The 118457-nt window shown below is 31.6% G+C and overlaps 1 protein-coding gene and 1 long non-coding RNA gene across 15 annotated transcripts; both read left to right on the plus strand.

Annotated features, from left to right (window-relative positions):
* The first annotated feature begins 326 nt into the window (after positions 1–326).
* On the plus strand, positions 327–64318 carry PAN3 (Poly(A) specific ribonuclease subunit PAN3). 14 transcript variants are annotated; one of them, XM_035369664.2, is made up of 22 exons: positions 327–612; positions 885–956; positions 1634–1688; positions 1779–1844; positions 1937–2019; positions 8951–9061; positions 13648–13783; positions 16344–16486; positions 16617–16646; positions 18491–18664; positions 18749–18806; positions 24285–24443; positions 36103–36219; positions 38765–38914; positions 40788–40944; positions 41190–41277; positions 41362–41501; positions 43409–43538; positions 43735–43799; positions 53357–53495; positions 57715–57735; positions 62835–64318. In XM_035369664.2, the coding sequence occupies exons 5-22, from the start codon at positions 1945–1947 to the stop codon at positions 62982–62984; spliced, it is 2043 nt and encodes a 680-aa protein (XP_035225555.1). In that variant the 5' UTR covers positions 327–612; positions 885–956; positions 1634–1688; positions 1779–1844; positions 1937–1944; the 3' UTR covers positions 62985–64318. The 14 variants fall into 14 exon arrangements, with proteins under 14 accessions (XP_035225555.1, XP_035225554.1, XP_035225560.1 ...); XM_035369663.2 differs by lacking the exon at positions 1634–1688; XM_035369669.2 differs by lacking the exons at positions 1634–1688; positions 8951–9061 and having other exon boundaries at positions 62835–64317.
* A 38550-nt stretch (positions 64319–102868) lies between these two features.
* LOC118198075 (uncharacterized) lies at positions 102869–108650 on the plus strand. Its single transcript, XR_015040223.1, has 3 exons — positions 102869–102978; positions 104058–104167; positions 108432–108650. It is a non-coding gene; the product is annotated as an uncharacterized LOC118198075 (long non-coding RNA).
* Positions 108651–118457: the final 9807 nt, after the last annotated feature.

Raw genomic sequence — 118457 nt, forward strand, 5'->3', positions numbered from 1 at the left:
TCTGTTTTGTAAAAATTTTAATTGATTTATTTACAAAAAATTGTAACACCAAGAAATCCAGCGTCATTCGTATGCTACAAAAAAATCCCTCATTTCTTCAAAAAAAATTAAATGATTTACTTATTAAATTAAATTAAGAATAAATAAAAATTGCTATTGCAATTAACAGAAGGGGGAGAAATATGATTACGAGGATTTATTGTCTGCGTTCAACCAACACCGACTCTACTTGTAGAGTTAGTGTTCGTTCAACTCGTTTTCCTTCTTTTCTACCTGCTTGATAGGTCAGCTGAGAATATGAAACTAGTTTGCATTCAGTGGCAACGAGTGGCTTTGTCTGCTTCGCACAACTGTTTGTTGAGCTTTTCGTGAATGGATTGAATTTTTATTGTTTGTTAAATGGAAGATGAGTACGTTTTGTATAGTTTAGCTCAGAAATCAGTTTTTAAATGTGTATATTTTTTTAATGGCGCTTAAATTAAGGAAGTCTGAAAAATATTTTATTTATTATATTTAATGAAACGTTTACTGGCTGTTATGTTTCCAGATGTACTGTAGTTAATCTGGTAAATACACAGAACTGACAGTTTATAATTCAAGTATGCTGATGATGTAAGCCCCAATTGTTTATATTTAAATTTTCATTTTGATGCATTTTAAAAGTATGTTATTGTCATTTTTAAATTTATGAGACTTATTCTCTTTAACCTTTATGACTTAATAGCATTTTTGCAATAATAGCGTTTTAAAAACGTCTTTATCTGTTAGAAATCACCTCAAATTTTTTTCATGTAAGGTATTTAAAGTAATTTATTGTTTTCTGCTGTTGTAATGTATATATATTTGCATATTACATCATAACATATTTTATTTATATTTTGTAGCTTCTCATTGCTTTTAAGTCTGTGTTTGCTTATAACAGACGTTTCGTCATGAAGCTAACTTCACATTTTAAGGTACTGTTAAAAAAAGCTTTCTTTTAATTCATTAGATACTGTAGGTTAAATTTATATATTGAAGATTTCTCTATGATGATTTTTTTAACGTTTTCTTATCTTTACAGTTTAAGGAATACTAAAAGCATCTGTTTTACTGGGTACCCTCCTGTGGCTGGCCCATCAGCTTGGCCACAGGGGATTTTATTTTTTTCATTCCTAGAATATATGAATTTATTATATATGTGACACTTTGAAGAATTCTCTAATTAACAGTATTCTGGACATTATTTCATTTGAATTATTTGTAATTAAGTATTTGCCTCATACAATTTCATTTTTTTATACTATTAAATTTTTATCTCTATTTTTTTTTTTTTTTTTTTAAATTCTAAATAGATCAATACTGTGATTAGATATTATTTAATTTTAATGTTAAAACTGTTAACAGAAAAAACTCCATTAATCATAAAAATTTATTTATGACTCATTAAATAAGTCTAACACAAAATGAAATACACTGTTTGCCATTAAGCTCCATTGGAATTAGGACAACATCAATATAAATGGATTTTATTCATCATTGTATATTTATTTATTTTCCTTCTTGGAATGAATTATTTTCAAGACTAAAATGACAGAAAGTTTTGTAGAGGTCAAGATAAATAAGTTATAAAAGTTTTAAATATTCTTCATAGATGCTATGATTGTGATCTCCCATCATACCGAGTCTTTAAGAAAAACTTTAATTATGTAAGTCTTGAATCATAATTGTGCTTATTTTGCTTGTTATTATAAAATATTCTATGAATATTTTGTTTAATTTAAATTGTTCTTTTAAAGCAACATGAGAAAGTTTGTCGGTGACCTCTGACTGCTGGTATATCTTTACTGAATGGGTCTTAACAGGTATAAATATTTATATTTTATGTCATTTTTTCTTTGTTATGTGCATTTGAAAATAATAACAGTGGTTTTTAATATTTATTTTATTTTTACAGGTGCTAAGATGGAGCATATGTTTCAGACATTTTCTTCACCCACCTCTGTTCCCCCTGAATCAAAATTACAAACATACTTGAATGTATGAGACTATGCTTAATATATTTCTTTATTGCTCGTGCTTTAATGTAGGGTCATATAAAAGTTTTCTTGCTTCATTTAAAATTTAGAAATAAATGCTCTGTATTTTCTTAATATTCAGTTTTTCTGCTGTATGACAGTACTTTGGTCAAAAAGCACTTGCAGTGTTAGAAAGTATAAATAGGAAAGAATCGCTTTTTACTGTTTTTTATGCATTACGTATATAAAGGGGTACTATTCTGTTTCAAGGGCCGTAAAAAGTCGCCAAATTATCGTTGATGCCAATGCTGCCAAAAAGAATTGCGGCAACCCTAATAATTGCTACAAGAAAGGAAGTATAATAGTAAGTAACTACCTAAGATTGATGTTTTAATTAAGATGAAAGGTTAATTTCATATAATACTTTTTTATTATTATAATTTGTATGAAAAAGGCTAAACATGACTGAATGGAAGCATAAGAATAAATAACTATTTCAGATCATTATTATAATTTATATAAAAATTGCTAAACAGAACTGAATCGATGCCTGCATTGCTATTTCGCTACCGACTTATCGCTAAAGCATATTTCATAATGAATGATGCCTTTTCTTTGAAAATATTCTCGGTAAAGTGCAGAATCGCTTACTTATTTGTTTGCCGCTTTTTACAAGGGTAAAAACAATGGGATTTTTGTCAATTTTTTTTTACTTTTTAAGTGAAAATAGGTCGATGTGTACATAGATAAAGTCAAGGGTGTGTGCAGTGCCATTTTTGTGCAATTCTGAATTTTTTTTTTTTTTTAAGTCAAAAGAAGTCAATGTGCACATGGATACCGAGTATGGGCAATTCTTAAAAATGCTTCAAGCAGTGGATGATTCTGTACTTTACCCAAAATTCTATTGCCGACTTTTCGTCATGGGCAATTCCCAAATTGTTAAATCCGTAGGATATCAAAAAAGGATTTAAAAATTAAACTAGTATTTCAATGGTGTCTTAAGAAATATAGAACTATATAAACTTACGCAATCTGAAATCAACGCGTATGCTAGATTTGGCGCACTGCGCATACATTTTCACTGCAATTTTCTTACAGCCCTCAAAACAGAATAGTACCTATAAAGATTTATTTTTAAAATGCATAGTGAGAGAGATGAGTGAGAAACTTGAAAGAGTATGTGCATAAAGAAGTGAAGTTTTTTCCTTAGCATTTCATGTAGTGATACAGGCAGCTGCTATATGTCATAAAATAATGAAATACACTGAGGTGCCACTGAATTATGGATAGCTAGTCAATAACAAGTTGGGCCTCCTCTGGCCTTTATAATGGCTGCCAAATGACGAAGCATATATTCAATAAGTTTCTGGAAGCATTCTACGAGAATGGCTTGCCAAACATTGCATAGAGCTGTCTATAATTTAGGAAGAGTCGGCAGTGTTGTGTGATGAGGTTTCAAACCTTTCTCCAAAACGTTGGAGCTTTTAAGTAGCCAATTTGTGACAGAGAAGTTAGAAGATTGTTCATCCAACCAGGCAGTAGCCAACCAGGACCTGTAAGAGGTACAGTTATCTTGCTGGGATACTCTATTTCCATGTGAATGACAGGACAACATAAATGGATGGAGATGTTCACCCAGCAACTCTACGTACCGAATCATCTGAGGGAGGTTGGTACAAGTACCAAATATCCCAAACGCTGCCAAGAGAAAACATCCCAGATCATGATTAAGCTGCCATGGCCTTGTACAGTTTTAATCTACCATACAGGGTTCATGGCTTCATGAGTCTGACGCCATATTATCAGCCTCCCATCAGTATTAATTAGTGGGAATCGAGACTCGTCACTCTTGCAACTCATTTCAAGTCCACTAGAGTCTATTCTCTGTATTCTCTTGCCTAGGCAAGAAGTTCAGCTCGATGTCATGCATTCAGCAAAGGTACTCTCGTGGGTATATGGCTTTTGAAGCCCATATGGTAAAGTGAGCTTTGCATGATCCTTTTACTGACTGTACAACTGTTGCCCTGATTCAGTTGGGTGGTAATTTGAGCTAATGTTTGGCTTCATTGAGTATTTACAATATGGTTGAGCCATCTCACACCATACTTGTTCTAGGTTAATTGTCCTTTACAATTTGCTCGATTGCTAGTTCCCCCTCCCCAACCATCAGCGTATTGGTATACTGTGGACCATGAAAATCCTAGCCCGCTAAGGATTTTGGAAATGGCCTATGCTTTGAGTGCCTACTCTCTGTCCGAGATTGAAGTTGTCTAAATCTGAAGTTTTACCCATACTGGTAATTGAAGCAACTGATTAACAACAACCATAGTACTAGCAATATGTGCATTTACCACATCTTCATCACGTGAGCACAGATGCCGTGCAGCACTATAAAATTTGCATAGCAATGTCTATTCCTAATTCAATGGCACTTCAGTGTATATACATAATATATAGAAGTGGCAAAATAAATATGATCAGTTAACAAAATGACTGCATCTGCAGTGGAGAATGCATATTTTGCTAATAAGCTCATGTAAAATACTGTATTTTGCAGTTTCTGTGAAATGAATTTTAGCAATTCATGAAATTTTTGTAGCTAAGGTGAGAAATATGAAGGTCATCTTTGTTGTTGGTTTTTTTTTTGGATGATGTTGGTTAGGTTTTATTTGAGTATAATAAAGAACATGAAGCCTGAAATAAATGCCTTGAAGACTTTTTAAAGGAAACTGACGTGTATTCACATTACACACATGGGGGAAACCAACCTTGCAGCCAGCTTGTTCATTTGTGTTCAGATCCAAAATAAACTGTACTCACTCTTTGACTACTTAGCCGCTGGTGGAGTTTGGATGCTAATGGAATTTATTCACTTGTTCATCAGGTGCATGAGGTTGCCTAGGTTCTTTGAACAAAAACAAATTTATGCTTTTAAATTTCTTATGCAAGCTGTAGATAGATTTTCTACTTCAGAGTGGCTTTACAGGTTTGATTAAATTATAAATTAAACTTTAGTAACATCTTTCATTGGTGTGCTCATTTTGTGTACTGAATGATGTGACATGCAGTGATTGCCATATCTGCATGCACATACCCTTTCAAATTTTGCAGTATCTTTCACAGGTCACTGTATATAAATTATCAAATCCATGTATGCTTCTATTGCAGTAACATTAAATATATATGGCATATCTCATTAAGCAGCTGACCTGTGTGTACTTTAGAAGCCTGATTTAAACTGCCATAAAATGTTATAGTGTAAATATTTCATTTTAAAATTCTATTGACTATCATTATAATTTACCCTTGAAATGTGTGGAGGGCTGGCATTGTGCATTTTCAAATCTATGTTTTCTTTTTTGGCTCTTCAGAAACTTAATAATTAATATCCTATCATTTATCGGAAGCCTTGCCAATGACTTGCTGTGTATTCTCTTTGCTATGTGTATTATATATGCTGTATTCTTGTTTTTAAATAAGTTGGAGAATGGAATATATTTTAAGAGGCAAAATCACAAGCAAGAGAAAATGCATCTGTGGTTCTAACCTGCATTTAGTAATATCGCTAGTTTACATCAGGTCCTTATTCAAGTAAAAGTTGTCATCTGTATTGATTAGATTATATGTAGAATGCTGTAATTGATATGTATGCTGTGTTGTTACTTATCTCACTTGAATAACAGTAACACTAGAACAAGCTCACGTAATTCATTGTGGCAAGGAGAGCAAGACTGCACCTGTCGTTGGCAAAAGCACCATACAAGTGACAGTACAACTTCGCTCTGTTCCAACCCCAATTTCAGAGAGAAGCACTTTGGGGGACAGGTCCGAGGGTCTCCCACTCCTCTTTCCCTATCATTAATCTCTCGAGATGACTTTAGGCTTGTCACATATTTAGAGTGCCCCCATGTCACAATGACACAATACATTTACAAATATCATGCCCTCGCCGGGATTCCAACCCGGGCCCTTCAGTATAGCTGTAGGCTTCCCTAACCACTATACCATCTGGGTAGCAATATGCATACTACTAACATTTGATGTCAGAAATGAAATGTTTGAGAAATTACTGTGCATATCAAGTCATTTTCTTAAAATGTTACATTTTTTTTTTTTTTTTCTCTTTTTGCATGCTTCTAATAATAACATTTATTCTCTGAGTAAAAAAAATTTTTTTTAGTCCAAAGGGACTTTGTCCCTGAAGGACTATTGTTTTCCTTTTGCGATTTTGCGTTGATTCACTATAAATGTCCGTTTCACTTTTCAAACTATTGCCACCAAACGTTAAAAGTCCTGCATTATATTTGAAGAAATTAAATTATGAAAAGTCTGCGTAAATGTATTTATATTTCTCGCATTGTGATCAAACAACGGTACATAGAGCTATCGAAGTTTGAATGATGTAATCCTCCTACGAATATAGGCATGTGGAAGCCCAAATTTGAAATTTGTTTTATTATCAATTTCATATTTTATAAAACTTTTAGCGAATTTTTGATTAACAAACTCAAGGATTTCATAGCGAGCAATGGCAACGTTGTACAGAAAAAACAATTTTATCTCCAGCGCGCAATTCTCTGTATTGAAAATTCTAAAGATATGCTCATTTTTAAACTATATTGCTTTCGAACTGAATTTTATGGTTTAAGTGCAAAGAACGTGATATTTAATAAATAAATGTAACACACAAATGTTTAAAAAAATGCCCCTTTGTAATTTAAAATCTGAAACCTTTCATTTTTAAAATTTTATTTATTTTTTTTTTTAATGTTTGTCTGTGTTGTATATGGCTTGCGGTAATATAACAGACTTAATGAATATTACTTAGGCATTCGGAAGAATGAGCTTTACTTCAGTGCTTCGTGATAAATTTTTAAGTGCAGCCAACAGCATGTATCACGCAACCAAAACACCTAGGGTCACCTTTATTAGGATTTATTAGTACAGAATTATTTTAGCCACACAGTCTGTATTACTGTAAATTGTATGGTTTTATCTATTTAAGTTATTTCCTGTGGGGACATGTGAAATATGGAAATGTTTGTACATGAACATAGCGAACATAAGTTCTCATAGATTTGTTAGTGAAATATGAAATAGGTTGTTAGATGTGCCATGGGGTTTAAAATTTTATGTGCCTAGGATGCACAACCCCTTTTTTACTTCCTTGTACGAAGTAAAAAGGAAATATTGTAATCGCGAAAAGTTTCAGGCAGCATATTTCAACAAAAATATCCATTTTGACCGCTATCGAATGCAATTTAACGATGTTTTTGCGTGACTTCTGTACGTAAAAACAGAATAAAAGACTCTTTTCCTCCCAAAAAATTATAAAACTGCTTCAAAATGAATTTTGAAGAAAATTTTGTGTGACGTCTGTACGTATGTATCTCACATAACTCAAAAACGAATACCCTCAGAATGTTGAAATTTTGTATATAGGACTGCTATAACATGTAGATGTGCACCTCGTATTTTGGTTGCAATCGGCCGCACCGAATGTATATAAATATATTTGTATATATATCCATTCTGTTGCCCAGCTGAGTGATCTCAGTTTCTTTACTCTTATATATCTGTAAATTGTGCATTTTTTGCTTTAAAAATGATTGGATTATGTTGCTCTTATCTTCCGATTAAGGTTTTTATACCTTTAGTAAATCTGCAAGCAATATTTGTAAAATTATCAACAATTTGAAAGCTGTTTTAAGTGCGGTTAAGCCTAATTTTTAAGTAATATGGCGGACATATTTGTTTACATTTGAAACAGCAGAATAGTAGCTTCGTTGCCAATCTAGAGAGACTAAGCTTCACAACAACAAAGTAAACGCCTTCATTTATTATTTCGAATTAAATCATGCTTAATCCTTTCTGGAATTTTTTTGAGGAAATAAGTGTTTAAGATTTACTTCGTAATTTTTAATATAGATATTTTGAGTTTTTATATATTTTTACATTGTTGCAAAGTAAGAACTGAATTAATTGAATGAGAAATACTCAATTGTCTGTGAAAAACTGTTTCTTTTTTGTTTGGTTTGGTTATTTTCTTTTATACATCGTTTTAGATTTATTACAGTATTTGAATAGAACATGTGGCAACGATTAGATAATTCTTCAAATGATATAAATTTATATGCATTCTGAGTTATAATATGGATGAAATGTAAGGCTGTTAAGTGAACCTAGCACCAGAGTGTCGCTATGGTAAACAAATATAGTGAATTTTAAAGAGTGCATTTATTATATTGTGGTTTATGCGCTATCGACCAAGTAGATTTAATTCAATCCAATAAGTTTAAATGAAATGCAAGAAAAAATGTGTATACTTTAATATTCCAAACAAGGAAGTCGTGGTGTACACATCAGATTTTTTTTTCTTTTAAGAATTGCACACTATATAATTTGTTTGTTGGTTGTTTCTAAGTTTCTGTAAATCTTCAGAACATTATACAATGTATACATATATATTGTAGGAAAATCTGCATATAAGCAAAATCGCACAATTCAAACATCCGCACTTATAACTTTTAAACTCTCGGCCATCTATGCTGATATATTTCTGCTTTAAAAAAAAATGATATTAAGGTAACTACTTTCTGTGTTATTAATTCATAGGCATCAGATGCATTAAAGGCATGATCTATAGGTTACTCTAATTTAACTTCTGTAGTTGATCAAACTTCCCACTTTATGTCCTGCTTTGTTTCTTAAAATGAAATATTATATTTATGATATGGTACTCATGATGTCTTCTTCATTTCAACATTCCTTTTGCTATTGCACAAGCATGGGAAATTATTTGAAGGAAATTGTCATCTTATGTATAACAATAATTGTAAGCAAAATTTCACTTTAAAAGTGTTACATCACTTTCAAATATATAAATTTCATAATAAATATTTTTTTATCTTATAAGCTTTATATATATATATATATATATATACTGTTTGTAGTCTATTCAAAATACAGTGGAAGATGGTAACTATTTTAGTGATCCTTCATCTGCAACAAGTAGTGAAACAAGTGCAGTCTCTGCTGGTCTTAATGTTGATCTAACCGGAAAGGTAACAGACAATTTATAATAGCTCATCAGTTGCATGAGGTATGCTAAGTTGATACACTTTATGTTTCTTCTACATTTTCCAAACTTTCTGTGAATTCCAATGATCATAAACATTTTCTTATAATAAGAATATATCATTTTATGACATTGCAGGTAATATGATATATTCTTAATTTAACTTTTATATTTTGTAAGCCTGAAATGTGTTAAAATTGGAGAGAGGTGTACAAGAATTATTGGCAATAAAAGTAATTAAAAAAATTCTATTAATAAACTTTAATTCGTTAATTTAATGAAGGTTAATTAACTGTTTTTAGCAAGGCTGTATATACATGGATGGCCTAGAATATTTTTGGTAAAGATATATTTACTGGTGTCTCTTCGCGATTTTGGGCGGTACATGGACACCGAGTGAACTCTACTTGTTATTTTGGCTTTGTGTGCCAGGATAATAAGTCAAAGAATTATATGGACTCAGTATCCATGTACACATTGACCTATTTTCACTTGGAAAAAATTCAGAGAATTGCACAAACTAGCCTGATTTTGTCCATGTACACATCAATCGATATTCACATAAAAAGTCAAAGGAGCAGCCAGCAAAAAAGTATACAATCTCAATAAAGGAAATTCATCTTAGCACTATACAAACCTTATTTACAAGTTTACGTGTGTTCAGTCAAACAAAAGTCCTTAACAGTATCCAAAAACTTCCTAAAATTATCTGAACTAGAATCTATATGCTGGCAACGTCACATAAATTCATAAAAATAAGAGTAAAAAATATCCTCTGTAGAGCCTAGGAGGTTAGGCACTACGGTATCATCTGACATTCGACCGTATGCATTTCCTTCCTGCAAACGGATACTTAATAATGGCTACTAAGTAAACCTTTATACACCAATCAATTAATGCTTTTTTCCCTTTCATTTCAAATCGTACAGAAACTTCAAATTAATCTTACTACAGTCAGCCATTTTACCATGTGAACCATAAAATAACAACTTCTTATCCAAAATCTGACACACACGTTTCAAACCTTTTCCCATTATTCAAATCCACCGCAATCATGCAATCAATTACGTCATAATAGGGTTTCCATAGTATTCAACTACTCAGGTTGCCATAAATGAAACAACAACTTGGCAATAGTCCTAGGGGCACCGTTAAATCTACTAACCCATATTTTTTTTAACATTAAGAAAGTGTATATATATATGCATCTTGAAGTATGTCCAAGAAATTAAGGAAATATATTAAAGTGCATAAATTGCCATATTAAGTACCAGGGGCATTAAAATTTAGAAAATATCTTTCTCATGGCAGGTTTGGGAAATTTAGGATTTCTTAGCTAAATCCTTGTCTGGTCAGAAAGTTAAATGTTTTGCGTTTGCTATTTTTACTGCCATATATTTCATCAAGCTGCAGATTTTGTTTTTAGCAATTTCCTGATCAAATGGTATTTAATTTTAGTGTCCTTATGTTTGAGAGACAACTGTAAAATTTTATTTTCAAATGAAATTATATCTGTGAAATTATGTTTGGGATGCTTAAGAGTTGTGCAGATATTTTCAAAAGTTAGGGAGTATTATTGAGTGACAAGAACTTCTGTGTGTTTTCCATTTTATTGACTATATATTCTCAAAGGATTTCTTAAAAAATCATTACAAAATATTCTGGTAGTTCATTTAGTATAACTTTAGAGAAAAGTTATTTTTGTTTTCCAAATGGCTTGTATAGCATTTTAACTGCTGTCTTTATATACAGGTGATACATCTTCTGTTAGACAGTCTGTCGATTGCTTATATATGTACACTGAAGAAATATTGATTATATTATCTCCTAAGATTAATTTTAGTAGAATTATCTAAAAAGAGTGAATCCATAGTTAGTAAGTTTGATTCCAAAAATTGTTTTAAAGTAACTTGAATGTAAATTGTTAAAAATGTTTAACGGGGACTTGAATTAAATCATGAATAACAAAATTTCAATTGTAAAAAGAAATTAAATTAAAAGCAAGTAATCATTGCCATTGATCGGAAATTAGTTGACTTTTCAAGGGGAACAAACCAACTCCCATTCAATGAACAATATTGTCCTTTACTCAAGGACAAAGGCGATGCCAAACTGGCAAATTAAGTTAGGCCAAATATTTCCGTGAATTGAAGGGATCAAGAACTAATGCAGAGCACCAAAGAACTCATTCTGATTAAGCATTTTCGCTAATTCAGTTTCGAGTGAAAAGCAATTTATGCAGTAAAATTGATAAATTACTTGAGTAATTGTCCCCCAACACCCTTGTGTTTATGCATTTTAATTCAAAACTATTTGTAAAAAATTAAACTTAAATTTCCAGTTTGGCTTTGCCTTATTACTTGAGTAAAGGACCTTCGTATTTTTTTCTTAATTATTGTTCATTGAACAGGAGTTGATTTGTTCCCCTTGAAAAGTCAGCTAATTTCCGATCAATGGCAATGATTACTTGCTTTTAATTTAATTTCTTTTTACAATTGAAATTTTGTTATTCATGATTTAATTCAAGTCCCCGTTAAACATTTTTAACAATTTTCGGAATTAAACTCACTAACTATGGATTCACTCTTTTTAGATAATTCTACTAAAACTAATCTTAGGAGATAATATAATCAATATTTCTTTAGTAAATAAATTATTATTAACTTAATTTGCAGCTATTGTGCAAGTAGTAGAATAACTTGATTTCGCACTAATTTTAATTTAATGAATGAGTGAATTTAAGATAATACAACACATATATATATAAGCAATCGACAGATTGTTTAACAGAAGTTGTATCACCTGATAATATATATGAGTATTATGTATATATATATATAATACATTAGTTTCTAGATTTTTTATAAAAAATTAATTTTTTTTTAAATTTAATTTTTTTAAAAAAAGTTTAATTTAATACTTGACTTTACTTGCTTGTTTCTCAAAAGACTTCATTAGTATTTTCCTTTTAAAACTTTAATTCTTAAATGCTAATTTCTAAGAGTACCACTTTATTGGTATTTCTTTTTGGACATTCTTCACTTTTTACTTTTGGTTTTGGCTTTTACCCTTGCCTGCATGAATGACGAAACACGAATTGAATGATTGGAGAGTTAGGTTTGGAGGCAACTTCCCTTTGATAAGTCTGTCTCCTGCCTGCTCAACAGTCATTCACTTATGCATTGTTTAAAAAATTGTTTGGATTAATTTTAATTTACTAAATTAGTGAATTTATTTTCATGGTTTGTTTTTGCACTTGATTTGCTTATGCTTCTGAATTTAAATGATATTGTAGATTAGTTCGAGAATTAAATCTTTTATATGTTTACACATTTTCTTTTCCTCCTTTAAATTTGCTTTTTTACTTTTATACGTTTTTGTTCAAATTAAAATTTAATTTGATTAAATTTATATAATACTCATATATATTAATTTGTAATGTTAGAATATTATTAAATCATTTTGTTATAAAGTTACTAATTAAATGGCAAATCTCATAATGATAATAATTTTGAAAATGAAGTGGTAAATTTTATTTTCCATTTGAGAAGGAAAAATCATTTCAGGATTAAGAAGCAAAATTCATTAGCTGTCAATAACCATTAATTTAGAAATTATTTCATTCTAATTGTATGACCTCTGAGGTAGGAAGTCCTGGTGTGATTTATGTAATATATATAAATTACAAGGTGTAAATTAGTTATTAGTTAGAAAGAGCGTAATACTTTCTTTGGATTAATTTTTCCCCCTCTGTGCCTTACAAGTTAAATATATTCTTTTAAGAATTAAGTATTTTCTTTATCCTTTTTACGACACACTAACATATTAGGTCTTACAAAGGAAATAATGCAAATGCATATACTTTGCAATTTAATGCTATTTTCCTTGTTTCAGCTTGCTATCCAGCATTGTTCTAGTCATCTTCTGCTGCTGTTTCATTCCATTTCGGCCTCTCAGTCTGGTTTTTCAGATGATTTGTGGCTGTCATCTGCAATGCTGTACTTATGTATATCACGTTACTTACCTTTTTTTCTAACACTGACAGCTTTGGTTTTATAGGACTCGTTTGTTCAAATTGCATACAAATAAAATAGTATCCTGAAAAGTAAAAATCACAAATACTATTAATGTTAAATGTTACATTAAGTTTCATTTAAAGGCTATCTGATTGTTTGACTAAAATTCATTTCTCATCATTAACAAACAAAACTTGTTTGTATTGCACTCAAAATCTTCTCAAATTAAGCTGTAAGATAAAATGTTACTAACTGCTCCTTCCATATTTAATTTCTTTTACTGTTTTCCTGAAGTTTTATCTTTGTTTTTGCACGTGTTTTTGTGGTGATGGAAGTAATTGCAAAGTTAGAAATCTTAAAAATCACATGTAAGCATCCTTCCTAAAAAGAATTTAGTATATTTTATTATTTTCATTAAATTACATGTTTTTGGTAGTATAATAAAATTGATTTTACAGTTGACTCGAAATTTTATAGTTTAAAATGTTAGGTAGCGCTTAAGGCAATTCATTAGGTGCTGAAAAATTGGTGCTATAAATCTTGTTTTTCTTTGTAGGCCATAAACTCAGATGTGGGACAGTTTGGTAATTCTGTCATCGGGCGAATGACACACAGTTTGAGCTCACCGTCTTTCACTCAGTATTCTGTACAGCATCCGCAATATAGCACACCATTTGGCCATTTTGGCATTGGTAAGTTTTATGTGCTGTTCTTATTAAAACTACTTCCAGTAGCTGAGTAGGCAAGACCACTGAACGCTGGCAGTTCTTCTGGAGTTTGAGTTCTGGTGAATTTAATAGTTGCATGAGCATTTTCTTTGCTTTACTCACATATAATGAAATACAGTAATGGGGAAAATTGTTTAAGCCTTTTTTCAAATGTGAATTTTTGAAGTTCAATAGTCCACAACATCACCTTTTTTTTTATGAAAAATTGGTTCTAAATTTCTTACTTTGTCTTTATATATATATATCAGTCGAAAGTTAATTTTATCCAGAAGGCAATGCAGTAAAATTTTTGAAGGATTAATTATGAGAGCAGCAGTTATAAATAAAGAAAGTGAAACAAAGAAAAATCTGAAAGTCTTCGGATTTTATATTATGCCCAAAGGGAGATTTTTTTTTCCATTTACACACACATATGAGGGGGACCCCCAAAAAACAAACTGAGAATGTGCTTCCATTCATAGACATAGTACATAGTTCTCGCTAGATTGCGTTAGTGGAGACATTCATAAAACAACTGTGCGGATGTCGGCAGTTTGTAGATTAATGTTTGAGCACAGTGTTGTGCTTCTGTTATCGTTGTCATGTTCCGCCTGCAAAGTAAATTGGAGTGCTTGAAAAGTGGATGCTTACCAAATGCTTCAAAAGGGTTTTAAGGAGGATGCTATGAGCCGCACCCAAGTTTTCGAGTAGTTTGGGCACTTTAAGCATGATGAGATGAGTGTTGAAGACCGTGCTCATCCATCTTTCAAATTCTTGATACGATGAAAATGTTAAAAAAATCAATGAGGATCGCCGTTTCATGATCAGCCAAACTTCAAAAGAGACAGGTATGAGTTACAGCTGATGCTACCAGATTTTGACCGAGGATTCGCAAACGAGACATGGTTCTGCTAAATTTGTTCCTTGCCTTCTTACGCAGGTTCAAATAAAGATTCAATTGAATTCTAAAAGAAAAAAGATATTGAAAGTGATCCAAACTTTTGGACTGAAATCATTATAGGTAATGAGAGTTGGTATTACGGGTATGGCCCAGAAACCAAGCAAGCGTCAAGCCAGTGGAAGACTGCAACTCTCTCAGATCAAAATAAAGCTATGCAAATGAGGTTGAATGTGAAAATGTTTTTTTTTTTTTTTTTTTTTTTATGTTTGTGGAATTGTGCATCGTGAGTTTGTTTCCCCTGGTCACAGTGTTAACTAGCACTTTTATTTGGAAGTTTTAAGATCTCTGCAAGAAGGTGTGCTGAGGAACAGCCCGGAAGTTGGTCGATCAGGTGACTGGTTCCTTCACAACGCTCCTGCACACACGGCCTTATGAGTGATCCACTATTTGGCCTTTCATGGATGGTATTTCATTCCCCACCCTCTTTATTCACCAGACCTAGCCTCGTGCGACTTTTCCCTGTTTCCAGAAATGAAGAAAAATCTAAAAGGGAAGATTTTTGATGATGTGGGGCTGGTATAAACAGCTTCGCAAAGGGTACTGGACGATATCAAAGTATTCCAGAGATGCTTCAAACAGTGGGAAAAGAGTTGACAAGTGCATCCAGTATAATGGGGACAGTACTTTGAAGATGACTTAAGCAATTTTGTAAAAAAATTTTTTGTAACATTTAATAAATTTTTTATAACAAAAATCCAGTTATTTTTAAGTCCCTCATCGTACACATTTCGAGAGCATTTGGGCTGAAAATATTTAAAAACAACATATCTTTAAAATTTCCAATAGAGAGTCTCACACACTGCAAATAAAAATGTTTTATTCCATACAGTGTTACCACTGCTCGTTTTGAAATCATCAAGTTTAAATATAAAGTAGATAATAAACAAATTGGGTTTCCAGGTGCCTGTATTTAGGTGGGGGACTATATTATTCAAAATTTGATGGCTCTAGGTACTGATTTTTTTTCGCAATATGAAGAACATATGTACACATTCATGCAGGTTCTTTATTATGTGATATTTTTTTCAAATATAATGCAAGGCAATAATAGTTGGTAACAATTATTTGAAAAGTGATTCAACGCTTTTATTGATGCTGTTTTGAGACTGCTAACTATGAAAATGAAATGTAAAAAATTTCTGACCATGTCAGTTAACACTTAATTGTGTTATATTTAGCATATATATAAGCTTATGAAAGTGCTGTGTGTGGCCAGTTTTTGACTTCTGATCTTGATTAATATTCATATCATACAAAGCACTATGCTAAAACTACACCACTACCTCATACCTTATAGTGGTGACATGATTTTGTGTTATCTATTATGACGATTCTGAGATAGAAAAACAGTTCCATTCTACCTTCTAAATTTAATGTTTCAATTCATTACCTAATGCTTAGACATTTGATATAAATGCCTTTGAATTTATGAAAATATTATTATTAATAAGTTGTTGTAAAATGTGAAATAAGATTAATAATATTGAATATGTAAACTATTTTAAATGTTACCTGTTCTATACTTGTTTATAACTTTGGAAGGTAAATTTTTTTTCTGAAGAAATATCATTACTTAATTTCTAGCAGACGTGAACAGCCGCATGTCAAGATGTTCGCCTCAGCAATCTCCACTTCTTAATAAGAGGAATTGCTCACCTGGGCCAAAAGATTTCTCCAATCCAAGCCCTTCTCATGAGCAGTACTTGGCATCAAGTGCTATGTTTCAGGTTATATAATGTTTAATATTTGTGTGTGTATGTATTTTTAATATACAAGGATGTTGAGAAACCTGAAACAGTTGTAATTTTATTGTTTAAATCTGTTATATATTAATGAATATTACATCTGTACTTTTAGGTCACAAATTTTCAAACTTTGAAATATGAGGTAATATATTTGCTCATACTTTCTAAACCACATCTAAGAAGCAAGGATTAATGTAAAAAGTTTCATGATATTGATGTAATTTGATGTGAATTTGAATTATGAAGTTTATGAACACATTCAACTGTCATAATTTATCAAATTCATCTGATTGTGAATTAATATAGTACACTTCCATAGTTATTTCAGTTACATAGTTATTAAAGTTATTTTAAATGACATTACATTTAGAGACAGCTTTGTTGTAACCAATCTAAATGTCTTTTCTGCTTCCTTTCATTTTGTGAGAAATGAAAATGAGAGTCTGAGAAGAGTTTGATACACTTATTTCATAATTTACATTAAGAGTATGTCTTTCTGAGAACTCGTAAAACTTTTTCAGTACATTTATATGTATACAGTATAATGTATCTAGAATGTTATTTGAACAAAATAGTGAATATTACATGGGATATCAATTTCCAAATAATTAGTTGCAAGCCTTTGTTATATACATTTGATTAAAATGATAAAATACCTTGATGATTTAAGGCTTAATAGGTTTATCTACATTCTTATCAATGCTGGTAATTGCATATTTTTTTTTCGGTGCTACTTTGGTAGACGGTTGCACGGATTTTGGCGAGTTTTTGGCAATTTTTCTTTTGGCGAGTAATACGACTTATGGTAAACCCATTGCTGGATAAGTTATTTATGGTAACCGATACTTTGTTGACATTTTATTTAAAAAATAATGTGTGTTATTATGCATAAAATCCGTGTTTTAAATATTATTTATGGCTTTAATACAGTATCTTAGATATTGTATTAAATTGAATTTGGAATACTTATAAAGTCTGTAGCGTTTTGGGAACATAAACTTTTAAAAAGGACTTTTGAAGAATTATCTTCTAGCCTTTGTGAAGCTAAAACAGAGATCAGAAGAAGGGTGTATATAAGACCCTTTTATTGAAGCATAAAATTAACAAATTAAACTTGGGTTACAGGAAGCCAGCACTTCTGGCTTAACAGAAATACATAACGAATGATAATTTCAGGGTGTGATAGGTTAGCCTAACGGCTCACTGAATTCTTTAATGGGCAGGCAGAGCTCTGGTCTATACCGGTAAGACAAGCCTAAAGGTGAGAACCCATTAGCGCCGCTAATGCAAGTTGCTAATAGTCATAGCACAATGTGGCCTGGAATAGGCAGACGTGCTCTAAAACTAACTTCCGAAAATCTTGCTTAGTAGCACTTCATTCTACCTTAATCTGAATAAACTCTATCTCATTTACATTCTGACATGAAAAGAGAGTGATAGGAAAGGCTTTTCAACTTACCACATCACATTTATATCATAGTAGAACATTAAAGAAACTTAGTCTTAATTTGTACATTTTTAACATATTCATTAATTTTAATAATTTATCATCCATTAATTAAAAATTTTTTTGAGATTTTGTATTCATTCCTTTGCATATTTTATAATAATAAGCAAATTGGTGTAAATGTCTAAATGAAGATTTTTGGAATTGTATATAAAAATAGCATGTTGTTTTAAAAACAGTTATTGGCTTTAGAATCTTGCCCTTCTCCCAATAATTATAAGTTTCTCACTTTTAGGAAATAATTTGCACTTTGTTATATAATTTCTCGAAAACCCGATAAAAAAGGCCCATTTTCATTAGTCACTGTAAAATATGTATTAGTCATTTAATTGTTGCAAAGAGAGATTTATATCTCACTAATGATTAAGGCAAGATAGCATTTATGTTCTCTTGTTTATTTTAATGTTTTGCAGATATGCTAATACAATCTTGTTTTAACTCTTAGAGTTGTGTTGTAGTTATTGCTGTTTATAATACAGGAATCTGTTGGTGGAACTACCTATTTTTATTCTCAAGAAGAGACCACTCCTCCTGATATATCCCCTCTTATTTTACCGGATATAAATGTCTATCCAGGAAACCCTTCTCATATTGAACATATGAGACCAAAAGCCAATGCTCCATCTTTTTTCTTGCCAGATGAACTCAGAATGGTAATTGCTGTAAGATATTACTGCTGTTTCATTTACTTATAGCTATATAAAAAAGTTATATGCAATTTTTTAAAAACTTTTTAGGATATATTGCACAGACATCAGCTAACATTAGCTGAAGCCAATCCTGAACAGCATCCAGGTAATTTTCTATTCTTTCTGAGGTTTTAATATATCAGAAATGTTGTATATCTGATAGAAATTTTTTCACCTGTACACTGATGTGTAAAAGATCTTCTAAAATTAAAAATTTAGAAAATTCTCCCCCTTCCTCTCTCTCCCCCTTTTTTAAAAGTAAATCAGGAAAAGGATTTTGATGAAATTTAATAAAAACCTGAATTACGTTCTGATGTCAGAATGGCATAAAAAGTACAATAAACATATTTTCTTCATAAAATGAAATGTGTAAAAAAAAAGTATGTCATTACAGTGGAAAGAGCATTTCATTCTTGAGTGTCATCATCTTGTACAGAAATGCAAGCTCAATTATGATAATAACCATAGAGCATAAACCTGTCTGTTTGAGTATAAATGTTTAGTAACTTTTCTGATGCCAGACTACAAGGTCATATATATGTATCAATCCTAACATCCACTGCCCTGCTATGCAGATGTCAGAGTTCATAAAATCTAAAAAATTTTAACTTTTCAAATGAAAAACTGATTAGTATTAACTTAGAAACATATTGGTAGTAAAAAATAGTTAGTGATGATGATTATAGATGGGTGAATGTCCGATAAAATTAATACTGTACATGTTGCATGCAGTTTGACTTCATCTATGCTATAATTTATTACATTTCTCTAATATGTAAGTTAAATATCACTTCCAAGAAAATTTACAGTCAAGGAAAACCTAATGTATTTCATTTACTTTATCACAGACAGTGGAGTTCTGTCGAGAAATAACTGAAATGCATTATGACAAATGTTTTGCTTTTCAATAATCACGACTTTTGGATTATCAGGATTAAAGTAAACCTTTTTTACCAGTCAAAACATGGTTTAAAGTCTCCAGCACATGGAAAAAAAGAAGCAGGAAAATCTCTACTCTGGAAGCAAATCAGGATATCACGAGGGTATAGTATAGCAACAGGCAAAGTTTCTAAGCTTTTGAGAGGAGATCACTAATATTCCGAAAAGGAGGTCCAAAAACAGCCCTTAGGGCAGTGGATTGCAAAAGCCGAGCCCACTTGCGTTTTGATCATCCTGTCATTTAAAAAGTCAGCAGCAAGTAAAAAAAATATTCATTGGAAGCTTTACTTTTTAAGAAGTTTGAGAATACAAGGCCGCCATGCATTGGTGAAGATGCTTTTTTAGATCAAGGAAAACCAAAATAGTGTGTAAGTTTTCTTTTTAACCTCTCTGAGCAATCTCATTTAATCATAAAAGAACGTCTTCTGTATTCCTCCGAGTTTTAAAATTGTATTGATCACCAGAAGAAAGTCTCCTTGGCACAGATACCAGCAAATTCTGTTAACAAAATGTTTTTCCAAGCAGGAAGTAAGTAAGTGAGCAGCCTATACATGAGAAGAAGAGCAGGAAGTAAGTCTATACATGTAAATGACCAAATGAGAAATGCTAGACTCTTTCATTTAGAAATAAGTATCACCTGAGCATGTTTTTAAACATGTGGAAAGATACCAACATCCTGACAAACATTAAAAGTTTATGGAGAAGGAAACATTACGTGACTCTGTTTAATCAGTCTCTCTGTTTGTCTCATTTGATACAGGTCTAGGCAATTTATTTGGTTCCAGCATATAAATAACTATGTTAAATTCACCACACACACACACAAAGAGAACAAATAAAAATAAGCAATACATGCAGACCAACATTACTCCTTAGGCAAAAAATTTGTCATTGCAGGTATTAATTTTTTTTTTTTTTTTTTTTTACTTATTCCTGCAAAAAAATTGAGAACGGTAAAAGTCAGCAAGCAGCCCTGAAGCTGACGAGGATCTTAAGATGCCCTTGTTGATAATAGAATTGAAATAAAAAGTCTGAAAACTTCAAAATGTAGAATTTTGCAGATTGTTTATGATACATATATATATGTTTTGAATGCTTTAAAAATAATCTTTTCCCTGAATTTTGAACTGTATTTTTTAATATATCTTCTTGAATTTGGAAATCATTTCGCAGTTGTTCCTGATGGTACTTGAATGTTTTGCCATATTTCGTTAAATAACTTATATGTTGTTCCCATTTTCCTTCTTCAAGTCAAAAGCACTTATAATGAATTCCATATATAAAGGAAGTAATTGTTGGCTTTTCAAAGCTTAGTTGGACAGCAAATTACGTTTTTTTTTTTTTTTTTTTTTTTTTTTTTTTTTTTAAATGATCAAAATTTTATATGTTTACAAAATCCTTAGATGATATGTTATGAACAATTATTGAGAAGATGTTAGAGTCAAACCAAATATTATATCCTAATCATATTAAAACTACGTGTTCATCACCGAGAACTGAACTATAGAGTTAACAGAAGTATTTGGTCACTTTACACTAAACTGAAAGACATATCCCCCTCTTTCTCTTTTTTATCAATCCAATAGCGGACACTTGCCTTTTCAACATTTGCCACTCGTAAGGCCACAAGTGGTGGCCATTTTATTGTGGGCGCTCCTAATAAGTAATAATAGTAATATACCTTAGCAAACTTGTCATTAAAGGAGCCATTTTGTTCCACTTGGACTCCATGATAATTTCCTAATTAATGTGCATATTATCAAAGTGAGACATTGTATCTCTTTTGAGTGTAATTAGGAAGTAAGGTAAGAGAAGGATATGCTAATTAGTATTATATATTACAACTTGAAGCAAGATGTGTTATCTGACAGAGGAAAGGGATGGAGTGAGAGTTAAAGCAGTTAATAACTCTTCTCTGGTTTCAGGGGTAAAAGTTATTTCAAGGCCTTAAATAATTTGATTTAGCTATGAATCGTAAACTGGCATTTGTACGTACACAACGGTCTTCTCTTTGAAATTATTATTGGACTAGTTGGATTGCAGATGGTTTATTGTTGTCTTAATAACATGAAGTTTCACTTCTAGTGCCCATGTCAGGATCTGAGATGTTGCTTTAACTCTCTGACTAGCAGAGGAATTCACTAAGAAAGTACAAATTTCCCAAAACTGACATGGGAAAGAAGGATTTTCTTGATTTTAATTCCAAAATATCCCTGGTACTTTAAATCTGAACTTATGTACTTTTAATATATTTCTTTAATTTATTAACACATTTCTAGATGTAGACATATACAGTCAAAAGTCGTTAATACGGACACCCATAATCCGGACCACAAAGCTACAAACTTTCTGCGCATGCGTCACATTGGCGTGTGCACGTAAGACCTTTACGGCTGCGCATATGCGTGTGCGCATGCGCATAATACGTTTACGCATGCGCGTTTAATGTAAAACGGTTGTTATAAGCTAAAATTATCTAATTATCTATTTCAGTTAATGTTGCAGATTGCGTTGTTCCTTAATCTTCAAATTGGATCCGGCTTACAGACTGTTAGAGCAATTTTATAAAAGTAAGCTTGAACTTTCGATTATGTCAAATAGAATTTCCGATGCTGGAGCTCCCAAAGGATCTACAAAGCGAAAGTATGTTTTGATGTCCATCAAACAAAAAATACAATTGCTGCAAAAAATGGATAAAGGCATATCCTTTGTTTCTCTAACCATTCCGAAATCTGTTTATCAATTTCACGCTGCTCTGCTGCGGGGGAGTGGGGAACGCCGCGGCGCGCAATGAATTGGAAGTTGATCTGTCGGCACTATCCTTATTTTCAGAGCAGACGTTTTCATTTTATTTGGCTTATAATTCCTTACTAAATGTAGTAATTCATCTCGATGTACTCCGTCTTTGATATGATTTAAATCAAATTCCTCGTCATTATAATTCGCTTCCGATAGTGAAGAAAGTGACACAGAGGTTATTGAAAACGAAAAAATTTCGATTGACAAATTAGTTGGTATTCCTGCCACAGCAATTATAGGACTTGAACAGCGGAACTTATTAACTGAGCAAGAAATTATGTCTGTTTATAGAATTAAAGAGAAAGTATTATCACATAAAACGAAGCAACTTAAACAACTTACATTGAAAGAAATGTTTAATAAAGTAAACAAATAAATATTAAGCTTTTTTTTTTTGTAAATTTTGATACCCTTTTGATCATAATTGCTCTTTATTTCATAAATTACGGTTTCATATTTTTAATTTTATAATTTCTGCATGCCATCTTACCAGATTTAAACTGATGATCTATAATCCGGAAAAATCGATAATCCGGAATCGTCCGGATTAACAACTTTTGACTGTATATGCTTTCTTAAAGGCCATTATAAAAATATATATTAAGTCATTAATATATGGCTTTGCTGGTCAGAAGATTAATACTTCTAATCATTGTGTTTCTGGCTTATGCATAAGTTCTGTGTATTCATTTAAAGTGTAATTGAATTATATCTGAAACTGCTGATAAGATTTCAGTTTGTGACCTGTTGATGGAATTGTGGATAATAATCGATATTTGATATTTTTATTTCAAAAGAAGCCTGATTCTTTCCATAAGTAGAATCTGGACTGAATTATAAAAACTATGGATTTAATTGAGTATTTACTTTCCTTTTTCCTTTGTGCAAGTAATTGCAAATATTGATCTTGCATAGCTATAGCAGCCGTGTGTCTGTCTACCTTAGGTAAACTTGGGAATGTAAATTTTATTGTTAGTTAGATTTTGCACTTCATGGAATCCAGTACTTGGCTTTTAACCATTAAGATAGTATCTCTTTATTTTGACATGTACTGATGTAAAAAACATGCCTCCTTTTATTTTTTAAGTAATATCCAACCAGTAATATCCAATATAACTATTCCTAATTTTATTACTAAACATTAAACAGCTGTCCTTAAGCAGCTCTTGTATGCTTGCAGCTTTGATGTAATGCAGATAGATTTTCATGCTTTTGCAGACTTATCATTTTACTAATTAAATAATAAAGTTTCGTAAAGATATATAATAGTTTTCAATGAATTACTTTGATTTCTTTATTTTTACTTTCATATATAAAAATTTTTGCATTCAGATTGAAAATCTTTGCCTAGATAGTCAATAGCTATAAATTTTATAATGTATTATATATTTAAGAAGCTTAAAATATGTTGTTATATTGCATTTACCCCTTTATTTTGATATGTTTTTAGGAAATTATTATGTGATATAATTTAATAATATTATTGTCTATGTATATTTGAAAATATTACTTTTTAACAGAATTCTGATTTCAGTGACAGAATTAAATTTTAATATAAAATCGTATGTGAAGTACACAATAAGCTTTTAATTTGAAAAAGTGAAATTTAGAAATGGAAAAACTATTGTGTAATGAACTGCTAAAAAGAAAAAAAGGTGTAAAATGACATATTTAATATGTTCATATAATAAATTACCTAAAAAATTTTCAGGTAAGTTATTCAAAGTAAATTGTATATTTATTGTTATACGAAAAACTGTTTTGCATATTAATGTTAAAGTCTATTTTAAATAAGTAAAGGTAACAGCACATTATAATTTTCATTCGTTTTAATTTTGTTTAATAGATCTTCCATCTGAAGTGGATGCATATCATAAACTATGTCCCCTTGAATCTCCTGTTGGGGAAAGTCCAGCTAAATCATCTACTTTTGGATATGTAACATCTGTATATAAAGCTGCCAATATTAAGACAGGCATCTATTATTGTTTGAGAAGAATCCATGGTAATTTCAGATGTGTTTCTTACCATTTAGTTTTCTCTCATACAAAAATGCAAATTATTATTTTAGGAGATTATATATTACACACATGTTGGGATATTTTATTAGATATTTTGTTAAATGTTCGAGAATAAACATACTCATGAAACACAAACACTAAGCTTTAATGGACTGTAGCTTTATTTCTTTTAACTTCTGTTTGGATGGACACTCTTGTCATCGCATAGGTGCACCTCTCAGCACGCAATCAAGCACACTAATCATGGCCGCTAGCTAACCACGTTGTCGTTTTCTCCCATCGTGGTTGCCAGATCACTTTTGCCTTAACATACTGCCCGGGCTGGGCATTTGTTACATAGTTAACAATGACCAAAATTAAACAGTTTTAAATCACCATATAGTCCAAATCATATATCACAAAATTTAAATTGATACACATGAACAAAAGCAATAAACATAATTAACCACAGAACATGAAATGCACAACATCTAAATTAAAATACAATGCATATATATAACAATTTTTTGAACTCAGGAAATATACATGAAATTATGTCACATCTACTGGTAGTACAGCTAATTTAGTTATTGGTCTTTTTAAAAAACCTGATTTGGTTTTTACAATACAAACTCTAACCTTTTTATCCTTACCATAAATTACCTCTTCTATTTTACCCAGTAACCAAGTCGAAGTGGGCAAAGGGGTAAATGTTGTCTTCCTTTACTAAAACTATAGTGCCCTTTTTAACGTTATCCTTAGAGAAATACCACTTAAATCGTTGCTGTAAATGACTGATGTAATCATTTTGCCATCTTTTCCACAAATATTGTGTTACTTTAGTAGTGCGCTGCCAGCGCTTTAAAGAACTATCAGAAAAATCAGTTAAATCAGGCTCTGTTATTGATGTTAAAGGTCGCCCGACTAGAAAGTGTGCGGGTGTAAGAGCTTCTAAATTATTGGTGTCATTTGACAAAGGGGATATTGGACGTGAATTTAAAATTCCTTCAATCTGGTTCGAAATTGTAAGAAACTCCTCAAATCTAAAAATCAATCTCCCAACTGCACGCTTAAGATAAAACTTAAACGACTTAACACCTGCCTCCCAGATACCTCCAAAGTGAGGAGCCCTGGGAGGGATAAACTTCCAATGAATTCTTTCAGATGTCAGATATTTGGTTAAAAATTCATCAGGGTATTTCAACAAATTGTAGAGTCGCTTCAATTCATTGCTAGCCCCAACAAAATTTCGAGCGTTATCGCTAAATAAGGTTGCGCATTTACCCCTTCTAGAAATAAATCGCTTCAAAGCAGCAATAAATGATTCTGTAGACAAATTTGAAACGATCTCGATGTGGACTGCACAAGTCAAGAGGCAAACAAAAATTGCAACATAAATCTTATGCACTACGCTCTTCTTTTGAGTTGTATACTTTATACCAAAAGGACCACAAAAGTCAACACCAGTATGGTTAAAGGGAAAGGATGGATTCAGTCTCTCTAATGGTAAATTTCCCATCTTTTGATCCAGCAATACTGGTTTTACTTTGGCACACGTAACACATTCTCTTACTATCTTTCTAGCAAGATTACGCCCACTTATCGGCCAAAATTTTTGTCTCACACTATGCAAGAGCGCTTGTGCTCCAGTATGAAAGTTTCGAATATGGTAGTGTAACATAATTAAATGAGTCAGTTTATGATTTTTTGGCAGGACAGCAGGGTGCTTTGTGTTAAAGGGTAAGTTAGCTTCCTGCAGTCTACCACCTACTCTAATAACTTGAGATTCATCTAAAAAGGGACATAAAAATTTTAACTGACTATTTTTACATACTTCCCTTCTCTTACTTAAGTTCTTGAATTCTTCAGGAAAGTTTTGACATTGGACTAAGGAAAGTAATTTATTTTCGCTTAACGAAACCTCATCTACTGTCAGATGACCTACTTGTTTTTCCTTGGATCTACAATTTCTTATAAATTTTAAAACATAAGCAAAAACATTAATTAATTTAGCATAACAATTAGTAATACTAAAAACATAATCCAAAAGAGAATTTTTAACAGTTACGGTCAAATTTACATTAGAAATAAGTTTCAGTTCGCGCACATAGTTCTCATTTGAATTTTCAAAGTTATTATTAACACTATAATTAATGACCTGTTGATGCAGAAAATTTGGTCCTTGAAACCACAAAGAGTTGTCAGCAATAATTTCCGGTCTCAGACCGTGAGAAATTAGGTCAGCTGGATTGTCTGCTGTTCTGACATGTTGCCAACAGAAATCCTTAGTTAGCTCTTGGATACGAGCTACTCTATTTGACACAAACACTTTTAGAAGTAGAAGATGAGGAGATGTAGCAATCCAGGCTAACACAATTGTTGAATCTGTGTACAGAATAACTTTGCCAACATATAAACTCAAAGATGTTATTACCTTACACACAAGTTTGGAAAGCAGCTTTGCTGCACACAACTCCAGACGAGGAATGGTTATTACCTTGATAGGCGATACTCGAGATTTGCTGCAAAGTAAAGTCACTTTAACTTCGCCAATTTTAGAGACACAGCGTAAGTAAATTACTCCACCATATCCAAACTTTGAAGCATCAGCAAAACAGTGGAGCTCAATTTCTTTAATTGCTTCTATTAGAGTGCAACGAGGGACTTTGATTTGTTTCAGCTCTAGTAGGGCCATTTGAAATGTCTCCCATTCTTGTCGCTCTTTGAAAGGAAGTGGATCATCCCACTCTAGATGTAAAAGCCACAGCCTTTGCAGGAATATCTTAGCACGCATGATTACAGGCCCTAGGAAACCTAAAGGATCAAACAGTTTAGCAATATCAGCCAAAACCGTGCGTTTTGTACAGATTTTTGACGAACTAGATACAGTAAAACTAAAAGAGTCTTCTTCTGGATTCCATCTTAAACCCAGAGTCTTTACGGTGCTTTGTGAAGATTCTCCAAAACGATACTCTTGTTTTTCGAATGGAACTTGTTCTAAAAGAATTTTTTCGTTTGAGCACTTGTGCAATTCCATTTTCGCAGATTGTAGCATGTCTATTAACTGCCGCTGCAATTCTACAGCAGAGGTGACATCTTCTGCACCAGACAAAATGTCATCAACATAAAAATCATTGAGTGTCGTTTTAGAAGCCAATGGATACTTATCTTTTTCATCTAAGGCTAACTGCCTCAAAACTCTTGTTGCTAAAAAAGACGCTGATTTTGTTCCATATGTTACCGTAAGTAATTGATAAAGTTTAGATGCATCATTCAACGTATTTTTCCAAAGTATGCATTGAAGTTTTCGTTGCTCAGGATCTATACGAATCTGCCGATACATCTTGCATATATCAGCAGTGAAAGCCACCTTGTGTTTTCTAAATCGTAGCAAGATAGCAAACAGGTCATCTTGAACTACACCTCCATTCATCAAACAGTCGTTTAATGAAAAACCAGACGATGAAGGAGCCGATGCGTCAAATACCACTCGTAACTTAGTTGTACTGCTGTCTGCCTTATAAACACCATGATGAGGCATTATGTATTTAGGAGTTTCCGTCACACTCTGCATTTTTTGCATATGCCCTAACGCTTCATATTCACTCATGAACTCACAATACATCCTAGACATGTCAGGGGTTTTGTCTAGTCTCTTCCACAAATTATTTAACCGTTGGGTGGCTAATTGCGAAGAATCACCTAAATGAACATCTTGCCTTAATGGTAGCGTCACTACATATCTACCCTCAATATCCCTCTGATGGGTTTTTCTAAAATACTCCTCACATTCTACTTCTTCTTTATTTTTTATTTTAAGAGATTCTGTAACAGCCTCAATTTCCCAAAAGGACTTGATTAGTGAATTTAAGTCTTCTTCGACTTTCATAAATCCGCACTGAATCGTATTGCCTGAATTTGAACCAACATTTACACCGGTAGTAATGTATCCAAATACGGAATTTTGAAGAGTTAAATTAGAATTTCGTGGATGAATTTGATCAGCCTTCAATAGTTCATAAAAGCATTCTGCACCTAACAAGGCATCTATTTTCTGGGGCTTGTTAAAATGAGGATCCGCTAGTTTGATCTTTTTCGGAAGCTGTGAAAATGAAAATTTAAAATAATTCACTGGTACTAAATCATTAATTTTAGGTACAACAAAGAATTTGAGAGCACGGTGGTAATCACGCTTGTTTGATATCACAGCAGTAAGCTTGGATTTTACCGATAGAGCTTTTCCATTTAAACATGAAATTGATATGTTAATTTTACTCCCTTTTATTCCAAGCCTATTAGCCAAATCATAGGTGAAACACGAACACTGACTTCCGCAGTCAAGTAAAGCTCGACAAGCAATAAAATTCCCGCAAGAATCTCTAACATAAATAATAGCAGTAGATAGTAATACCTCCTTCGAAATCACTTGTGAAGCAGTTACAGACGAACCACTAAATTCCGAATTGTTTATTTGGTTGCAATTAGATAACATTTCAAAACATCTGGCGTCAGGGTTTAGATTCGAGTTGTCTACTAAAGGAGGGTCAGAATTATTAGCCGGTGCTTCCTCCTTCCCCACACAACTCGCTATAGTAGCAGGTGAATGCGAAATGTCTTGATTGGGAAAATGCAGTAAACTATGGTGTTTTTTCATGCATTTTGAACAGCTGAATTCTGAACGACAGTTCTTTGCAGTATGAGTCGGATTAAAACCCAAGCAATTAAAGCATAATTTATGTTTCTTAACAAATTCAAGACGTTCACTTACAGTCATTTTCAAGAAAGAATTACATTTATACAACTTGTGAAAATTGATACTTTTACAACAAATACATTTAAAATCTTGACCTTTAACATTTGACACTAAGGCAGTCACCTTTTGAATAGGTTGACCCTTTTTTGCATTAAACACATTAGATGACTTTGACGACTGCAAAGTTCTAGCATGATTTTTTAGAAATGTAATAAGCTCAGATAATTTAGGTAACTCACTTGTTTTTGAATCTCTTTCCCACCAAAGACGAGTGGAAACATCCAATTTTTGCAGCAAAATATATGCAAGAAATGTTTCTGCGAATCCCTCTATTTTTTGGTCTAATATTTCCAGAGACCTTACACTTTCATTCACTGTGTCTACTAATTTCAAAATAGAAGACGGGCTTTCATTTTGTATGGGAGAAATTGACATGAAATGCTTTATCTGAGCGAAAACCTGATCACGTTTATTGGAGTATCTCTCTTCTAAAAAATCCCAAGCAATTTTATAGTTATTGTCACAAACTGTGACTGATTGAATAATCCTAGCTGCTTCGCCATGAAGCGATAACTTCAAATACGAGAGCTTTTGGGAATCCGATAATACATTATTATTATGAATGCTTGAAATGAAAAGATCCTGAAAGCTTAACCAATCTTGAATATTTCCACTAAAAGACGGCAAGTTTAATTTAGGTAATTTCATACCTTGTGCACTAGTATTTTCAATCTTTACATTACTTGCATCTTTAGCACTAAATTTTGACATTTGTCGTTTAACCTTAACCCACAAAGTATCAATACTGTCTTGAACAAATTGTTGTTCAGTTACATATTTGTCAAACTCTTTTTCATCAACTATTACAAATAATTTATCAAACATATCTGAACACTCATTATTAAATTTTGCACATTTATTTTCAAAAAGTTGTAACTGAAATTCATCACAAGTATATTTTTCGAAGTCTGATGTCGCTTTCGTTATATTTGACTTTAAAATTCTTTTCTTAATTAAAAGTGCTTCCATAATTAACGTTAATTAATAATACCGAACATATGAGCAAATTCACTTACCTCCGTTTGAGGTAATCCAAATGAACCCGAAATTTGTAAATCCAAACACACACTAATTTTTATGTCGAATGCGAAGTAACATATCACACTTTTTTATCAATTTAACACTTCACCTTTAAGCTTTTTAACCAGCACTTTATCCATAGGCACTAATCTTCCTACCGGGCTGCACAGACCACAAAATATGTTCGAGAATAAACATACTCATGAAACACAAACACTAAGCTTTAATGGACTGTAGCTTTATTTCTTTTAACTTCTGTATGGATGGACACTCTTGCCATCGCATAGGTGCACCTCTCAGCACGCAATCAAGCACACTAATCATGGCCGCTAGCTAACCACGTTGTCGTTTTCTCCCATCGTGGTTGCCAGATCACTTTTGCCTTAACAAGATATTTTGTTAAATTTTCCATAACTGTAAACAAAAGATCTACTAATTAGCAACAGAAAATATAAATCTATCACAGTTATACATGAGGTGTTTTAAATCATATTTCCATTTAAATTTTTTAAGTATTATAAGTTATTTTGATGCTTTCTGATTATCTATGCCAAGCCAACACATTGGCAACTTAATATATCAGTGGAAAACTTATTTGGATATTTTAATGGCTCGCAGATAATGCTTTGATTATGAATGATAATAAAAATTATGGTGAAATAACAGCTAAAATATTAGAGTGTATAGATCCACATGTACTCGTACAAGTTTGTGATACACATATTGTGTGAAATCGATATTTTACTCAAATGCACCGAGAAAATGAAGTTCTACCAGATTTTGAAAGAGTGCAGATAATCAAAATGTACTGTTATTTGTAACAATATGCATTTAAATAAAATATTCATTAGCATGTTCATGCATTCATTGTTTTGCATATTTAATTTATTCTGCTTCCATAGTTTTGATAAAATATTTATGGTTATTTCAGGAAAATTTTGCAAGAACAAAATGAAATATTATTTGTGTATAATATTAATTAGAAATGAGAGGAAAAATACTATCAATTACTTTATATGACACGTGCATTTAATTTATAAACTTGTTCTTTGCAAGAGGATTTTATGATGTGCTTGCATGTCATCTCCATTAAAACTTATCCAATAAATTTAATCCCAGGCATTTTTGCTTTGTCAAAAATAGAAATCAAGTTAACTTCTGCATCAAGTCAATTATAGTAAAAAAAAATTTACAAATCTAAGAGTGATAAGATAGCGTGTAAAATCTGTACGTCCAGTAACCAAAATGGTCTAATAAACATGCGGAGAGTCTCAAAATTCTTAATTTCATTTTGGCACTGATTCCTAATCAATATTTATTATTTTTTGCTTTCATCATGGCAGGACTATCAACCCACTGCAGCTTGAGAAATCACACCTGTAGTGATATCTAAATATATTTAAAAAGTTTTTTATTAGTAGTAATTAAATACCAAACATCATTTATGTTGATATTATGCTTGGCGATGATTACAGACTTCAACTAACTCTCTGTTGCGAAGTGTTGAGGAGAAATTTAACAGAAACTTCTTTTCATAAGCAAAAAATAGATTTTGTAAATGATACTCTAGGCCAAAAGATTATATTTAGTGTTATTTGAATTGTGAATAACTGATCTATTATTCACTAAACCCAAGGACCATTACTAAAGCCAGTTCAGCTACACCAGGCAGCAGACTTTAAGGAAGGCAAAATTTTTAGAATTTAGAAAGGTGCTGAGGAGCAAAATGAAGAAATGGCAAAATATTTACAATTTATGGAGACACTAGGCAGCAGAATTTCAGACCTGCAGAGACTGCACTGGCTACAGAGGCTGCTAGCACTGGCCCTAGATAAGCCTTATGGGAATTTATTTATTCAAGAATTATATAAGCCTTACATGTACAGAAAATAATTGTAAATATAATAAATAATTAAACTAATACCATTCAGGCTTAACTTCATCAGAGTGTTGCAGAAGCAACACAGATTTAGTGGAACGACATATGTTTAGTCACTAATCTCATGATATATTGTCAATAGTGTATAACAGATGCTAGTTAAGCTTTGTGATTACAGCCACAAATTTGAAGATTTTCAGATACAGTCAAAGTCTTTAATCCGTACTCGTCGGGACTTCGGCGATTTCTGATTATCGGTTTTTCCATATTATAGATCATAAATTTAAATCTGGTAAGATGGCATGCAGAAATTATAAAATTAAAAATATAAAACCGTAATTTATGAAGTAAAGAGCAATTATGATCTAGAAGGTATCAAAATTTACAAAAAATAAAAAAAGCTTAACCCTCTGACTGCTCAATTTGTGGACCGAAATCGCTTCAAAAATTGTGTAATTTTTTTTTTTTTTTTTTTTTTTTTTTTTTTTTTTTTTTTGCGAATTTTAAATCTATATGTATTGGAGAATTGAAAAATGCATTTTTTCTTTCTAGAAAATATTTTTTATATAGATTTTTATGATGAGAAACTAAGTTGCCAGAAATACCAATTTTTAAATGTTATCACCAAAAAAAATTTTTTTTAATAAATTTCAGCACGAGATTCAATAAATCTAATTATTAATCTAATTAATAATTTAATTAAATAATCAAGATAATCGCTGAATGCTTTCGAGCAGCCATTTCTGTAAGAAAAAAAGCGGCAAAGTGTTGTGTTTGAGCAGTAATACCACGAGCCTTTAAACGCCCCAATTTAGCGGACAACTAACGATATTTGTTGTTCAAAACGTAAACTAAACGTCTAATACTGTATATAATTTATTTCTGTGGTCAAATGGGAAAAAAACAGGATGCGCTCATCAATAAAGGAAGAAAAACACATGCCCGCGGGATGAGCAGATTTTGCTACATTTGAGTTGCCCATGGAAATCGCGGGATAAGCAGCCAGAGGGTTAATATTGATTTATTTACTTTATTAAACATTTCTTTCAACATGCACATGCGTAAAGCATACATTACACATAGTCGAAATTAGAAAATTGCAATCAGAAAACTATTTGATGTGTATTCATGATATTTATAATGACGAGGAATTTGATTTAAATCATATCAAAGACGGAGTACATCGAGATGAATTATTACATTTAGTAAGGAATTATAAGCCAAATAAAATAAAAACATCTGCCCTGAAGATAAGTATAGTGCTGATAGATCAACTTCTCGATCATTGCGCGCCGCGATGTTTCCATCCCCCCGCAGAGCAGCGTGAAATTGTTAAACAGATTTCGTAATGGTTAGAGAAACAAAGGATATGCCTTTATCCATTTTTTTGCAGCAATTCCTTTTTTGTTTGATGGACATCGAAACATGCTTTCGATTTGTAGATCCTTTGGCAGCTCCAGAATCGAAAATTCTTTTTGACGTAATCGAAAGTTCAAGCTTACTTTTATAAAATTGCTCTAACAGTCTGCAAAAAATAATAACCCGGATCCAATTCTAAGATTAAGGAATAATGCAATCTGCAACATTAACTGAAATAGATAATTAGATAATTTTAGCTTAGCTTATACCGTCCGTTATACATTAAACGCGCATGCGTAAATGCTTTGCACATGCGCAGAAAGTTTGTAGCTTTGAGGTCCGGATTATGGACATCCGGATTAAAGACTTTTGACTGTATAATTTTCCAATTAATGCAATTTCTGAAGAAATGTTAATAATAATAATAATATAAGATGATAAAACAGAAGATTTCATTTCATTGACAGTACCTAAATAATCAATTAACTAAGGAGCAGTGAAATTTGTAGTAGCATTCTAAATCCAGAAAATATCGCTACCATTAGAGAAAGTGACAGAGAGGTCGCTGAGAAGAAAAAAATTCGATTGACAATGTAGTGGGAATTAACAAGATTTGAACATGGGATCTTTGTAACTGAACAAGATTATTAAAAGTCATAACATAAGCCAACATAGAATATTAAAAGAATTATTAAAAGCAAATTAAACAACTGACTTGAAAAGAAGTGTTTAATAATGCAAACAAACATTTATAGGTTACCATTTATAGGAACCTTCTTTATTTATAGTAGATAGATGGCAGCTCAACACAAGCCAGTCCATAAATTTTAGCCATGTTTAGTTTTTTAAGACCCTCATTTTTCAAAGAAATCTTCCATATTTTTTTAGGGTATAAAAGGAATTGTTCGAAAAGAAATTTCTATGCTATTTTTTTGGCTGCATGCTAATCTCCTTATTCTATATTAGTTTTAAGTTTTTACCTTGAAATCTTGCCTAAAATCAAATGGCAAACCTTAGGTGTGCCCAGACCGGGCTCACCGATAATCTAGGACAACTGAGAGTCTGTATTCTTTGTTACTCCGCATCTCATCGGTCAATTCATTGACAACAATGCTCATTTCACCACTCTTTTCGAAGTTCTGTTCAATCAGTGTGCCCACTTTAGGCACATCCACAGACTTAAACAATAAGTGCTATATTCACAAAATTTTACTTGTGTGCTTCTCTAGGCCTAATTAGACTGCTTACCTTTTTTTTTTTTTTTTTTTTTTTTTTAAATCAAAACTTTAAAAGGTAGCGTGCCAGAAAGGGTTAATCATTCAACAGTTGATGTAATATCATATTTTTGGAAAAAATGCAATGCTTTCTTTTTCATCAGCCAAACTCTGTAGTTCCATTGCAGTTTGTTAAAAAATGTACTCAAAGCAAAAACAAACACTAATGAGAAAAATGACAATCAGATTTGGAAGGTGGAAATCTGCATATACTCAAATGAATGTTTGCTTGACGCATACCCAAATTTTCACATAAAAAATTTTGGCTTTGTCATGAATTGCTGTGTAACTGTTTTGGTGATATAGTGTGCTCTAGTGAATACTTTTTGTGGGGAGGTTGTAATATAATGAAGGACTGTAACAGTTATTTTTCAGATATATTCGTTACTGAAATAGAGAGAAGACCATTTATTATACCAAGATACATTGTCACCAGTATCCAAATTGTGGTCTGAAGTTCCGTCATTGCCAAAGTTATCCCAAAGTTTCTGGTGACACTTAATATGCTACTTCCAAAATTTTTTCTATATTGTTGGCTAGGGCATAGGCCTGTTGTTTAAATTTACCTTTTTGCTCAAATGTCTTCTGAATAATGAGTCAAATGGGAGCAAAAGTTATTTATTGAATATAGAAAAGCTGTTGAAATTTTTTACACTAAATTTTTTCCCCTAAATTTCAGTAAATTTTAATTTATATTGAGGGTAAAAATCGTCAATAACAATTTTGAAATGTTTGACTCTTTTGTAAGATATTTTGAGATTCTTCATAAGTAAAAATGAAATTTATAGTGTAACTAAGAATACAATATTATTTCAATTTTAAAATCTGTACTCTAGGATCATTGAATACTAAAATAAAATACTCGCTCAAGTACTCATTGAAAATAATACAGTCTACTTGTATGCTTAAATGTTAGTTACTGTGAAAATATTAGAGTATTTTTAAGAATTGCTGAACTGAATATTTAAGACCAGTGTATGTTATGGGCTAAAGTAGCAAATCAGCTTCTTCTTGTTAACATAACTAAATAAAATTCAGGAGTCTGTAAAAGGATTAAGTTTGGCAGTGTGTCTGCAGGGGCCTCAACTATCTAAATCTGTCATAATTGAGTGATTTTTTGGCATCATATTAAAACATTTCATTTAGAAATTGATATTCATCTGTACTATTTGTACAGAGCAGTATTTGTTTTTAAATATTTAATTACATGAACTTATTACTGCTCATATAAGATGTCTGTTTAAGCTTATTATTGTGTCTACAGACCTGCTTGCATTTTTAACTGTTGCTTGATGTCCATATCTTTGGTATTGTTATAGGTTTTAGACTATCAAATGCTAAATGTGTATCTGTGATTGAAACTTGGAAAAAACTTCAACATTCAAATCTAGTACATTTGAGAGAGGTTTTTACAACTAAAGCATTTGGAGATAATTGTAAGTTTTTTTGTATGTATTCATTCTAACCTTCAATACTGTAATTTGCAAAAATGAATTAAATTTTGCATCTTATTTATGTAGTCATTTTAGATTTGTTGATTGATAAGTGTAATATTTAAAGATCAGTTTTAGAAACTCGGCTAGAAAAAAAGTTTGCCCAATGCTTAATCATGCTAAATTTTGCTTAAATTCTCATATTTTGAATAATAATTTTATAATTTAAATTTTTATATAAATTTTTAGATAAAAAAAATTAATTACCTAATTTTCCACAAGACTTGATTACTCGATTGCTAGTTTTATAGCATTTAGGATTAATCATTGACCAAAATAATTTTACTGAGGTTTAATTTTATGTAAACATACTTATTTGCATTTTAACATAGCTTCACCTTCCTTAAGAATTTGATAAACTACCTCTGTATGTATTATGTGCGACTTTTCCACTTGATTTTTTTAAAAAATATTATGGCATATTTCTTTGAGGGGGGGCGGACAAGTGTTACTAGTTTAGTCTTGCTTCTTTGCTTCTTTCGTGGTGGTAGTTGCCTTTATGACCATTGTGCAACTAATGTTTTACATCTAAGGGCAGTTTTTTTTTTTTTTTTTTTTTTTTTTTTTTTTTTTTTTTTTTTTATATAACTGCAATGGATTTTACGACTTGGTATTAGTCAAAAGATGAAGAAGGAGCTATTCTGTTTCTTTAAGAAAGAGTTTTTTTGACAAAGACTGTGTTTAAATAACCCTCATAAAACTGAATTGCAATTCCAGCTATAAGACTATGCAGCCTTCATTCATGCCAGGAAAAAAAGATTCATTGGAAAATGTTTTCTTTATTTTTTATATGATTCTTTGCATATAGTATAAGGTGTTAACATCTGTTTAACGTGCTTGCTTCAAATGAATCACAGCCCAACAGCTGATTAGAATAATTACATGAGGGAGATATGTACTATTTTCTTGCTGGCATGTCTAATATAAAATTAATGGATACAACAAAATTTCAGAAACTGAAACCTTTTTCACAAAAAGAAAGTGGGTGTATTTTTCCTCTGCAAATGGGTTTTAAGAGAAATTTTTCATGAAATTAGAAAATGTTTCCTTGTTGCTGTCTAAGTTGTTTTGTTTCATATCATTTCAAGCAGAAAGATGGAGAAATAAATAAACCAAAATGTGGCAGTATAAAGCTAAAAATGTGTGATATGGCTTTAACAAAAGTACCCATTTTTCTTTAATTGTATTTTTACTTTTAAGAAATTTTCATACCCAGCAAACCTTAAGCTGTTTTTGTAATTTCTTGATTTGCAATATGCTATCTTATATATATGCATCTGAACATTCTTTATCAAATATTAATTTATGAACTGATAATTATGACTTTTAAAGTAAACCATATAGTCCTCCCTTTGTGAATGCTGATATGTAACTGATTAATTCTCCCTTTAACTTATAATTAAGATTTGAAAATTTGTCGTGGGTGTTTTGTTATTAAAAATAGAGTATTAAAATTCATCTCTAAAATTGTCTATAAACTATCATATTCTAGAGAAAGAAATTTTATTATGAATATATATGTTCATTATTAGGTCTTGGATACCTTTAGAATGTATAAAATTCTGGCTCATGTGGCAGTTGTCAAACTACTGTTTGAATTAAAATTATTGCTATAATTTCTTGCGTTTTATGTTCTAAGACTATTAATATACAATTATCTTGTAATCTGGCATATTTGGAACTTAAGAAGTGCCAGATTGTCATTTATACCAGGTTATTGGACTAAAAAAGTAAGATGCTTCCAATTTTTATTGTTGAATGTATTGTGAGAAAGAAAGAAAGTTCATCTATTAATTCTAAAGGTCTTAATTTATGGGTGCCATACATTATTTTAAAATTAGGAAATCATTCTTCTGAAAACAAACAATTTTATATTGATAAATACATTTTTAAAGGAATGAACTTTTTCTTAAATCCTGTTGTAGGCTTATATTTAGATCTGTTTGCATTGAGACATATGCAACTTCATATCCAGTCAAGCATATACATAATATCTTTACTTTTAGAAATAGCACACTGAGAAATTTTTTAATTTTCATTCTGCTTTTTGATATTATATTGAGAGTTCCCAGTAAAATACTTAAAACTTCAGCCTTTTTTTCTAGTTTAACTAATAATATCCAACTTTTGTTAAATTGTTAAAATACTATGTTTCTCTATCAACATTTTATCAAGTTTTGAAAATTTTATAAATAAATGAAGGTAAAAAAAACAAATGATGTATAAATTTAAGGTTTTAAGCTAATGACTAACTGAAAATGGCAAAAAAGACAAAAACTAAGCCTTTCCAAATATTGCTAATTGTAATATTAGTTGTGCCATCTTATATCAGGAGTGTGTATGAAAATGTTGGACTAACTGCTGTTCTGACAATTGAATGCCAGATTATTGGACTTGTATGATTAAGTGTATATGAATATGATGAATGTATGCAAAAAATTTGCATTCTTATAAGCTGACTGTAATTTTCATATGTTTATCTTGACAGCTATGGTTTTTGTGCATGATTATCACCCTGGAGCTGACACTTTAATGAATCTCTACTTCAACCAACCTGCGACACCTATGTTGAATGGTTACTTACCAGGCTATTGTCCTGATGATAATCTTACAGCATCCTGCCTACCTGCTAAAAGTGGTGAAATGAAATTTTAATTTTATTTTGTAATGTAACCAAATTTAGTTTTTTTGATAAATAGCATGGATTATTTTTAAAATAATATTTTAGTCTGTGTTAGCAGTGATTTTATGGCAAATATTGAAATTTCTCTCTAGTAGTGATTTTTTGAGTAGCTGAGTATCACTATCTGCTGTGGTGATCACTTCCACAATGTATTCAACATTAGATTTAGATCCTTGCACATACCTTGCTTTAGTGATCACTTCCATGGTGTATTCAAAATTAGATTTAGATCCTTGCACATACCCTGTGCATCATGTTACAGAATAAAGAATATCATTTTTACAAAAATATAAAACTAAAAACAGATATCCATTTCTCACAGGCAGTACATGCACAGTGACATGATATAATTACAAAAACAGGTTGGCAAGTATTGCTATCTGTTGAACAAACTAGAAACCTATTTCTGACATATTCTTCCCACCTGGATTTACGGAGAGATAAATTCACACATCTGTTAAATATAATACATGCATAGTACAGAGTAAAATACTTCAGACAAATACTAGAGAACACTGATACCTGGTCGTGATGGACAAATAAGACTGGCTCTTATAAAAAAAGATACTTTTGAATTTCTGAGACCAATACAAAGACTGTACAAACTAGAGCTGTGAATAATCCAGTCCAAAAAGATATAATAGAAACTATTTCTCTGACTACCAGTAGTAATAGAACTGTGAACCTAGTAATGTGTCTGTGAAATGTAAAATTGTGTTTACCAAAATACTGTAATAAAATTCAAATACAAATTACCTGAAATGGCACCATATCGTACTCACATTTCCATTATGCTGAAAGGTTACACTAAACTTAGAAAAATAAAACATCAAATTGTAAAATATTCAAATAAAAACATTACATTTCACATATTGTTAGTTTATTACTAGACATATTACTAGTTTCATAGTTCTACCACTACTGGTAGTCAGAGGAATAGTTTCTGTTGTATCCTTTTGACTTGATTATCCAGCTTAAGTTTGTACAGTCTTATTTGTGCATCATGACCAGGTATCAATTTTATCACAGGCCCCATGTTCCAAATTGCATATTTCTTATTATTGCTGTCTTCCAACAAAACAATTTAAGCCATTTGGAGAGATTTAGCCATAGAACTTTTAATAGATTGTTGACATAGTTCTCCTAAATACTAAATAAATATACTATATAAATATATGTTCTCCTAAATAAATATATGTGGAACCCAACTTAACCAGCCATCTCTCGACCGTTGTCTGGTGTATATTGAAGGTCTCCACTAATTCTTGCATGGTATGTTTCAGGTTGTTCCTTATGGCTTGCTCAATATCATCTTCTCCAATGTGGGATGGCCGTTCTCTCCTAGCCTGATCTTGGCAGCTTCTGTCTCCTTCCCTAAATTTACTAAACCATCAGCATGTGCTTTCATCTGTTGCATCCTCCCCATAAACTTGACAAACATTGCTACATGCTGAAGCTGCCATATTCTTTATATACAACTCGTATAACAAACGGTGTCTTACATGCACCTTCTCGCTTTCCATGTTACATCTTCAGGTTTTTTTTGGGGGGGGCGGATGATTAACTATGTGAGATACGATGCATTTATATGTGAAGGATCCGCACGTTTGATTGACCGACGATTTTTGTCATTACAGTGTCATGTGTGATGTCAATTCCATTGCAAATTTGCATATCCAAAAACGGGTAGAACTTTTGCACTTACCCCCCCCTCCTGATTAAAAAATTCAAAAGTTAATGATTAAATTATGTATTGCTTTTTGCTTCAGTTCATTATTTCGAAGATTCTTTATTCCTGCAGGGTAACTAAAAAGCTAATTTCACTTAGGTATGAATAATTTACGTCAGCATGCTGGTTTGCTTCCGGAAAGTTTGATATGGGGATACATCGTTCAACTTAGTTCTGTACTTAGGAGCATACATGCAGCAGGTCTTGCCTGTCGAGCATTTGATCCATCAAAAATCCTTGTTACTGGAAAATCAAGGTAATTGTCTTGTAATTTTTGTGTTTTCTTTTGATGCAATTTGAATAAAAAATGTATATTTATTTTATTCTTGGTATGATATTCAATGACTTATTGACAGTGTATTTCACTTATTTATTATTTTGTATTTTAATTTGTATTCTATGCCATAATTAATATTTTTCTTATTATTGAGAGAAATCACTGTGTAAAAAAATTAAAAAATCTGAATGAAATTGTGAATGTATTACCTTAAATTATTTTAGATTGCGATTAAATTGCTGTGGAATATTTGATGTCTTAACATATGATCCTAATCAGCATAATCCAAAACAAGTAACTGCACATTTTCAGGTATATTTTTACAATTTTAATAATTATATATACATATCCATTTTTTTAAAACATTCTCATCTGGTTGATTACTTTCCTAATTAGCAAGAAGATCTCATGGCTTTTGGAAAAATAGTTCTGGCTTTGGCTTGCAACACTTTGAATGCTGTGAAGAGGAATAATTTAACTAGCTCTCTTGAATTAGTGTCTAGAAATTACTCAGCTGATCTGAGAAATTTAATCTTGTAAGTAAATTTTGAGTGAATTTTTACTAATTATTGTTTTATGGTTTTGCTTTTTCTAAAGTGATATTCTTGTTTCAATTTTATAATTTGTTTCAATTATATAAATGCTTTAGAAAGATAAAAATTTAATTGTATTTTATTCAGACTATTAAAAAAAGGAAAAAAAAAATTGTGTATAGTAAATATTTCTTTCTCTTAACCATGAAATAAAAAAAATCTGTTGTGTACACCACATGACTTCCTTGTACGGGATATTAAATTATGCACATTTTTTCTTGCATTTCATTTAAACTTATTGGATTGAATTAAATCTACTTCGTTGATAGTGCATAAACCACAATAGAATAGATGCACTCTTTAAAATTCACTATATTTATTTACCATATCAACACTCTGGCGCTAGGTTCACTTAACAGTGTTATATTTCGTTCATATTATAACTCAGAATGTCCAAAATTTATATCATTTGAAAAATTATCTAATCGTTGCCACATGTTCTATTCAAATACTATAATAAATCTAAAGCAATGTATAAAAGAAATTAAGCAAACAAAACAGAAAAGAAACAGTTTTTCACAGGTGATTCAGTATTTCTCATTCAATTAATTCAGTTCCCACTTCGCGACAAGGTAAAAATACATAAAAACTCAAAATATCTATTTTAAAAATTTTGAAGTAAATCTTAAACACTTATTTTCTCAAAAAATTACTGAAAGGATTAAGCAGGATTTAATTCGCAATAATAAATGAAGGTGTTATCTTTGTTGTTGCGAAGCTTAATCTCTCTAGATTGGCAACAAATCTACTATTCTGCTGTTTCAAATGTAAACAATGTTAACGTCAAATGTAATGTTAACTGTCAAATGTAAACGCTGTGTTATTTAAAAATTAGGCTTAACCGCGCTTTAACAGCTTTTAAACTGTTGATAATTCTACAAATATTCTTGCATCCTGCTATTTCAAATGTAAACAAGCAATGGCCGCCATCAAAAAAAATTATTAGGCTTAGCGGCACTTGTGCATACAGATTTACTAAAGGCATGCAAACTTTAACTGGAAGATAAGAGCAACATAATTCAATCATTTTTAAAGCAAAAAATGCACAATTTACAAACATATAAGAGTAAGGAAACTGAGAAGACTGAGCCGGGTAACAGAGAGTGGTGTGGCTGATTGCAACCAAAATACGAGGTGCACATCTACATGTTATAGCAATCCTATATACAAAATTTCAACGTTCTGAGACTACTCGTTTTTGAGTTATGCGAGATACGTATGTACAGACACCATGAAAAATTCATTTTAAAGCAGTTTTATAATTTTTTTGGAGGAAAAGAGTCTTTTATTCTGTCCTTACGTACAGATGTTGTGCAAAAACATTGTTAAATTGCATAGGATAGCGTTCAAAATGGATATTTTTGTTGAAATATGCCGATTGAAACTTTTCGCGATTACAATACTTCCTTTTTACTTCGTACAAGGAAGTAAAAAAGTTAGGAATATTTCTCATATTTTAATATTTAAAACTTTTTTAGTGTTCCAGCAAGTTATTTTGATACTTTACCAGCCATGTTGCAGTTGTATTACCATGTTAAATTTTGATGAGTGTTGTTTTCAAAGAAAATAATCTTTTGAGGCATGCCTTGATTTTTTTTTTTTTTTTTCTTTAAATAAAGCACACAGTTTTTTAAGGTTGCAGAGTTATGATAATAAATGTTATGTTTCCTAGAACTTAATTTGAGTTGATATATCTGTTTGTATTAACATAATTATGAATTAAAAGATTCAATACATAAAATTCTTGATAACACTTCTTTACCAAGTGTGTACTGTTTTATTTCTGTGAAATTTTAATTATTTTTCTGATCATAAATTTATTCATGAAGCAAATTAACTTTTGATTTCAGATATTTGTTGCATAATCAAACAAGGCCACGCAGCATAAATGACATAATGCCTATGATTGGCGCTCGTTTTTATACTCAGTTGGATGCTGCACAGATGAGGAGTGATGTTATTGAAAATGAACTATCGAAAGTAAGATTTGTGAAAAATTTGTGTAATGTAATTTCACTAAACATATTAGTTAATTGATTTGCTGAGTTTGAATTCAGTTATCTTAAATGTTTGCTTTTTCAAAACATCTTTCACAGTGAGAAGAGCTAAAAAAATTTTCTTGCAGAAAAATTTTCTGTACATATTAATTTGTGAGATTTAATGAAAGTTCTCTTAGGAGGTGGAAAATGGGCGATTATTTCGTCTCTTGGTCAAGCTAGGGACTATCACTGAAAGAGCAGAGTAAGTTATGTTTTTCTGTTTGAATGTTTAGTATAATTTTAAAGCTTGATAAATATGTAATCTGCCAAAATAATTGTATAACAGCTTGTTTGGTGGAATAAACATAAGCAAGTGAAACAAGGAAAGAAATGCAATTTATACAGTTATCTAAGTTTTAAGAAATAAAGCAAAACAGATTTGAGAACACTGGAAAAGTTGAAACATTTAATTTAATCTTTCTATTTACATTAAGTATTTTTTTTTTTTTTTTTAATGTTTGGCATGGATTTTGAATAAAATTCTGTCAACTTCTGAGTATAATGAGGCTCCCTCTTCTCCAGGGAGGTATTATTTTTTATCAAATATTTTTATCAAAGCTGATTTATATCAAAGTTATTTTTATTAAGCTGATCAATATTAAAAGTTAGGGGTGTAGCAAAATTAACATGAAACTAGCACCATCTATCGAGAAAAATATTAATGAAACATGAAAAACTGAGATGTGCGAATTTTAAAACTATTTGGAAGGACTAGATTAGAATTACTGTCATTAACTAAAGATAAATTTTACTGAAGAAGATAAATATTTATCATATTGCGATATTTGTTATCAGGAATACAAAAAGCTTCAAGGAAACCTAGTTGCAGCTGAAATGTTTAATTTTGCAGAAACAAAGTCAAAAGTGTTGTTAAGTTTCTAGCTATCATTAGGTATCAAATATTTGTTTATTTCTCCTTTTTGAACATAAGATTCGTTCTCCTTGATGCAAAATTTTAATGCTGTTTTACTTTGGCCATTATATTTGAAGTCGCCCACAAAGTTTGCTATCTTCTGTAGAACTTCTGTAATTGGTAGAAGGATGAAATGGAATGATGATGAGGCTGTTAATATTATTTACAGTAGAATGTCGTGTTTGATGGTAAGGGGAAATTTTTTTAAAGGCATTTTCAATTACTGTGGGAGAAAATCCTCTATCAGTAGCAATGTATTTCATATAATAGAGTTCTTGAGAAAGCAAAGATTCTAGAGAATAAACTTTGAAATCACAATGTACATAAGAGTAACGAAGCCAATTTTTTGCCTAGCAAGATGACATGACTTAGCATGGAGAGGCAAACAAACAGAAAAAGGTGAACAGCAAATGGTCGTACTGAAATCTAGTTCATTGTGAATAATACGAATTTCAAGGAAAAGAACTTTCAATTTCAAAGCGAACTGGAGGGTTGGATCAATCAAATTCATAATAGATGAAGTATGGGATGAATTTCTTTATTACACTCAAAAAGCATAAATGTGTCATCTGTGTAGCAAGTTCCAGAGTAGAAAAAATAGACTTTCAAATAATTTGATTTAAAATAGTGAGTGCATGTGAATGTCAGCAAATACTGGGCAGAGGGGATTGTTCATAGCTAATCCTTCAGAAATTCAGTGACAATAATTACCATATTAACCTGTTTTCTTCCCTTTTCCTATAAATTTTATTACTTGTAAACTGGTAGGGGAAAATCCGATGTGAATATTATTTCTAAGGAGATGGCTTAAATGATAACACATTAAAAAGCACATATAAAGACACACTAATGTCATTATATTATATATTTCAAAGAACTTACAAATGTCAATTATATTCTTTTTACGTGGACGGCATAATTTCTTATTTGTGCTTACATTTTACATTATCATCAATTATATGTTTCTGAATCATATGCTGAAAAAACTAGGGAGGAAACATGAAAAGGGGAGAAATATACAACTAAATACTGTTATTTTGGAAAATGAAATGGGTTTCACTGAAAGAAAATGTAATAAGAGAAATTAATTCCTGTGTTTCGGTATGTCTAAAATGGAATTCTTGAAACTTGTAGTTTTAATGCCACATGCATTGATCAATTAGCAACACATTTCAACTGTATTGACCACTCAAAATACGTGTAATTTAATATACATAGGTCAGACTGAGAACGTTCTCAGTCTTAGAATGATTGCAGATCACACATTAAAAAATTTCATTACCATCCTATGAAATTTAATAAATTTGGCCAAACTGGAGCACCTTGTGACTTCAATAACATTAAAATTTCAATTTTGGGTTTAGTTCCCAGTTTAAAAGACAGGCCTTTTCAAGCATGTAGCCAGTTTAAGAATAAAAAAAAAGAGGAAAAGGAGAAAGCAAAAAAATTAAAATATTTATTGACATTCAACGCTTTTGTACATAGACAAAATATTAAATTCTGCCCGTTTTGCTAAAAAATATTTTAAAACTGTTTAACACTTTTAGTAATAAAATTTTAATTCAACTTTGGAAATACTTCCAAATTAAATATTAAGTGCTTCAAATAATCGAAGATTTAGTTATCGATTTTTGTAACTATAAATTAGCAACAACTCTGTTTTTAAGAGGGAGGGCATATGGTTTGTTCCTAATTGAACATGGGATATATTTTGAACATACTTTTAATTTATTTAAATTTATTTTGCATTATTGTCACCATTTGTTGCTGCTTTCAGCTTGCGAACTGGATTAGATTTTGAATTGCTTCTTACCTTGTATTTAGTATATATATAATAGTAATTATTTCATAAGAATAAATTGAGTTTAATTAAAAAAATTAAATTTAAATACATATTTAATTAAATATTCGTTGTGCCATTGCTTCAAGGAATGAAATTTAAATTTAAACAAATTTAAATTCTTAACAAATACGTATAAAAGTAAAAAAGCAAATTTAAATTCTAAAAAAAGGAAAAAAGCCAAAATAATTTAAAATAATTTAAAAATATGCAAACATGTAAAAGATTTAATTCTCGAACTAATCTACAATATCATTTAAATTCAGAAGCATAAGCAAATCAAGTGCAAAATCTATCCATGAAAATAAATCTACGAATTTAATAAATTAAAATTAAATTAAACAATTTTTTTTTAAAAATGCATATGTGAATGAATGATCGTAGAGTAGGCAGGAGACAGACTTATCAAGGGGAAGTTGCCTCCAAACCTAACTCTCCAATCATTCAATTCGTGTTTCGTCATTCATGCAGGCAAGGGTAAAAGTCAAAACCAAAAGTAATTCCAACAAAGTGGCACCCCTAGAATTCAACATTTAAGTATTAACACCTAAGAATTAAAGTTCAAAAAGGAAAATACAAATTAAGTCTCCCAAGAAACAAGCAAGTCAAGTCAAGAATTAAACTTTTTCCCAAAAAATTAAATTTTTAAAAATTAATTCCTTATAAAATAATAAAAAAAAATCTAGAAACCAATGTATTCAATGTATTCCCCTACACGAATATGCATATCAATAAAAAGAAACTATAAAAGAACTGTACATAATCCATACAAATCAATAAGAAATAAAAAACAAAAAGAACCAATTCACAATTTTTAAAATAAATAAATATATATCCAAAAATATAATTTCATATCAAGAAAACACCTAAACACCACATAAAAAATTAAAAAAAAAAAAAAATACTTAAAGCAAGTAAATGGTAAGTTTTAATTCTAACTTACCTACTATATGAGTGTTGGGGTCTGCAAAAGTTTTGTGAAAGAGAAGTGTGTTCTTCAAATTATATAGATGGCGCTTATGTAGGTAAAGTTGAGTGTCAAGCTGCTATCTTTGTTATAGTAAAAAATTTTTTGTAAATATTAATATTAATTAAATTAAATTAAATTAAAAATCCTAAAGGTAGTAATATCAATTATTTAGGGAGTTAAGTAACTGAGCCAATCAAGAGATGTATGTTTGCTTGAAGGAAATTAAAGTGAAGTGGTATGTGGGGGGAAAAAAAAAAAAAAAAGTAAACTGTTTGTAATTTGAAATGTGTGTTCTGTTGAAAAATTTTGAAAATTGTTAAAAAATTAAGTGAAAGATATTTTGTGTGAAAATTGCAAAAAATTAAGAAAAACTGAAATGTTTTATTATTAAAGTTTTAAAGTAAAATTTTCCAAAATTTTTTTGAAATGAAGTCCTTAAAAAACCTCTAAAAATTCCCAGAAATTTCTCAAAAATTCCTTTAAGAAGTTAAATAAAACTTAAATTTGATGAAAGAAAATATTAAAAGTTTAATGAACTTGATTTAAAAATTGTGAATTGGTTCTTTTTGTTTCTTTTTGTTTTTTATTTCTTATTGGTTTGTATGGATTATGTATAGTTCTTCTATAGTTTCTTTTTATTGATATGCATATTCGTGTAGGGGAAGTTTCTGTAGACAAGGATTTCTAGAATACATTGGTTTCTAGATTTTTTTATTATTTTATAAGGAATTAATTTTTAAAAATTTAATTTTTTGGGAAAAAGTTTGATTCTTGACTTTACTTGCTTGTTTCTCGGGAGACTTAATTTTTATTTTCCTTTTTGAACTTTAATTCTTAGGTGTTAATACTTAAATGTTGAATTCTAGGGGTGCCACTTTGTTGGAATTACTTTTGGTTTTGACTTTTACCCTTGCCTGCATGAATGACGAAACACGAATTGAATGATTGGAGAGTTAGGTTTGGAGGCAACTTCCCCTTGATAAGTCTGTCTCCTGTTTACTCTACGATCATTCACATATGCATTTTTTAAAAAAATTGTTTAATTTAATTTTAATTTATTAAATTTGTAGATTTATTTTCATGGATAGATTTTGTACTTGATTTGCTTATGCTTCTGAATTTAAATGATATTGTAGATTAGTTCGAGAATTAAATCTTTTACATGTTTGCATATTTTTAAATATTTTAAATTATTTTGGCTTTTTTCTTTTTTTAGAACTTAAATTTGCTTTTTTACTTGTTTACTTTTATACGTATTTGTTAAGAATTTAAATTTGTTTAAATTTATAATAGTAATTATATATTAATGATGTATAGTTAAATTAGTTATTTAGCATCAAAGGAACCATAACTGAGCACTGGAGAGAAATATCTTTTATTTGCGACTTCAAAAGAATGTTTTATTGTTGAAGAATAAATTGTTGAATAGTAAAAGGAAGCATCTGGAGACTAAATAATGCGTAATTTTTTAAATTAATACTGTATAAAAAGAGTCAATAGCTAACTTTTACGAAGTCTGAAGTTAAAGGATCTTTAGGAATCAAGCAGTATGGATCTTTCTTTTTTTTTTTTAAATCAGTTTAATGACTGTATCAATTATGTGTGCCTGCCCTTAACAACGATCTGTATACACTTATCAGCTTTGGAAATAATAATGTTTGGATTCGAATGAATTTCATGCCAGGCCTTCTTTTTCTATTGGTTAAGATTTCAGATGATTTATTATTAAAATTAATGTTGGAGCAATGAAGTAGCAGATTGTATCTTACTATACTTCTGAAACTTTTTTGTGAGTTTAAAGCTTTTTCAATAGATGCTAGGAGGGGTAAAGGTGTAGATGGTGTTTGAAAAGTTCAAGTTATATTTTAATTATACTTTCATTTGATCTTTCAAAAGAATAACATGACATATATTAAGAAAGGGATTAGTATTCACAGCAGAGAAATTAACAGAAGAGGTGGGCCAAGACGACTAAGATGTGTGCTTTTGGGCTTTAGAAACAAGAACATTTTATGGCATTGACAAGCAGGTTTCCTTCTAGACCAGGATTTATGATCAGTAGAAGAAAAATTAGAAATAAAATTGAAAAAATTTTCAAATGATCATGATAAAATTGATACTCAATTTTAGGCATAAACATTTATGCATGCTTATTAGCCCATATATTTTTGCTTTTCAAAGTAAGGTTGCATTTTTGGCTAATTTTAAATATTACTTAATTTTTAATTTTAATTTTAAACTTTGATTTTTCAGTTTGGTTTACTTGAAATGTTTTTAGAAATCAATGTACAAAAAAGTTATTCAAATTTTCAACAAGTATGCTTCAAGAAAGACATTTATTTGCTTTATAATTTATGCCATGTTTGAATCTTTTATATAATCTATGATTGAAGGTACTTATGACATATGCTTTCAGGATGTTTTAGTGATATTTTATTTTCATTTTCTAAGTAGTCATTAAAAACATTCACAGCACTCAGAATAATGAGGCAATACGAAATGGATAGCTTGTTAAACAAATTTATTGAAAAGAAGTTATGATGATACCAGACAGCAGCCTAATAAATTTTCATATTCTGCATAAGTAAATCATTTAGAAATTTTTTCAAAACAAGGCTAATAATATTTAAATGAGGTGCTAATTTTGGACATGTTTGGATTTTACAATTTAGATACTAGTAAATAAAGCAAAAAACATACTACAAGCGTTGTCATAAATGCTATTGTTTATGATCAATTTCTGATTGTAACTATATTGATGAATCATGCTCTGGTGTCTTTCATGTATTCTTTTTCTTGAATGTATTAATATGCTACCATTATTTATTTCTATGCATTTATTTAACTAACAATATTATAATTCAATGAAATAGTATCTTCTGTAGCATCACGAAAATTTTAATAACCAGTGTAACTGTATTTCAACATTTTGGCTAAATATTACCTCTAGAGAGACTCTATCCAAATATTTATTTCAGTTACTCCCCCCCCCTTTTTTTTTTTTTTTTTTTTTTGTTAGTCCAGAAGGGGTATTAATTTCGTTTTCTCATTTATGGTGTTTCACTTTTCAAATTGCTGCCACCAAATATTATCGACCTGTATTATATTTAAAGAAATTAAATAATGAAGAATCTACATAAATGTGTGTATGTTTCTCGCCCTGTGAAAAAACAGCGGTACCTAGAGCCATCAAATTTTGAATAATGTACCTTTCTACCCAAATATGGGTATCAGGAAGCCCAAATTTAGAATTCAGAATATGTTTTATTATCTGTTTCGTATTTGGTAAAACATTAAATTTTTTATTAACAAACTAAACGATTTCAAAGCAAGCCATGGCGACACTGTACACACACACACACACACAAATGTTATCTCCAGCACGTGAGACTGTGTATCTGAAATTCTGAAGATATGCTCATTTTAAATTATTTTCTGATATTGCTGTTGAATTGAATTTTATGGTTTAAGAGCGAAGAACATGATATTTAATAAATAAAGGTAACGCACAAAACATTAAAAAAAAAAAAAGTTTTAATTTTGGTTGTAAAGAGTTTATAAAATCTAAAAACTTACAGATTTTTTATTTTTTATTTTAATCTAAAGCTTCCTGTAGATTTGAATTACATTTTGCTTTTATAATTACCTCTTTTTGGGGGGGGAGCTGGGATGGATGTTGTTTATTAAGTTTTACAAAATTTTCAAAATAATAATCTTTGGAGAGTGTACATAGGTGTGACATTGTTGCAATCCTTATGCCACTGTAGTAAAGATTGTCTTCAGTTTTGAAATATTTTAATAAATAAAGGGGGGTAGAATGCTGTTAATATTAGAGTTTGTGAGTAAAACAGTACATAGATTAGAATGTGACTGGATGTCAAAGTTTTTAAAAAATATTCATATAATCTTATTAAATAGATTAGTTATCCATCAAGTCTTATATTTATTAATGAATTCTGTTCTGGTAACAAAATGTGACTTGAAAGGAATTATGTGAGGTTAAACACAGATATTAACAAATATTTTGTTGTTTTCTGATATAATTTTGCTTTAAAATTTTGTTGAAGCTGTTAGTTCTTAAAATGGTTGTAGGGACTATGGGTTGGCAACTGCTTTTTGGAGTTCTTGCCAACAATGAATATTTGCAGTATTATCCGATACTATAAATTCGTTGCAAACACACTGATAAAAATATGAATTATAATGGGTTTAACCAAATTGTACTTCGTAAAAAAATTACATTAAAATTTTTTACTGTGGAAACTCGGTTAATGTTGATGAAATTTAATTAAATTTATCACTGATTTAAAAATAGAGTCACCTATTCATAATATCCGCAATCAGTTATAAACCAGAATTTGGCTTGGTGTCTGTGTCGCCACATTTTCCTTCGTTGTGCCTGTAACTGATAAGTAGCTATTCATTAATATTGTCGTAAATTGATATGTATAGGCTGATAAAATATTAAATTATTAAAAGGTTGAGAATTTTTTAACTTTATTGTTTTTGTTAAAAAAGTAAATAGAATGCTTTTGCGTGATTTTTTTAGCCCAAAGGACATTAGACCAGAAGGGCTATTAATTTTGTTTTGGCATTTGGGGTTGAAAAATTTAAATGTTGGTTCACTTTTCAAATTGTTGCCACCAAATATTATCACCCTGTGTTATATTGAAAGAAATTAAATTATGAAGAATCTGCATAAATGTATGTATGTTTCTCACATTGTGGTAAAACAATGGTACCTAGAGCCATCAAATTTTGAATAATGTAATTCTCCACCGAATATGGGCATATAGGAGCCCTAATTTGGAATTTGAAATTTGTTTTATTATCAATTTCATATTTTGTAACACTTCTTCAGAATATTTCTTATGGGCAGGTATATTCAAATGATTTGTAGAGATAGTGGTTTCTTTCTTTCTTTTTTTAAAGCAAGGAAGTGTAAAAAATTAACTATGCGCTATCTACTATTTGAGATCCATAAAGCTTTGAATGGCATACTGTCATTTCTAACACAAGAGCATGCATAGCACTACCTAACCATTTTGAAATTTTTTTACCTAACAATTTGAAATTTTTTTGTGGGTGGGGGGATGTGAAATATATTTAAGATACAAACAATCTTGTATTGAGTCTGGCATTTATTTATAAGAGCATTATTTTTGCAATGTTCAGATGGGTGGATGGGACTGCCTTTTCTTTCATTTAATAATTAAATTATTTGAAATATCTTCATTACAATTTTTTTAATGCAAAGTTTACTGCCAGTTTTGCTGATAGTTATTGATAGAAAATTCAAGTCTTCAGATCCAAGTACTTTGATCTCATTGAGCATATGTGTTTGTAATATACCAAATATAAAAAGCAGGAAGCGAATATATTTAAGTTGTTCATAGAAATGCAAAATACTTGTAATGGTGTAAAAAAGAAGATATCGCTAATAAAAGGTCTTTTAAAAGGATTCTTAAATACAAATTTTGAATAATGTAATCCTCCACTGAATAAAAGAAATAAAAACTACATATACTTTCACTAAAGTAATTTGAAAGTTTTATCTACTTTTAGCTAATTTTGGTTGTAAAGAGTTTTAATTCCTTCCTTAAGTTTTTAATATTGAAAAGGCAACATTAATCATAATTATATTTTATTTGACGTTTAAGTTAAACATATCCTGGAGAGTGTGATAACTAAAACATCTAGGTATATAGGAGAAAAATTTTGATCCAAAACCACCTTTTCTTTATCAAATAGATAGCTGTAAGTTTTTTGGGGGGAAAATAAGATTATTATATGTCTAATTATGCAATGACAACTTTAATTTAGCTCCTCTGAAAGAGAATATAAAGTGGTAACACAGAAATTGGTTTATAACATTTATAAATAATATTGCTATAGGAAATAATTTATGGTATGCAAGTTTTCCCAAGAAGAAACATTTTGGTTAATGAATTCTTAAATACAAATATGCTTTATATATATGTAATGTGTGAAATTACATGGCTTTTCATCTATGTTTTTGTTTACTTTTCTGTGCAGACTGAATATGGACCATTCATGGGCTGAAACAGGAGATCGATACTTACTGAAGCTTTTCCGTGACTACCTTTTCCATCAAGTGACGGAAGATGGCCGACCATGGGTGGATACAGCACATATTGTGCAGTGTCTGAATAAGGTGCTATTTTATTTTAATTTAATTTACTGTATTTTCTCATAATCTGCCCCCCCCCCTTTTTTTTTTTTTTTACAAAAAAAAAAGTGCAGATGAAAAGCAGCTGTTAAAATTTTAAATTAAGAGGTTAAAATTAAGGATGGGGCTTATGCACATGAGGATATGGCATTCAGGTATGATTCCGTGATTGTATAGAAGTATTGAATAAAAAAGCAGCATCGTTAATTACATGATTTCTTTTAGGTAAAGAAATGTTTTGAATGATATTTTTAGAAAATTAAATTTGTGGTGAGTTTGTATTTGTGCTGTTTGTAAGTATACAAATGCACATGAACTTGCAGTGTCTTTATCATTTTGTGTATGCGTACATTCATTTTTGTATTATATATAATAATTTGATTTACTTTGATAAACAGTACTCATAATATTTATATATTTTTATTGTGTGATAATATTTCAGATATGAATTTTTGAATTAAGAATTTCAGCAGTAAGATCTAAAAGTCAGTTTAAGTCTGACTTAATGCTAAACATGACTAATTTTGTTAGGGAAGAAAGAAATTTAGAGTAACCAATTCTTTTATTTAACAATCTAGCTAATGTTATATGATTAGAATAAAAGCTTAAATAAAGCTGAGTAAGGTATTTTTCAGGGGCTGTAATTATTGCATTTTTGCCAAATTCTCTTAAGAGCATTAAAATATATAGAAAGTCATCAAACAAAAGCTATTAGCATTATTTCTTGCATTCGAGAAAAGTTTGAAAAGATGCAGGTATTAAGTGAAAGAAATATGTGAAATCCAGTACTGAACTTGGCACTTGTTCATTGTATTCCATTTGTGCTATAGATGCTTATTTCTGCGTTGAGTTAAATAATATATTTTGTTATAGAGAGTAGTAAAATGACTCTGTAGGTCATTAGCAAGTATAGAAGAAATTAAATACAAATGATATTGAAACAATTCATCTAGGTAGTTAAACTTTTGGATAGACTTATCTTCATAAGGAAAAATAGAAATATAGGTATATTATTTTTTCATTAACATTTCTGACAAGTAGTTGGATAGCTAATGATTATTTGATTGCAAGGAAGTTTAACGAAAAATGCATATTTCTATTTTTAAGTTAAAACAGTCTTTTTCTTTATGAGTTTGTAGACTTCATCATTCTATTTTTCAAATTTTGATTTTTGAATATTTCACTTGCAGTCTGACATTTTAACAGAACAATAGTCAAAAAGAGAATAATTCATTTTAACTTTTTTGTGCCCTAATGATCATTTGCCCCTCTAAAATCAAGACTTAGCTAGCATACAAATAAAGTTCTTAAGCATTTAATTCATATTGCAGTTAAATTGAGAGCCGCCCATCCGGTATAGTGGTTAGCATTGCTGACTACCGTGCCGAAGGGCCCGGGTTCGAATACAGAAGAAGCCATGGATGTTTGTAAATGCAATAGTGTCGGTGCGGCATTGTAAATATGTGGCAAGCCAAAAGCCCTCTCGTGTGGTTTGGTGGGAGCGGAGAGGGGTAGGAGACTGTCAGACCCATACCCCGGGTCATCTCCATCAAAATTGGAACTGAGCCAAATCGCACTGTCTCCTATTAGGTGTTCAAGGCTGTCGCCAATAATAGGCGTAATCTAGTGCTCCTTGCCACAATGAATTTTGGCTGACCGTCAGACAAGTGAGCGTAAGCAACAACATTATATTCAGAACAATAACATGTAATAATAATTGATAGCATAAAGATCTAAAAACACTTCCATAAAGCATATTAAATAGGTAGACAATTATGCACTTGCTGTTATTGAGATGAGAATAAGAAAAAAAATTATAACTCGTATTTAAATATAGTTTGTTCTGTTAAAAATCTAATGCATTTGTATCTTGGTTATGAAAGGCCATGAGTGATAAGAATCTTATAGATCATTCTTGAATAATTATGTTTTCTGCTAGCTTATCACAGAGTAAGGGAATGTGGTAGAAGCAGTTGTATTTCTCAGCATAGCTCCTCTTACCAAACATAGCAGCTGCTAAAACATATGCTAGTGCAAAATTTGTGGAAATGAGTTCTTTAAAAAAGAATAATATAAATTAATTAGTGTAAATATTTGGAAAAAGCATTTTGCTTGAATTCCAGATAAAAATATTTTTTAATACAAAACATCAATAATTTTAAATTAATATGGCTTGTTTAGTAATTAGTTAATTTTATTCCTTTGCTGTGAGTCTTAAGTTGAGGACTTTGTAATAGGATTAGACTTTAGCAATTTTCATATAGAATTCCATAAACTTAAGAATAATTTCTGATTAGAAGTTAGGTTAGTTGAATAAGGCAAAGCACATGACAGTTATCTGCTATGCCTTTGTGGAGGACTTTCTAAAGGAATGGCTCATATTCATGTTATACATGAAGAAAAACAATCATGCAAATAGCTTCTTTGCCTGGAACTGAACACAGGTCAACCTGCCAGCATTCAGTGTCATTCATTCAGGTCTTCCACCATTCAGCCATTGGTATGAAGCCTCAGAATAATTAGAAATCTTTGAATGAGTGGCAGTATATTGTAGGTATCACACTGATTGAAGAGAGAGTGTTTTGGCTGTAATTTTAGCTGATTGGACAGTAACACTGGACAGTAACTTTATAAATCATGTATTTATAATTGCTGTCAGAAAACTGCTGTATTCTAATTTCTTTGTTAATTTCAGGAAGTTTATCAATAATACTGAAATACTTCATATAATTTTAAAATGTGTACAAATGCTAAATGAAATGTAAGTATGTATTTTGAGTAAACATTAAACATAAAGTTTTAGCCATTTAAAGTAAATGTATTTACTATAAAATGATAATAAAGCTTATGAAGCATTAAATAGTTAAAAAAATTCAGTTACATGCTAGATATACTGCTGGCCTTTGAATTTGACACCTACTGTCAAGGAAATTGTGTTAGCTTGCATTTATGGGGACAAAATGTGCTTAACCCTTTCACCGCTGACACCAAACTAATATGTTTTGCAAAATGCATGCCATAGTGTTTGCTATGCTGAATCCGTAAATCTAGAAATTCTGCTTTGTGTGTAGTCAGTAAATATTTTTTTGATGAAAGTATTAACTTAGAATACTCAAATAATCTGTGCATATAAAAAAACTCTCTCGTAATTAAATTAACTTTATCTGTCAAAAAGATTAAGCTTCATAAAAGAATACATCAGCTGTGTTTGTAAATCTCTGCTTTGATTGGGGATATATCAGAACTGCAGATTTTTCTCTCAAGAAAATGTAGCTTGACTAGTGTGTGATCGCAGTGCTATGAATATGAAATCAGAATTTTGAAAAAGGAGGAGCAGATTCATGTCAACAGTTCTAAGCAAGACTCCAAGAAAACAAGAAATAGATAAAACCACTAGAGAAGAGGATAAACTTCTCATGCACATGGCTATTATGATTAATAAAGCTACTGTATTTATGGTATGATATTGTTTGCTGATTCAAAGATTATTTGCAGGTTGCATATTGCTTTGGCTATCTTTGAAATTACAATCCATGACCTCATCTGTCCAGATGAATCATCTGTTTGTAGCATCTATGTATGGCAGTATCATAGTGACAGATTTGAGTCATGCCTTACGTATCACCATAGCAGTCAAATATATGGCGTGGCATGGTATGGAGTGTCAGTGGACTTTAGTCTTGCTGATGTCCCTTGTGCACATTCCTTATATAGCAGACAACTACCATGCATCTGTTAGGAGTTACTACCTGCTGTCACTTATCTTAAGGATCTGCTAGGGCTTTAAAGACCTACCTGAATTGGCCTAGTTATCAATAGTGGTGAGTGAAGAATATGCAAAAATTCTTGGTTAATAACTGCATTCTGCTTCCTGCTGACATGTTCATTGTCTGTGTCTTCATTTGAATACCTGTGGTCCTTGATCACACTGTAGTTGGCATATCACAGACTACTTATTGTAGAATTGCCATCAGAAATGAACATGATTAAATACTTAAGCTGCACATCCAACTTTATAGCCCTTCACTCCCCTTAATTGTGAGTGGACCTAATCCAAAAAGAGAGACCCTTCTTGTCTGATACTCATTGCACTTCACTATGGACAGCCGATAATGTTTGTGCCCCTGCAAGATATTTTTTCTTTTCCTTTTTCATAGCTAATAAATATGTTTCCACTTTCTAATTCTGTTTCTTACATTTGCAGCATGGATTACCTATTAATAAGGTAAGAGACTTCCATTCTATTTTATTTGTCTGCTTATCACAAGTGATCTGGATTCAGATGGTAAACAAATGAATTACATGTTCCTTCAACTCTTATAACTACAATTTCAGAAATATGTTAAAAAATAAATAAATAAAATAAAATAAAGGGGCCACACTGATTCTTCTACCCCAAAGGGACATCCAATATATTTGTTTTCAACTCAAGGGGTATACGTAATTATCAGAAACTATTGATATCAGAATAACAGGAAATGAGCAGTAGGCCCCGTAAAACTGATTGTGATTAGGGTAAAGGATCCTTTTTGCCCTTGTGTCTGTTGCAGAAAAGAGAGAATGCATTTTCCATTCCTTAACAAGAAGCAAGCCTTAGGGACTGACAAATAGATGGATGTTTGATGAAAGTCTTTCTTGGAGGGGGGGATTTAAAGCCTGCAAGGAGAAAGTTAAAACTGATTGCCGTTGGTGGAGGTTATGGAGCAGCAACTTTATAAAGAGGAGGGAAAGGCGAGTGGGGACTGACAACATTCATTGTTTCTTAAACTGTGATGCAAAGAGAGTATGTTAATGCATTGTTTCATGAGAGGTGTTTTGTCAGGTTTGTTGTATCTCGAGGAATTTCTCGCAGTGAACAAAAGAGGAAATACCTATATCATCTTTCTCGGAGTGTGTAAAAAAAGTGCATCACCTAAATTTAATTATTTTGTGTGTTATTGGTTCTGAATACGTTGGCAGTCGAGTGATTGACCAAATATGTGCAAATAAAGTATGGCTGTGAGAGAAAATTGGTTGCTTAATAATTAGATTTGAAGTTTAAAAAGAGAAGATTTTGGTGAAAAAATGGAAAGAGAGGTTTCAAGGAATTGAGTTTTGTTGCAGTTTCATGCCTTTCTTGATTTAGACTAGAGGAAGAAAGGGGAGGTATAGAGATGGAAGAATCTTAATTTATTTTCGGCTTGCTGCCGTTGCTAGGAGAGACTTAAGCTTTTAGGCAAAGGTGAAGTGTTTCAGATTTTAAGAAATGATTAGCATAGCAAGAGACCAATAGGCTGAAAGGTGTAAGCATGGGAAGTGAAGGAGAAAGTATTTTAACGAAGGTGTCTTGGAAAAACGAGGCGAGTCTTCTTTTTTTGGGTACTGTTCTGCTATAGGGATTGGATTCAGAAATGTATGTATGTATGTATGTATGTGCATATGCATGTATATATGCACATGCATTCTTACTTACATATATACATGCAAACATGAATACATACATTCATACATAATAATCATTTATTTGTTTGCATTAAATTTCATTTAAATTCATTAACTTTTAATTTCCTTTTTGCGGATAAAAAATGTTTGTTAAATGCATTCATACACACATATATACATACATTTCTGAATGCAGGTCCTGATGAACGAAACTGACTTTTTTTCCTGCCTAGCTCCCCTTGTTAGAAGTGACTTCAGTTTTTAGATGAAGATGAAGTATTCCAATTTCTAGATTTTAAGAAATAATTTCTATAAGTTAAAAATAGCAAGAGATCCATGGCTGAAAGGTGTGCACATAGTGTGAAGGAGAAGGAACGTATTTTAGCAAAGATATCTCGAAAAGATGAGGCAGTAAGTATTTCTGCTGTGCTTTGGTGATGCAGGTGCAGATTTTCAAATAAAGACCGAGAAGAAAAGGGTTCCTTACCTACAGACAAAAAATGGCTACAGTCACTGTTATGCTTCTTTGTATGAACTGCTTTAAATTATGGGGAAGTAATGTTTATATAAACTTAATCTGACAGTATGGAAGACAGTGCTGCTATGAACTGTGTAGAACCATGTGAAAGCCTGACTACACATAAACAAAATCAGACTGCAAGAAATTACTCTGAAGTCGAAAATGTCATATGTCCTTTTTCGTCCATGCATGAATGATTATGTTGATTATGTGTAAATCTGGAAATGGATAATCAGGAGTTTATTTTAAATTTAAGGATAAGTCTTTATTTGTATGTTGATTGTAATTTTATATGTTAATTAATTACTTGATGGCTAATATAAAACAATGAAATTGTGTAGCTAATAATGTGCGAATTTTAATATGTTTCTTTCCATGACAGTAAAGTAAGGAAATTTAAATTTATCATATGTAAATATGCAAGTGCATTTGAACATGAATATCAAATGTTCATTAAGAAAAGATTAAAAACTTGATGTGTTATTATCAAAATGTGTGACATAATTGTTAAGGAATTTGAAAATTTCTTATTTTGTATTTGCACACACATTTTTCCCTGTAAAACATTTCAAAAATCGCCACTCCATAACTTCCCTCAAAAGAAATCAGTTTTAAAACTTTCTCCATCCAGGCTTTCAACACACACACGAACACCTGTAAGAAAGACTTTTTATCAAATGTCGTCTCTTTTCTGTAACAGGTACAAGGGCGAAAATGATCCTTTTTTTCTAATCACAGTCAATTTTACTGGTGCCTAATGCTCATTTCCTGTCATTAGTTTTTGATAATTAGGAACACCTTTGAAGTTAAATGTCTGCACATATCTTCTTTTCCATGCAGGGCCATAGTAAATACAATAATTCCATAGCTTTTGTATAATTGTAATATTTTTGGCAATATTATATTGGGTCATCCAGCAATCATGGCTGCCTATGGTGGTTGCACAAGAAGTTGATTTCTTTATTTTCTACAAGTTGAAATTGAAATAATAATTCTATTAATATTGTATAATTGTAATATTTTTGGCAGTATAATATTAGGTCGTCCACAGACTTCCTGGAAAACCAGGAAGAGTCAGGAAATTCAAAATTTGACCAAAAAAGTCTGGGAATTTCATATAGTGATCCCCAAAAAAGCGATCTTTTTGCCAACGTTGGAAGCGATCACTTTTTTGCCGAATTATGTATCGCATGAGCGTCATTCAGACATCTGGTGTAGAACTAGTTTTCATAGTGCTAATCAGATTGTCTTTTAGAAAGGCAAAGCAAATTTCCACCATTTTTAGTTTTCAGTAACCTTCAGGATCCAGAGATTCGCATATGCAATGCATGTTGAATGCAAGTAAATTCTTGCCATTCTCGTATAAAACAAAATCTTTTAAACCTTTTCTTCTTTCTTAAATGCCTTATTTGTCATTTTGCAGTAAAATGTAATTTATTTTAATATTATTCATATTATTTAAATACAGCTTCTTCCTTCTAAATTTATTTATTATTAGTTAACAATACTTTCAAATTTCAGGCAATTTTCGCAGGCATATTTGTGAAACTGTTTCTAACATATCTAGTATGATGACATACCATCACGAAATTTAGTCACATATTTTTTACTTATGTATGCTGCTAAATAAATATAAAATACTTGAATTTATTTATCATTAAATAGATTTCTTTCTTCCTTTACTGCAAAATGTCTGCAGAAAAGATATTTTTTAATTCCAATTGGGCAGATTCTAATTTCAATCCTCAGTAGAGAAAACAACTTCTATAAAGAACAAATAGTAAATTAAATTTTAAATTTAAATTTAAATTAGCTGTAATACTTGTTAAATTCAAATATGATATATTAAGTCGTATGTAATTGCTCTTCCCCCCCCCCCCCCCCCCGTTCATTTACCCTCAGCACAGCCTATGCGGTTAGCCTGGAATTTTCTTGAAACACATATAGAAAACCTGGAAAAGTCAGGGAATTTCATTCTCACGTTTGAGTGGCAACCCTGCATCCAGGAAATTCTGCAGGTTTTCAGTGAAACTTAAGTTTATTTTCTTCTAATTATTTTGTTACTGCTGATAAGGAGTGACCTTAATTGAAGCAGATGTGTTTTTGTCGCATTATCTTCTTTTATATTAAGAGATGAAAAAATGCTACTCAGATTGCATGCAAAATTTGTGCTGTTTCTGATAACACAGTTTCGAAAGTGGTTTGACATGTTAAAGCATAGAAACTTCAGCCTCGAATATGATATTTAATCTGGTCACCCATCTTTTGTAAACAAGCTATCTCTGAAAACCCGTGTTACACAGTTCAGGAACTAACAGATTGATTAAATATTCTGGAAACTGTAGAACAGGATCATTTGAAGACGATTAGGTATGTCAGCCGCTACGATGTGTAGGTATCTCATACTTTAACAGAGCAGAATATGCTTGATTGAATTTCAACATGTAATATATTGCTGAAATGAAATAAAAAAGCTCTTTTTTGAAACAGCTGAATACTGGACATAAGAAGTGGGTACTATACAGTAATGTTACAAGAAAAAGGTCATGGGGTAAGCCAAAAAGAACCTCTTTTAGTAACATCGAAAGGGGACCTGCATCTGACAAAAGTGATGCTTTTTATATGGTGGGACTACCGAGAAATTGTATATTATGAATTCTTACCAATTCAGATGCTTCTTAAATGACAGTTTTAAAAGAAGAATTCAAACTCAGAACTGACTAGTCATAGATATGCCTTTCTTCATGACATTGCTCAGCCCCACATTTGGTTGAATGTAAGACAAAGACTTTAGTAAAGCTGGGATGTTTTGTCTCATACCCCAGGCTCCTTCAGATTTTCATTTTTTCAGGACACTTCAGAATTTTCTAAATGGTCTGAAGTGAACTTCATTGTAAACTGTCAAGCAGCACTTCTTTGCAAATAAGCGTAATTTCTTTTTAAGGAATTTTTCTAACTGCCAAATAGATGGCAAAATTCATAGAACAAAAGATAGTCATTATACGATTTAAAGATATTTTTATGTTTCGTACTGCTTCATTTGTATTTATCATAAAAAAAACATAGAACTCTCAGGATGACCCAAAACATATAACTCGTTGTAATCATATTTGTAATACCCGTTGTATGTATAATAAATATGATTTTGATAGCTTTTGTAATTTATCGTATATCCTTTTTAATGGCTTGCAGTGTATGTAAGTCTTTGCTTATAAAATTAGAAGGATAAAAAGAGTGGACCATTGGAACACAGATTTCTGAAAGGGACACATGCTTGAGTCTATTTCATAGAATTTTTGTATTTATGATATAATTTTTTTCTACTTCAAAAATTTGATATATATATATATATATTTTTTTTTTTTTTTTTTTTTTTTTTTTAGTTGGATGCTGGTGTCTCTGATAAAATATGTTTGATGGCAAGAGATGAGCAGAATGTTCTTGTAGTGAGCTATGCGGAACTGAAAGCATGCTTTGAATCTTCGTTTAATGAGGTTCTGAATGCAGCTCTTGGGCCAAAGCCTCACACATAAGTTTTCCTTTTATCAGTGATTCTAATACAGATTTTTATATGAAGTGTAGCTCAGAAAAGAAATGAGATTTTTCTCTTGAGTTTGTTAAAATGTGGTCTTGTGCTCCTTGGAAACTGAAATGAAAGTGTTTTAATTTCGTTCCTAGTTTCTTCACTTAAAACATGTATTGAGCTGAGCATCTCAAGTTTGTTGAGCAGGACTGAGTTTTAGAGTACTTAAGTCAACTGCAATTCCAAATACCATGTTTGTTAAGATAGCAAGAATTTTATTTTTTCATATTTTGTAAAAAAAAAAAACAAAAGAAAAAAGTTGTGACATTTACATAGGATATTTTCAAAAAGGAAATGCAATCCTCCTTCAAAAATGCTAAACAAGTATAATATATTTGTAAATCTGTATGAAAAGTGCATAATATTTGACAATGGTTTGACTGCCTAAAATCTTGTCTTTGTCCTTTGTCAGTTGTATTTTTTTTTTAATTATTATTATTATTTTTCTAAATGCATAAAAATATGAACTGTGGCAAGTTTTTGCAGAAGAAAATAGGCAATAGTTTTTATATCTAAGTTAATTCTTATAGAAAATTGTGAAAGGAGTTTGTTAAAAAAAAGGTGATCCATTTAAGTTTACTGTACATTGAATTTTATGGAATTATCAAGTGCTTTGATAAAAAATTTTAACGAAAATTATGTAGTCGTTTATTGTCCTTTGTATCATTTTAAATGGCAAATGCTCTGTTTTAATTACAAGTTACTTTATGTGGTGTGAATTTTTCTTAAATCTGTGTAAGGGCTAGTGATTTAAAAATTAATTGCTGAATTTTAAAAGTTTTAAAATGTAAGAAAAAGCATATTTGAATCGTCTGTATAAATTTTATTTTTATATTTTTTATTTTCATATTGTAATGGTATGTACAGTGATTTAATGAGAAGAGAAAATTTGTCAAAAGGTTTAATTCTGAAGACAGGTGTTGCTACATTGCAATCACTTTATAGTAATTTTTGGAATATGCGTTTGAGATAAGTCTGTTAATCTGTTTTGTGTAAACAATTGTGTGCGACGCAGCATTTTATTCTTCTGTTAACTCAGTTTGGGATATTAGCTCCCTCTGAGTTTGTTGATAAACAGATCTGTTGTAAATTCTCTTTTCGGAAGGAAGGGGGAAATGATTGTAATTCTGCTGCCGAAAACCTCATATATTCTCTTCTCCATTTTTTTATGGTGATCTAGAAGATGTTAAAAGTGGAGATTTAAATTATGTATTGTATTTGTACAAATGTATTTGAGAATAAAGATTTTATTTTCTTGAAAAAAAAAAAAAAAAACTTGTCTTTTTCATTATTTATACAAATTCTTGCATGATTATTATTGTTGATCAATCATGATAATAAAAGTCAAATAACAGCATCTTTAAATTTCTTATTTGCATATATTTTTCATTGAATATTTTAGATGCCAGAAAATTTGCTTTTACATCTCCTCTGCTGAATAATAACTTAGTAAATGAAATCTTAACTTATTATTTCTAAGTTTTGTTAAGTCATCTATCTTTCTTTCAGTGAATTTTTAAAAATAGGCATTTACCTATTATATTTTAATTCCTCGTGCATGAAAGAAAATTAGGACTTTCAGTGTAAAATAATTCTCAAATGCTCAGAATTAAAAGATACTATAAGATACGCTGTGTCTACAACAGATTTTATTCAGCCTTTATTTTCACAACTATTAGTCTCAGGCATGTTATACTTCCAGTTATAAAATTGTTTTAACTCTATGATTGTGAGTACACAATTCATAAAATACAGAATATGATTAAAATGAAATCACAAATTGGTGGAGAAGTAGTGGCTGCCACATTAATGTCCACATAATATAATTTAAAGTCTTATGTCTATGACTTAACAACTGTAAAAGTAAAAGCTGCATAGGGACTTCATCGATGAAATGTATAGTGAAATATCTCTTTGTTAGATAAGGTTCTTTGTATGTTAAAACCTTGAAAGCTATCTGCCTAAGATGAGAGATGCCTTTTGGGGGGGGGGGGGAAATTATAGCTTATAGACTGCAATTGAACGATTGCCCTAAAATCCTATTACAAAAAATTTATATTTTTGTTTATTTAAAATTCAGAATAATTTTTAAAACTAAAGTGAAGAAGTTATGTTTTCTATTAATGTCTATCTTGATTTTTTGTAAGAATTCAAATGGGAAAAATGTAATTTAATAATTTTATTAAATTGATAAAATAAATAATTTTATTATTTATTGAAATGATAATAAATAATCAAATTTTATTGTTTCTTGAAATGTAATTTGTATCATGGTAGTAAACATAATTTAAAAGAAAATACTACAGTAAAGTTTGGAATTTTTAAAGATTAAAAACATGTCTTTTTTATTTGGGATTTTCTGCTATTAGGTTTTCAAGATCATTTATTTCCATCAAATAAGTTTTGGTTAGAAATATAACTGGTTTAATTTGTTGAATTCTTACTTGTATTTTAAGATAAGTGTAGCAAATGCATACTGTCTTCCAAAGGTAAGGAACAAATAGTTCCCTTCCCCTATGCAAATAAAATAATAAACAGGATGCTGAGTGTAATAAATTAATAATAATTCAAATAGAAAAATATTTATATAATTCTAGATAATCACTAACAATTTTGTTCAAGTGTAGTAAGCTTTTAAAACAATAAATCTTTCATAATATTCATGCATATAAAGTTTGATTTTTTAAATGTTTTAGCAGATACTGAAATGTTATGCCTGAATTATTATGCACAGATTTTGAGAGAAATCTAGGTTTAGTAAGTAATTTAGTCAGACTGTGAGTTGTTGACTAGATGGAAATGGTCGTCTCATAATTAGAGATTTTTCAATATAAATAAATGCTATTCTCAGTGTCATTAGCAGATTATCAAATCTAGTCATTGATGAGTATACAATTTCAAAAAGAGCAGTGGCTTCTCATTCGACAGTTACAACCCATCATGGTGAGTCAAAAAAAAAAGTGTGATTGCATCTCAGCTTGTCAGTCATTTTATTGGAGCAAGAACGTAGATATATGCTGTTGTGAGAGGAAAATAGCATAGGAGGGTTCTTTGACAGAATACTGTTTGTGTACGTTTTACAGGCTTGTCTGTAGGGCTACTCAATTGCATTCAGCTAGAGAGTATATCACCTTGAGCAGACATTTGTGGTGCTATGTAATATTCGCAAAAGTACTGAAGTACTCGCTGCACCGTGACTTAGATGTGTCATAATCCACAGAGAAAAAAGAATGTTGAAAGATCAGTCTTGATGGTTTAGAAACATAAAAAATACTGAGTGTATTATTAAATCCACAACAGTATTTTAGCATGTTGTGGATGTAATCATACATTCAGTATTTTCTATGTTAAAGTATGATTTCATGTTTGAAGTTATATGCAAAGCTTGTATAACTCACCTCCAGGTCTATAATATTAAATAATACTGACTGTTGCATTCAGTAAGCTATGCATGTGTAAATTAGAATGCATTTAATCTTCTTATTAGGTTGCTTTTATAGACTGCCGAGTATCTAGTTACACTGCAGGTAAGTGAATTGCGTAATATGATGTAAGTAAGCTTAGTAACTATAATTGCTGTTAGTGGTTTTATTGCACCAAACGTTTTATATTGAATTGTATTGTTTCCTATGATATCTAATCAAGCCTTTATTTTCAATCCAATGGAGCTTCTGAATTTATTTATCTTACATCAGGCTTTAGTAAGAATCACTTTGCATATCCATACTGATTTTTCTGGTAACTCTTGGAATTGTTTGCTGCCAGTTACGGATATTTAATTGAAATTTACAAAGTCTTATTCTTACAGAAGTGTTAGTAGTATTATAAATTCTATATAAGAGCAAAGATCAAATGCCCACTTAGAATTTACGACATTTGGAGGTGTATGTCGTTTGCTAGAATCACTCTTTATGGATAATGCAATAGAATCAGATTTGTATAATTCCCATCCAGATATTGGAGAATAGTTAGGCTTCATTCCTATGTAGAATTTACAATTGTAAGAGTTATGTAGAACTGCAGAACAATCTGTTATATAATTATCATCCAGATATTGCAGAATAGTTGTCTTCACTATCCTTACTTGTAAATTTATGTATTGTCGGCTATATCATTTCCCCCAGCAAATGATAGGGAAAGTTACAACTATGTGAAAGTGCATGCAGATTAACTAAAGTTTGCCTTTACCGAAGTTCATATGAATGTTGAATAGTGATGACAAATCCACCATTTTATTCTAAATTGTTTAATACTTTAAATAATAAAACCTGATGTGGAGACCACATGCCTTTCTTGTACCACCTGTAAAATTATACACATTTTTGCTGCATTTCATTTACTTATATCCTCGAATTGCATTAGATATATTTCTCGTTCAATTAATTCAGTTCTCTCTTCTCAAGGCAAAAATGCATAAAAACTAGATGCATATTCATTAAAAATTGTAAAATAAAACACAAAATGCAGATAACTTTTATTATTATTATTGCAATTAAAATTGGTTTCTTCACAAAAACAAGCAATTACTTTTGGTCCCACTCGGCAAAAAGACACTGAAGTTGCTGCACCAACTGACTTTAATTCACTATTCTACTAAGAGTTTCAAATGTTAACAAATGGCGGCCTTGTTAGGCTTAGCATCACTTTTTAATTGTTAATAATTCTATAACTATTGCATGCAGATTAACTATTTTCATTGAAATATGATACCCGAAATTTTTTATGATTGTAATACCTCGTAATGTATGAATGTTTCTTTATTAGTAGAATGTAGTCATAAACCTACCAAACTGGTAATAAAACAGTTCAACCTTTAAGATTTCACTAAAACTTGTAGTAATTTGTATGTTAATTAAAGTCTACTTAAAATTGAACAGATACAGAAAAATACAATATTTTCCAAATATTTGCTTTATATGTATTAATAAAACGAGTTAAAAATTTAACCCTGGTCCATCATTGGAATACATTGATTATGTGCGGCTAATTGTTCGTTTCAAATATCCTAAAGAAACTTTTGAGTCAAATAATATTTTACAAAAGAATGATTCTTATTTTCTTAGTGGTTTAAATTAAAGCAAAGTTGATGTTTCTTATGAAGATATTACATTTTCTTAGACAGCTTTCTTATAAAATATGTGTAAATTTTCTCTCGTTTATCGTGATAACTTAGAGAATGGATTCAGATTTCATATGAATTGGGTTAAAATCTCCGTTACCTGCATACGAATGCACCAGTGTCAGAGAAATTTAATCTATCATAGTAGTATCCTAAGATAAATTCCATTCAAGATGAATCTTCCAAACACGTCAAAAAATTAGTAAATCAGCCATTTAGTAAAATTTGTTTCATATTGCTTAGAAGGCAATGTAAAAAAATGAGGAGTTCTTGAAAAATAACTGAAAAATTTTTATGATTAGCATAGCGGTAGCAATGTGTTATTAGACCATGGCCAAGATTATCAATGAGGAATTCTTCATCCAAAAAGTCTTTTTTTTTTTTTTTTTTTGAAAACATAATGATGTTATAGTTATTCGTAAATAAATTCTGTGGAAACTGAAAATTTAAAAAATTTATGTTCGAAAATTTAGTTGTGATGCAAGAAAAGGAAGTTTAAAGGATTAAAAATGAGGGTTCTCATGTAAACTTTCCGAAATGAAATCATGGAATTTTCAGGAAATATTCACTTATACTTAATAACTTGTTTGTAAATTTGTTAAGTCATTGTAATGAGTATATGTAAGATACAAAATGCGTTCGGAAGTGAAAATTAGCAGAAATATCATTATTTGGCAATGAATCAAATATCATTTGAAATGTGTGTGTGTGATTATGGCAAAGCCTCGAGGGCTATCTGCTTAAGAGGAGGGATGCCTTCTTGGAGGACTTTCTAAGGGAAACTGGCTCGTATACACGTTACACATGGGGAAAACCACGAAAACGCCCATGCAGCCAGCCCGTTCGCGGGATTCGAACCTCGGACCGAACTACCAGTGTTCACCGAATTTACCGCTCGGCCGCTGGTGGGCCATTTGAAATGAAATGATTTGAAAATGACCGAAAAGTAGAAAAATATGTTGTATGCTATATGCACTGAATATCTTTCGCACTATCGCGATAAATTGAATGCCTCCTTAGTTTTTAAAAAAATCCATCCCCCAAAATTACATTACTGTGCAAATTTTTCACTATAAAGAAAACCGCTTTCTGGTGTTCCATCTTTCGTTCCCTACACATCCCCCACTAGGGCAGCAATCGCTGATTTCATTCTTGCGACACCAAACGCTCTATACCCTTTATTTTTCCTAAAACATTTTCTGCCAAAAAACTGTTTGTCCCTGTGTCCAATAATGCATCTGCTGGTACATTGTTGAACAGAATTAGAATTTCTGGGAGGGATGAATTTTTTTTTTTTTTCAACACTGTATTAATTTAATCTGATTTAACTGTATTTAATTGAGCCATGGTCTAATAACACATTGCTACCGCTATGCTAATCATAAAAATTTTTCAGTTATTTTTCAAGAACTCCTCATTTTTTTACATTGCCTTCTAAGCAATATGGAACAAATTTTACTAAATTTTTTTTTCTCTCCGGGGTGACTGTATATTCTGACTTTTACTACTCCTGACTAGTTTAAATTTTTAGTATCTTTCCCACTTTTTCGCGATTTGTGTCCACCAGCAGTCGAGCGATAAAATCCCTGAACACTGATATTTCCGACGTGGGTTCTATTCCAGGCGAACGAGCTAGCTGCATGGGCGTTTTCGTGTATACGAGCCTGTTTCCCAAAGAAGTTCCTCCCCTTAGGCAGGTAGAGCCTTAGAGGGCTTTTCCATAATCAACAAAACCAAACTCTTCTTTCCCAATTTATTTTGGTGATCGGCATTTGCGGGTGAAAATTTCTTCCAGTTATCAAAACGTCTACTGCCCATAAATCTTTTATTTCATCCCACTACAGATCTACGAACATATCTGGTCGGCCTTTGCTAATATCCCGCTGTGTGTTTACGTATTGATATTTGCTTACTTTCGAACTTCACCGCTAGCTCAAGTAACTGTTCTGTCGTGCTCGAGTTTTGTAATTCAACAAAATCCTGAATCTTAGGCAACAACCTTGACCATATGATTTGGATAACCTCCCCATCGGGCTTTTCCCATACAATCAGTTCATTACTTGTATTTTCCTCAATATAAACTCAATCAGCTTTTCAATCTTAGTTTCATATCCACCAAACATTTATAATTTCACCGTATTTTTGCCTTGGGAAATGCTTTCACAGTTTTAAATACTTTGAGCTTATAATTCTCACGCCTGTTTCACCCAACAAATATTTACCGATGCCTTTGTATCAACTCAGTGCCTGCCCTCGATGCATGGCTGTTGCTATGGTGACTTTCTGTAACTCTGCAGCCAGGTAAAATAGAAAGTGCATGGTCTCTAACTGTTCCAAAAATGTCACTACTGAACTTCTACCATCAAAAATAATGGGTGGTATCATCGACGCTCGCAATAGTACGAGGGCAATCCCAAAAAAAAAAAGGTCTCCTATTTTTTGGGGTCGTAGAGAAAGTTTTAATACGGTTGTTGGCAACACTGTTGTGAGTGGTGCCTTCTCCGCTACCACATAAGCACGCAGGCGCTTCGCTCAGATGCTCAGTCTTGGCTTGGCAGCCAATAGAAATGGAGCTCTCGATAAACCTTACCGCCAAGTGCGAAGTGCGCGCAGTTATTCAATTTTTGAACGCAAAAGGCGTTAAACCGTTTGAAATTCACCTCCTATTGACAGAAGCATATGGACAGTCGTGCATGGATGTCAAAAACGTTCGCAAGTGGTGTAGAGACCTTACAGCCGGTCGTACTGAAATTCATGACCAAGAAAGGAGCGGGAGGCCGTCAATTGCCGACGAGACAATCGCGATTGTTGAGTTCGTAAAATGCGTAAAGATCGGAGGATCATCTGGATGCTCCTGAAGCTCCTCAACACTTCCTGAAGGGTATGGCGGCAAGCTGGTATGACATGGGCATTGTAAAACTACCACAGCGTCTACAAAAATGCATCGACCGAAATGGCGATTATGTTGAAAAATAAAGCATTCTGCAACCTTTAAAGTGATGTAGCAATTATAGAAAATAAACGGTTCTTTGTATATCTAAAAATCTAGGAGACCTTTTTTTTTTTGGGATTGCCCTCGTATCTAAGATAAACTACTTATTGCTTTTAACCCTAGTGTAACGCAAATGTTTCCACTGGACTTTCTCACCACTTATACAGTTGTACTTGATCTGGGAATGCTTTTTAGTCCTTTGAAAATTGCTTAATTTACATCGCCACAAATGGTGGTTGATTTGTAAGCACGAGACGTGTATTTTATGTTTAAATTCTGATTTAATAAAGAGGTTCTCGCCAAGTCTGTTTCGAGTGTGATACTAGTTTATGCTACCAAAGAAAACCCTATAACTTGCTATAATTCCTTTTATTAATATTTATTAATTATATAGGGAAAAAATTCAGAAATATTCTATTAGTTGCAACTTATTTAATTGATATGTAACCAGCACCTGCGCAAGGCTATCGGGCGCCCGCCAGCAAAATAGTTGAAGTCAACCCCCCCCCCCTTTTTTTAAATTTTTATATAGGAGAAGGAATTTTTGAAGAATTCCTTCTCCTATATAAAAATATAGGAGATATAAATAAATTTATTGAAAAAAATAAATAATTTATATATAAATAAATTTATTGAAATTTTTTGTAACAATTTATCGAGAATAATTTATTTTTTTGCATTTCATATTTACAATTTTTTCTATAATTTCTTTTGCATCTATCTCTTAATAGATTTCATACTAGAAATACTAGCAGGAATGCTAAGTAGTATTCTCAATATGGCCTTCGAGTTCGTCAAGCACCAATTATTTGACACAGTTTAATTCAGAATATTGAATGGGTCATTCATACCGGCTGTAAAAATGTTTTTCGAAGCTACTATTTCGTCATAAAGTTCTTCTGCTTTAATATCTTTATTGTCACCACACTGTAACAATTTTTCTAATTTACAGCATTTCATTTTCAAATTTGCATTATCGATTTCTGATAAATTACCCAAGAAACTCAAATTATCGCAGTGATTTTTCATTGCATCAAATTTTTCAATTAATGATGCCTAAGCAATATCCAAAATTCTAGAAAAGACATTTATCCTAAACTTCTCTTCTGGAGATTGAGGGGATTTGTCAGCATGCTCGTAATCGAAGTACATTTCGTTTTTCTTCATCGGACTTCTTCAATAGTTTTAAACTGCGGCTCACCATCCACTTCTTCACTAAGTTGTTTGGCTTTCTCAAGAATACCCCAGTAACTGATGTCACTTCCATATTCTTCAATGAATGTTTTTAAATTACTTATTGCTTTTAAGCCTAGTGTAACGCTCAGACTCTTTTCGGCAAACCAGCGGCCGAGCGGTAAAGTCGCTGAACACTGGTAGTTCAGTCCGAGGTTTGAATCCCGCGAACGGGCTGGCTGCATGGGCGTTTTCGTGGTTTTCCCCATGTGTGACGTGTATACGAGCCAGTTTCCATTAGAAAGTCCTCCACGAAGGCATCCCTCCTCTTAGGCAGATAGCCCTCGAGGCTTTGCCATCATCACACACACCACCACCAGACTCTTTTCTTGCAATTGTTGTTTTCTGTCAGGATTAATTCTGTTAAGCAAATCGCGCCAAAGTATCAAGGATAAATAAATAAAAAAATAATAAAATGGATTAAATAAGGATAAATAGAATGTATATTAAGTAAAATAAAATAAGCACGTACATCATCAAATGGATTTTTCTTTTTCAGTAGTAGTAAGGTTATTCTGCATTGATAATTTTCTTCGCCAAATGCTTAATAAATACGAAGAAAGAATGTGTAGATGATACATAACACGCGGCTTTCTGGACACATGGAAAATGACCTTTATATGCTACTAGGTGCACAGAAGAGTTATTTTGAGGTAACGTCTTGAGTGTGCAGTCGGTGTAAGTACGGTATTACCTAGATTTCCCACCGCTTTTGAAACTCGAACTTCTTTGTGTGACACTGTACCTAACGATTGATGGATGGGTGGCAAAGCATTAATGGATGGTCTGGAGAGAAAAGGTGGGGGGGGGGGGGTCGCAAACGCCCATGGTCCCTGTCCTGTGTAGCCTTCAAGGTACATTTATTTTTCTTCCTTGGTAAAAGCACATTCATTTGCATTAAAAAAAAAAAAAAAATCTGAAATGTTTCAGATTTTAAATTACGTCCAAAGGGGCGTTTTTTTAACATTTTGTGTGGTTACCTTTCTTTATTAAATATCATGTTCCTCGCACTTAAACCATAAGATCCAGTGCAACAGCAATATCGCAAAATAGTTTTAAAACGAGCATATCTTTAGAATTTCCGATACAGAGACTCACGCGCTGGAGATAAAAATGTTTTTTCTGCGCAACGTTGCCATTGCTCGCTTTGAAATCCTTGAGTTTGTTAATCAAAAATTCGTCAAAGTTTTAAAAAATAGGAAATCGATCATAAAACAAATTTCAAATTTCAAATTTGGTCTTCCACGTGCTCATATTCGTTGGAGGATTACGTTATTCAAAATTCGATGACTCTATGTACCGTTGTTTTATCACAATACGAGAAATATACATACATTTATGCAGATTTTTCATTATTTAATTTCTTCAAATATAATGCAGGACTCTAACATTTTGTGGCAACAGTTTGAAAAGTGAACCGACATTTATGAGTCCGACGCAAAATGCCAAAACGAAACTAATACTCCTTCGGGATTCAAATCCCTCTGGACTAAAAAAGAGCTCTGTGTCGTCGGCTGGTCAGCGCGTCTCTCTTGGTCGGCGCTGGCCTACAAAGAAGGCCTTGCAGACCCGCTTCAGTATGTAAAACCTGATTGACGCAGCGGATCGACTGAAAATTTAAAATAAAAATTTTTTATTGTATTCCATTACAGAGTTTTGTTTATATGTGACCTTGTGCCTGAGTAAGCTGTATAATAAAGAACTGAATGAAAAAATTCATCTTCCCTCCTACTATTCCGTGGAAGAAATTTTAACAAGTAAACTCGATTTCTCTTCATGTTTTGCTCAAATAGTTTTGTAAGCTCCAAAATGTTCACGCATTATCTATTCAAATCAAACATTATCTCAAATATTTTACGCTAATCTTTGTTTCAAAACTTTTGTTATCCGAAAATATTTTATTCCTGGCTGAGAAATGCGTCTTAAGAACAAACGATTTCCGCTGCATCAGACTTCGAACTTCAATGCAAACGGTCACGTGTCTCGGGTCATGCGAGCAGATAAAAGGACAGAAATCGCCATTTCCGAACAATGCTTCACGCCGATTATCTTCCATCATGACCGATAAATGAACATTTTTGTCAAATGCTTCATTCGTTTCTCTTTTCCTCGCTCTCGCGATTGAAGAATTTTGTAAAGAGTGGGTTCAATGAACACCTGACTATTTGCTTTTCAAGAGGACTTGATTCTTATTTATTTTATCACTGTTTACGCTCTTGTTACAAAATTTAGGTACAAATTATTTTGTCCTTGACATTTAGATGTAGGAAAACAGTCTAGATATTTCGTTTCCGTAAGTGGAACTGCTAATTTAATGCTTCGGGAAGTGTATTACATGTTATCGTCAGTACCGTCCTGTGGGCAGAAAATGGTTTTACTTACTTATATTTCAAAACCGTCCTCCTATTCGGTTATGGCGCTTAGGTCAGCCAACGTTAGAACTCAGGCTCGAATCCCGAAGAAGGGGCTGGATGAATGTTAAGCTCTACCGATTCCCTTCTGCAAGTGTAAAAACTGTCGCCTCTCGTGAAGCATTTCAAATCAAATCTGCCTTAAATTAAAATTTAATCTACCTGATATTGACTAACAAAATAAGAGATTTAAAATCAATAAACGCAGTTATTAGTCCAAAGGGATTTGAATCCCGAAGGACTATTAGTTTCGTTTTGGCATTTTGCGTCGGACTCATAAATGTCGGTTCACTTTTCAAACTGTTGCCACAAAATGTTAGAGTCCTGCATTATATTTGAAGAAATTAAATAATGAAAAATCTGCATAAATGTATGTATATTTCTCGTATTGTGATAAAACAACGGTACAGAGAGTCATCGAATTTTGAATAACGTAATCCTCCAACGAATATGAGCACGTGGAAGACCAAATTTGAAATTTGAAATTTGTTTTATGATCGATTTCCTATTTTTTAAAACTTTGACGAATTTTTGATTAACAAACTCGAGGATTTCAAAGCGAGCAATGGCAACGTTGTGCAGAAAAAACATTTTTATCTCCAGCGCGTGAGTCTCTGTATCGGAAATTCTAAAGATATGCTCGTTTTAAAACTATTTTGCGATATTGCTGTTGCACTGGATCTTATGGTTTAAGTGCGAGGAACATGATATTTAATAAAGAAAGGTAACACACAAAATGTTAAAAAACGCCCCTTTGGACGTAATTTAAAATCTGAAACATTTCAGATTTTTTTTTTTTTTTTTTTTTTTTTTTTTTTTTTTTTTTTTTTTATCTCTTTTATTAATTACTGGCTGATACCCGTCCGCTTTGCTGGGCACACTATCTATTTGAATGTGAACCTAGACTTCTTATATGAACGAAATGCCTAATTTCGAATTGATAATTAATGGAAATTTTTTCAAGGGGACTCATACACCTTAAACCTCTCATGATCTTCGAATATGTAACTATTGCAAGAATTGGGATATTTTATTTATTTTAAAAGATATTACTTCTAACTTTTTACAGCTGACTACACGATAAAGCTACTTTGGAAACTAGTAATCAGAAAGTTTGTATTGCCACAAATATTTTTGTAATTTAACCCTCTTTGTGACAAAATATTTCGCCATGTTTCCACCTTGCGCGCATGATATTTTAAAAATGGCTAATGATACATACTTGAAATTCGATGGAATTCTTTATATGGGCACTATTTTCTAACTGAACCAACAAACTGATGAATATTTTAATATTGAAAAATTTTATGGACGAAAACATTACACATTTTTTTAATAAAATACATTTTATAAACTCAACTCAAAATAAAATAAAAATTTAACATGAAATTTTTAGAATTTTAGGTTCACAGTAGTTTCCAGATGTTATAAAAGCTATATATTAAATATGGAATTAAATTATGAAACAGAATGTTTAGAACTGTGCGCGCAAGTTGGAAACATGGCGAAAAATGTTGTCACAAAGCGGATTAAATTCTAAAAATATTTGTGGCAACACAAAATTTCTGATTACTATTTCATAAAGCAGCTATATTATGTAGTCAGCTGCAAAAAGTTTGTAGTAATTGCTTTTAAAATAAATAAGTTATCCCAATTCTTGTAACAGTCACCTATTCGAACATCTTGGGTTTTAAGGTGTATGAGTCCCCTTAATTTAAAGTCGGGAAATATAGTGCCAGTCAGTAAATCTGTCATCCACATCACCCATGAGGCACTGTGTATTGCGATGTGTCCCCATTATTTAACGTGGTGGGATCCACAGCAGGTCTACACCACGAAAATTGCCAACATAAAACACTAAGGTTTATAAATGTTGTCATCTTTGTTATTAAATTTAATTAATTATATTTATTTGTCCTTGATTTTTTATGTATAGCAATTTTTATAAATAACAACAGCATTTTTATTTTCATCACAATAATTTATTTCTCTTAATAATAACATTTATTTTCATGAAACTTATGATAACAGTTAAATATAAATGTTACTATTAACTTTATCATTTAAATGTTGTTTGTATTCATTGGACAGATGCGAGTTATTTATCACACAAATTTAATAATTTTGAAGGAAAATGCATTCATTGGCAACAATAAAAGAAAATTCTGACCTTGGATATGAAAACCAAATGTATGAGAAACTTCTATTGTATAACAAAAATACATTTTGGACAAGATTTACGTAAAATCCGTTCTTAGTGCGCGTCTACATCGTGGAATGAGTAACTATGCAAAATTTCAAGTCAATCGGATGTATAGTTTCGGAGATCTCGTGATGAGTCAGTGGTATTTCGCTTATATAATATAGATAGAGATTAGCTGGATCCGTGAAATTACACCAGCTAGATTTATTAAAAGCATTACATATTTTTTATATAATATTTATTGTAGGTGGTTAGCCGCGCCAGTGGCTGGTTATTTCAAAAGTGAAACGGGCAACAAAAGTAATTCGACGCAAAAATGATTTTCGAGAATAGAATAATAGGCCTTCTGCGCTAAAAAGTGTATGGCGGCGTAAGTGCGAAGAAAGTGATGTTTAATAATGAAGTTAAAAGGTCCAAAAAAAATATCAACATTAGTCAGTCCAAGAGCAGGTAGATAAGCTGCGAGCGCAAAACAGCATTAGAAACCCTGTGGTGCTTTAAAATCTCAGTCCTTTAGTCCAAAGGGGCGTTACCCGAGAAGGGCTATTAGTCTCAAAACGGCATTTTGCGTCCAATCGCTTTAAACGGCTGTATTACTTTTCAAATTGTTGCCACCAAATATTATCGCCCTGTATTATATTTAAAGCAATTAAATAATGAAGAATTTGCATGAATGTATGTTTTTATCTCGACTTGTGAAAAAACAACGATATCTAAAGCGATAAAATTTTGAGTAACGTACGGTCCTCCATCCGAACATGGGCAAACTTGAAGCCCCAAACTTGAATTTGTTTTATTATCTACTTCTTATTTTGTAAAACTTTTAAACGAATTTTTGATTAAAAAAGCTCAGTGATTTCAAAGCGAGCAGTGGCAACACTCTACGGTATAAAACACTTGAGTTGAGACTGTAAATTAAGTATGCCAATACTTAATGCTTGTTTGTACATTTCAATAAGAACTTATTTATTTAATCTCTTGTTGAATCAGTTATGATAAAATGAGCTAGAGTTTTCTGAAGGGATGCTATCATGAAAAAAATTTATAAGAAACAGACTCATATTTTTCAAGAGGCCCACCAGCGGCCGAGCGGTAAAGTCGCTGAACACTGGTAGTTTGGTCCGAGGTTCGAATCCCGCGAACGGGCTGGCTGCATGGGCGTTTTCGTGGTTTTCCCCATGTGTAGCGTGTATACGAGCTAGTTTCCCTTAGAAAGTCCTCCACGAAGGCATCCCTCCTCTTAGGCAGATAGCCCTCGAGGCTTTGCCATAATCACACACACACACACACACACATATTTTTCAAGAAGTTGTTGCTTTCTTTCAGCATTAATTTTTACTTCCTTGTACGAAGTAAAAAAGGAAGTATTGTAATCGCGAAAAATTTTGGGTATCATATTTCAACGAAAATATTCCTTTTGACCCCTATCGAATGTAATTTTACGAAGTTTTTTGTGTGACATATGTACGTAAGGACAGATTAAAGTACTCTTTTTCCCTCAAAAAATTGTAAAACTGATTTAAAATGGATTCTGAAGAGATTTTTTCGCGGAGTCTTTTCGTACGTATGTAAGGATGTATCTCGCTTAACCTCCATGTTATCAACAATTTAAAAGTTGTTTAACTAAGCCTAATTTTTTTTTTTTTTTTTTTAAATCATAGCAGCCATATTTATTTACATTTGAAACTTAGCAGAAGAGTGGATTTGTTGGCAATCTAGAGAAACTAAATATCTCAACAACAAAGTGACGTCTACTTTTATTATTGCGAATTAACTTATGCTTAATTCATTCTGGAATTATCATTTACGTTATTAAATTATCCCATATATTGACTCAGAATAGCGTCCACAACAAATTAAATCAGTTTCCATGCCTTCAGTGTCTTTTTGCCGAGTGAGAACAAAAGTAAACTTTCAGTTTTGTGCCCCGAAAAGTCTGCCTTCTTGCGCGTTGGCCGAATTGCTTGTTTTTGCGTAGAAACAGTAATTTTAATTGTAAAAATATATTTTTTTAAATTGTTTTAACTGTACTTGGTGTTTTATTTTTTTCTGTATCTTTAAATTTTTAACGAAAATATTTTGAATTTTTTTGTATTTTTGCCTTGCCTGGAAGTGAGAACTGAATTAATTAGTAGCACATGCGCATTAGGTAAGCGGCGCTGAATCGTCTGTGAAAAACTGTTTCTTTTTTATTTGTTTAATTCTTTTATACGTCGTTACAGATTTATTATAGTATTTGAATAGAACATGTGGTAATTCTTCCGATGATATAATTTTTGTGCACTCTGAGTTATAAAATGAAAGAGAACGTCGTCAAGTGAACCTAGCGCCAAAGTGTCGCTATGGTAAATAAATGTAGTGACTTTAAAAGGGTGCATTTATTCTATTGTGGTTTATAAGATATCGACGAAGTAGATTTAATTCAAAATTCGTTAACTGTTAGTTCAGTATGTTCAAATGAAATGCAGGAAAATTGCATATAATAATATTCCGTACAAGGAAGTCATGCGGTGTACACATCAGATTTTTTCTAACTTGGCAAACGTACGTTTTAGCATTGTTAAAGGTATGGCGTTTTCATTGATTAAACATTTAATAATTATCATAGTCATGCGGTGTACACATCAGATTTTTTCTAACTTGGCAAACGTACGTTTTAGCATTGTTAAAGGTATGGCGTTTTCATTGATTAAACATTTAATAATTAACATAGCAAGCTTTAATGTCGGCAATAATATTTGAGGAGTTTGTAAGAATTCTTTTTTCTACATTATTATTCTTATTCAGGTCAATCAATTCTCTTTAACTGATATTTATTTTCTTAAAAACTATTCATTTATTGCCTTCATAATGTTTCATCTTACTTTATAATTCAAAATAAGTGATGAAATGTATTTTTCACGTGTTATTATGATGTATTATTACGAAAGGGTCAATTATTTTAAGCCAAATCCTTTTATCATTTTTCACATCTGAATATCTTAAATTTTTAAGAATTAGAAATTAATTATATCCATTTGTGTGATGATTCATTTTCAAAATAATACTTTTGTAAAAATGATATACTGACAAAGATTTTTAAATGTTATGTATGGGACATATTTCGGAAAAATTTTCAAAAAATAACGTAGACTCTTGAAAATGTTAAATTTTCCTTTTTACTTCATTGTACGAAGTAAAGAAAGTGTTGTAATGACGAAATATTTCGGTTATTATATTTTCAACGGAAATATCCATTTTCACTATTCCCGAATCCATTTAGACTTTTCTTGCTTGACGTCTGTGTGTATGGACAAAATAAAGATATCTTTTTCCTTAAAACGGATGTAAAAGAGATTTAAAATGGTTTCAAAAGGTATTTTTCCCGTGACCTCTGATATACATACGAACGTACGTCTGTATGCATATCTCGCATAACTCAGAAACGATTAGCCGTAGAACGATGAAATTTTGTAAATGAGATTGCTATAACATGTAGTTGTGCGCCTCCGTTTTTAATGTAATCGGCAGAACCAAACGTGTAAGCATTTCCTGCGCAACTGCTGCTAAGATATAATTTGTAAATATCTGTTAAATTAAAATTAAAACTAAACAAACAAAAGAAAAGCAAGTAAGAAAGTAATGTATCATAAATTTAGCAGATTAAAGGTATTACAAATTTAAAAATTAATTTTTTTAATTAAAGATTCTTTTTTTAAAAAAACACAATGCTTTCAAAAATCCTTACTTTAATTTCTCAATCATTGGCCACAGTCATATATTTCCAATTACAGAAGTGAAGTTTAAATGACGAAAATATTCATGTTTTGGCAATGTCAAATTTTAAAAAAATATATCATTTTGGACAAATAACGAAATCTATCTTTTAATGCGTTCTGGTTGCCATTTTCAACTTGCCTCGAAAGATCGGTTAATTAAATTAGAATCATGCAAAAAAATAAGTTTAAATGCAGCAAAATTGTGTATAATTTAATAGGCCGTACAAGGAAGTCATGTAGTGTACACATCAGAATATTTTTTCCTTTGTAAAACAAAAAAATTCTCTTGGAATTTTCTTTTATTAAATATAATGTACTAATTTAGGTCATTCCTAAAAGTGAAGATTTGTAAAGCGAATGATTAGTAAAGTGAGAAATACTTATAGCTTCCTTTTCCTCATGTTCTATATAATGAAGTGTATTCAAGAACGCACGAAATAATGGCAGTAAGTACAAATGTTAGAAGTCGAAGAAAATGTTTTTAAAAAATCTTACGGAATAGTCGTCTTTATTCCTTCCTTCCTTTTGTTATTTGCTTTCTAAATATATTATATCATTGAATCATTGAATGGAAGCTGAGATTGCAATCTCCAGTTCCACTTCACTTCAAAATATCGTTCAATGCCAGACAAAGAGTCAGTAACCTCTTCAAGGGTGGCGAGCTTTTTTTTTTTTTTTTTTTTTTTTTTTTTTTCCCCCTTTCCTTTTTATTTAATTTTTGTGTCTGGTTCTGTTAGACAACAGTAAAGCGAATATTGTTCAAGAATATTGTTTAAGATTCGAGTGAGTAGCAGTGGCTGTTTAGTTGTAATACGAATGAACTTCGATTATTCAAATCGCTTTCTTCTCTTTATAGATCATGTAAAATTAAGCTATTGTTCGTAAATTTTGGAGTTTTAATTTTTTTCCCGTTGATTTGAATAATGTAAAAAGACAGTATTATAATGCAATACATGCTTTTAAGAATCGTGAAATGACGTCACATGAATGTGTACGTCATATCGATGATAAGGGTGGGATGAGTAACTTTTGCACCCGCTCTCTTTTCTAAGCCTACGGCATTAGCCTGAGTGGGAGAAGAGGTGTTCGGATAGGGGAGCCGATGCGAAATTAAAATAGAATAAACTAAATTTTAAAGTAAAAATAATAAAAACCTGAAAGTTTTCAGATTTCATATTACACCCAAAGGGGCATTTTTTTTAACATTTTGTATGTTACCTTTATTTATTAAATATCATGTACCATAAAATTCAATTCAACAGCAATATCGAAAAAAAAAAAAAATAAAATAAAAAAATAAAAAAAAAAAGGCATATCTTTAAAAAGAGCATATCCTTAGAATTTCCGATACACAGTTTCGCGCGCTTGAGATAACATTTTTTTTTTTCGTGCAGTGTTGCCATTGCTCGCTTTGTAATCATTAAGTACGTTAATAAAAAAACTCGTTAAAGTTTTATAAAATATGAAATAGATAATAAAACAAATTCCAAATCTGGACTTCCAGATGCCCATATTCATGGAAGGGATGATTACATTATACAAAATTGGATGGCTCTGTGTACCGTTGTTTTATCACAATGCGAGAAACATACATACATTCATGCGGATTCTTCATTATTTAACTTCTTTTAATATAATACAGGGAGATAATATTTGGTGACAACAATTGGAAAATGAAATGCTTTTTATGGTGAAACCCCACAAAATGCCAAAGCGAAATTAATAGCCGTTTGGGCTATTATTTTTGATATCCTCCTCGGGATTAAACTCTATCGACATTGCATTTTACGACATGCAGATTGGCCTACAATATTTGGCAAGTGTGTAAATAATGAAAGAAATTAGAAAAGCAATAACAGATTGTATATAAGCGTATTGTTCTTGGTTTAACTCTGTAAATCATTGCTTTATCATAACACCACCCGCCCACTACAGTGGTTAGGGACGCTGGAGAATGTACGGATGTTTGTAAGCCTAAAGTGTCTATGCGGCAAAGGAACGCTCAAAATACACGGCGAGCCGAAAGTCCTCTCGAGAGGTTGAGAGTACGGCAGAACGTTGGGAGCCCCTTCCGAAGTGTTATCTCTTCTCAGTATATTAGATCTATATTCAGTGTTGTAAAAATATTCAGAAAACTAATGGCAAATATTTCAGGCTGATTCTGATGCCTTTGTACCAATATTAGAGAGGTTCCTATGTAGCATCATCATACATTCGTTTTTAGATTCTCTTAGTTTTTCAATAGAATATTTCGGCATTGCTTTATAAGGTATTTCTCCTACTTTCCTAGCGTCCTTCGTGGTGTAGTGGTTCTGCACGTTGGGACGGTATTCCAGAGGTCCGTGGTTCGATTCTCGGCGAAGGAAGTTGCATATTTTTCATCTTTTCTGCTTCCAATTAACCTAATGACCCTACAGTGGCGCCCGAACTAAAAGGACCGCATTGCGCTCGCCAGGACTCGAACCCTGGACCTTTCGAATGCACGTCGAATATGCTACGCCGTCAATTTTCGTTATACGTGTATCGTTCCAACGCCGTTTATGGTTTTCAATGCGTTGATCAATTTGCGTGGGGAAAAAGGGAGTGTTACCGTTCGAAAATTTCAAAATTTTTTCACTGTAGCCGTAACCATGAGAGCTATTTGTTTTAAATCATCACTATCTGTTTTTTTCCTGGCCTTTCCAACTCGGATGAAATATACGAAGTTCCTTTTTACTCTCCTCTGAAATACGAAATTCCCTCCTTTCTATATATTTTTCCTTCGCAACTAAACTTGATTTTCGCCCGGTGCAGAAAGACTTAGCAGGTGCATAACAAAACATCTGTCTACTTTGTCTGTCCGTCTATCACAATCTTGAGCGCATAGCTTCAAATAACAATATCTGAAATTTCATTTCGATTGGGCTCACCAGCGGCCGAGCGGTAAAGTTGCTGAACACTGGTAGTTCGGTCTGAGGTTCGAATCCCGCGAACGGGCTGGCTGCATGGACTTTTTCTGGTTTTCCCCATGTGTAACGTGTATACGAGCCAGCTTCCCTTAGAAAGTCCTTCACGAAGGCATTCCTCCCCTTAGGCAGATAGCCCTCGAGGCTTTGCCATAATCACAGACACACATACATTTCTCTTGATTGAGCGAATAAGCCGCTAGGAGTTCATATATTGGAGAAGATTTTTTATGACCATCCTGTCTTTCGCCTTGTGAAAAGCAGCTAACTAGGCCACAAGTTAGCCTTTTTTCAAAGATGAATAATTATACAATTATTAAAGATTTTATAGGTATAACTATACAGTTTTGAATGCATACTTATAACTATAAATATTTGATTTAATACTTTTCACCTTACATTACATTCATTCATGCCTTATCTATGCATAGATGGAAATATTTTTATATTGCAATAATATTTGTTAAGTATAAAATGTATACGTAGGTTGTAATTATTATTATCATTTTTTACATCTAATTATTTTATATCACATTATATACAAATATTTGGAGTCGAACCTTGAAATTTTGACGTAAGCATATTCATACTGCATTTAAAATAAGTATAAAACCGAGAACATTTAGAATGTATTTCGTATGCATCTTATTTTGCATCGAATACAATTCCATGAAGTGTCTGCAACTTTCAGATTATAAAAACCTGGTTTAGCTACTCGAAGTTTGATCATGGATCTCTTCAGTTCTTCGTAAACGGCAAATTTCGAGGTCAATATTTTTTGAGATTAGATAGTGACTGTATTCTTTGGCTGGCGTGAACAGATCAATTGATAAGTAATTGTTAAGTGCAGTTATCATTAATAACTGAAGGATTAAACTCAGCACCTTTCAGTTTGAAGACATTCAATGGTACAATTGATTAGATAGGCAGTGTTATATGAGTGCAACATTAGTTTTACATACAATTGATCCTTGAACAGTCCGGGTGTGAAAAACTCATCTAAATTTATACTCAGATTTCGATACCTTTTTCACGATAAATACACGCCAAAAGTTTTTGAAAACTGGCAATGTAAAATTTCTTTGACGAATTAAGTGGCTTATAAATATGGAAAAACTAAAAAATTTTTCGCTAAAGCAGGAATGTATATAAGAGTGGGTACTAGTCTATTCTTTCATTTACTGCAACAAAATATCCACTATTCTAATATAAAGACTTTTGATAGCTAGTGTTTCTAATAATATGTTTAATGTCTGCATTTTTTTATACATATTGTTTAAAGCGGTACTCATACAGGTATTGCTTGCTCGCTAACTTAATCGAATATACGAAAACTCATGAGGATTATTTGCGCAAGGGAAAGATATGCCTTGGTGGAAAACCTCCTAAAGTTGCTCATATTCACGTTGCATGCACATTTCGAATCTAACTAGTAATTTGCGGTTATATCTACTTTGCTATTACTAAGTATCATGTAGGTATTGACAGACAGATGATTTCATTTAGCATACAGAGGACAATAATTTAGGCATCAATAAGCATTGCTGTATCATAAAAGCAGTATTTCCTCTTCCTTATGACATTTAGTCTGATTTGAATAGATACGTTTCTCTGCCTCTGAATGGCAACGCGAAAATCGGTAGAAGCTCATTGATTTAGAGAATGCTCAATGGCAACAGTGTGAACTTTGGAACTTGCTTTCGAATTTGCTTGATGCAGCTTGAATACAGCTGTGATGTGCTCCTGATGAGATGTTAAATAAATTCTAGATTAGATGAATTTGTTTTTGGTTCCCTTTTAAACTGCACAGAATGTTGATTTTAGATAGGAATAGCACTGAATCACACACGTAGAAATTCAGATGCTGCATTTAGATTTATTTGTTAGATACCCCACGCGATTATTGTTATTACATCTTTTTCTCAGACTAGTTGCCCATGGGTGCATTTTGAATTCTGAGTAAACGTGAGGTGTTTGAAGTCTGTTCGCTCTCTGAGTATACGTTATCAGTCTACCCTTTCTGGAACTCTCTGATTAACGGTCTTGTGATAAGGTGGTAAAATGGTCTATGTATTCGGGCGTTTCTTAAATAATGCCAAGTCAGCAAGTGCTGTGTTCAAGAGAGAGAAGGGCGTTATTGTAAAAATACAGTATCCAACACACACAACAGCGGCATTAAGGGGGAAGAAAATAACGATCACGAAGGGCGCCAAATGCAGAGGGACCGCTGCACTGAATAATCAAGATTTTGTAAAACACTGTAGAGTCATTAGGATTTTTTTAAGCAGGCAAAGTGAAAAATGTGCAGTGCCCTAGCCGGTACTTGAAAACGGGGACTTCTCGAATACGCGCCGAGTTTGCTACCGTTACATAACCGAGTCCTTAATTAAATACCTTCTCCATTTTAAAGGGCGACTGGGGATTAGGGAGTACATTCGGAAAATCCTCATGGTGACGAATTATTGTCCACCATCTTTTAGTTCGAGGGCCATTTATAGAGTAATTAGATTCTTTTGAAGCAGGAGATGTGAAAAATGAGACTCGAACCTTGGACCTTTCAAATGTGTGCTACCGAGTTACTGTTGACCTTGGACTACTGTTACACCACGAAGGTATGCTGGGAGGAGGAAGGAAATACCTTAGCAGCAAAATACATCTTTTACAATACATGTCTATCATGGTTTTGCTATTTTCGGTATTTAAGGAAGTACGCCGTAATAATCTTCTCTCAGGGGGCCAAATACAGGAACCCCTTCTAAATACACATAACATGAAAAATGAGTGTTAATTCATTGCTTCTCTTTTCAGTAAGGCTTCCGATTATCAGTAATCTATTAGAAATGAAGTTTTTTTCCAAAGTCAAATATATATATTGTTACGAAATGTACAGGCGCGGTAAAATGACTTCCCCGCAAAGCAGTTTTAGGGTTGTCATAAAATGGCAAGGGAAGGCAGGGTTGTCACATTTGGCGGCATTTGGAGACAAAATTGGCGATATATCATGGACGGTTGGAGAATCTTCTAGAACGAATTCTTACAGGTTTAGCCCAGAATGTTCTCGAATACAGGCCGAAAGCTATATAAACCCTACTGGTCCGCAGTCAGGGAGAGTGTGCGTCTCTCATCGAGTGAGTGTGTCACGTCTAGCGAGTCAATCCCTGCGGAGGCTATGGCGTTGACAGCCGGCCGACGAGTGCCGAGTGGGTCGTGGAGTGCGCCGAAAGAGTCTCGTAGAGTATCGCGGTTAGTGCATCGTCGAGAGAGCGTGTTGAGCTCCGGAAACGACTGAACCGAAGAGTCAGGAGATGTGCTCTGTGTGTCGTCGAGGGCATCGCGAGTTGTAGCGTGGAGAGTCTCGAGAGTACGTGGAGTTCCGAGAACAACCAAGCAGAGTCGGGAGCTGTACTCCGGAAAGCAGAGTCGGGTGCTTTACAGGAAGCTGTCTCCACCGTGATAACCTGAAGGCTGTGTCGCTGATCGTGTCAGCGTGTTTATAGTAGTTCATCGACGACTGTAAAACGTGTTTTGGAGCTGTCCTGACAAAATTGTCTAAATAAAGTGTGTTTCGATACTTCATCAAGTGTCGTCTTTATTCACTCCAGATCTACAAACCCCGTACGAATGTGAAGGAAGAAAATAACGTAACAACTGGTGTCAGAATAATAATTAAAAAAAACGAAAAACGCAACTCGTTTTCAATTCTTCTAATAAAATAGGATTCTCTCTATTTAAAGTTATTATAATTATTCTAATTAGAAATTGCTTTTTTTCCTTGCTTTGGGAAAAAATTTTCGGGTGAACTATTATAATTAAAATACATTGAAATTGTTCATGTGCTAATTCTGGATACAGAAAAGCAAGGATTTTTGTAGAAGAGAGATTTCAATTGATTTCGATGTTCCTGCCCCCTGACGCAGTACCACTGAAGTTGATTGAATTCCTCTTCTGTTTTTGTTCATTTTTCTTTAAATTTCACTAATTTTTTTGAAATGGGGTTTTGCTTGTTTAAAAAGTTTTGGTTTTAACTTTTTAAAATTCTTTGTTGCATTTATAAGTTTATTTGAAATTTATTAATTATGAATTTCAATTTTTGGTCCTTGTGAAATATTAGTCCTAAATTTCTTACTTTCTTTTTAATGATAATTCTTCTGCAGCTTAATGCGCGAAAATAGAGGCATGCTTAAATTTTGTTTTCAAAAGTATTGTTTTGTCGTCATATATATACTTAATTTATCGTATATAATATACGAATATACTAATACGAATATACTTTAATAATTTATAGTATTAATTGAAATTATGTTCCTTGGAGAAGGTATATGAAAGGTTTTCTAATGATAAATTACATAAATAAACGCATTTTTGATAGCGCACAGTTAGATGTCCGTAACTACTGCTGTCTTTAAGTGTCAAGTCTACTAGCGGCCAATCAGTAAAAGCTAGTTCGGTTCGGGGTTCGAGTCGTAGCGAGAGCGGGCGGGGTGCATGAGCGCTTTCGTTGTTTTTCCCTCCTTTCCGTGTAGTGCCTAATGGCGGAGCACGTAACAAATAATATTCAAGTGTCAACTATATTTTGAAGAAGATAAGTCGCGGATAAGAATGACACAACTACATTGATTAAGTGTAAACCAATAAAGGTAAATATGCAAATTTTTCAAGTTACCATAGTAACAGCGATTCATTTCCTTAAAATAAGAACAGTTCCAGTTAAATGTTAGAACCTTTTATAAAATGGCACATCGTTTAACGAAAGCTGTTAAGGAAAATATAATGCAATATCATAAGTAAGACACCAGAAGAAGTAAAATTTATGTGTCCAAAAGTTACATCAAATACTCAAATATTAAAAGTAACGATTCATCCAGCTTTAAAATGGAATGAGGAGCAACAGTTTCATATGAATCAAATTTTTGAAAAAGGGATACGAAAAAGAAAAAGGCCTATCATAAAAGTGGTTAAACGAAGTTCGTTCAGAAACGGGACATTTTTATGCATGAGTTTTCTCAAAAAATGAAGATATCAAAATCAACTGTTAATCGAATTAAAAAAGATTTGGATTTAAAATTTAAATAAAAAAAATCTGAACGGTTTCAGATTTTAAATTACGTCCAAAGGGGCGTTTTTTTAACGTTTTGTGTGTTACCTTTATTTATTAAATATCATGTTCTTTCATGTTCATGAAAATTTCAAGCAAAAAAATATTTTTGCCTTAAAATTTATAACTAACTGATTTTATCTAGAAGGTACTAGGAAATGGCGATGAATCACATTTTATAATTCATTTTACTGTAAGTGATGGCTTTTAATTTTCTGCACTTCATGAAAAAGCCCAAGGAAGAATCACAAGAAAAAATAATGGTACGGCAGTCCACCCGTTAGAGAAGAAAGTGGTAATGTTTTTAAACCAGACTTTTTTCAAAGAACTGTTAATTTTTTTTTTCCTTTTGTGTAAATCAGTGCATTAGAGAGAAAAAAAAATCTTTTATCAAATAACGTTATCAGTATGAAGATACTGTTTCAGCAATCTGAACAATCAAAAGATTTACTTTGTGTCTAAATCAAATAACGCCCCCACGTGCCGCAAGCGAGAAGTGTCAAAATGTTTCGGCACGTTTATAAAAGCAACAAGCTCCAATAAAAAAATAAATAAATAAATAAAAATAAAAAAATCTGATGTGTACACCACATGACTTCCTTGTACGGAATATTAAATTATACGCAACGCATTTTTTCTTGCATTTCATTTAAACTTATTAGATTGAATTAAACCTACTTCGCCGACAGCGCATAAACCACAATAGAATAAATGCATTCTTTAAAATTTACTTTGTTTACCATAGCGACACTCTGGCGCTAGGTTTACTTAACAGTATTATATTTTGTTCATATTATAACTCAGATTGCACAACATTTATATCATTTAAAGAATGATCTAATAGCTGCCACATGTTCTATTCAAATACTATAATAAAGCTAGAACTATGTATAAAAGAAATTAAACAAAAAAAAAAAAAAAAAACAGTTTTTCACAGACGATTGAGTATTTCTTATTCAATTAATTCAGTTTTCACTTGCGACAAGGCAAAAATACATAAAAACTCAAAATATCTGTATTAAAAATTACGAAGTAAATCTCGAAGTAAATTCCAGAAAGGATTAAGCAATTTAAATAATAAATGAAGGCATTATCTTTGTTGTTGCGAAGCTAAGTTTCTCTAGATCGGCAACAAATCCGCTATCCTGCTATTTCAAATGTAAACAAGAGCAATGGCCGCCATCAAAAACATTATTAGGCTTAGCGGCACGTAAACAATTTTAAAATTGTTGATAATTCTAAAAATATTTCATACAGATTTGATAAAGGCATAAAAACCTTAACCGGAAGACAAGAACAACATAATTCAGTCATTTTTAAAGCAAAAAATATACAATTTACAAACATATAAGAGTAAAGAAACTGAGATCATTGAGCCGGGTAACAGAGTGGATATATATATATATAAATATAAATACGTTTGGTGCGGCCGATTGCAACCAAAATACGAGGTGCACATCTACATGTTATAGCAGTCCTATATACAAAATTTCAACGTTCCGAGGCTGTTCGTTTTTGAGTTATGCGAGATGCGTACGTACGTACATACGTTCGTACAGACGCCACGAAAAATTCTCTTCAGAATTCATTTTAAAACAGTTTTATAACTTTTTTGGAGGAAACGAATCTTTTATTCTGTCCTTGCGTACAGATATCACGCAAAAACATCGTTAAATTGCATTCGATAGCGGTCAAAATGCATATTTTCGTTGAAATATGCTGCCTGAAACTTTTCGCGATTACAATAGTTCCTTTTTACTTCGTACAAGGAAGTAAAAATAAAAAAGAGCTTAAAACTTGACTCGGTTTCAGAGAATTTATCTTCGGCTATTAAACTCACTTCGAAGAAACAGATGACAACAGACAGAGCAAATCTTTGTAAGATAATCCAGAAAAGAATTTAGTAGTTCTGTTTCATTTTAAATCTGGTCTCTTCCGAACACGTTTTATATGCAAATAAATTTGAATCTAAGTAGAGTAAGTCTCATAAAAGAACAAGAATTCACAAATTTATTTATTTGTCACATCATACTTTAATTTAATCTTTGAAATTCTTCTTTTAACCTCTGAAATATTTACAAAAAGCTTTTAAAAAGTCAAATGTCAATAAGAAAACAAAACCTATGAATGTATAAATATATATATGTAATTAAGTTGGGTTAATTATTGATATTAAGTATAAATATGCGTATAAGCATTAAGACTTGATATTTGTAAGCTTATAAAGACAGAAAACCACTTATGAAGAAATTCGAAATTTCGATGCAAATGGGAAAAAAAAAATTAACTCTCCTTTATACTTAATCATGTTTCTTAAAACTGTTCACTACACAAAAAATTTTTAGAATGATGAAAGTATGAAAAACAAAATGGCATTAATTCTGCATTTCTTCTAATAAAGCATTGGTTACCATCAACAGACAATAAATAAATAATAAAAAAATAAAAATATAAAAGCTTCCACATTTTATATTACGTCCAAAGGGGTGTTTTTTAACGTTTTGTGTGTTACCTTTACTTATTAAACATCATCTTCTTCGCACTTAAACTATAAAATTCAATTCAACAGCAATATCACAAAATATTTAAAAAAGCATACGTTTAGAATTTCCCGTACACAATCTTCTTTAATGTCTGACAAAATATGAAATAGATAATAAAATAAATTCCAAATACAAAATTTTGGCCTCCAGAAGCCCATATTCGATGGAGAACTATGTTATTCAAAATTTGATGTCTCTACATACCGATATTTTTCACAGCGCGAGAAGCCTGCATACATTTATGCAGACTCTTCATTATTTAATTTCTTTAAATATTGTACAGGGCGATAATATTTGGTGACCACAATTTGAAAAGTGAACCGACATTTATAGTGAACCGACGCAAAATGCCAAAACGAAATTAATGCCTTCTGGGAAGATTGCCCCTTTGGGCTAAAAACATAAAATCTGAAAGCCTTCAGATTTTATATTGCCCCCAAAGGGGAGGCTTCCCCTCATTTACGAACACATACAGGTTTCAAGAGCATTTAGACTAATGTCCCTTTGGGGTAAAAATATTTAAAAGCAGTATATGTTTAGAATTTCTCATAGATAGTCTCGCGCTCTGCTGATAAAAATCTTTGAGTTGTTAATTAAAAATTCTTTAAAGTTTTACAAAATATGAAATATATAATGAAACAAATTCGAAATTAAAAATTCGGGGTTCCAGGTGTCCATGTTCGGGTGTAGGACTACGTTATTCAAAACTGGATTACTCTAGGAACCGTAGTTTTTTCGCAAAGCGTGGAACATGCATACATTCATGCAGACGCTTCATTATTTAATTTCTTTAAATATAATACATCGCGATAATACATGATGGCAACAATTTGAAAAGTGATACGTCATTTGTAATCATTCAACACAAAATGCTGCTTCGAAACTATTTCCCATTCGGGACTGACGTCCCTTTTGGGTTAATAAAAAAAAGTTATTTTGCGCAGTCAAATTGCAGACTAGAAAGCATTTAAATTTAAAATCTGATTAATAATATTTTATTAATCAACTAAGCCCAAAACGCTGTATAAAGAATTTTAGATGTTATAATCATTATCATTCATTACCGACTATTCTAATTCAATATGTCTTAATAGAAAGCTAACAAAATTTCTTATCGTTATTATCTATTTTTTTGATGCAAAAAATTAAAATTTACATTAAATGTACTATTTAATAGTGATCCTAAGGTTTGAAATTTTTTTTTTTTTCACAATTAATGTAATCCATTCACTACTGACATGAAAAAGTCTGGCTAAGCAAATGCAATAAGTGAACAAACAAGCATAAAGCAGAGATGGACCCTGAAGTTAAATTGGCAAGAAATAGACAATGTGACAATAAAACTTAAACCAAAGAATTCGGTTTATCAAGCAGAACTTTGACAGAGGCTTTGAATTGGATTAATACAAAATTAACAGTTCGATGTTTTATAAATATTTATACTGATGCTCCTCTATCTGCGCTTCAGGCACTCGCTCAACCAGATCATAAAAATCGACTGATTAGTGAAATAAAAGACTTGTTTAAAAAGCATAAAAAGCATTGTTTAAAAAGGCTAAAAAGAAAACATATTGTTAAATTACACTGGGTGAAAGTACACAGTGGAATTGTCGGAAACGAAAGAGCGGGCACCCAAGCTAAAATGACGGCACTTCGAGATGAATGTTGATATAAATCAGGTACTGACTAATTATGGGCATTTCCCGGCTTATTTTAATCAGTTTCATCTACAGAATAATGATAAATGCTTAATTTGTGAAAAGTTTGGGGACGCCAGGCACTTCATCGATGAATGTACCCTTACCCGGAGTGCAAGAGAGAAATATAGAAAGAACTTTAAAAAAGATTTTAAAAGGAATTATTCAAATTTGAAAGATTTTGCAGAGACACTAAGGAAGATTATAAATACGAAAAAAGACAGAACTGGAATTCGGCAGGGAGACCCACATTTTGGACTTTATATGTTTTTTCTTATATATATATATATATTCTGGCCAGACCCCTTTTTACTTCCTTGTACGAAGTAAAAAGGAAGTATTGTAATCGCGAAAAGTTTCAGGCAGCATACTTCAACGAAAATATCCATTTTGACCGCTATCGAATGCAATTTAAGGATGTTTTTGCGTGATATCTGTACGTAAGGCACAGAATAAAAGACTCTTTTCCTCCAAAAAAATTATAAAACTGTTTTAAAATGAATTCTGAAAAGAATTTTTCGTGGCGTCTGTACGAACGTATGTACGTGCGTACGTACGTATCTTGCATAACTCAAAAAGGAGTAGCCTCAGAACGTTGAAATTTTGTATATAGGACTACTATAACATGTAGGTGTGCACCTCGTATTTTGGTTGCAATCGGCCGCGCCAAACGTATATACCGTATATATTTATATATATATCCACTCTTTTACCCGGCTCAGTGATCTCAGTTTCTTTACTCTTATATGTTTGTAAATTGTACATTTTTTGCTTTAAAGATGATTGAATTATGTTGTTTTTATCTTCCGGTTAAAGGTTTTATGCCTTTAGTAAATCTGTATGCAATATTTTTAGAAGTATCAACAATTTTAAAGTTGTTTAAATGCCACTAAGCCTGATAATTTTTTTGATGGCTGCCATTGCTTGTTTACATTTGAAACAGCAGAGTAGTGGATTTGTTGCCAATCTAGAGAAACTTAGCTTCGCAACAGTAAAGATAACGCCTTCATTTATTATTGCGAATTAAATCATACTTAATCCTTTCTGGAATTTTTTCAAGGAAATAAGTGTTTAAAATTTAAGTTACGTCTAGAAAGGCACGTTCATGGCTAAATCGCTGCCCTTTTATGTCAAAATAATTTAATTATTTATTATGAGCGAAGTTTTGTTATAATTTTTCATCACAGTTCTTTCACTATGCACAAAATAGTGCATATACACTCGAAGTACTCGAAGATATTAGTAGTAGTGGCGTGAGTTCAGAAATTACCTGGAGAGAATTCGATGGAGTCGGGAGCTGTACTTTAGTGCTTCGAAGCTGTCTTCACTGTTATAACATGAAGGCTGTATTGCTAGTTGTTTCAGCGTGTTTGTCGTAGTTTTTCGACACCGTAACGTGTCTTGTAAACGTGTCTTTCGAACTGGCCTGTGTAACAGTGCGCACTGGCGAATAAATTGTGTTTTGATTTTCTATCACGTGTTATCATCAATTACTTTAAAATCCACGAACCCTTAGAACGCAACAATATTTTTGCAAGTTATTCTTGCATCTCCTATATAAATTTTAATTCTTGTCTGATGTTTTAAAGACTTATTTAAATTACTTCTATTCTGATACTTCAAAATTATTTTAAAACAATATTTCTAAGTTTAAATTTTACTATAACTCCGAATTAAAACCTTATATGTAAAGTCATTTTTGCTGACGGTTATCTTCGGTTTTCAACTTAACAGCCATGTTTACGGGTTATTTTAACTGTTACGCATTTCGAGCAAATACCAGTGAAAGTTGTTTTCACAGTTCAGATGTGTATTTTACATCTACAGAAAATTTACTGTAAATCATTGGCAAAAAATACCCCATCGAGTTTGTTCAGAATATCTTATAACACTTAATCTGGAATAAAATTTTGAGATCAAGCCAAAAAGAAATTGATTCTAGTAAGAAATTATTATAATTTTTCCCCTTTTCCTGTGTACAGGAAGTATTTTAGATTTTCCACTTATACTCATTCTATTCACTTTAGAAAAAGATTTGTTCCTTGAAAGATTGAAATATCGAGACTCTGAATATGGTAAACTGGAAATGGTTCTTTATGTGAGGATTTATCAGTTATCAGATTGTGCGTTGCGGAACAAAATTACGCGATAATGCAACATGTAATAAAAGCAACGTTTCATCGAAGGAACTTTATCAAGAAAACGTGAAATGAATTAGAAGAATACAATAACAAATGCCTTAAAAATTAAAATTTTCGTTCTAAATTTATACACAATTACTCCTTAACATAAAAGTATTTATGATGTTAAGAACACTTAAACAGAGCAACAAAATTATCTCTCAAGTGCGATATAAATTCCCCTTGAATCGTTTTAATCATAGCGCCTCAGTGTATGTACGAAATTAAAGGGAATTATTCAGGGGTTTTACATTTCTTATTCATTTCGACTGAAAAGTATATTCTGCTTTCTAGGATTATGTGGATATGGTTGACGACTAGCAGTTTATTTTTACTTCCTTGTACGAAGTAAAAAGGAAATATTGTAATCGCGAAAAGTTTCAGGCAGCATATTTCAACGAAAATATCCATTTTGAACGCTATCGAATGCAATTTAACGATGTTTTTGTGTGATATCTGTACGTAACGACAGAATAAAAGACTCGTTTCCTCCAAAAAAAATTATAAAACATCTTTAAAATTAATTCTGAAGAGAATTTTTCGTGGCGTCTGTACGAACGTATGTACGTACGTGCGTACGAACGTACGTCCGTACGTACGTATTTCGCATAACTCAAAAACGAGTAGCCTCAGAACATTGAAATTTTGTATATAGGACTGCTATAACATGTAGATGTGCACCTCGTAATTTGGTTGCAATCGGCCGCACCAAATGTATATAAATACTATATTTATATATATATCCACTCTGTTACTCGGCACAGTGATCTCAGTTTCTTTACTCTTATATGTTTGTAAATTGTACATTTGTCGCTTTAAAAATGATTGAATTATGTTGTTCTTATCTTCCGGTTAAGGTTTTTATGCCTTTCGTAATTCTGGAAGCAATATTTGTACAATTATCAACAATTTAAAAGCTGTTTAAGTGCGGTTAAGTTTTAAATAACATGGCGGACATATTTGTTTACATTTGAAACAGCAGAATTGTAGATTTGTTGCCAATCTAGAGAGACTAAGCCTCGCAACAACAAAAATAACGCCTTCATTTATTATTGCAAATTAAATCATGGTTAATCCTTTCTGGAATTTTTTCGAGGAAATAAGTGTTTAAGATTTACTTAATTTTTAATAATTAGTAATTTAATTTTTAATAATTAGTAGTTTTTAATACAGATATTTTGAGCTTTTATGTATTTTTGTCTTGTCGCGAAGTGAAAACTGAATTAATTGAATGAGAAATACTCAATCGTCTGTGAAAAACTGTTTCTTTTTTGTATTGTTTGCTTAATTTCTTTTTTACATCGTTCTATCTTTATTATAGTATTTGAAAAGAACACGTGGCAACGATTAGATAATTCTTTAAATGATATACATTTTGTGCATTATGAGTTATAATATGAACGTAATATAATACTGTTAAGTGAACCTAGTGCCAAGGTGTCGTTATGTTAAACAAATAGAGTGAATTTTAAAGAATGCCTTTATTCTATTGTGGTTTAGGCGCTGTCGGCGAAGTAGATTTAATTAAATCCAATAAGTTTAAAAGAAATGCAAGAAACAAATGCGTATAATTTAATATTCCGTACAAGGAAGTCATGTGGTGTACACATCAGATTTTTTCATTAGGTTCCAAGCCTATATAAATTGGATTTAAATTCGAGAAACTGTGAGTATTTCACGCATTCCACAGTTGATTCATTCGATACATCTGTAATCAATTTTTTTTTCTGTGTGAACCAGTATTATTGTCTATTCGAAGCGGAGAATTTCCGCCAAATAGTTACAGGGCTTTTTCTATGTAACTACTGCCTTCAGCCAACTATTTCTGGAAAATACAAGTCTTTACTCACCCCGAATATTTTTATCTTTTTTAACTAAAATTTCTCTCTAACAGATGAAGCCTGTTCATATATAAAGGCAGGTTACTGTGGCCTTATATCTCAAATCAAATGAGAATTCATCGAATATTCTAGTGTATGCTAAATAAGGTACTGTCTTCTTGCTTACCGCGTGTTCTTCTTGGTGTTATTAGAAAGCACGTCCACCTAGCATTGAAAGATCCAGAATTTGAATCCAGAAGAAGGCAGAGTGTATTCTTCAAGTTTCTTTTTCCGAAATACACCTAATGACTCTAAAACTTACTGAATCGCCTGTGAATAAAACAGATCAGCTTTTCTCAGTATCCAAATCTCTGTATTCTATTACACACTTTGTTCAAGCTCCATGGTGTTTACTCATTAATAGCGGGAACTTCGGTGGTAAAGAGGCATAAAGGCTTATTATTTCGTTAAGACTACAGCGAATTGTTTGTTCGATGCTACCATTCTATTTGACAAATTTAAGCAATTCGGCATTCTGTTAACAGTTTTGAAAAGCTTTTTAGTAAAAAACAATATTTCCTACATTGAGATAGTCTTTCTTTTGAGCTTATCATGGTCTACCTGAGTACAGATTCTGCATTCTGGAACGGATGCTGTTGACGACTTACAAACCTGCAGCATTTGCAGCAATAAGTTTATTTTGGCCAGCTTCGAACAATTATAGTATTGGCCAACACATTGTATCTATCAATGATTCTGTAGAGACATTAGGTATTTTTGAAGAAGGAGAGATAAAAAATGAGCAATGCCCTCGCCGAGGCTCGAACCATGGACCTCTCAAATACGAGTCGAGTATGCTGACCACTACACCACGAATTCATGCTAAGAAGGAGGGACAAATACCTTATATACCCCCCATTTCAAAGGGAAACTGGGGATAAGGGGACCCAATCACCAAATCCTGGTGGTGTGAAATCATCATCCACCACCTTTTTAGTTCGGGCACCACTGTAGAGACATTAGGTGTTTTGAAGAAGAAGAGATGAAAAATGAGCAATCAATCCCCTCGTCGGGACTCGAACCACCGACCCCTCGAATACGCGTCGAGTGTGCTGACCACCACGAAGGCATGATAAGAAGGCGGAATTCTTTTAGCAATGGTATTATTGACTCTCTTAGCAATGACAATTTCAACATGCACTAAGCTCTTAAACTTCTGAATTTATTCTACAAGTTTTATTTATAATACATTACTCTCGTTGTTTGTTTAATTAAACAATTTGTGAAACAGTTTATAAAAATACCTCGATAAATATCTAAAAGAGCAGTAGATTTACTCTAACGATTAGCTTAAAAAGAAATCTTAGCTCTTGGTTCTAAAACATAACACGCGTATATTTAGAAATCCAAATGAAATTTTTTCTGCCTTTTGTCATACTACATTAGTATTGTTACGAAATGGACAGGCGCGGTGAGATAGCTACCCCGCAAAGCAGTTTTAGGGTTGCCATAAAATGGCAAGGGAAGGTGGGGTTGCCATATTTAGAGAGATATCGCTCCTTTGGCGACAGTTGGGGACAAAACTGGCGATATGCCATGGACGAATGGAGAACCTTCTGGAACGAATTCTTACCGGTTTAACCCAGAATGTTCTCGAACACAAGCCGAAAGCTATATAAACCCTGCTGGTCCGCAGTCAGTGTGAGTGCTTCATCGAGAGGGCGTGTCAGAGTGCCTCGTCTGGAGTGCGAGTTAGTTAGTATCGAGTTGGTGTCGGTCGAGTTGACAGCCGGGCAGCGAGTGCCGAGTGGGTCGTCGGGTGCACCGAAAGAGTCTCGTAGTGTTTCTCTGCGCGTCGTCGAGTGCATCGCGAGTTGTAGCGTGGAGAGTCTCGAGAGTACGTGGAGTTCCGAGAACGACCGAACAGAGTCGGGAGCTGTACTCTGCTGCTTTGCAGCTCTCTCCACCGTTATTGCCTGACAGTGTGAAGGCTGTGTCGCTGATGTTCCAGCGTGTTTGTTGTATATCTTCGACGACTGTAAAAGTGTTTTGGAGCTGTTCTGATTAATATTGGTAATAAAGTGTGTTTCGATATTTCATCAAGAAGTATTGTCATTATTCACTCGAAATCCCCACGAACCCCGTACGAACGTGAAGGAAGAAAATAACGTAACAACTGGTGTCAGAAAAGAGAAAAACGCAACAATATGTTGAAATAATTTGTTTCATTGAGTTTGTAGTGAAACACTTTATTAAATTTATTGACAAAGATCAGGATTATTTCATATATGGCTTCTTCAGAAGTAGAAAGCGGCGTTTTCGTTCCCGATATCATTAATTCATTTACAATATTTACAGCGGTCCCAAAATTTATTCAGAAAATATTCATCAATGGAAAAAAAAAAATTGTTTTGTAATTTAAAAATGTCACAAAAATTTAGGGAAACCTGAAAACAAATCAGGTTTAATCATTAGAAATTATAATAAAGAATTTTTTTTAAATTCAGTTGTAATTATAATGCTTAAAATTCATTTTCCTTTAACCTTTTCCCTGAAAAACTTTCAAATATTAGTGAAGCATAAGTACACAATTACAATAATGAAAAGGGAAGTTATCAGGAACTCTGGGAATGTTGCCATGGCGAAAGATTAAACTTGATGCTTGAAAAGAGACTCTTCGCGAATTGCATTTCAATTGCTGATGCTTGAGATAGAAAGCAGAAAAGATATTAAATATCTGTTTGAAGAAAAAGGAAGGCAACAAGGTATAAAAAGTAGTTCAAAGCATCTCAAGGGAAATGCTAATCTGCTGATGAAACGTCTTTCATTTCTGCATACGTAAAGGACTTATTTCGATAAAGCTGTTTTGCAATATTTTAATGCAATATGGTGTAGGAAAAGGCTAGAGCTTTTTGTACACGATTTATTTTGATATACCATGATTCAAACGACGCCTTTATAAAAATTTCAGTATTAATTTATTAATTTTAAAACATATTTTACTCAAGAAATTACATTAATCACAAATAATGTAACTTAATTTCAAATTTTTCAAGTAGATCTGAAACAGGAAATGAAGATTTTTAAACACTATTTTTCCTTTAATAAAAAACTTTATATAATTCTGTAAAATCGGCAAAACTCTTTCTTCTGTTCATCAATGAATGATATTGATTAATATCATTCATTGATGAATAGAAGAAAGAGTTTTATCGATTTTGCGGATAAGCAGAAAATAGTAACGAATAAAATTTCATTAATACCGTATACGTATACACTTTTTGAGACATTTTAGTTTCCTAAGAAGAAGACTTTGCTATACATATGTTCCTGGTTTTTATAATTTTACATAATGAAAAGAATGTTCAAATGGTTAGAAACCAAATTAAGCTTCCACTTAGGTTCCACATTCAATTCTACATTAAATATTCCACTTTGGGAGCCAATCTTACATTTTTTCTACTCCTCTTCCTTGAGAATTTATTTACAATGTGAAAACAAAATTGTGCACTTTCTCGTCTTACATAAATACGGAAAACCTTTATTTATGCTTACAAGTTAAAAGATAAGAGCTTATTAAAATTTAAATTTGCTAGAATATTAATTAAAGCAGTCTCATTCTTTCTTAGTTTACATTTATTAATTCCAATTTTTAATTTATAATATTTCGTTAATTTCGCTGATTTTTGTTTGTTATGCAGATATGCTAGCGTCCTGGGATAGGAACACTAAGCTTTCAAATCAGTTGGTCACTTTAGCAAAGCTGCGCAATTATTTCTGGGCGTGCAATCAATAAAGGTTCTGAAAGAATTATGATTGTTTGTTTAATGGAATATGTTAAAGTGCCCTCAGCCTATTTGTCTAAGAGGAGAGATGTCTTCATCAAGGACTTTGTGATGGAAATTGGCTTCTGCATGAAGTAAGCCCTAGAAATATTCATCCAGCTAATTCTCTATGTTGAGATTCGAACTGAACGTGTTTCAGCGGTCCTTTTTATCCATTCTTTTTTGAAAGAATTATAAGAAAAACCTGTTGTATCGAACAGCCTTTCTCACACTTCCTGTCTTGTCGGAATTGCCCAATATTTTTCAGATTGCATATTGCTTTTTCATGAAACTGTAGTGGCAACATAGTTTATACTTCTTTTTTAACTATTAAGATTTTCTGAGTGGTAACATAAAAAAAAACGTTTTATTGTTACCAGTTAGCGTTCCGTTATTATTGTGTCGCAAGCCTTATTCTTTGAGAAACATATGTTCTATTTTAATTACAAAAGCCGTTATATATTTAGATATATGCTAAAGATATATAAAGATGAATTATCAGTTTTAAAGGTTAAGAAGAAGTATCCCAGGCAGCACGTCTCCAAAAATATACGTATAATTTTGGTGAAATAAGGGTATGGTATTTTTTGCACGTTACTTTTACGAAATTTATACGAATGAAAAAGTCTGAAGTTACTGTTGACTCTTGATCGTTATTTTCCACACGTTATTTTTACGAAAATTATACGAATCCGAATGTACTGATAAAACTACCGCCATGATGGTATATTTTATTCGTCACTTTTACGCATATTATACGAATCCGAATGTTCTGAAAGAAATTACTGTCTTTATGGTATATTTCATTAGTCACTTTTACGGATATTATACGAAGTCTAAAAAGATTGAAAATGAAGTTTATTAATTCAAAATATTTAGTGTATTTCTGGCATTTCACTTTGTTTTCCTTGTCCACGAACATGAAAAAAGGGGCATTCATATATGTGGCTAAAATTTTTCTATAAATTTTAACATGTGAGCTAAATCTTTACGTGCATTTTCGCAAAAAATTATATTTTCTTAATTCAAACATCTTCAAAATAACTTATTTATTTTCTTATATCAAATTTGTTATTTTTATTCATATCAACACTTACATTAATTTACACAATTTAATTCCTTTTATGAAAATCCTATTACCCATTTAACTGGAATAAGCTGTATATTAAATTTGTGTACTTAATGAGTTTGGTACAATACTCGCCTTATTTTATTTAGCAAATGTGGGCAATTAAATTGGAATAAGACTAGCAAATCTTTCATGTCGAGGAATAGAATAATAAATACAACAGAAGATGCTCGAAAACGTTTAACTTCTTGAACAACAGTTTAATGTAGACCAAAGGATCATTAATTATAATCAAAGATATACTAATCAAAATCGTAAATCGATATACTAATATTTTTATTTAATAATAATAATAATAACTCTATGAAATTGCAAGCTGAATCCTGATATTTTACATATATTTCAGTTCCTTTAATCTTTGTTATAAAAATCATATGAGGCTAATTTTTTTAAATTTTGTTTAATGTACAGAAAAAATGATATAGCGATTTTAATAATTTTTATATGAGGAAAAAATTAATAAATAATGTAAATAAATAATTATATTATATTTTATATTTTTCCTGAAACAGTTAAAGACATTCTTAATATGGAGATCTACAGAATAAGTACAAGGGTCCAGTTAAATGAACTCAAAATTTGCATAGTTAATTTTACGCTAACTTATACAATTCTTGCAGAGATACCAGGAATATAAAAATTAACCGGATTTACGATTATACACTGAGCATGCGCATACACAGACATTTCTATTTTTCGTAGAAAAATTTAATTATTACCTTAATACAGAGATGCTGTGAATATAAATTTATATAATGCAAAAGTAAGTTTATTTCATATGCTAATTTAGAGGCTTTCTTAATATATTTAATTATAAAGAAAAAAAAAGCAATTCTTGTTCACTGACCAATGGCAAAGCAGACACTTTCTACTTCCGGTTGTGGCGGGATATTTGTGAAGTCAGCACTCAGCAATGGCGGTCGAAAAGAATGGTAAAGTCGCAAAGAATACTGTTTGTGACTGAATCCATCGAAGTTACTAATTATTTGAAGAAAGTAAGTGAATATTTTATATTTTCAGTGTTTAATACTCGTACTTTCTTCACCTATATAAAATTTTATAAATAGGGTCTGTGTAGGAAATGTGATTTTCCATGTGTTGTTCTTTTGTGTACGTGCCTAATGATTCATTTTCAGGATTTGGTACTGTTAAATTTTGCACTAGTCTGTTTCTTACTGTATGTGTCACTCCTTTTTGTATGTGTCTCACCTTTTTACAGTTATATTATTTTTACTCAAACGTTTTAATATTTATCTTAAAGCATACTGTAATTAAGCAGGAAATAGCTTTTAATGGAAAAAGAAAGGCAATATTAACATGACTAATTGTTCAGAAATCTGTTATGGAAATGTTATCTACCTTATGCCAAAAAATAAAGCATGTAACTTTCATTTATTTATGAAATTCAAAATTTTTTATTTGCTTAGTGTTTTCCCTAAAAATAATTTAATTTCTTATTTTTGAATTTAGTTTTATAAATTTGCTTTAATATATAATCTTTAACTCAAATATATTGTGCTATTAAAAAAGGAAATTTTATGCCATAGAAACACAGGTACTTTGTTCCAAATCTGTGTTAATTTTTTTTTATATATATATACTGAATTTTTATGCACTTGTAATTACTGAAATATATCCTTTCATGAATAATAAGTAAGTCCTAAGTCCTTTCATGAATGCATTTCTTTTTTGTTTGTTTGATTTTGTTGTTTTAAAAGATCTGCCATAGTTAAAGAAAGAAAATAAAGTAAGAATGCTTTACTTTCAGTTTTGAATAAATTTATTACTATTTACTGCAGCTTCAAGTTTCTCTAAACATAATTTTCGAAGTCAAAACTTGATAGTTATGTTGATTATTAGACTTGCATGAAAAAATTTATTGAAAAATTAGTATTTGATCTAAAATACCTTAAATTATTTGAATTATATTTTACTAAATCATGTATTTTGATATAACTAGATAGTTAAAAAAATTAAAATTGTAAATGTGCAGAAATGCTTATATAAAACCAAGAAATTGTTTATATTTTTGTTGCTTTTTCCCTTGTAAATTAATTATATATATATATAACAGTCTGGGCAGTCAGCACCCTGCTGAATTGTAGTAAACGAGACGTCCAATCTACTAGACCATCAAAGATGCAGATTTGGATTTTCTATTTCATAGTTATTGAAATCATAATGGTATGTTTGTTTAAATTAGTACTCTTTATGAATGTGATAAAAATAAATTCTGATAAGCTAAGAAATGATTTATTTTCTATTATGAACTGTAAATAATGTAACCAATTTTCTTCATAGTATTTACTAAACATTTTATTTTAAAAAAAGGGAGGTAGTCTTATTTATACAATTCTTGCAGAGATACCAAGAAATAAAACATTTCAGGAATTTTCACTCAGTATATCTTGATGTGTAAAATCGTGTTGTTCAATGCCATATTACTTTTTCACAGGAAAGTAATTTTATTGATCTAACATCTGCATAAATCAAACTTTAAGAATGATTACAGTTTCTAAGCTAACTTAAAATTTTCAGATTTAGAAAATGTATGTTTAATGTAGCATTAGTTTTCCATGGAATAGAAAAGGTTTTCAAAATGTTCAGTTGTTAGAGGGAAATAATATAAATGAGATTGTTGTGATACAGTTTCAACTGGAAATGAAACTGAATTTTCGGATAGTGAAGATTTCATTTAAGCTGATTAATGTAAATCCTCTGCATTTAAATATTCTAATAAAACTGATTAATGTAAATCCTCTGCATTTAAAAATTCTAATAAAACTGATTAATGTAAATCCTATGATTCATGTAGGTATTCTTCTGTTATCAGGACCAGATTCAGAAATGTGTGTTTATATGCATACATTTTTAAATGTAGGTGCTCGTGTGTGCATGTGTATATTCTTTATGTATGTATGTGTATACTTATACACATATATGCACATACACATGCTTACATATCTACAGTGGAACCCCGAGATACGAGTTTAATTCGTTCCAGCATTCAACTGGTATAGCGAATTTTTCGTATATAGAAACAAGCTTCCCCATTGAAAATAATGGAAATTCAGTTAACCCATTCCACACCCCAAAAAATATCAACATTTTAATATCAAGTCAATTTTTCCTTATAAATAACACTGGTAAATAATATAACAATAGTTTAACTTTGTTACCAACATTTTAACTCCTTTTCATTAATCCACACCAACAACAGCTTCTCAACATCTAGGAGTACTTTTATGGTGCTTGGAAGCAACGATAATTCCTTTGGCTACATCAGGTTTCTTAATTTCTTCCTGCTTCTTCAGAATAGTATAGATTTTCGATGTTGAAAGGCCGCAAGTCTTCGCCAATTCCGTCACCATGCTTATGTTTATCTATGATTTCTTTCTTGATGTCGACGGCCATGGCCTCCTTATTTTTCTTTGCAGCACTATCTGAGCCAACAATCTTCTTGCGAGGCATCTTGAAATAATTATTTTCACGTTAAATGTCAAAACAATTAACTTACAAGTGCACAAACACGTATATAAAAGAACACTGAGTGATCTGACGAGGGGATTCCCCGAGTTGAGCCAAGTAGGGAAATGGCGCCACCTGTACCAACAGCCTGGCTCATTGCTTGTTACTTGAATTAATGCTCGTATTTTGCTCATACTTTCCTCGTATCTCGAGGTTTCATTGTACATTTCTGAATCCCGTCCTAATAACAGAGGAGTACCTTTGCCAGTATTGCAACAGAGCTAGAATGAATTATTGTGTTAAATATGTGGAAAATGCATGCTTAAAGTACTGTTATTTTCTAAAAATATTCTGTATGTCTATTTTTTACAAGAAGAAAAAATAGCTAGAAGCTGTTAATTTAGTCGTATTTTATTAGTCCAAAGGGGCTTTGTCCCTAAAGAACTATTGTTTTTGTTTTGCATTGGTTCACTATAAATATCTGTTTCACTTTTCAAACTGTTCCTACCAAATGTTAGAGTCCCTAGTGTGGGATTAATACTCTCTATCTTAGTGCCCTCTATAACCTATGTTAGGGTTAACCTGTATAACCTACAAGGATTGCCAGTTTAGGCGAGATATTTAGGTAGTCATCGTAATACGTACCTTATTTTTTATTATTTTTAAATTAAATTGAAAGTAATTAACTAGTTTTCAAGAATGGAGTTAAACTAGATTTGCATTCAACTCTGGTTTATTGTCTTAATAATGTTTTGCTGTAACAAATATGAATTTTTTGTTTAAGTATAATAATTTAAAATGTTTTTTCTAGAGAATGTACTGCCACTAAGGTTAAGGTGCTTAACTTGCAAGGTAATTTTCTATTCTACATTAACTCAATCTTTATGTCCTGTTACAGATATATTGGCAGAAATAATGAAAACCTGACATTCAAAAAGAAAAATAATAACGTTGAATGTAGTATATTAGATGGTTAACTGCGGTTTGGCAGCTCATTAATAATCTTACACATATTGAGTACGAATAACTTTGACAATTACCGGTATTTTCAATAGTATAAAATTAGGCAAGAAAGCAGCTTTAGCTTAGCACCGATTTTAAATACAACTCTCTTACCAATATTGGTTTGACGAAGGTAAAATATAATTGAATTTAATAAGTTGGAAATACTGTCTGTCTTTCCACGAGTTAAAAAATAATTTCAAATAAAATTTCTTTTTTCAGTTTTTCATGTTATTTGTTTAATGTTATTGTAATCTGATTTATCATATTTAGTCACATATTCCATCCCTCTTTGCACTATAGTATATAATTCAAAGGATTTATCAGTTTCAGCAATATTTTTTTTTTTTTTACCAGTATACATTTTTACTATAATTCTGTTTCTAAATCATATCCTGAAAAATTAAGGAGTAAAGTACACAAAGAAGGAAAATATGCAAGTAAATAATGGCATTTAGTGTTGTTTATGTGTCTAATATTTGTACTAGATTGTAAAAGTTATAAAATTATATTAGCTTTTTTAAATTATTCTTTTTTAAATTGAGATGCTTCTTTGCACCCAAATGGTTAAGCCCTAGTGTGACTTTGGTACTTTGATCTAACTTCTATTCCTAATAAATAATCCAGCTGCATACAGTTTACTCAATTTCTGCCATGTGTAAGGTAAACAATATTAGTTTTTTTTAAATATATCTTTTACAACTATTCCATCAGGTAGATTTCTTTCATATTTTGCCTTGATTGAGTCATCCTGCTAATTAAGAATTTATTAAAGTTAATATGGTAAGTTTTTGTGTGTATAATTCATTTTAAGTATGTGCAAGCAAATGCATACATTAAGTTACGTAGAATTATGTTTTGGGTATCAAATTCAGAAATTTTGGGGCTGTTTTTAGAAGATTTATTAATGATTTATACTATATTAATATTGGTAAAAAAATTCTGTGGCTTTTATATGAGAGTATATATTTTAAAATAGCTGCATGATATGGTAGAGGTAAAAAGCTTCATGTGGATCATAAATTAATATGTGGGAATTTTTCATTTATTTAATAAAGAAAATATTCAAGCCACAATTAAAATTTTTTCATTGGATTATTTGCATACAAAGTTTGCAGCAAATTTTTCCTGCAACAGAAGTGACAATTTTTATTTTGCCAAGACAGGAAATTTAGTTAGTGAAAGCAGTAACCCTATTTTGAGATGTTAAACAGGAAGGCAAATTTTTGAATTTAAATTGATTTTTGAAGGAAGACTTCATTTAGTCTTGCTATCATTCTACGTGGCTCTTAACTTTTTTATGGTATTTATAATTTTATTGTTATTCAGCTTTCTGTTTGCTTAGAATGCACATGAATGTAGACTTGAAATATTTTATATTGCAAACTGAGATGCCATTGTTATGATAAAGATTTTTGCTCTGATTTTGGAGGAATTTACTGATAATACTTTTGATTGTGTATTGGTTTCTGGTTTATTGAAATGTGTAAAATAGCCTGTTAATGCATATACGTATGTTAATGACATGTATATGTTTATGAAGTATTCTGTTATATGTATATAGTGTTGTGATTAGTTTTCTGCTTACTCTTTATTTAAGAAAAGGTTATCTGTAAGAAAGCGAATATTCTTTACTATATGTAGGAATAAAATTGAAAAGGCTAATGCAATATAATTAATACAAAATTTTTTCTCATGTACTTAAATACAAACATAGCCATTAAAGACTTTCTCAACCTTGCAGTTCTAAACAAATCTTAAGTATTTTTTACTTGAAATTATAGGCATTGTGTAAGGTATATAATTGAAGCTTACTGTGTGATAGTATGAAATTAAATTTTTAATTACTGAAATGTAAATTTTTAAATATGAAATGCTCAGTGCATTTTATATGCATCTCTTAATACTTCAACTATATTTAAAAACTGAAAACATCTGAAGTGTGAAATTATTACAAATTTTTCTTTTTCTTGTTTAGGAGTTGTTCTCAAAACATTGGGTGACAAAGAATTCACTTTTACAAAAATCGAACAGGATATTAAAGACAGCGAACTATAGAACAAATATGGCGAAGCTGCATGAAGTCTATGTTGAATTTTATTATTGAAAAAAATATGCTCTTCAGATTTAATGTTAGTTTTTATTGTTTAACAGTAATTGCAGTTTTCGAATACCTGTAAAATAAACTTAATTCTTAAATTAATTTCATGTGTATTTCTTTTGCAAGTATTACAGTTCATAATACTTCAAACAACTTGAAATTTTATACTTGTTAATTTATGTGGGATATGTTCATAATAATTTTATAATTTAAATAACTCATTGTCATCATATGAGCATAATCTAAAATGCACAGCATTTGACAACAAATTAATAAAAAATTAGCCAACTTCTAATTGCTTTCTTTTGTCCAGTTGCCTCTTTTTAAATCATTTAATACCATAAAGCTATTTGATGAAAAAAAATAATTGGTATGTCCACATCAACATGTACATTTATAATGATGTTATAGAAAAAGTCACATGAGATAAATATTTAAAAACTTCAATATTCCTAAACAAATTAACTTTTTAAAATTTTATCTGGTATATAAGATAAAATAAAGAACATATTTAGGTAATTTTGAATTTGCATAATTTTATGAACTTATGAAATTAACAGTTACATTGTAAAAGGGAACTTTTTAAAAATACCTCAATAAAGCATTTCTTTTGTAGGGGTGAACTTTTAGTACTGATCTAATATATTTATAAGATTTTAAACTGAGAAAGACAACAATAATAGATTACAATACATTGCAAGATTGACTGATAAATGTAAAATTTTTACATATCATAATTATGTGTGTAATTAAAACAGAAGTTACTCGATTAACTTGCATGCAAATTAATATTTTCTTTAACATGTTTGGGATAAACTGAATTTTAATAAATAAATATGTATATATTTGTGTATTACCTGAAGATATGAATGAAATAGTATTTGTGACATTAAACATTCATCTTCAAGGAAAATAACAACGTCAACTTGGTAAACTATTGGAAAAGGTAAGTTTTCTACAATTTCTTGGTCTATATTTAACAATTTTAAAATTTAGCACACTCATTCAAATAATCTAAACGTATGATGTTTTCTTTTGTGCTACATTCGTTTACTGAATTTGTTAATTAACTATATTGTACTTTAGATAGAAATTAACATAGATATTCTCTGTATTTTACGGAACAAAAGCTTATATATTTGATAATAATTGACCTAAATCTTCCCTATGTTTTCTTTGCATATACGAATGACTTTGGTAAAAATTTAGTCTGATGTCTTCTCTTTACTGTGTATAAGTGCACATTTTTGGTAAAAAATTTGCATAAATCTCCAATTACCTATTTACTGCATTTTTTGTAAAATGTGCTTATTTTAATCTCTTATTTTTTATATAAATCTATGCAAAAATGTTCTGCATATTATGATTAAAAGATAAAATTAATTTAATATCAAATTTTTACATATCCACCTTTTAGGTATGTACAGCAATATGGAATATATATAACTGGAAAATTTAAATGCAAAAAAATTAATTTCTATGCAAAAATTACATAACACTAAAAGGCTGAAAATCACTTTTAATATTTCATTTCAAAGTGACTACAAAATATGCAATAAATTTGTAAACCGGAGTTCTATGTTTTAAATCAATTAATGCTATCGTTCATTTACATGGCATAAGAAAATGTCCTTCGGAAAAGCAAATAATTTATTTAAGTGTTATTTAGTAAACAACTGTTTGCTACAGTTTTTTACTAAATTTAAATTTATGAAATGGATATAGTAAACAAAAATGCAAATGAACGATAGCATTAATTGATTTAAAACACAGAATTGATGTTTACGAAATTTATTGCATATTTTGTAGTCACTTTGAAATGAAATATTAAAAGTCATTTTCAGCCTTTAAGTGTTACGTAATTTTTTAATAGAAATTTATTTATTTATTTTTGCATTTACTAGTGCATTTAAATTTTCCAGTTATATATATTCCATATTGCTGTACATAAAAAGGCAGATATGTAAGAATTTGATATAAAAATTATTTTACCTTTTAATCATAGCATACAGAAAGTTTTTGCATAGATTTATATAAAAAATATGAGATTAAATTAAGTACATTTTATGAAAAATGCAGTGAAAACGTTATTGGAGATTTATGGAAATTTTTTACCAAAAAATGTGCATTTATACACAGTAAAATGGAGAATACATCGGATTAAATTTTTACCAGTCATTCGCATATGCAAAGAAAACATAGGGAAGATTTAGGTCAATTACTATCAAATATATACGTTTTTGTACCGTAAATTACGGGAAATATATACGTTAATTTCTATCAAATATATACGCTTTTGTACGGGATAATATATACGTTTTAAATACGGGGAATATCTACCTTAATTTTTACCTAATATACACGTTTATATACAGTAAAAAATCGGGGAAATTTGCGTAAATTTTGACTAAATATATACGCATACGTGAAACAAAAAAAAATTAGATTTACGTATATGCGATAAATATACGTAAATTTTTACTAAAAATATACGTAAATCCCTGAAATTTACGTATATTATACGTAAAAGTTGCGAATGAACAGTAGTCTCGCGTAAATATACCTAAATTTTACGTATAGTAAAACGTAAAAATATACGTAAATATTTAGTAATTGCCACTGGACACTTTTTATGATATTTTTACGTTCAACTTGAACGTTTTTTATACGAAAGGCCATTCGTAAATTGCACGTATTTTTCTCGTGCAATTTACGAATGCATGCTGCCTGGGATTACTTTTAATTATAAAATTTTGGATGTGTTGTTTCGATTCATCATTCTTTTTCACCATACCATTTGTAAACTTAAGCCTCCAATCACACAAAATTAAAAGATAAACATTTATTTGCAATTAATAAAGAGGTTTAACATAAGAAAAGCAAGTTTGAAAAAATGCCAGCGGCGATCTAAGCATACAAGGCCAAAATGGAATTACAAATCAATAAACAGAATTTTTGTTGCCGCGTTTCTGCACTTAAATAAGTAAAGGCTTGTAAACAGCATTTCTAACATCCTTTATGCCTTTGTAAAGGTTGTCCGCCGATAACATCACGGCAAAAGAAAACGTCGCGGAGAAAACAACGCAAGGAGAAAACGTCATGCTACAAAACATCTTGGGAGAAAACATCGTGGTACAAAACATCGTCGTCGAAAATAAAGCGGTTCAAAAACTTCGCAGTTTAAAAACATCGTCGTTGAAAATATCGTGGTAAAAAATGAAGTATCTACAAATCATCGCATGACGATAACATCGCAGACATTTTTTTTCAGGTTTTAATAATTGGAAATGGATATTTCCATAATGATTTGTGAGCGCAAGATGTAAAGAAGGATAATTTTTACTTTCACATTTTTTAAATAACTAACAAATTTTTGCTGAAAAAGTAAGAAGGAAACTTAAGCATAGATAATTAAATGCAACTTATAGCTTATACTTTTCATGAAAAATTACCAGTAAAAGCATTACAAAAATTATTTATTAATGGCCTTTGTTAGTTAACTATGTCGGTTTAAAATTCCATTAAGTGCTATAAGTTACATTAATTTTCTATGCTTAAGTTTCCTTCTTATTTTCTCAGCAAAAATTTATTGGTTAATAAAAAATATGAAAGTAAAAATTATCCTTTCCATCTTGCGCTCACAAATCATTATGGGAATATAAATTTACAGTTATTAAAGAATGTCTGTGAAAAGCATGTCTGAAAAAAGCATATCTGCGATGTTATCGTCATGCGACGATTTGTAGATACTTTATTTTTTACCACGATATTTTCGACGACGATGTTTTTAAACTGCGAAGTTTTTGAACCGCTTTATTTTCGACGAAGATGTTTTGTACAACGATGTTTTAGAACTGCGATGTTTTCTCCCACGATGTTTTGTAGCACGACGTTTTTGCCTTGCGTTGTTTTCTCCGCGATGTTTTCGGCTGTAACCTTTGTAAAGTGAGAGCTTTACAAATTTTATATAAATAAAGTACCCAGAAATTCAAAAACTTTTAAAAGTTCTTAAAAAATCAGGTCTTTTTTTCAGTCGTGTCACTCTTCTGGAATGTGCTTGTATGGAATTTTTCTACAATTCAGTTTCAGAAAAATTTCGTATTGCAGAATGTTGAGACTGCTGGGTTAAAGGTTCTCTTTTCTTCAACACTTACAAATAAATTCAACAATCGTTGTTCAGTTAATACAACGATCTTACAAATAAAATTAGCCTATAAGGTTTATATTATTATTATTTTAATTTGTTATCCTTTGCTGTCTCCTCTTGTTTCTCTCGCGTTTTCTAGCCACAATTCAAATTAGTGTGAACGAGAGTATATTTAAACTGAAGTAGCGAATAGGTTAGTCAGAGCGTGTTTTCGCTTTGAGTGCGCACATTATTTCTTTTATTTTCTTTGAGTTGTTATTTCTACCAGCTGTACTAATTTTGAATCTCGGCTTCGCATTCTTGCTGCCGAAGTTAATATCACTCGGGTGTAGATTTCTGAGCCAACCTGCTAGTTTAAATTAATTTGTATAGTCTTGAACTACTACCTTGCCTTTAAATTTAGTTTGTTACCATTATCTTTAAGTTCCTACCCACAAGTAGAAGGTGAAATTGTAAGCACTGAAGGCAACTGAGTTCAATAGAAGGATCTTTTTCACCCTTCTCTTGTTGTATTCATCTTCTAGTTTGAGCGAGAAGTCGATAAACATATTTTCAGATAGGTCTAGTAGCAGTGTAGTAGCAAAGAAGACTAGATCTTACACTGGCACCCGAAATAAATCCGAACCAATGGCCCAAAATGAGCTCATCTTCTCGCTGGCTCCACCAACGTTGCAGATTCCACCCGCTCCAGTAAGCCATATGGAAGGGTTTGATTTTCTAGTGGATACAACGCGGGCCACCATGAAACCCAAAGTGACATTTGATGACAGAACATCGGTCACCAGCAGATTCCACCGGCTCTAGTAAGCACTATGGAAGGGTTTGATTTTCTAGTGGATACAATGCGAGTCTCCATGAAACCCGCAGTGACATTTGATGGTAGAACATCGGTCACCAACTTTTTGGAACAGCTCGACAGTCTCATTTTTTACTATACCCGTCCCAGAAGTTCAAAAAATAACGACAGCTACCACCGCCCTACGAGACAGGCTTTTTTAAGTTGGTATAAAGGAATAGGGAAATTTTTCCTAATAAATGAAAGATTTTTAAATCTTTCATTTATTAGGTGCTTTTATTAGGGCGGTTTTAACCGCCCTAATAAAAGCATTCCCAGTAATCAAAGATCGAGCAAAGCTAGAAGCCGAAGTATCAAAGGAAGGTCGAAGAGTTGAACGATTTTATTAAAAAAAAATTTAATTTATTGTACCTAGACCTAAGAAAAACTTGCAAAACTCATGAAAATATTCTACGGAATCCAGTTTGAATGTCACTGATACAAACATTTCATATTTTCTAATTCATCAATTAAATACTGAATCCTTTGAAATTCCTTGACTATTCGAACCCTTGAGTAATAATTGTAATTCATTAATTAAATACTGAATCCTTTGAAATCCTTGAATATTCGAAACTGAATCCTTTGAGAGCAAATTACAATCAATTGTATAAAGAAATTTATTATCATCATTTAAAGTGATACTATTAATTATTTTATATCTTTATCAAGTGTAGACTGAATGCCTATAATTAATAATTCGATTTTGTTCAATCTAACTTCAGGTAAGATTGCCAAACGTTATACAAACAGAGGACATGTTCTCTTTTTGCATCTGAAATACAATGCCTTATATCCACCCTAAGAAGACATTCGAATATCATTTCAGAGCCGCTTGACATAATTAATTGTAATTTAAAATTAGGCAAAAAAAAAAAAAAAAAAAAACCACCGGTGTATTCTATCCAGTTTTGAACCGAATATGACGGCCATTTTTTTCCTCAGATTGAAAATACAGAGATTTTTCACTGTTAAATGTTTATAATAAACATAAAAATTGAATAGGCTTGAAAGTTCTGTTTTGTTAACATATCATACATATCTATTACAAGATATCTCAAATCAATACCAATACAATACAGTTAGTATATGGTTGTTAGGTATGACAGTCTTTGAATTTCCTCAGTGTTAAGTGGGCCGCGAAAAAGTAGCACGCCTTTAATAATGGTGCTTCGTTCTTTGGAGGAGGTCGTACTTTCTGTTTGCTGACTGTCCGTCTGTCGGGCGATTTGGCGTTGCCAAATGAATCGGTATTCAGGCTTTATTTTACCTTCCTATTCAATTTTTCTGCGGATATTGTGTCAGAAAGATGGTATCCATCTTGTCACATTATACGTTTTTTTTGGCCTGTCCTATGCTTAGCTAAGAAATGAAGAATTGTATTCAAAATTAAGACACTTTGAAAAGTATGACACAATACAATTTATTTTATTGTGTTTTGAGGATAATTTAATATTCATATAACTGCTTCATAATAAAAAAAAAACTTATTAGAACATTTTAATGATGTTATTCGTTTTAGAATATTGTAAAAGCATTTATTTCTAGAATTTAATTCAGTTGAAACACCTCTACATTTCAATTCTCTTTCAGAGAATTTATTCAATCGCTCCTGTATTTCAATTCTTCGTCTCTATATTTCAATTCTTTCAATTCTCTTTTTCATTTTTGCGACTTATAAAACCATTTCCAAGCCGAAGCACTACTAAAGTAAATTAAGTAAAACAATATTATAACATTTAATTTTGAAAATAAAAAAAAAATTTAGGCGAAATGGAATATTTCTACCTTTTGGGAATGGCATCAAAATAGAAAAAAAGGAAATTAATCAGAAGATTAAAAATTGTTCTTAGAACAAATATTTCAAACTGACATCTCACAAATACAAGTTGATTCCAAAGCTCAATTTGTTAATGGTTTAAACAATGTTTGATTAGAGATACGTGGAAAAGTCACTCTGTCGCAGATAAGAAAGAACATTTCTTTATACTTCTACAGAATTCATCATTTTGAGTCTGGCAGGATTAAAATTATATATTAGCTTGATACCCTTTGTATTTATAAAAACGTTGAACTGAATTCGCAGAAGAGTTTTCCTAGTTATTTTCCTTAAGCGAATATACATCAAGATGCTATACATCAACAATGAAGCAACGCCGTAAACAGGAATGCTATTGTAGAATATAAACGAGCAACGTGGCCTTCAATAGGCAGAACACGCTCTGACTACAGCAATCTCAAAACCTCACTTAAATATGCGTAAGCTAAAATTCAGGAAAACGGAAAGGGAGAAGTAAGAGTAACGTTTCAGACCATGAAATAACTGGTTACTCAAAATACACTCATGTCCATAAATTAAGGATAATGCAAAATCAAAGGAAGAGTTAGAAGCAAAACAAATTTGACTTATTTGTAAAGCTTATTTATTAAACAAAAGGTAAAGAGCAAAAAAAGATGCTATATGTTTGATGTTATTAAAAAAATTAGCAACTTTTTCTCCCTGGAGCAAATTACAAAAAAAAAAAAAAAAAAAAAAAAAAAAAAACCTATTTACAAAAAACCAATATTACATGGTTAGTATGATTGTTAATACATTGTATGTCTCCCAGACGATGCAATACATTTCGTACAACGCCTAGGCATGCTGAGTATCAAATTATCGATCTGATCTTGGGGGATATTACACCACTCAAAAAGCAATGCTCTCCGAAGTTCCGGTAGACGTGTAGGAGGAGGTTGATGGGCTGCAACTCGTCGGCCAAGCATATTCCATACGTGCTCTACTGGATTCAAGTCCGGTGAGAATGCTGGCCAGTCTATACGGGTGATATCCTCCGATTGAAGGCATTCGCTTACGATGTTTGCACGGTGAGGACGGGCGTTGTCATCCATAAACACAAATTGTGCTCCCATGGCGCGCCGAAACAAACGTACATGTTGTTCTAGAATGACGTCCCGATAGATTTGGCTTGTCACGGTTCCAATTTGAACATGCAGGTCAGTTCTGGAACCCAGAATAATTCCACCCCAAACGAGCACTCGTGCACCACCGTAACGGTGTCGTTCAATGATGTTTTCTTGGTGGTAACGGGTACCTGGAGCTCTCCATATGAAAAGTCCGGCGAGAATCAGACTGCAAGCTAAACCTGGACTCGTCGGAAAACATCACACAAGCCGACTGTTGCGGTGTCCACAATGCATGCTCTCTATTCCAGGCTAACCGCAGGCGACAGTGAGTTGCAGTAAGTGGAACGCATCTGACAGGCCTACGAGCATATAGACCAATCTGCCCTAAGCGTCTGTACACGGTCTGCCTTGAAATTGTCGTACCGGTGGCTGAAGAGAGCTGACGAGACAGGTCTGAGGCTGTGCTTCGCCTGTTTGTTTTGGCAGTAACTGCCAAATACCGGTCCTTATTCGGCGTTGTAACTCTGGGGCGACCTGTGCTGTAACGTCTACTCACATTAGCATCATCTTGGAATCGTTGCCAAAGACTGGAGATGACACTCTGGGCAATTCTAAGTTCGTCTGATACTTCCAGTTGGGTACGTCCACATTCCAGACGGCCGATGATTCTACCACGTAAAAATCATCCAAATGCGTCTTTTGTGTCATAACTATTCGGTTATTGCACTGAAATGCTTATAAAGCGCCTGCGAACAATTTTACTTCTTTGCCTGTATTCCTTACATATCACTCTCTTACACTCTCGTCATTGTGACGTACCATCCGTGTCATCTGGTTACTTCCTGAAATTTCCATATGATTTTTGAAGATGTGTGTAGTGATTTTACAGGTGATATATTTATTTTAGAGTTCGATTTCCGCGTGACTCAGAATTATCCTTAATTTATGGACATGAGTGTAAATAAATACTTTATACTGTCATATCAAAAAATAAAAATTTTCTATGATTGAATAAGCATACACGCATCAAGATATTTTATAAATACTATACTAAGAGTGCTTCTTAATGTGATTTGTTATGCAAAATAAAGATAGCTACATTTAATTTAAGATTTGGTTGTGTAGTGTAAAATGTGTTAGGAAGTAATTCCGTGAGATCTTTACTTTCTTTTTGACAGTTTATGAACATTTTCATCAACATTTTTGCTGTACATTTTAATAAAGAAATCACAGAAGCTTGCTTCGTTGCCATGAAATGCTTTCATAAAATTAAAAACAGTTTTTATGTTATGATTTGGAGAAAGGAAGCATTTTAGTAGTTTTGATTGAAGGTACCATTTTCAGTGTACTTAAATTTATAATAACTGGTGCACCATCAAAAGCTTTGTTGGGGGGGTCTGCTTGTTTTTTATTTTAAATTTAATTTATACGAACTTCAGCAGAGCTGATCATCTGAGCGAAATCAACTCCTTCGCTTATACATGTAACTTTTTATCAGGATATGCAATTTGAAAATTATAGCAACAAGAGTATCTGACTAGGCGATCCTTCTAAAGCTGTGATATTTAGCACTTTGTATATACTTTCGTGGGCAAAAGACACTATCTGGTTAAAGTATGTACTCCTGAAAATTTCGCGAATTTAAATTTAAGAAAATAGTTTTTAAGAGCTTTTGGTGCTCCTTTATATATTTAAGCCATTTTTTTTTCTTTATTCCTTTTCTCTATCTGGGTTTTGGTTTAGCTACACTATGCATTCCACAGTAGAGCTGGTGGTAGGACATTTTTTGGTGTCCCCTATCCTGGATACCTAAAGACCCTTTTGTGGTGCGCACTTTCCTTGATGACTCTATTTTTTGGGTTTATTTGATTATAGCGAAGCACTCGAGGCTATCTGCCTAAGAGGAGGGACGCCGTCTAAGGGAAACTGGCTCGTATACACGTTACACATGGGGAAATCCGCGAAAGCGCCCATGCCGGCTCCCCGTTCACCAGGATTCGAACCGCGGAAAGAA

The sequence above is a fragment of the Stegodyphus dumicola genome, chromosome 1 (assembly GCF_044657685.1).
Source record: "Stegodyphus dumicola isolate Sdum_Otavi_A_Nest chromosome 1, ASM4465768v1".
NCBI lineage: Eukaryota > Metazoa > Arthropoda > Arachnida > Araneae > Eresidae > Stegodyphus > Stegodyphus dumicola.

Bases quoted from the DNA above. Each gene is read 5' to 3' on its own strand.
- PAN3 (XM_085812929.1), top strand. The intron at 16,647-18,490 runs GTAATATATTTG...TTTATAATACAG, and splicing joins TTCAAACTTTGAAATATGAG to GAATCTGTTGGTGGAACTAC. The intron at 43,539-43,734 runs GTAAGATTTGTG...AAGTTCTCTTAG, and splicing joins TTGAAAATGAACTATCGAAA to GAGGTGGAAAATGGGCGATT.